The sequence below is a fragment of the Molossus molossus genome, unplaced genomic scaffold, assembly GCF_014108415.1.
Source record: "Molossus molossus isolate mMolMol1 unplaced genomic scaffold, mMolMol1.p scaffold_m16_p_21, whole genome shotgun sequence".
In the NCBI taxonomy this organism is placed as follows: domain Eukaryota; kingdom Metazoa; phylum Chordata; class Mammalia; order Chiroptera; family Molossidae; genus Molossus; species Molossus molossus.
In genome coordinates this window covers 11,604,634-11,743,421 of record NW_023425357.1, presented here as the reverse complement: position 1 = coordinate 11,743,421, position 138,788 = coordinate 11,604,634, and the positions used below count along the sequence as shown (strand labels likewise).

At 51.2% G+C, this 138,788-nt stretch overlaps 6 protein-coding genes and 1 long non-coding RNA gene across 15 annotated transcripts in view; 5 read left to right on the top strand and 2 right to left on the bottom strand.

Moving 5' to 3' along the window:
- The window catches only part of PLD3 (phospholipase D family member 3), a 22,435-nt gene extending 9,031 nt beyond the window's left edge, over positions 1 to 13,404 (bottom strand). For 2 of the 8 annotated variants that reach the window (XM_036275892.1, XM_036275893.1), the window contains exons 1-2: positions 464 to 494; positions 1 to 5 (exon numbers count right to left, since the gene is read on the bottom strand). The exon at positions 1 to 5 is cut by the window's left edge and continues 113 nt beyond it. The gene's annotated coding sequence lies outside the window, so the exon portion shown is untranslated. Of the gene's footprint in view, positions 252 to 463; positions 495 to 13,299 lie in introns of those variants that run through there. The other 6 variants (XM_036275896.1, XM_036275898.1, XM_036275897.1 and 3 more) reach the window with 6 other exon arrangements.
- Positions 13,405 to 13,557: 153 nt separating this feature from the next.
- Positions 13,558 to 16,364, top strand: LOC118639521. Its single transcript, XR_004961182.1, has 3 exons — positions 13,558 to 13,667; positions 15,235 to 15,343; positions 16,335 to 16,364. It is a non-coding gene; the product is annotated as an uncharacterized LOC118639521 (long non-coding RNA).
- A 1,029-nt stretch (positions 16,365 to 17,393) lies between these two features.
- CUNH19orf47 (chromosome unknown C19orf47 homolog) lies at positions 17,394 to 34,387 on the top strand. The gene is given in 9 exon segments (XM_036275996.1): positions 17,394 to 17,695; positions 20,404 to 20,491; positions 20,617 to 20,731; positions 23,329 to 23,410; positions 26,762 to 26,899; positions 29,391 to 29,500; positions 29,502 to 29,544; positions 31,424 to 31,494; positions 33,377 to 34,387. Coding segments are annotated over 9 exon segments (1,158 nt in total). The 5' UTR covers positions 17,394 to 17,676; the 3' UTR covers positions 33,869 to 34,387.
- A 14,946-nt stretch (positions 34,388 to 49,333) lies between these two features.
- AKT2 (AKT serine/threonine kinase 2) lies at positions 49,334 to 100,954 on the top strand. Of its 2 annotated transcripts, none has more exons than XM_036274207.1 (14): positions 49,334 to 49,500; positions 69,855 to 69,984; positions 78,124 to 78,252; positions 79,880 to 79,991; positions 91,906 to 92,059; positions 92,388 to 92,519; positions 93,868 to 93,933; positions 94,963 to 95,031; positions 95,652 to 95,774; positions 96,803 to 96,931; positions 97,099 to 97,313; positions 97,805 to 97,892; positions 98,002 to 98,104; positions 99,166 to 100,954. In XM_036274207.1, the coding sequence occupies exons 2-14, from the start codon at positions 69,939 to 69,941 to the stop codon at positions 99,243 to 99,245; spliced, it is 1,446 nt and encodes a 481-aa protein (XP_036130100.1). In that variant the 5' UTR covers positions 49,334 to 49,500; positions 69,855 to 69,938; the 3' UTR covers positions 99,246 to 100,954. The 2 variants fall into 2 exon arrangements, with proteins under 2 accessions (XP_036130100.1, XP_036130099.1); XM_036274206.1 differs by having other exon boundaries at positions 49,354 to 49,500; positions 92,385 to 92,519; positions 99,166 to 100,953.
- A 5,676-nt stretch (positions 100,955 to 106,630) lies between these two features.
- Positions 106,631 to 110,592, top strand: LOC118638911 (cyclin P). The gene is made up of 7 exons (XM_036275048.1): positions 106,631 to 106,742; positions 106,819 to 107,060; positions 108,387 to 108,476; positions 108,550 to 108,705; positions 109,306 to 109,464; positions 109,556 to 109,707; positions 110,427 to 110,592. Exons 1-7 carry the CDS (start codon positions 106,631 to 106,633, stop codon positions 110,590 to 110,592), a joined length of 1,077 nt encoding a protein of 358 aa, XP_036130941.1.
- A 2,376-nt stretch (positions 110,593 to 112,968) lies between these two features.
- Positions 112,969 to 115,157, top strand: TTC9B (tetratricopeptide repeat domain 9B). The gene is made up of 3 exons (XM_036275636.1): positions 112,969 to 113,393; positions 113,945 to 114,127; positions 114,950 to 115,157. The coding sequence occupies exons 1-3, from the start codon at positions 112,979 to 112,981 to the stop codon at positions 115,051 to 115,053; spliced, it is 702 nt and encodes a 233-aa protein (XP_036131529.1). The 5' UTR covers positions 112,969 to 112,978; the 3' UTR covers positions 115,054 to 115,157.
- Positions 115,158 to 115,325: 168 nt separating this feature from the next.
- MAP3K10 (mitogen-activated protein kinase kinase kinase 10) lies at positions 115,326 to 132,094 on the bottom strand. Its single transcript, XM_036275602.1, has 10 exons — positions 130,809 to 132,094; positions 125,940 to 126,120; positions 122,783 to 122,931; positions 122,157 to 122,332; positions 121,339 to 121,585; positions 119,748 to 119,864; positions 117,777 to 117,948; positions 117,572 to 117,684; positions 116,601 to 117,272; positions 115,326 to 115,930 (listed from the first exon to the last, which is right to left on the bottom strand). Exons 1-10 carry the CDS (start codon positions 131,500 to 131,502, stop codon positions 115,608 to 115,610), a joined length of 2,844 nt encoding a protein of 947 aa, XP_036131495.1. The 5' UTR covers positions 131,503 to 132,094; the 3' UTR covers positions 115,326 to 115,607.
- Between the last annotated feature and the right edge of the window lie 6,694 nt (positions 132,095 to 138,788).

The window sequence follows — 138,788 nt, the reverse complement described above, 5'->3', positions numbered from 1 at the left end:
GAGTTCTGGAGGCAACAGATGGATGTTTACCCCCCTTCTCCCCCTTTCCCTCTCTCTCCGGAATCAATGAAAAACGTATTAAAAAACAGAAGAAGAAATAAATCCCCCATCTTTTCTCGTCTACAGACCTTGTGATTTTTGTACCATGGCATGCACTGCCTAGTCAAAAGTAGTTACAACCCGGCGGTGTGGCTCAGTGGTTGAGCATCCACCGATGCCACCAGATGTTGCTGGTTTGATTTTAGTCAGGGGACATGTCCAGGTTGTGGGCCCTGTCCACAGTGGGGGGCATGCAGGAGGTGGCCAATGGATGTTCTCTCTCCTGGATTTTTCTCTCTCTCTCTCCCTCTCCCTTCCTCTCTCTCTAAAAATCAATAAAGAGCCCTGGCTGGTTGCTAAGTGGTTAGAGCATTGTCCCACAGACCAGAAAGACCTGGGTTCGGGTTCTGCTAGGGGCACATACCTCAGTTGCAGTTTGTCCCCGGCCCTGGTTGTGGTCATGTGGGTGGCAACCAGCTGATGTGTATCTCACGTGATGTTTCTCTCTCACGTGATGTTTCTCTCTCTCTTCCTCTCTCCCTCCCACTCTATCTGAAGATAAATGCAAAAATGTCATCAAACAACAAGTGTTGGTGAGGGTGTGGAGAAAAGGGGACTCTAGTGCACTGCTGGTGGGAATGCAGACTGGTGCAGCCACTATGGAAAACAATATGGTATTACCTCAAAAAATTAAAAATTCAACTTCCATATGACCCAGTGATCCCACTTCTCGGAATATACCCTAAGAAACCTGAAACACCAATCAGAAATAACATATGTACCCCCATGTTCATAGCAGCACTATTTACAATAGCTAAGATCTGGAAACAGCCCAAGTGTCTATCAGTAGACGAATGGATAAAAAAGCAGTGGTACATATACACAATGGAGTACTATGCAGCTGTAAGAAAGAAAGATCTCTTATCCTTTGAGACGACATGGAGGGACCTGGAAAGTATTATCCTAAGTGAAACAAGCCAAGCACAAAAAGACAAATACCACATGATCTCACTTATATATGGAATATAATGAACATAACAGTCTGAGGAATAGGGTAGACCCAGAAATATGGAAGTAGGGTACAGACTGACAACCCTCAGAAGAGGGAGTGGTGGGGGGAGGGAAGAGATAAACCACAGAACTTATATGCATGTGTGCATAACCAATGGACACGGATGGGGGCATGGGGAGGAGGGGGTCAATGGGGTAAAAAAGGAGAAACATCTGTAACAAAAATAAAATTTAAAAAATAAATTAAAAAAACAAAACAAAAAAAACCCAAAAATGTCCTTGGGTGAGGATAAAAAAACAAATCAATAAAGGAAAAAAAAAATTTTTAAGTAGTTACATAAATTAAATTAATGATTTAAAAACTTAGACAATGAAATGGCGACTTCAAGGTTGAGAGGTTGAGTAACAGCCCTAGCTCTGGGGGTGGGGGGGAGCAGGATGGGGGAAGGAGAGGCTAGGTTTTCCGTTGGGAGTCTGTTTGTATTAGATTTTTTTCTAAAGTCAACTGATAGGGATTTCTACAAATTTGTTTTTGATCCCATATCTCATCATATCTTCCGAGCAGGAATTAAGGCAACAACTGCAGATATTAATTGGAGAATCCTTCCCCCCAACTTCTGTCAGTGAAAGAGGCAGGAAATTACCAGATAAATGCAGAAAAGTATTATTATTATTTTTATATATTTTTTTTAACTTTTAATTTTTTATCCTCACTCAAGGACATTTTTTGATATATTTTGTTCAGATAGAGTGGGAGGGGGGGGAGAGAGAGAGAGAGAGAGAAAGAGAAACATCCACGTGAAAGGGACACATGGAGTGGTTGCCACCCACACGACCCAACCAGGGCCGGGGACAAACTGCAACAGAGGTATGTGCCCTTAGCGGGAACCGAACCCGGGTCTCTCCGGACCGCAGGCCAATGCTCCAACCGCTGAGCCAAACCAACCAGGGCCAGAAAAGTATTATTATTGAGAGAAGCAACAGCCTCAGAAGTGGTTGCCTTAAGAGTGGGACTTAGGGGTGGGTCAGAATTGCATTTTTATTGTACCCCTATATTCAGGATCCCAGATTGGGGAGGGCAGAGCTCAGCTAGACCCCTCCTCTCATTACAGGGAGACAAACAGAGATGCAGCAAATGGATCCAGCAAGAAATGGCCACAGCCCAGACAGTGTTGCTCAGTGGTCAGGGCACATGCCCAGGTTGCCAGCTCGATACTGGGGGTGTGCAGGAGAAGCTGATTGATCGATGTTTCTCTCTCTCTCTCTCTCTCTCCCTTCCTTCCTTCCTTTCTTTCTTTTCTTTTTAACAGATGGACCGTTTATTTATTTATTTTAATTTTTTTTTCTTTATTACTGTTAGAGAGGAAGGGAGAGGGAGAGAGAGATAGAAACATCAATGAGAGCGAACATTGACTCGCTGCCTCCTGCATGCCCCCCAATGGGGATTGGGCCCACAATTTAGGCATGTGCCCTGACTGGGAATCAAAGTGGCAACCTTAACTTCTTGGTGCATGGGTTGATGCTCAACCACTGAGCCACACCAGCTGGGCTTTTTAAATTTATTTTTATTAATTTATTTTTGTTACAGATGTTTTTCCCCCACTGACACCCTCCTCCCAATCCCCAGCCCCCACTCTGTCCCCAGCTCTGTTGTCTATATCCATTGGTTACGCATACATGCATATAAGTTCTGTCCTTCCTTTCTCTCTAAAAAAATCAATAAAAAATCAAAAAAAGAAATGGCAACAGACCAAGGTTATTTGAAATGCCAGAGGTCACCAACAGCAGCAGATAACAACCAGAGGTCACCAGAAGCAGAAGATAACAAGGAGATAACAGCCTTAGAGGTGGTTGGCAGAAGGGTTTCAGGATGAGGGAGGGGGATGTGGGGCAGGAAACACGTTTGCCTTTTATTTATTTGTGAAGGCCTTGGTGAGAAATGTATTAAGACTAAGGGGTTGGAACAGCCTATGTGAAATTAGGGAAGCTGACATGGACAACAGCAAGACTTAGGGAGGGTAAGGCCTGGAGAAGTAGGGGATAGGACTGAGCACCCTGAGGCTGGGGAGCTGGGATGACCACTAAAAATCCAAAATAGGAAGGAAATAGAGGGAGTTCATTGAAATTGTTAATGACCTTTGGCTTTCTTTTCTTTTTTTAAAATATGTTTTTATTAATTTTTTTAGAGAGAGAAACATTGATAGGCTGCCTCCTGCACCCTCCCCCAGCAAGCCTGCAATGGCAACCCAAGGGATGTGCCCTGCCCAGGAATTGAACTGAGATCTCTCAGTCCATGGACCAATACTCAATGCACTGAGCCACACGGGCTAGGCTGGTTTTCAAACTGTATAGTAATTACAGGGTCTGTAATGAGGGGTTTAATCTTAACTTCTGTTGTATTTTCACCAAAGCAATAGACCTGAGATGTTTAAAAAGAACACTAGTACTGGCCTGGCCAGTTTGACTCAGTGGTTAGAGCATCAGCCCGAGGACCAAACGGTCTCAGGTTCAATTCCTGGTCAAGGGCATGTACGTTGGTTGCAGGTTCGAACCCTGGCCCCGGGGCCATGCGGGAGGCAACCAATCAATGTGTCTCTCTCACATCCATGTCCCCCCCACCCCTTTCTACTCTATCTAAAAATCAATGGAAAAATATCTTCAGGTGAATATTAACTAAAAACAAAAAAAACAGCCCTGGCCGGTTTGGTTCAGCGGTTAGAGCGTCGGCTTGCGGTACAGAGAGACCCGGGTTCAGTTCCTGCTAAGGGCACGTACCTCGGTTGCAGTTTGTCCCCGGCCCTGGTTGGTCGTGCGGGTGGCAGCCACTCGATGTGTCCCTTCACATCGATGTTTCTCTCTCTCTCTCTTCCTCTCTCTCCCTCCCACTCTATCTGTGCAAAAAATGGAAAAATGTCCTCGGGTGAGGATAAAAATAAAATAAAAAAAATAAAAACAAAAAAAACAAAAAACTAGTACTGGAGAGGTGGGTTCCAGAACCAGATGTTCAATTTGAATATAAGCTTCCACACTTATGTGACTGTTTGACCTTGAAAAATGACAATGCATCTGTGCCTTAGTTTCTCCATCTGCAAAACGGGCATAATAACAATACCACTTGCTTTTCACAAGGCTGTTCATGAATTTTACACATATTTATTGACTGCCTGTGTATTTGGCATTGTTTTAGGTACTGGGGAAAACGCTGAGGACAAAACAGACAGGAAAGACAGACAAAAACCAAAGTAAGTAAATTATATGTTAGAAGTTAATAAGTACTACAGTCAGGGAAGAGGGATGAGTAAGGGCGGGGTTGGGTTGTTTGCAATTTTAATTAAGTCAGGGAAGGCCTTGCTGAGAAGGGAATACCTGAGGGAAAAACTTCAAGGAGGGGAAGGAGGGTGCTACATGGACTTCCTTAGGGAAGAGTGTTCCAAGCAGAGGAAAGGCCAGTGCAAAGGGCCTGAGGCAGGAGTGTGCCTGGTGTGGAATGGGAAGAGCAAGGAGACCAGTGTGTCTTTAGCAGAGCGGGCATGCAGGAGAGGGGAAGGTGAGTTTGGGAGGTGAGGGGAGCAGATCATGCAGGGTTACCAGGACCGTGGTGAAGATGGGGCCTTAGGTAGGTTCTGAGCAGAGCAGGGATATGATCTGCCTTTGGTTTTTAGTGGGTTGAATTATGGCCTCCAAAAAGATATGTCTGATGTGGGCATTACCCCTGGAACTTATGAATGTGACCTTTAGAAAAAGGGTTCTTACAGAGAACAGAATGACAGTTGCCAGAGGGGAGTGAAAAGGTGAAGGGATTAAGAAGTACAGATGGGTAGTTACAAAATAGTCACGAGAGGTCAAGTACAGCATAGGGAATGTCAATAATGTTGCAATAACTATGTACGGTGCCAGGTGGGTACTGGAAATATCAGGGGGAAACTCGATGGAGTATGTGACTATCTAACCACCATGCTGTACACCTGAAACTAACACATACAAAATAATATTGAATGTAATCTGTAACTGAAAAACAAAACAAATTAAAAGAAAGAAAAAAATTAAAAATTTGGCCCTGGCCGGTTTGGCTCAGCGGTTAGAGCGTCGGCCTGCGGTACAGAGAGACCCGGGTTTGGTTCCCCCTAAGGGCACGTACCTCGGTTGCAGTTTGTCCCCGGCCCTGGTTGGTCGTGCGGGTGGCAGCCACTCGATGTGTCCCTTCACGTCGATGTTTCTCTCTCTCTCTCCCTTCCTCTCTCCCCCTCCCACTCTATCTGTACAAAAAATGGAAAAATAGCCTCGGGTGAGGATAAAAAAAAAAAATTAAAAATTTGTAGATGTAATCAAATAAAGGATTTTGAGGTAAGATCATCCTGGATTACCTGGGTGGGCCCTAAATCCAAGGTCAAGTGTCTTATGAGACAGAAGAGAAGACTTTGTGGCAGAGATTGGAGTGATGTAGCCGCAAGCTTAAGGCAGGGGACACGGTCTCCCCTAGAGCCTCCGGAGGGAGTAAGGCCTCCCCCACACCTTATTGTGACCTTCGAGCCTCCGGAACTGAGAGAATAAACTTCTGTTGCTGTAAACCACCCCGTGCTGACTTGTTACAGCAGCCATGGGAAACTATTATAGGGGTTTGCAGGCTCCCCTGGCTGTGTGGGGAACAGAGCTGGGGAAGGGGAGACAGGGGCTGGCGCAGGGAGACCAGGGTGGACAGGACCAGGGTGGGGGCAGCCAAGAGGGGAAGACTGGATGGAGTCTGGTTCCATTTTGAAAGCGGAGCCCAGGGGATTTCTGATCCAGCTGGATGTGGCATCGAGGTAAAGGAAGGACCACTCCAGGGGTTCGGGCCTGAGCAACTCAAGGACGGAGGCGCCAGTGGCTGAACTGGGGAAGACTGAGGAGGAGCAAGTTTGGGGAAAAAGTGCAGGAATAAAGAAAGAATGAACGAATACATAGATAATAAATAAATAAATGTAGTGTTTTGAACACATAAAATTTGAGATGTCTAAAATCTATCCAGATAGGGGGAAACATTTTTAAAAAAAAGAAAGGCTGGCTAGTGTGGCTCAGTGGTTGAGTGTCAACCCATCACCAAGAGGTCTCTGGTGGAGCACATGCCCAGGTTGTGGGCTAAATCCCCAGTGGGGGGCATGCAGGAGGTGGCCAATTGATGTTCCCTCTCATTGATGTTTCTATCTCTCTCTCTCCCTCTCCCTTCCTCTCTCTCTAAAATCAATACAGGAAAAAAAATTTTTTTGAAATAAAATGTATCCAGATGGGTCCTTCAAACTAAAGGATGAATGCATATCAAGTATACAGAATGGGCATGCAAGAGGTTCTCAATAAATATGATTGTGTCAAGGCTAACAGCCAAAAAAAAAAGAAAAAAGGCATCATTATCATCCCTAAACCTAGCCAAGATGGTTGCATTTCAGTTACTATTTAATTTTTAAAATGCACATAGGACTTCTATGGAAATTAAATTATGAGGCTCAGGCTTCTAGCTGGGGTGCCCCTTCCCCTACACCCTGGTCTCCAGAAAAGGAGCGTGAGTTCGGCTGGAGAAGCATCCAGCCGCCCCCATCCCCAGATCCCTGTGGGGAGCAGGCAGGGTGAAGCAAGGTGGGCTGGAGCAGGGCCAGGCTGGCCTTGTCCTCAGCTCGCCTCCGTGTTCCCAGCTTCCTAGAAGGCTCCAGGGCAATGACCAGGCTGGTCCTTACGCTCTGCTTCCTTGCGCTCTGCCAGCAAATGCTCCCCCTCCAGCCCACAGAATCTCGGGTCCCCTGGACCTGTGCCTTCCCTGCTTGTGTGACACCACAGACCGCAGAAAAGGAGGAAGCAAAACCTACTGGGCTTTTGAGACACATTGGGACAGCTCTCTAAACCCCCCCACTCCCGGATGGGGATAGGGAAGGAGATTTGATCCCTCCTCCATAGCAGTGCTTTGGATTAGAGAGTCCAGGGTTCAAATCCCACACTGTCACTTTCTTAGTGAATCAGCAGACATGGGGTTTTACTTCTCTGAGCCCTGCTGGCCTCATCTATAAAATGGGAGTCATCTTACAGTTTTATACATTGTCTGGGGCTCAGGCTGGGGGATCTCCAAATGGTGTCTGGGGTGGGTCTCAAAGTCCCACAGCCCTGCATTCAGGTCTCAGCTCTGTGTCACTGGAAAAGGGGTTTTCTTTCTTCTTTCTTTCTTTCTTCTTTCTTTCTTTCTCCTTCCTTCCTCCCTCCCTCCCTCCCTCCCTCCCTCCTTTCTTTCTTTCTCCTCACCCGAGGACACTTTTTCACTTTTGTTCAGATAGAGTGGGAGGGAGAGAGAGAGAGAAACATCGATGTGAAAGGGGTATATTGAGTGGTTGCCACCCGCACGACCCAACCCAGGCTGGGGACCAACCGCAACCGAGGTACGTGCCCTTGGCCGGAATCGAACCTGGGACTCTTTGGTCCGCGGGCTGACGCTCTAACCACTGAGCCAAACCGGCCAGGGCAAGAGGCTTACTTTCATTCTCAGAACCACGGGAGACTTATAAACCAACCCCACATTTGCTGGGAAGTCACTGAAACCATCCACGGCAGGCAGGTAGCACAGTACTTCCGGTACAAGCTGGCTAGTGAGATCTGTGCATCCCCGAGTTTATCACATAATCTGTGTGTCCCTTGAAACACGAAATCTGTGTCCAGTTTATTCTTCTACCCCCCAGTGTCCAGCACAAAGAAATGTCTGCTAAAAAAACAGAAGAAATGGAGTAGAATGGAAACCTTTGAGAAAAGACTTTCTTCGCGGTGACACCTGGTGATAACCAGCTTGTGTTCTCAGCCCAGAACAGACGGGGTAGGAGCAGGTAACGGCACCTCAGCCTGAGAGTAGAAGTCAAGGCTGATTCAAGCCATCTGAGAATGCAAAGGAGGGTGTGGGCCGAGTAGCTGCTGAAGCTCGCGTGGAGCACTGGACAGGCCACACCGCAGGAGACATCACAAACCCAGGGACCTTCCATGTGGCTCAGAACTGAAATGTTCCTGTGTTTAAAGGAGCCCATTTTCCCTTGATTGTGCAGAGCCCTTTGGACTGAACAATCAATTGTTTGTGGTTAAGTCTACAGAAAACAGAGCATTGGTTTGGTAAACTTTTTGGTTTTTAGCAATAGAACCTTTATTTTAAAGGACTCCTCCCTAGAAGGTGCCCCATCTAGGGAGAGAAGATTCCTGGTCTGAAAAACAATTAAATAGGTAAAAAGAAAGGGAAAAAAAAAAACACATCCCATCATGAATGGCAAATACTTCTGATTTGGAACTCAAAAATCTAAGCTGTCCCCTCCCTGCTCAAAACCCCTTGGTGGGTCCCCATTGCCTTCAGGACAAAGTGCAATCTTCTTATCATCCCCTCGAGTCTCACGTGGACAAGCCCTGTGGACGTTCCCCGCCACTGCAGATTCAGGTCCCCTTTCCGACTCCAACTCCCACCTCTTCCCTGAACTCCAGCTCTGGAAGTCCCATGGCCTTCTAGATACCTCCCCCAAGATGTCCCCAATCCCCTTACACTCATGTGTCCCCAACTGTCCTTAGCATCTCTCCCAAATCTGCTCCTCCTCTGTGTCCTCATTTGAAAGGCAGCTGTCCTACCCATCCGGCAGGTCTCAGCCTGTGTGCCACCTCCTCCAGGAAGCCCTCCCTGACTCTGCGGGAGCCCTGAGCCTTGTCCTGCCCTCCCCCCATGTGTCCACTTGACCTCTTGAGGGTCTCTCCCATCCACCTCTTTTCTCTCCCATGGTCTCAACCTGAACTCTCTAGCAACCTCTTTCCCAGCCTCCACTCAACCCTTCCAACACCCCCTCCATGTGAGTTTCACTTGTCCTCCATCTCCACTCAAGAACTCTCCGTGGCCCCTCAGTGTCCTCAGGACAAAGTCTCGACTCCTCACTGTGGATCCCAGAGTCCTGACCAATCTTCCCCTAATGACTTGCCCTCGCCATCCTTTAGGTCCCAGCCATGTTTAATATCTTTCGGTTCCTTGAACTGAAACCACCAACCTTCCCACAACTTCTCCTCCTGCCTACCACACCTTTCTTTCCTCTTCATCTTGCTCACTCCCACCAGCTCGCGTACCACCTATTCCAGGAAGCCCCCCCTCACCCCCTAGTTGGTTCAGGTACTCCTTTTGGGCTCTGATGGTTCCCTGAGGTTCTCCATGCCAGCCCTGACCACTCTAGGCTCTCACTGCCTGGTGATGGATCTGTTTCTCCCATTGGACTGTGAAACCTGAGGACGGAGTTGGGCTGTCTCAGTCACTTCTATGACCCCATCACTACCCAGCACAGGGACAGTACACGGCAGTGCTCAGTGGCCACTTCATCTAGTTATTCAACTTGTATTTATTCAATGACTACTTGCTGACAAGCCCTGTCTAGAAACTGGAGATAGAGCACAGAAAAAAACAAAAAAGCAAAAGCAAATGAAAAACAAACCCCTGGTAAAGATGGCATTCTTCTGGGGGAGTGAGGCAACAGATAAATGAGTGAAACAAAGAATGCGCTTTGAAGAGGAAGAAAGCAGGAGAGGGGGATGGTGACATTATCATTGAAAATGGTGGCTATCTGAATTCAAAATAACAACATGTCTGGGGCAAAAAATGCATTATTATCCCTGTTTTTCAGATGCAAGGCAAGGCTCAGAGAAATCACTGCCCAGGCTGCAGAGCATTGGCTTGTTGGCCGGGAATTTGAACCCAGAGCTCAGTTCTGTTCCAGGACACTACACTGATGAATCATGCACACGGAGTAAGGCAAGGTCTTTTCCTTGCCGCCCTGAGGGAGCCCTGAGCCTGTGAAAGTGCAGGATGTGGGGTGAGGAAGTAGGTTCCTGATGTTTATTAAACCAGGCACTGATGGAAGCACTTCATACATTTAATTCTCACAACAGTCTTTGTTGTTGTTTTTTTAGCTCCACGTAACAGATAAGAGAAATAAAGACCCAGAGAGGTTAAGATGGCACAAAGGGACACAGCCAGGAAGCAGTGGAGCCAGAATTTGAACCCAAGCTCCTTCAGGGTCCAAGGGGTGGACAGCTGCCTCTCCTGTTGTTCATTATCTGCAGGTCTGAGTGCCACTTTAAGAAGAGGACTCTGGCTCTCCTTTCAACCACGCTGATCTTGCCAATCCAACCTTGGTAGTTTGCTGCTGCTTTGGGTCACATCATGTCACACCAAATGGTGTCCCTCTTCTCCTCCGAATCCTCCAGTGGCTCCTGCCCACCTCATGCCGAGTGAAGGTAAAGTTTTCTCCATGTTCCATGAGACCCCAGCTGATCTGCCCCCATCACTCCTCTGACCTCATCCCCTGGCCCTCTCCTCCCTCTCTGGCCTCCTTGCTACCTCTTAAATATCCCTAAACATTCCATGTTCCTCCCTCAGGACCTTTGCATCTGCTCTTCTCTCTGGCTAGAATGCTCTTCTCCCAGACAGCCATGTCACTCTCTCCCCTAAAGTGGGTCTCTGTTCAAACATCACTGTCTCAATAAACCTTTTCTGAGCACCTTATTTAAAAACTACAACCTTGCCCGGCCAGTGTGGCTCAGTGGTTGAGTGTTGACCCATGTACCAAGAGGTCACCAGTTTGATTCCAGGTCAGGGCAATGCCCAGGTTGTGGGTCCGATCCCTGGTGGGGGACATGCAGGAGGTGGCCAATCGATGTTCTCTCTCATTGATGTTTCTAGCTCTCCCTACTTCTCCCTTCCTCTCTCTCTAAAATCAATTTTAAAAAAAATGAAAAACTCGCCATGGCTGGTTTGGCTCAGCGGTTAGAGCATCAGCCTGCAGTCCAGAGCGACCCGGGTTCAGTTCCCACTAAGGGCGTGAAACTCAGTTGCAGTTTATCCCCAGCCCTGGTTGGTCATGTGGGTGGCAGCCACTCGATGTGTCCCTTTCACGTCGAAGTTTCTCTCTCTCTCTTCTTCTCTCTCCCTCTCTCCCACTCTATCTGAACAAAAAATGGAAAAATGTCCTCGGTTGAGGATAAAAAAAAAAAGAAAAACTATAACCTTTTCAAACAACAAGTGCTGGCGAGGGTGTGGAGAAAAGGGGACTCTAGTACACTGCTGGTGGGAATACAGACTGGTGCAACCACTATGGAAAACACTATGATGTTATCTCAAAAAATTAAAAATTGAATTGCCATTTGACCCAGTGATCCCACTTCCAGGAATATACCCTAAGAAGCCTGAAACATCAATCAGAAAGAATATACGTACCCCCATGTTCATAGCAGCACTATTTACAATAGCTAAGATCTGAAAACATCCCAAGTGTCCATCAGTAGACGAATGGATAAAAAAGCTGTGGTACATATACACAATGGAGCACTATGCAGCTGTAAGAAAGAAAGATCTCTTATCCTTTGAGACAACATGGAGGGACCCAGAGAGTATTATCCTAAGCGAAATAAGCCAAGCAGAGAAAGACAAATAATACATGATTTCACTTATTTGTGGAATATAATGAACATAACAGTCTGAGGAACAGGGTAGGCCCAGAGACGTGGAAGTAGGTACAGACTGACAACCCTCAGAAGTGGGGGTGGGGGGGAGGGAAGAGATAAACCACAGAACTTATATGCATGGACGCATAACTGATGGACATGGACAACAAGGTGGGGGTGGGGTGGGGGGATGGGGAGGAGGGTGTCAATGGGGAAAAAAGCAGAAACATCTGTAACAAAAATTACATTAAAAAAACCCCAAAACACTACAACCTTTATTGTGTAGTCCCCATCCCCCTCCTAACACATCCTATAATCTACTTATCTGTTTGCTAATTGCCTTTTCCCTGCTAGACTGTAAACCCCATGGGGCTAGGGATCTCTGGGTTTGTTCACTGATGTGTCCCCAGTGCCAGCACAGGGCTGGGAATGTACAACATGCTTTCTAAATAGTTGCTGAGTGAATAACTTATTTTTCATTTCCATGTTGTAGGTGCAGCAACTGAGGCACAGGCACACTAAGCCACCTGCCCAAGGTTGTGCAACTATTTAAGTACTAAGTGCTAGAATCAAGATTGGAACCAGGGTGTTCCAGTCCCCAGGGACACACTGCTAACCACTGTCCTACACTGCCTCCCACAGGCAAGCTGACTAAATAAGTATCTTATTCCACTTGTGGATTCAGGGTTGCTGAGGTTTGACTGACATGTGGTGGGACCTGCCTCATCTCCCTGTACCCTCAATTCTAAAAGTCAAGAGAGGTCTGGGTCTAAGCTACCTGTAGTCTCCACACACCCCCCCCCTCCAACCAAGCCCTCCTCAACTCAGACCACAGCACCAGCCAAATGCTCTCATTTTTTTGGATGGCGCTCACTCAATCCAACAAGGTAAAGAGATAAGGATTAACTATTTACATGAGTAAGGTTCGTGATGGCTGATGGGCCACCCCCTCAAGGGTGGTGAATTGGCAAATGTGAGGACAATATGGAGATCGTGATGTGGGGTGGCTGCCATGGCAGTGGGTACCGTGCATGATACATGGAGTGTGACTGATGCCACAACATGATGAAGGAGGTCGGGGAGGGAGAAAGCAACAATGAGGAGGTGATGAAGGTGACTGGATGAGGGTGAGAGCAACATGGTTAATAACAATATTAGCCCAAACTGCCATGTCAAGCTGGACATCACACAAGAACAAACTGGCAGAATCCTCACGATCATCCCTGATTAGGTGTCCTGTGTGTGCATTTCACAGATGAGGAAGTTTAGATGGCAAAGGTGGGATTAAGTAGCCAAGGTTACCCAGAGGTTTAGTGGTGGAGCTGGGATTCTGGCACACCCCAGGTGGTGGGCTCTACCCCATACAGTGGTATGTGAATGGTGATACGGGCAAATGATGGAAATGTGGAGGAAAAAAAAAAATCTGTAAGCAGGGTGGCTCCTTATCCGGGAAACTAGAAGCATGAGGCATGGACAGTGACAGCTGGAGGGGCAAACTTGACACGGGAGAGATGGTGACATAAGGCGATGGTGACTTAAAAGGGGGCAATTGCGAGCTACGGTGGCAATGGGGGCAGAGAGGGGACAAAAGCGAGTTGAGGGGGTTGAGGGCGACAGGAGAGTGATAGCGACGGAAGGAGAATGGTGATTTAAGCGGGATGCGACGTGAAGGGAGGAATGGTGACATAAAGGGACCAAAAACAACATAAGGGTGGAGATGCACTGTAGACGCGAGGTGACAACACCAGGAGGGCAGCCGAGGCGCTGCGCCCCTAGATCGCACAGTACCTGAACTCTACGTCTCCCACTCCCGGACCCAGCCCCGCACGCACCTTCTGTACGGGAGCTGGGCCCGACCACCCGCTGTGCGCAGACGCACTCCCACTGGACTGCGGACCAGCGAGGGCTGGGCTTGAGCGTTTCTGATTGGCCATGCACCTGGAAGACTGTGAGAGATCACGTGACGACTGCCGCTTCACTCTCATTAGTGGCGGCCCGGAAGGCTAGAGCGGCTGCGGGCGGCTCAGTCCGGCTTCCGGCGGCGGGGGCGGTGCTTCCGGGACGGACCTCCAGGCCGAGGGAGGGGGGTGTCTGACAGTTGGTTCCGCCCAGAGGGCGGGCAGGCGGCACGAGTGGGCGCGGGCCCAGAGGGCCAGGTGAGGCGCGGGCCGGGCGAGGTGGGACTGGGCCGGAAACGGTGGGGATGGATGGTGTCTAGGGCCCCGGAATCAGTTCCGGCGCTGCTGTGCGGCCCCGGACGAGCGACTTCTTTCTCTGAACCTCAGTTTCTTCCTCTGTAGAGTGGGGGGTCAGAATCCGCCTATAGCTTTCTTCTCATGGTTTGGAATGAGAAGTCAGCTCGTGCATGTCGGAGCCCCTGGCTCAGCGCCTGGCAGAGTGCTCACTCGTTGTTATACTAGTATTGTTAGTATTGGTGATGATGTTTGTGCTTGGCGGGGAAGCTCTGGGTGTGGGAACGTGAAAGATTGTTGGGCTTGGAAGCCAACAGATTTCAGTCCAAGTCTCAGCTCCACTTTTTGGCAGTGGACCTGTGCCTACACCTCTCTGAACCTTATTTGCTTAATTTATACAATGAAGGCTGACCGTCCCAAAATCATAGGGTCCTTGTGAGGATGCTGATGAAATAATGCGTGTAAATCTTTAGCACAGGGCCTGGGACGATACTGAGTAGGAGCTCAATAGACTGGAACTATCATAATGATGATTTTGAGAGTCATTGGTGTAGCTGGGAGTTCCAAGAAAGTAGAGGGAGGGAGGAAACTCAAAGATAGCAATAGGAAAAACTTGGAATCTGGAGTCAGGGATATCAACATACTGCCACTTAATATTTGGCCAATTTTTCAACTCCGATGATTTTTTTTCTTTTCTTTAAAACTACTGATGCAGCCCTGACCGGTTTGGCTCAGCAGTTGGAGCATCGGACTGCTGACCAGAGTCGCAGGTTCAATTCCGGCCAAGGGCACGTACCTCAGTTGCAGTTTGTCCCCGGCCCTGGTCAGTCGTGCAGGAGGCACCCAGTCGATGTGCCTCTTCCACATCGATGTTTCTCTCTCTCTCTCTCTCCTTCTCATTCCCCCTCTATCTGAAGATAGGTGGAAAAATATCCTGGGGTGAAGATTCAAAAAACTTCTGATGCATCTTTCTCCAGTCAGTTAATTTGAGAAGGAAAAAAAATTATTTGCTATCCTAATGCCTGACTGGCCATGAGACGGAACACTTAACCAGAAATATAATGAAAGCAGAATAGCCTATTAAATTGTAACGTGATACTGTGATTCCGTGTTGTCAGTACCATGGACCCCATCAAGTCACCTTATACTTTGTTTCCACCTCACACTTTGCATATGACTGACAAGTCAGTGACTGCCCTACCCTTTCCCTAGCTCACTGAAGATTTATTTATTTTATTTAATGCACACATATCACCTTCCAAGCATTATACTAAGGGTTTGGCATTTATGAACTCATTTACTCCCTCTAACCACGTAAGAATACATACTTTTATCATTCTTATTTTATAACTGAGGGACGTGAAACCCAGAAAGGTTGAGCCCCTTGCCCCAGAGTCAGGGTTAGGAAGTGGTAAGTTGTAATTTGGATCCAGGCCTTCTAAGGACTTAGCACAGGGCATCTGGTATGTGGTAATTACTTGAGTTTTGGGAGTGGTCATTTTTCCATAATTATTGTTATAATTTTCACCAGTCAGAAAGTCAGCGCTGGAGATGGGCTTTTAATGGTGGAGAGAAGAGGAAACTGAGTCCAGCAGGGAATTCTGCAGCTGTAGAAGGATACCAGTACTTAAATACTTTTGGTAAGCATTTACTGAAACCTTGCAAAGACAGATCTCGGTGCCTGGCTCCTAGTAATACCTTGACCAGTGTTAATTGTAGCCATTCAGCTGACTCGGGTTCAAGTCCTGGCCCTGTAGTTAATTACAGTGTGACCTTGGGCCTGCCACTCTCATCTGTAACATGGGATCATTTTACTTTCTTCCCCTTGGTTGTGAAGAATCACTGAGGTATGTACATACACAGTGTCTGGCATGTGAACATTCGATAGGAGCTGTTGCATGGGCACTGGAATCGGGGAGAACTTATCTTTGAATTTCAGTAAAGCCACTTGCTAAATGGACAGTTGGCAAATGACTGCATCTTGATGAGCTGTTTTTTATTATTGATTAAAATGGGGCTAGTACTAGTTTTCACTCACAAGGAGGTTGTGAGCATCAGTATGATGCCTGGCTCTGGTACTGGTGTATAGTTAGGGCTTAGTATGTGAGATGCTCTGTCTGACTTACTGAAGCCTCTCCATGCCCTGCCCTTGGAAAGACGCAGTTATGTCATCTTTGTCCAGCAGTAAAATCCAGTAGGGAAAGTGAATCTTAGAGAGTCAAGTACAAGGAGTGATATCTGTGGTCATGTTCATCCATCAGGGATGTAGCAGGAGCTGGGGAAAGGCAGGATGAATCCTAGCAGGGGGCAGAGGAGAGACTCTCACATGTGGGGACTTGGGGGAAGTTTCACAAAGCAGGCGGCAGCTAAGCAATGTGAAGAAGGGCTTGCCAGGAGGATAGGAGGAGATAAGCATTCCAGGCACAAGTGACATTCTGTATGAAAACCGAGAGGTAGGCAAAGCCCCTGGGTGTTAGAGGGAAGGCTGAGCTGGGAGGCCTGGGGGATAAGAATAGCCACCCTTGTAGAGTACTTGGTATGCACCAGACAGTGTCTCGGGTGCTTTGTACATAGAAACTCATTTTCCCTCACAGCATTTGTCTAAGGTAAGTAACGTTTGTACTATCCCAGTTTACAGATGGGGACACTGAGGCCCGACTGGTGAAGTAATTTGCCAAGGTCACACAGCTAGTAAGTGGCGGAGCCAGATTTGAACCTTGTGGTCTGGTTCCAGAGTCCTTACTCTTATACTGTTTCTGTTATACCATCAAAATGGGGTGGGGGTAGATTGTGTGTGCTGAACAGAGAGCCTTCTGCACCCCATAGAGGAAGTGGAGGAGGAAAGAGGGCAAAGGATCCGAATCAGGGGCTCGGTGGCAGGGAACAGAGTCTCAGGATGAAGGCAGAGGAAATGCAGACAGCAGGGTAAGAGAAGAGGATGAGGACTAAGTGAGAAGTTTGGGCCAGGACAGTATGGGAAGGGTGGTCCTGGAGTCAGATAGCATTGAATCATCAGGAGAGAAAGTTACTTTCTTTAGTTTCCTTTCGGTGCTGCTATTAATATCCAGGAGAACATCTTCATTGGTGCCAGTATGTCTTTGACATCTTTCTAGCACCTGCTAATCTTATCAGTGAAAATTGGTTTTTCATGTCTTCTCTGAGGCCCTTCATGACTCGGTGCCCCCCACCCCCTTGTCGCCTCTCACTCTCCTCCTCGCTCACTCCACTGCAGCCAGGCTGGCTCCTGCTATCCCTCAGACATGCCAGATGAGCTTCTGGCTCGGCACTGGACTTGCTGTACTTTGTGCTGTAACACTCTTCTTCTGTAAAACCACATGGCTCACTCCTCTACCTCCGCTGGGTCTCTGAATGTCACTTTAGAGTGGTCTTCCCTGATCACCCCACTTAGGATTGCAGCCTCTTCCATCCCAGGCCCTGCGTGTTTTCTCCATGATATTAAGGCTTTCTGACACTACATCATTAACTTCTGCTGTTTCCTCTCCTTTCCCCTTTCCTCACCTAGATGCCAGGCTCTGTGTTTTTGTTCACCTCAGTATCCCTGGCTCTTAGAACAGTGCTTCACACATAGTAGGTGTTCAGTAAACCGTTTTTGAATGAATGAGTATCAATGGTTAAAGTCTTGGGCAGAGGATGTCTTTTTCTGTCCCTCTCTTATCCCAGCTAGGACCTTCTGAGGTGTGTAGGAATGGAGCTGTGGACATTTGCTGTCCCTGGGCCTTGTCCCAGGCAGAAGTGATAGATGTTGTGGCAGCTCTGTCCCAGGCTGACTTCCTGCCAGCTGCTACAGGCTATTCCTGGGCTCTGAGCCCCCATTCCAGGAACTCTCCTCTGGCAGGCAGCTAGACAGGCAGCGAGAGAGGGACGTACACTCCCAGCCGGTGGCGACTTATGAGCCCTCTCCCCATGTTCTCTCTTCCAGGCTCCAGGGAGCAGCATCAGAGCCAGGGCAACAATGGTCTCCGTGACTATGGGTAAGTCTGTGGCCTTCTCTCCGGGGTCCCCTCTTCCCACTGCCCTTTTTGAGGTATGACCTTGTTTGAGGAAGACGAGGTGGGGGAGGGAGGGAAGGCCGGTCACAGGCAGGGACAGCTGTACTCTGAAAAACGTGGTGGTGGGGCTGGGCCTGCTCAATGCCTACCGGCTTCCTCTCTGTCTCTTGGCCTCCTGACAGCCTTGTCTAGCCATATAGAACTTGGGTGTTGGCCAGCCCGTGTGGCTCAGTGGACTCAGCGTCGTCCCATGGACTGAGAGGTCCTAGTTTGATTCTCGGTTCGATTCCCCGTCAGAGCACATGCTTGGGTTGTGGGCTGGATTCTCAGTAGGGAGCGTGCAGGAGGCAGTTGATCGATGTTTCTCACATCTGTGTTTCTATCTCTCTCTCCCTTCCTCTCTCTCTAAAAAAAAAAAAATCAATAAAAATATATTTAAGAAAAAGAACTTAGGTATTGAGTCTAGCAGATCTCCCACATGGCCTCTCCGAGCCTGTTTTCTCACCTGTAAAATGAAGATACTAATACTTCCTAGATCCTGTGATGCTATAAGTATTGAGGAGATTATTGCATGTGAAATCCTGGGCACCCAATATGTGACCATTTTTTCCCCTTGAGCTTGATTGATATGCACAATTATCTGCTTAAAGGATACAATTTAGTGGCTTTTATATTTTATATTCACAGAGTTGTGCAGCCATCACCACGATTGATTTCAAAATGTTTTCATCTTCCCGCAAAAACCCAAAGCCCATTAGCAGTCCACCTCCAGCCCCTGGCAACCACTACTCTATTTCTGCTTCTGTGGCTCTCTGTAGATTTACCTGTTCTGGACATGTCATAGACATGGAATCATTACATGGTGCTTTTCGATGCTTAGAAAAAGGTGCCTGCTTTTGGCTGTTGGAAGCCAGGGCACCCTGTCTAAACAGGAACCTAGAGCCTGTGCAGAATAGAAGAAGGTACCCCTTTCCTCTGGGCATGAACCCACCTTTGTCAGTTAGAGATACGACCTGTGGCCTGGTGGGCAGGGGCCTCCTTGGGAAAGGTGTGGCCCTAGGCGTGTGCCCGAGCCCTGCACTGCCACCTACAAAACATCTGACCAGAGTGTGTCTCTTTCCCTGCACTGAGCCTCAGTTGTTTCAAGTAAAATGGGCTCAGCAATACCACACTTGTTCTAAACTAGCATTGCCTGGCCAGTGTGGCTCAGTGGGTTGGAATGTCATCCTGGGCACTGAAGGGTTACTGGTTTGATTTCCAGTGAGAATAAGTAAATAAACAAATTAGCATGGAATGTTGAATGTAATATTAGGTACCACGAGGAAGAAAAAGAATGTTGCTAATTAAACTGTGGCACACCTCAGCTGTGAGGTAGATCCTGGCTTTGGATATATTAAAATGTGAGAAAAAAGTTCTACTTGAAATCAGTGATCTTATTTAACACCTGGCCTGATAGGTCAGGGTCAGTTTGGAGGTCACACCCAAGAGGACAAGAAAAAAGTTTAGAAACAATAAAGCTACGTGGGTGTGGTCTGCCTGGTCTTGGCCTTGTCTCCATGTGTAGTGATGGAGGAATAGTAATAGTAATAATAATGATGATGATGATGATGATGATGACGATGATGATAATACTGGCTACAATGGGTTGAGGATGTCCTCTCGGCCAGGCTTAAATATAAAGCCTTTACAGGGACTTTCTCGTTGAGTCTGCATAGTGACCCAGGAACATTGGTGCTGTTAGCTCTAGGATGTCAGCTCCATGAAGGAAGGGACTTGGTCTTGTGCCCTGTGGTATCCCGAGTGCCCTGGGACAGGACCTGGACTGTGTCAAGGTTCTCAGTGCATACTTATTAATATATTTTTATTTATCTAATTTTCGGAGAGAGAGAGAGAAACATCGATTGGCTGCCTTCTGCACGCCCCCTACTGGGGATCGAGACCGCAACACGGGCATGTGTCCTGACCTGGGAATCGAACCTGGACCTCTCAGTCCATGGGACGATGCTCAATCCACTGAGCCACACCAGCCGGGCTCAGTGCTTACTTACTGAATGTATTACCCCAAATTGACAGATGAGGAAGCTGAAGCACCAGGTGTTAACTTGCCCAAAGTCCCTCAGCTGGGAAATGGCAGAGCCAGGGTTTGAGCCCAAGCTCCACAGGCTGTGCTTGTAACCTCTATGCTTCACTGTGAGCAGGGCTATTCCTGGTGAGGTAGAGGCTTGCTGACCCCATGGGCCAGCTGCAGATCCTGTCACCCTCAGGGACTGGGCTCCCTGATGGGGACTGGGGCAGAGAACCCAGAGTCTCGGCTCCCCCAAATCAGTCATTGGCCAAGCATGGGGGGTGTGATCACTGTGGGTCATGCTCCAGGACAGGGCAGAGCTATAGGGAGAAGGATATTATAGGAATACATGGGCTAGGGAACTCTGCTTCTTGTTAGTGTGGCCAGGGGCGAGGTGCCCACCCTCTCCCTGCCTCAGTTTCTCCATTGGCAGCATGAGGGAGTCAGTGGTGCTTAACTCTGAGTTGTCAGGCAGGCTTAATTTCATCGTATGTGTAAAGCACTGAGCCCAGGGCCTGGCATTTGATAAACATTTAATCTGTGGGAGCCGTTGCTGTTGTGGTTTTGCTGCGGCTGTTCTCTAAAGAGAATGATGTGAGTAATGAGCCCTGTCCTGCCCCGCCAGCCACTTCCGAGTGGATCCAGTTCTTCAAGGAAGCAGGCATTCCTCCGGGACCTGCTGTCAATTATGCCGTGATGTTTGTGGATAATAGGTAAGTGGCACCGAGGGGACAGAGCTGAACTGGGGGAGAGGAAGGAAGAGGTGGGGGGAAACAGGGGGCTGGCTGGCCCACCACCCTGGCCCACCTGTGGCCTCAGTGCTGCCCCTCCCCTACAGGATCCAGAAGAGCATGCTGCTGGATCTCAACAAGGAAATCATGAATGAGCTGGGCGTGACTGTGGTGGGTGACATCATCGCCATCCTCAAGCATGCCAAGGTGGTGCACCGCCAGGTGGGTGCCGTGTGCCATCCCTCTGTTCCTGGGTTTAGGGTGGGGTGGAGGGGCAGTAGCAGAGCTGACAAGAGGCTTGGAAACAAAGGCAGGCAGCCCTGGGTTCCAAGGCTGGTTTTACATTTGCTGTGTGACATTGGGCACATTGCCTAATCTCTCTGAGCCTTACTTTGTCCATCTGTAGTATTCACATAGGCAAGTGTATTTTGTAGGGTAATTGTAAGGATTACATTCTATAAAGCCTTAGTACAGTGTAAATAGCGCTTCAGTAAAGGCTCTCTGTAATTATTATTATTATTACTAGTTCTCATCTTACTAATATAACTATCATTACCAGGATTCTTCTCTGTCTCTAGGACAGGAACTTCTTATGTGGGACCCAGCTGGTGGCTTGACCAACAATTTGGTTGTTCCATTATTGGCCCCTCTGGTTACAGTGTCCTTAGACTAGTGATTTCACCTCCCTGAGTCTCTCTGAAACAGGCTTTTCACACACTTCTGCTACATAGGGTGGCTGTGGCTATCTACTGAACAGTGTATATGGCAAGCCCCCCCACACACACACCTGGAGTGAAGTGCTTGTTAAGTTACCATGGCTACCTTACAAAGTGCTTGCCTTGGCCTGCCAGGCTGTCTCCGCCCCCTATATATATTCACTCATTTGCTCCTCCCTCCACTTGACCAAGAAGGAAACTTGCTTCAGAGCTGCGCTCAAGCACTTCACTTTGCCACAGGGGGCCACTGGGTTATTCTCATTTCCAGTAGCTCCCTCCATCCCAGAGACAGCCCTCATAGTTCCATCACCTAGGACAGGACCCCACAGTGAGGCCTTTCTCAAGCCAGGGACATTACCTGCGTTATTACGGAGATGGTCACGGAGCAAAACTTCTTTTTTTCTTTAAACTTTTAAATTTGGGAATAATTCTCAATTTATAGGAAGATTCCAACAATAGTACAGAAAGTTTCTGGCCCTGGCCAGTTTGGCTCAGCGGTTAGAGCATCAGCCTGCGGTCCGGAGAGACCCGGGTTCGGTTCCCGCTAAGGGCACGTACTTCGGTTGCAGTTTGTCCCCGGCCCTGGTTGGTCGTGCGGGTGGCAGCCACTCGATGTGTCCCTTCACGTCGATGTTTCTCTCTCTCTCTCCCTCCCACTCTATCTGTACAAAAAATGGAAAAATATCCTCGGGTGAGGATTAAAAAAAAAAAAAAAAAAAAAAAAAAAGAAAGTTTCTGTGTCCTCACTCAGCTTCCCCTAATGTTAACATCTTATGTAGTGATGGTACATTTGTCAAACTAAGAAATGAGCTCTGCCCTGGCCAGTTTGGCTCAGCGGTTACAGCGTCGGCCTGCGGTCCGGAGAGACCCGGGTTCGGTTCCCGCTAGGGGCGCGTACCTCGGTTGCAGTTTGTCCCCGGCCCTGGTTGGTTGTGCGGGTGGCGGCCGCTCGATGTGTCCCTTCACGTCGATGTTTCTCTCTCTCTCTCTCCCTTCCTCTCTCTCCCTCCCACTCTATCTGTACAAAAAAATGGAAAAATATCCTCGGGTGAGGATAAAAAAAAAACAAAACCTGAAAATCAACACTGGTAAAAAAAAAAAAAAAAAATAGAAATGAGCTCTGGCCAGTTTGGCTCAGTGGTTAGAGTGTTGGCCTGTGGACTGAAGGGTTACGGGTTCGATTCCCAGTCAAGGGCATGTACCTGGGTTGTAGGTTTGCTCGCCGGAACCAGTTGGGGTCGTGCAGAAGGCAACAAATCAATGTGTCTCTTTCACATCAATGTTTCTCTCTCTCTCTCTCCCCATCTCTCCCTTCCACTCTAATTTAAAAAATAAAATAATCAATGGAAAAATATTTTTGGGTGAGAATTAACAACAACAAAAAAAATGAGCAAAACTAAAAAATGAACAGTGGTATACTATCATTAGCTAAGCTACAGACTATTTGGATTTCATCCGTTTTTCCTTTAATGTCCTTTTTCTGTTCCAGATGCCTCACTGCATTGACTTATATCTCCTTTGTCTCTGTCTCTCTCTCTTTTTTTAATTTTAGAGAGGAAGGGGGAGAGAGAGAGAAACATCGATTTGTTGTTTCACTTATTTATACATTCATTGTGTTGATTCCTTTTTTTTGGTGGTATGTGTCCCCTAGCGGGAACTGAACCTGGGAGTCTCTGGTCTGCAGGCTGATGCTCAGCCGCTGAGCCAAACAGGCCAGGGCATTGTGTTGATTCTTGTATGTGTCCTGACTAGAGATTGAACCCGTAACTTTGGCATATTGGGATGATGCTCTAACGAACTGAGCTACCCAGCCAGGGCTAAATATATTTTTTGATTACAGTTGACGCACAATATAATTTTAGTTTCAGGTGTCAACATAGTGATTTGACATAACCTAGACAGTTTTGAAGAGCTAGGTGTTTTGTAGACTGTCCCTCATTTAGGGACATCTGATGCTTTCTCCTGGTTAGGAGTGAAATGTCTTGAAATCTTTTCTCTAGCAGCTCTGATACCCCTAGTTTTGCTTAGATTTCTGGGTCCTCTATTCCCGCACCTTATATCCCTGACCCTGTGGTAACCCAGGCACCTGTTTTTTTTTTACAGGACATGTGCAAAGCTGCCACGGAGTTGGTGCCCTGCAGCCCTAGCCCCCTCCCAGGCGAGATTCGCCGAGGCACCTCTAGTGGTGAGTCCCACCTGCTCAGGTCTCCTTTCCTTCCTTCTTATAGTCCAGCAAGAAGGAAGCACATCTGGAGTCTGCAGAGGTGGCAGAAAAGATGTGTGAGGCCCTCTTCTCTTAGGGAAAAGTACACTGGGTAATGAGGGGCTCGTGGGAGTTCTGTCCTGTAAAGTCACCGAGAACCCCGAATTAGTGAATACTGAATCATGTTCCTCGGGGAGATACAGGGTAAGGTTCCTGCAAACCTCTGATCATGATGTTTTTTTGTCAGCTGATCAATACAGAACCTTTTATGTGTGTTTCCGTTTAAAGACACCTTATTTAGTATACATTGTTGACTCATTAACATTGAACTTATGGGCAGTAGCACTGTAACTCCTTCCTGAACGGAGCTAGTCTCACACATGTATTTTTCCATAAGGCACATGCATCACTTAGGATCATAGATGGCACTTCACTACTATGCTCAGGGGCCATTTTATTTATTTATTTTCAAATCCTCACCCAAGGATACTTTTTTCTATTGTTATCTTCAGTTGGAATGGGAGAGAGTGAGAGAAACATTGACGTGAGAGAGACACGTCGATTGGTTGCCTCTTGCATGACCCCGACCAGGGCCAGTGACTAAACCGCAACCGAGGAATGTGCCCTTGACTAGACTTGAACCCGTGACTCATTGGTCCATGGGCCGATGCTCTACCGCTGAGCCAAACCAGCCAGGGCCTTAGGGGCCATTTTAAACAGAGCAATCATAGACCAGGAGAAGGACACTTGTTTACTGTATGAGAACTAAAACAAGAACGCACCATGTGGACCGTGTGGCCTGTTTGACCTCATCTGGGAGCATGGGTGTTGACCGACTCAAGTTTTTTGCCATTCTGCGCATGTCTGTGAATGACCACAAAAGCACCATAAGTATTGGTTTGAAGGTTACAAATGAATTTTAGTGAAAAGGTGAATTTGAAAATATGGAGTCTGTGAATGGTGAGAACTGACTATACTTTTGTTTTTTCAGCAATATGATACATTTAAAAAAAATACTAAAAAATTTACCATACCTATTTGTTAACCTTTGCTACTTAGCAAGCCACCCCAGAACTGATTTAAAGCACAGACTTTTATTTCTCATGGTTTTATGACTTGGCTGGTCATTTCTGCTTTGGGCCGGCTCAGCTGGTGTCGGTGATCACCAGACAGCTGTGTTGAGGCTGGGTGATCTAGGAGACCTCACTCACACATCTGTTGGTTGGCTTGATGTCATCTGGACCAACAGAGCAACTTGGGCACATGCCTCTCATTTTCTAGCAGACTAACCCAGGCTCGTTCACACAATGGTGGTTGCAGGGCTCCCCAAAGCAACATAAGAGGGCAGGCCCCATTCCTCAAATCACATGTAAGCCTCTGCTTGTATAACACTTTCTCTTGTCCCATTGGCCAGAGTCAGTCATATGACTCAGCCCAGCATCACTGTGGACAGGGCCTACCCGAAGGCATGGTCAAGGGAGGCTGAACACATTGACGTTCATTTCTGTAAACATCTCCCACAATTTACATACAGAAAAGCTTTCATATTAGAACAGTACAGCTAAGTGACTTCACAGACAGGAGACCATGTGGGCAGCAGCGTCCAAATCCAAAAACAAGTGTGGCAGCATCTCCACACATCTCAGGTACCCACCACCCTGATTTCTAGCAGCATAGGTTAGTTTTGCTAGTCTTTCAAGTCTGTATAAACGAAAGTAGGTAGTATGGACTTTTCTTTTTTTTTTTTTTTTTTTTTTTTTTTTTATCCTCACCCAAGGACATTTTTTCATTTTTTGTTCAGGTAGAGTGGGAGGGAGAGAGAGGAACAGAGAAAGAGAGAGAAACATCGATGTGAAAGGAACACATCGAGTGGCTGCCACCCGCACAACCGACCAGGGCCGGGGACAAATTGCAACCAAGGTACGTGCCCTTAGCGGGAACCGAACCCGGGTCCCTCAGGACCGCAGGCCGACGCTCTAACCGCTGAGCCAAACCGGCCAGGGCGGTAGTATGGACTTTTCGTATCATTCTGAATGTCTTAAATAGATTTAAATAAAATTTAAAACATAAACAAAACCACTAGTGGAGAAAATGGACAATTAAATAGAAAAGGGAAGCAGGCAAAAAGGAAAGGGGAACAACATCCCCGATAGGGTCACTTGTACACACTTTATCATGTTGCGTGGATGCGCCTGTTTCTGGTCGAGGTGGGGGGAGGGGTGGACAGTTCTTTGTACTCTGACATCCTGACTGCTGCTCACATTCAAGGGGAGAGACAGTTTTCCCTCTACCCAAATGGTGCTTACCTGTCATGGTAAAGTCTCGTGTCCCTGGCCATCTCCCTCCCACACTGGGGTTCCCCTTCAGTCTACATGCTGTGACATCCCTCCTGCTCTACAGAAGACAGAGCCATCCAAAGGGAGGTCACCGCTTTTCCTGCCCCAGCCCAGCTGGAGCCAGGCCCACATTGCCCAGGGGCCTGGCAGAGTGGCCCCTCCCTGAGTCCCCGTCCCCTTGTCCATAAAGTTCGTTACAATCGAGCCTGTCTCGTATGGAGGTTGGGATGTTTGCTGCATGTTCATCGTTTCAGTAGATGTGTAGCGAGGGCTGTGAAGTGCCAGCAGTGTAGGCTGAGGGCGCAGCCGTGAGCAGGCAGCGTCCCCTCATGGGGCCTGCACGCCGGGGGAGGGTCCTCCAGCAAACTAGTGCTGCCATTTAATGTCGAGCAGTAATAAGGAACATGAAGAAAAAGAAAGTTCAGTGTAGGGTAAGGGGCAGAGGTTGATGGGTGGTCCTGGAAGCTTTCTCTGAGGAGGCACCAGCTGAGGAGACAGGTGTGCAGGTGCAGAGCCACCCTGCTGGTGCCTGGGGAGCCGGGTGCGGAGGCAGAGCCTCCCTGCTGGTGCCCGGGGAGCCGCGTGCAGGGGCAGAGCCTCCCTGCTGGTGCTCGGGGAGCCGCGTGCGGAGGCAGAGCACTCAGGGAGCTGTGTGCCAGGCGGAGGGAACAGCGCACACCCTTGCCGGGTGAGGAAGAGCCCGGGACCAGCTTCTGAAGTGGAGGGTCAAGGGCAGCGCAGGCCTGGGTAACTTATGAGTGAAGTGTGGTAGGAACCATCTGGTCTTGGGCCTCAGGAAAGGTCATCAGGGCAGGGAGGGGTACACTAGTTCCTGGGACAACTGGCCCACCCAATCCCCAAGCATTCCCACAGGAGGACAGTGCAGCCCCAGAGGGCCTCTGGCTGCCCCTTCCCCACTCAGTCCTAAGGCTGGCTTTCTCCCGCCAGCCTCCCTCCCAGGGCCCACGCTATGGACTGTCCCCTCTTCTCCCTGCAGCTGCCTCCCGAATGATTGCCAACAGCCTGAACCGCGACTCCCCTCCTGGAACTCCCCCTAGGCGGCCAGACACCAGCACCTCTAAGATCTCCATCACCGTGTCCAACAAGATGGCAGCAAAGAGTGCCAAGGCTGCTGGTGAGGGGACTCGGGCAGGTGGTGGGAGGAGCTGGAGGTGAATGTGGGTTGGTAGATGGTATTTGGGGGTCATGTTCCCAGCATTGCAAGTGCCTCATGGCCACCAGGTGTTCAAAGTGTTCAGACTTGGTCAAGTCACTGCAGCTCTGTGGGCCTCACTTCCCATGTCTGAGGATGGGTTGGTGGTACCTACCCAGAGGACAGTCAGAAGCACTTGAGATGGTGTGTTTAAGCAGTGCACTATGGTTCTCACCCAGTGGTAGGTTCAACCTTTTTTTTTTTTTTTAATTCTCACCTGAGGACACTTTTCCATCCTTTATTCAGGTAGAATGGGAGGGAGAGAGAGGAAGAGAGAGAGAAACATCGACGTGAAAGAGACACATCGAGTGGCTGCCACCCGCATGACCAACCAGGGCCGGGGACAAACTGCAACCGAGGTACATGCCCTTAGCGGGAACCGAACCCACGTCTCTCTGGACCGCAGACCAACGCTCTAACCACTGAGCCAAACCGGCCAGGGCGGTTCAGCCTTTTTAACTTTATTTTATTGTGCTAAGAATGCTCAACATGAGACTACCCTCTTAACACAGTCTTAAGCGTACACAGCAGTGTTGTTGACTATAGGTGGTTGTCTCTTTTTTTTGCATTTATCTTCAGATAGAGCAGGAGGGAGAAAGGAAGGAAGAGAGAGAGAGAGGAACATCAATGTGAGAGAGACACATTGACTGGTTGCCACCCACACAACCCTAACCAGGGCCAGGGACAAACCGCAACTGAGGCATGTGCCCTCAGCAGGAACTGAATCCAGGTCCCTCTGGTCCATGGGCTGACGCTCCAACTGCTGAGCCTAACTGGCCAGGGCTTCTTTTTTTTTTTAATCCTCACCAGAGGATATTTTTCCATTGATTTTTTAGATAGAGTGGGGGCTGGGAAGGGGGAGAGAGACAGAGACATTGATGTGAGAGAGATACATAGGTTGGTTGCCTCCCACACAACCCCAACTGGGGCCAGGGATCCAACCTGCAACTGAGGTACATGCCCATGGCTGGGAATCGAACGTGAGAGTCTTGGGCCTGCAGGCTGACGCTCTAACTGATGAGCTAAACCAGCCAGGCGGTTCAGTCTTTTTTAACAGATGCTCACTGAGTCCCGCACTGGTGCCTGGCCCTGTTCTCTCTCAACAGCCACAGGGATCCCTCAGAACCCTTAACCTGATCCTTCACACCCTTGTCTAGAACTCTCCAGGGCTTCCCATTATTCCAGTAATAAAGTCCAGTCCCGGTTGGATTCATCTCTTGGGTCTCTCCCCCTTGCACACTGTCTTGGGCCCCTCCAGGCTCCTTTCCCTTGTGGGGCCTTTGCCCTGGTGCTCCCTTCTGGAGCGTGTTTCCTCCGCAGACTTTTCCATGGTTGACCTCTGTTCCTCTTCTAGGGCTCAGCTTGAAAGCTGGGAATGGGACACTGGCCTTAGGGCTTCCAAACCCTCTCTCTGTCCGCCACTTTCCAGCCTTTGTTGGACCCATCCCACAACAGTGATCTTGGCACAAGTGGAAACTGAGGCCCAGGGAGGGGGCTTTGTTATCTGACCCCCGTCCCATCGTGCCCCGTCCTCCGTCGCACCCTGTATGCTCCCTTTTCGCTATGGGTGTTTCAAAGTGCCTCTGCCCCCTTCTGGCCTTTTGATTTGTGTGCCATGAGTGAGAAAGTTAAAATTAATTTCTAAAGTATTGAAAAGATAGTGAGCCTGGGAGGGACTGGCACTCTTACCCCTCAACACATTTGAGGTGATTCTTTTTTTAATAAATGGTGGTATAAATTCCTTATACACAGATTTTAAGTATACAGCTTGATTGATTTTGTTGTTGTTATTAATCCTGAATTGAGGATATTTTTTTCATTGAATTTTAGAGTGGAAAGGAGGGAGGGAAGGGGAGAGAGAGAGAGAAACATGGATAAGAGAGATACATCAATTGGTTGCCTCCCGCAGCACCCCAACTGGGGCTGGGTATCGAACCTGCAATCCAGGTACGTGCCCTTGACCAGGAATCGAACCTTCAGTGCGTGGGCCAACACTCTAACCACTGAGCCACACCGGCCGGGGCGGCTTGATTAATTTTTGAAAGGTGAGCACACCTGTGAAACCACTACCTGGCTGGAACTCTATAACCTTTCCACCCACCCAAGGTCTGAGGGGAGTCTGGCTGGGCTGGGAGGTGAGCCTGCTTTGGGCAGAGACAGAGCCAAAGAGAACCTGGGAGGCCCACTGTAGCCTGGGAGTTCTGAGTGCCTTCTGCACCCCGTTTTGCCCAGACTGCTGAGTTTCTCAGTGGTTCAGAGTCAGTGGTGATGGGGTAGTTGGGAAGATGAGGGATTTCAGTCATGCAGACGCATGGAGATAAAGGGCACCTGTGTGCCCTCTGCAGGGCGTCTAGTCCCTACCCTGGGAGGACATTCCATCCCAGAAGGTGCTCACCTTCCCCCTCTTCCCCAGCTGCCCTGGCCCGCCGGGAGGAGGAGAGCCTGACTGTTCCCACCAAGCGACGAAGGGTCACTGCTGAGATGGAGGGGAAATACATCATCAACATGCCCAAAGGCACCACCCCCCCGGACCCGCAAGATCCTTGAGCAACAGCAGGCGGCCAAAGGTATGGCCTGGCAGGGGTGTGCGATGGCAAAGGGACTGTGTTTCTCTTTGGTTCACATCTCACTGGCATTGGCCAAGAAGCAGGCTTTAATGGGATCCAGGGCGCCTTTGGCCAAGGAGGCCGTGAGGGTGGCCATAGGGGAGGGGCTAGGTTACCACCTCTGCCCTCGTGTCCTGAGGTTAGTGGTGCAGGCCTGCTCAGTCCCTCCGCTGGTGCTCTTTCCGGAGGGCTTGGGTTTGGTGATGGCCTGCCTGTACAGTGTGTGACCATGCCTGCTGAGGGCAGGGGTCCAAAAAGTGGGAACTGTCATTATGAGCCAGAGGGGTCTGGTTGAGATTCAGTCTTGGGCTGGGGTTTGGATCTGGTAGTGCAGAGATGGTGTTCCATGGACTCTTAGAATATAGTCTATGTTCTTCTCATGGAAAAATGTTCAGGTGATGCAGAAGCATATACAGTAAAGAGAGACTCCCTCACTCCCATCTCCCACACCTGTTGCTGTCCTTTCCAGACAAGCACCCATGAACTTGTTTGCATTTATATATGTCTACACATCTATGGGCGTTTTTTGTCTCTAAATGTGTTCTGTAATTCTCTTATTGAGATCTTTTCACATCGGTGATGTATATCTACCATCAGCCCTCCATATCCTTGGGTTTTGCACCCGTGGACTCAACTAATTGCAGGTTGAAAATATTCGGGGGGAAAAAATCCCAGAAATTTCCGAAAAAGCAAAACTTCAATTTGCCACATGCTGAGTGCTACAGTCAATGCGCGTGAACGAAGAGATGAGTAGGGGTGCCTGCTTCAGCTTCTGTGGGGACAGAGGACATGCAGATGCTGTGCCCTCTTACAGGAGGGGCCTGAGCCGCATGGGCTTGGTACTCATGGGGTCCTAGGACCAGTCCCCTCAGATCCCGAGGGCGGCTAGACTCATTCTTGTTAATGGTTGTTCAGTATTTACACAGTATTTATATAATATAGCTGGTGGCTATTTAGGTTGTTATTTAGAGAGAGGATTTGTTACCATTCATCAGATTCTCTCAGAGGCCCATGACCCCAAAAAGAGTGAGAGGCCCGAGTAGTGGTTAAGAACTCTTCCTGCAGCCCTGGCCGGTTTGGCTCAGCGGTTAGAGCGTCGGCCTGCGGTCCAGAGAGACTCGGGTTCGGTTCCCGCGAAGGGCATGTATCTCAGTTGCAGTTTGTCCCTGGCCCTGGTTGGTCGTGTGGGAGGCAGCCACTCGATGTGTCCCTTTCACGTCGATGTTTCTCTCTCTCTTCTGCTCTCTCCTTCCCACTCTATCTGAACAGAAAATGGAAAAATGTCCTCAGATGAGGATTAAAAAAAACACAAAAACCTAAAAAAAAAAAAGAACTCTTCCTGCACACCCACTTTGTGAACTCGTACTAGGTGCAAGGAACGTGTCAATTTTATTTGTTTATTTTTATTTTCTAGATAGAGTGGAAGGGGGGGGGGACATTCGATGTGAGAGAGACACATTGATTGGTTGTCTCCTGCACTGCCTTGGGGCCCGGGATCGAACCTGCAACTCAGGTACATACTCTTGACCAGAATTGAACCCGAGACCCTTCAGTCCGTGGGCTGACACTCTAACCACTGAGCCAAGTCGGCCAGGGCACATGTGTCAGTTTTAGTGGATTCGTCCCACGTCTGACACTAGCCAGAAGTGGGTGGGTTAAGGTAGTGTTAACCAACAAGCGTAGACAAAACCTAACTGGGCCCAGCCTGTACCTGTTGTACCAGCACTGCCTGGGGACTGGGCTGCTGTGTCGTACCCCCGTGTCTGCACCGTGCTCAGCCAGGTCTGGGTCCCAGGGGCCGCTCAGCAGGTGCTGGATGATGGCCTCACTTCCCTCGCAGGTCTCCACAGGACATCTGTGTTTGACCGCCTCGGCGCCGAGACCAAGGCGGACACAACGACGGGCAATAAAGTGAGTTGGAGATCGGGGAGCCACGTGGGGCTGTCACATTCTCTTTCCTAGGAGGTGTTCCTGACACTTCCCACATCTCACCTCTCGCACACTCTGGGGCCGTCTCACCCACCTGTCCAGCCTGCGTTCCCTTCTTTGCATTGGTGGCTTCCCTGTTTATCGTTGGCTCTCGCCTGGCTGACTCCTGGATGCTGCCCTGTCCCAGACACCCTCAGCATCAGCATCATCCCCCACAGCAACTCCTCTCCTGGGCCTGTCTCGGGGACACCCACACCCTCATTCTAGGCCCTCTCCAGTCTGCTGGCGCCATCTGTCTTGCCTGCTCTGCCACCTCTCCCTGTCTGGGTAGGGCGGTGGCCCCCTAACTGGTCTCAGCGCAGTTGCTGTGAACCCCTCCAGCCCTTCTCCCACAGCAGCAGTGTGTGCCGCCACAGGACAGGCCACCTGCCTCCCCTGGACGCCCTTCGTGGGCTCCCACCGCACCCAGCATGGAGCGGCTCTTCTCGCCTTGGCCTGCGGTCCCGTAGGCCCCAACACAGTGCGTGGTGAGGAGGCAGCCTGGGCCCGCTGCCCGGGGGAATCTGGCTCTGCCACCGCCTGGCTGCATGGCCTTGGCCGTGCCACTTATGCCCTTCCTACCTCAGTTTCCTCATCTGTATAGTACCCACCTCATAGGGAGGGGGTGGTGAGGATCGAGTGAGATGTACCTGCGTGGTGCTGGGGGTGTCTGGGGCGTGGTAAGCACACTTTGAATGTCACCTTTTATGAACTGGGGTGGAGTTAGTTCCCCAGCTGCATTTCCTGCCTCAACCCCACCAGGCCTGGGGGCCTCATTGGCTCTGGCGTTTTCTCATTCCCTAGAATCTTAGCATGAGCTTGGTGATGGCCTCAGGGTCATGTGGCTTGAAGATGCAGCCACGACAAGAACTCCAGCCCTGGCCGGTTTGGCTCAGTGGTTAGAATGTCAGCCCGCGGTCCAGAGAGACTCGGGTTTGGTTCCCGCTAAGGGCACGTACCTTGGTTGCAGTTTGTCCCTGGCCCTGGTTGGTCATGTGGGTGGCAGCCACTCGATGTGTACCTTTCACGTCGATGTTTCTCTCTTTCTCTCTCTCTTCCTCTCTCTCCCTCCCACTCTATCTGAACAAAAACTGGAAAAAAAAGAACTCTGCCCAACGCGAATGCTCCAGTGACTCTTATCTGCCGTGGGGCCTTAGCCCACTGCTTTCTGCTGCTTTAGCCTCAGGGCCTGGCTCCAAAGTTGGTGCCTCCCAAAGCACCCCTGAACTCCATGGAGACAGGCTTCCGTGTAGCCTGCTCTCCAGCACCCCCCCCCCCCCAGAATGCATCGCTGTTGTATCTAGGGCATTACTGTCATTTTCATGCCAGTTCTGTCTTCTCCTCTGGACTGTGAGCCCCCTGAGGGCAAGACCAAGCCTGTCTTGGTCGCCACTCTGTCCCCAGCACCACCCCGCACAGGGCCAGATACAGAGTTCCGACTCAGAAAGTATATGTCGAGTGATGACCAATGTTATCTTTTCTCTCCTGTTCACCTGTAAACCTTAGCTGATGGTCTCACCTCTTCGTGGCACATGCTTCTCCTCCCCTCCTCACTAGACCCACTTCTGGTCAACTCTCAGACCTCACCTCAGATGTCCCTTCTCCAGGGAGCCTTTCCTGAACTCCGCGAGAGGTCAGGAGCCTCCTCTGGGCTCCCCTAGCTCCTGGACTTCTCTGTTGTGGCTCTTGCCACTATCTCTAGGGCGCCACCGACGGGTGTTTCTCCCAGCTGTGAGCTCCATGAGGCCAGGCACATGAGGCAGCTCTCCGTAAATACGTGCTGTGTGACTAAAAGATTCACCTGTCCTGTCTCTGACCTCCACAGCCCACAGGAGTCTTCAGCCGCCTGGGGGCAACCCCGGAGATGGACGAGGATCTGGCTTGGGACAGCGACAATGACAGCAGCAGTTCTGTCCTACAGTATGCTGGGGTGCTGAAGAAGCTAGGTCGGGGCCCAGCCAAGGCCAGTCCCCAGCCGGTGCTGACTGTCAAAGCCAAGGCCACAAGCTCAGCGACGACGGCCGACACTCCGACGCTGCGGCGGCTGACCCTGTCTTCCCGCCCAGGGCTCGAGAGAAAGCCAGAGTCCCTGTCCAAAGTCAGCATCATCCAGAGACTGGGCAAGGCTGCCCTTGTGCCTGAGGCCCAGGACAGCCAGGTCACAAGCACCAAGAGTAAGTCATCAGCCAAGGTCAAGGTCACCATTAAGAGGACTCTGGGGCCCCGGGGTAGCAGCTCCAGCGAGGGCCTCGGCGCCCAGATGGACCACGCAGGCACTGTGAGCGTGTTCAAAAGACTGGGCCGCAGGACCTTCTAGCTCACGAGTGGGCACAGGCCCCTTTCCGGCTCTTGGCTCCGTCAGCCTTTGGCGAGAGCACGCCCACCCTCGAATGGCACTGCTGGTCTCCTCGGGCATTCAGGCCGGGCCGAGCTTGTGGGGATGCGTCCCGTTTTACTGAGTCCGAGATGGCCGCTCTGGCCTGGCCTTGCCACTCCGGGACTTTCCCTTCTCTCATGTCCTCTGCTCTGTGCTCTCTGACTGTGGCCTTGGCAGGGCCCCCGTTTCTACCTCTCCCAAGTGCCAGGTGCCCTTTTGCTCTCCTCCATCCCCGTCCTTCCCTCTCATTGGCATCCACTGCCTCAAACCCCAGCTCCTCGGCCTCCCGGTCCCCCAAAGTGGGTGTCTGGGTGTCGCCTGGAGGGTCTCCCTTATCCCCCCACTCTGCCAGCCACTTCCTGACTTCCCTCCCCTCAGTCCTCTGCCCCCCAACTTTTACTGCTTTAAGTTCTGTCTCTCCCTCTCTTCACTCTGTTCATTTCTCTTCTGTTTTCTGTCCCTGTGGCAAGGCCCGACTGTCCGCTGCGTCCTGCCTGACCCTCCTGCACCTCCGGCCTCCCAGCGGCCCCCTCGTCGGCAGTGGCGTCGAGCCTGTAGAGACTGTTAGCAGCCTCACTCCCAGGCTGGAGGGACCTCCCAGACCCTGGGCTACAGCTGGGGCACGTCCGTCTTCCTGCCCTGGGCAGCTTTTTCTCTGAAAGGCTGTGGCGGGTGGTGGGCAAGGGGCACTGGGAAGGGAGGCAAGTACCAAGAGAGAAGAAAACAGCTGTTTTAATATATTTTTGTGACTTTCAAATGTTTGCCTCCCCTCCTTCAAGGTGAGTCTCAGGATTGTTTTTCACACACAGCACAAAGTTCCGGGGGGGCGTGGGCAGTGGGGGGTGGGGCTCAGCCCCTGCAGGTCAGGCCCCCTGCGCACAGCCGGCATGTCTGCTGCAGGCCCTGAGTCCAAGGGAGTCCAAGTCACGGTCACTGTTTAGCTGGGCCTCCTCCTCCCCTCAACAGACTGTCTGGGTTCTGTCACTCTGCCCTCCCCCTCCCTACATTTCAGTTGTTTCTGTCACTCTGTTGGTGGCTCTCCAAACTGCAGGCTCCATTTGAAGGCGAGGAGTTCCCCTGGGTTTGAATTTTACCTACTTGCTGCTCTGCAGCCCCTACTCTGTGCCAGGCCTGTTCTGGGAGCTGGGACCCCTCCGTGAGCAAGAGACAGGCCCCTGCCCATGTTGCTGACTGCTCTAGCCAGGGAGACTGTCCACAGGATTGAGGGATGAGTGAAAGTGACAGGGCCTCTTTAGATGTAGGGAAGAAGGCCTTTCGGGGGAGGTGACAGGCTGAGGTGGGAATGAGAGACAGCAGCTACGTGAAGGTGTGAAGTTCGGGAGAGTGTTCAGGCAGAGCTAACAGTGGTGGAGGCCTGACGTGGGACAAGAAGTGCGGAGAAGGCCAGTGTGGCTGGCACGGAGTGAGGCCTGCCCTCCAGCACAGGTGGAGCAGCGGGGCCACAAGCAGATACCTGGGGCCCTGGGGCCCAGGGGGAGGAATTTGGACGTCACCCTCAGAGCACTGAGGAGTTTGGGAGGGTTTGAGGCAAGCAGAAATGATCTGCGTTGCCTTTTAAAAAAAATTTTTTTTAGAGAGAGAGAAAGGAAGGGAGAGGGAGAGACAGAAACATCAATGAGAGGGAACATCAGTTGGCCGCCTCCTGCATGCCCCCTACTGGGGATCGGGCCCACAACCTGGGCATGTGCCCTGACTGGGAATTGAACCAGCGACCTCTTGGTGCATGGGTCAATGCTCAACCACTGAGCTACACTGGCTGGGCAGATCTGCGTTGCCGTATATGAAGAAGGCTGTAGCCCTGGGAGAGGGTCAGTTGCCAAAAGGGTAGGGGTGGAACAGGGAGGCAGTGGCTATGGAGAATGGGAGGTTGGCAGTGGGGAGGACAGACATGGGTGGCCCTGGGTATACTCCAGAGGAGCAGCAGGGTGCTCTAAGATGGAGGTGAGGGGAAGGAGGGAGCATGGATCACCACTGGATGGGAGACAGGCATCTAGCGGAAGGTGCTGTTTGTGAAGCCAGGAGGCCAGGGAGGGAGAGCAGGTGGATGGCAGGGCACTCAGCGTTCTCCACATTGACAGAGGTAAGCAGGCCGCGGGAGCTCGGCCACCTGGGCTGGAGTCAGCAGCTTCGGGGGATGCTGAGGGTACTGCTGTGTTCCAAGCGGAGGGCCTGGCAAACCAGCTGCAAAGGAGCTTAGAGAGCACCCAGAAGGGGCTTTGGGGCCCTTTTCCCGTTTAGGGAACAGATCTGATAAGGGGATCACCAAGGAGTGGTGGGGTGTTTGGAAGAGGACGTAGAGTAGGTGAAGATGAGATTAGACCTCACCTCTTTTTTTTTTTTCCTTTATCCTCACCTGAGGACATTTTTGCATTTATCTTTAGATAGAGCAGAAGGGAGAGGGGGAGGAAGAGAGAGGGAGAAATATCGATGTGACAGAGATACATCAAGTGGCTGCCACCCACAGGAACTCAGCCAGAGCCAAGGACAAGCTGCAACTGAGGTACGTGCCCCTGGCAGTAATCGAACCCGGGACTCTCTGGTCCACAGGCTGACGTTCTAACCGCTGAGCCAAACCGGCCAGGGCTCACCCATTTTTTAAATTGGGATAAAATATACATAACATAAAATTTTCCATGTTAACCATTTTTTAATTTTTTTTTTTTCCCCCTTTGGAGAGGTAGAGAGAGAGAGATTGATGTGAGAGAGAAAGAAACATTGATTGGTTGCCTCCCTGACTGGGGACCAAACCCACAATCTGGGTTGTGCCCTGACCGTAGTAGTCAAACCTGTGACCTTGACTGTGGTGTGCAGGACGGTGCTCCAACCAGCCGAGCCACACCGCCGGGCCATTTTAACCATTTTTATTTTGTTTATTTATTTAAAAAACATTTTTTTTCTTTTTCTTTATTGATTTTAGAGAGAGAGGAAGGGAGAGAGAGAGAGAGAGACATAGAAACAGTGACGAGCAAGAACATCGATTGACTGCCTCCTACATGCCCCCCAACTGGGGATCGGGCCCACAACCTGGGCACGTGCCCTGACTGGGAATTAAACCGACAACCTCTTGGTGCAAGAGTCGACACTCAACCATTGAGCCACACCAGTCGGGCATCTTAACCATTTTTAAACGTGCTGTTCAGTGACATTAAATACATTCACATTGTTTAACCAACACCACCATCCATTTCCAGACCCGGTTTTGTTTTTCCAAACTGGTCATCCATTTATTTTTAGTTGCTTTTTTATAATGTCATATGGCGAGGCTACTGTGTGTGAGGCAGTGTCCCAAGCACTGGGCCCAGGCTGTGAAGGGCTAGATTTCAGTATGGGGGTGGAGAGAACAGCCATAGAACCCTCTCCTGGGGAGGGCCCAGGCTCGACCCTCAAGGGACAGAGGTTGGACCTCAGAAGGACAGCAAGTGATGGTGATATCAAGATCGCAGAGTCCGCCCTCGTCCCAGCCACAAGGAGGAGCTCACACACACACACTCTGCTCTCAGCCCCCTCCGCCCAGCCATTTCTTCTGGTTCCACTTCGTGGATAATTTTAGCAACTGCCAAGGTTAATTGGAAGTGTTTCAGTTACTAAATTTAAGGGCACAGGGTAATTTCTTGATGTGTAACAGGAACTATGATGATACAAACACATGTACAGCTCACTTACCACGAAAGGCTTGCCTGCACGGGTAAGTCGTGTCACTGCTCTGTACAGAGGCTGAGCGAAGTAGGCTGGGGAAGGCCTCACCCAGCCAGCAAGGGACAGGACTGGGCTGGATGTCCGAGCTGACCGAGGTCCTGGCCCCTTGTCCCCTACCCTGTGCTGCCTCGCGTGCAGATACGAAACGGTCCTTTTGGAAAGGGGAATGGCGGTCCTAGGAGAGGGGTTTGGGATTTTCTAAAGTTATCCATGTTCCTCACCCGATCAGCTTGCCCTCAAGGGTTTGCAGCTCTGGAATGCCATTGGCCTTGAGAGGCATGCCCTGTCCCGCCACCCTTGGTCAGAGGACCCGGACTGGATGCCTCCTCTGCCTCCAGCCACTCTAGAGCCCCAGTGTCTCACCTGTTTCATTTGGTGGCTGCCACCCAACCAAGCCCAACAGCTGTGACCTACAGGGATGCATGACTTTTCCTCTGGTTCTCTTAAATATTTTTGAGCATAAATAATACACACACGATTCAAAATGCAAAAGATACAAAAGGCTTTACAGTGAAAAGTTTCCTCCTGAGTCTTCTGGCCCCCAAGTCCTCTCCTCAGAGGTCACCAATGTCTTGGTGATCCAGCCAGAGATGTGTGTGCGCGCCAGCATGCGCACACATGCATACAAGCAGAGGAACGTATACACACATACAAGCGCCACGTTTTTTTCCCCTTTAGATAGAGTGGAAGGGGAGGAGGGAGAGAGAGACAAACATCCAAGTGAGAGAGACACATTGACTTGTTGCCTCCCACAACCCGCAACCCAGGTACGTGACGTTGACCGGAATCGAACCCTCGACCCTTCAGTTCATGGGCCGATGATCTAACTGCTGCGCCAAACTGGCCAGGGCAAGCACCACATCTTAATGCCTAACTTACTGAACCAGCCCTTTCTGGAAGGGGATTCAAGTTGCTTCCAGTCTCTTGCTATTATGAGGAATGCCACCATGAATAACCTTGTTCTCACGTGGGGTCCATTCAGTGGTGAACTTGAAGAGTTCTAATGATAGCACTTCAGCGCAACTACTGGTATTGGGTGAATAGCAAATCTGAACTAGGCTCTCCCCCAAGACTATTGGCATTCTTCAGATGATTTATACATGTATCACCCCCCTCCCCAAAGGAATTAGGAGCAGTTGGACTCGTCTAATTGGAGAGTGCTGGAGGAATCGGGGCAGAGGATGCCAAGAGCTAACATTGTCTTCTGCCAGAAGGTACTAAAATGCTTTGCTAAGGTGATGGGGTTGTTGACTCCTCAGAGCCAGGGGATCACCATGAAAGTCAGGGATGCCCTATTCTCATCTTGTAAGCAGACATGGAAGTGGAGGGGCAGTGAGCCCATGGCTCAGGCTGAATCACAAAGCCCGATCTGAGCCAGCCCAGGCGGATGATTCTCTTTGAATGTGGTCTTTGGATGAGGCCCCCTCCAGACACACCTCTCCTAGAAGCTCCCACCGGTGGATGAACAGCAAGATGGAAACCTACAGTACTTGGGGCAGCTGCCAAGGTCTCGGCCAGCTCCACCACTCTTCCTCCATTGCCTGAGCCTGGTGCTGTGAGATGGGCCATGAGATGGGTCACAGTGACCTTGACCCCTTTGGGATCTGAGCTGACTTTTGGTGAGCACTCCTCCTATAGACCTAACTCTGAAGGCCTGATCTTTGCCTACACTGAACTTGACCTAACCTGTGAACTCCAAAACAGGCCTTCGCAAACTTCATCAAACAGGAACAGACTTTATTTTTTAGAACAGTTTTAGTAGATTTACAGAAAAAGCGAAATACACTTAGCACTAAGTTCCCATCTACCCCATATCTGGTTTCCCCTATTAGTAACATCTTACATCAGTATGATGTATTTGTTACAATTGATGGACCAATAAGGATACATTTAACATGAACTGCAGCCCATAGCTAATCAGATTTCCTTAGTTTTAACATCTTTCTCTGTTCCGGATACTGTGTTACATTTATGTTGACAAACAAGGAGCTGTCATGTCTCAGGCTCCTCCTGGTTGTGGCAGTTTCTCAGACTTATCTTTGATGACCTTGACATGTTGGGGTTTTTTTTTTTGTTTTACTTTTTTTTCCTTTTGTTTTGATGACCTTGACATTTTGAAGAACACTGGTCAGGTATATTATAGGATAACCCTTCATCGGGATTTGTCTGATGTTTTTCTCATGATTAGACTGGGGTTATGAGCTTTTCAGAGGTAGAGTGCCATTTTGTCACATCATATCAAGGGTGCACCCTGTCAACACGATTTCTCACTGTTTCCATTAACCTTGATCACCTGGCTGGATTACCTACCGTTTGTCAGATTTCTCCACTGTGAAGTTGTTCTTCCTTCTCTTTTTCTACGTGGGATCTGTGAAAGGAAGTCAGTCCATGCAGCCTACACGTAAAGGAGTTGGGACTCATGTACCTCCTTGAGGGAAAAGTACCCACATGAATTATTTGGAATTCTTATGCAAGAGAGACTTGTCTCTTCTTCCTATTTACTATTAACTTATTCAATCTTTAAAAAAATTTTTTTTTCTTTATTGATTTTAGAGAGAGGGTAAGGAAGAGGGAGAGAGATAGAAACATTGATGAGAGAGAGCATTGATTGGCCTTCTCCTGCATGTCCCCCACTGGGGATTTGGCATACAACCTGGGCATGTGCCCTGACCAGGAATCAAACCGGTGACCTCTTGGTGCATGGGTCGATGTTCAACCACTGAGTTACACCAGCCAGGCCACAACACTTTTTTGAGATATAATTCACATACCAGACAATTCACCCACTTAAAGTGCACACTTCACAGAATCATATGTACATCCATCACTGCATTTTAGAACATTTTCATTGCCCTGAAAAGAAACCCCACACCCCTTAACCATCATTCCTCAAGTCTTCCCATACCCCCTACCTCCCACCCCCCTTCAAGCCCTTGGCAACCACGAATCTGCTGTCTGTATAGATTTTCCTCTTCTGGCCATTTCATATCAAAAAATTGGCAAGATGTAGCCTCATGTCTGGCTTCTCAGCATGTTTTCAAGGTTCATGTAGTAAGTCAGTGCTTTACTGACTTCCATGTTGCATTGTATAGATAGATCACATTTTGCTGATGGACATTGGGGTTGGTTCCACTTTGGGGCTATTATGAATAATGCCTTCATGAACATTTGTGTACAAGTTTTTGTGTGGATGTGTGTTCAGTTCTCTTAGGTATATACCTAGAAGTCCAGCTCTTGGGTCATATATTAATTCCATGTTTAATCATTTGAGGAACTACTAGATTGTTTTCCAAAGTGTCTGCACCATTTTACACTCCCACCAGCAGTGTATGAGGGTTCCAATTTCTCCACATCCTCACCACCATAGCGTTACCTGGCTTTGATTATTGCCATCCTAGTGAATGTGAAATGATATCTTATTATTTTTATCCTCACCTGAGGACATTTTTGCATTTATCTTCAGATAGAGCTGGAGGGAGAGAGGGAGGAAGAGAGAGAGAGAAACATTGATGGGAGAGAGACACATCGGCTGGCTGCCACCCACACAACCCCAACCAGGCTGGGGACAAACTGCAACCAAGGTACGTGCCCTTAGTGGGAACCGAACTCCGGTCTCTCTGGTCCTCGGGCCAACGCTCTAACCGCTGAGCCAAACCGGCCAGGGCTCATTGTAGTTTTGATTTGCATTTCCCTGATGGCTAATAATGTTAAACATCTTTTAATGTGCTTTTTGGAAAGAGTTCCCTTTTAAAGTAACTGCATAGTGCCCTGCCCAGTTTGGCTCAGCGGTTAAGAGCATCCAGCCACAGACTGAAGGGTCTAAGGCAGTGGTTCTCAACCTGTGGGTCACAACCCCTTTGGGGGTCAAACGACCATTTCACAGGGGTCGCCTAAGACCATTGGAAAACACATATTTCTGATGGTCTTAGGAACTGAGACACCGCTCCTCTATCCGTCTCCAGGCGGGTCTGCCCACATGCAGATACGCCCACATACAACATGAGGAACTGTATTAAAGGGTTGTGGCATTAAGAAGGTTGAGAACCACTGGTCTAAGGGTTGCGGGTTTGATTCCTGGTCAAGGATATGTACCCATGTTGCAGGTTCGATCCCTGGCCCTGGGGCCATGCAGGAGACAACCAATTGATGTGTCTCTCTCACACCGATGTTTCTCTCACTCTCTCTCTCCCCCTCCCCCTCCCTTCCACTCTATGTAAAAATCGATGGAAAAATATCCATGGGTGAAGATGAACAAATAAATAAATAACTGCATAGTGTTCCCTTGTTTGGATGCACCTTGATGTATCGAACCAGTCCCTTTTTGTGGACCTTAGATGGTTTCCAAGTCTTTTTCTATCACAAACAGTGCCTCTTGTGTGTACCACATCTTGCTGATGTGTGAACATATCCGTAGGGTAAATACCTAGGAGTTAAACTGCAGAGGAAAAGGGAATATACCTGTTTTATAAGTTTGAATCTATGTCCCTTGTATATTTAAGAGAAAATATTGAGAATAATCAGAGTTGTTTAGAGAACATTCTGATTTTCCCTCCAGTGTTAACATCCAGCAGGTTGAGTCACATCAGAATCAGCAACGACTTTGTTTCTCTATTTTGTTTTGGTTGAACCTTGCACAGCTGAAGACCGACTTGCATAGACGTGATGTCAGGATGAGGCAGGGGTTCAGAGCACGTAAACCTACATTCATTGTTCCAAAGTTTTCCCCTGAAGCTGCCTTTCTGCCCCCTCATATTTGGCACAGAACTTGCTCCTAAGTGATCCTGGAGATCGCTTGGGGCCTTCTGGATGGTCCATTAGGATTAAGAGCTTGATCTCTGCAGCTGTGTGATCTTGGGCAAGTTACTCGGCCTCTCTGCTTCAGTTTCCTCTTCACTAAGATGGGAAGAGTAGTAGCACCTACGTCACAAGATGATAGTGAGCATTTCATGTGAAGGACTTAAAACAGTGCCTGGTACAGTGTTGTTATCTAATTTTATCACGGAAACGGATGGATTTCAGGGAAGATACTCAGCACCAGCATTAATAACACCATCACCTAAGGAAGGAACCCTTTAGTGACATTCCCATTGGCTACAAAAAAGAGCTTTTGGGGTAACTTTTACTTATTTTATTTTAGTTTTTTTTTTAATTTAATTTTTATATTTTTATCCTCACCTGAAGACATTTTTGCATTCATCTCCAGATAGAGCAGGAGGGTGAGAGGGAGGAAGAGAGAGAAACATCCATGAGAGAGAGACACATCAATTGGTTGTCACTCACACGACCTCAATTGGAGCCAGGGACAAACTGCAACCGAAGTATGTGCCCTTAGTGGGAACCGAACCCGGGCTTCTCTGGTTCGTGGGCCACGCTCTAACCATTGAGCCAAACTGGCCAGGGCATCATGTGCAAAAATTGATTCAAAATGGATCAAAGACGTAAGATCTGAAACAATAAATTGCATAGAAGGAAACATAGGAACTAAACTTAAGTCTTGGTCTTAGAGATTTTATGAATTTGATCCCAAAGGCAAGGGAAATAAAGGCAAAAATAAACGAATGGGACTATATCAAATAAAAGAGCTTCTGCACAGCAAAAGAAACCGCCAACAATACGTGTCTAAAAATTTTTTTTTCCTTTATTGATTTTAGAGAGACAGAGGAAGGGAGAGGGAGAGAGAGAGAGAAAAACATCGATTGGCTGCCTCCTGCATGCCCCCCACTGGTGATCAGGCCCACAATCTGGGCATGTGCCCTGACTGGGAATTAAACCAGTGATCTCTTGGTACATGGGTCAACGCTCAACCACTGAACCACACCGGCTGGGCCAAAACGTGTTGCTTTTAAGAGCAATTTTAGTTTGCTTTTACAGATTGCATGTTAAACAACAGCACAAAGGTCCCCCAGCTTGAGGCAGGAATCTTGATGCCTCCACTCAGTGGGGTTCCAGCCCGGCTGGCTAGTGCATGTGGCGCCATCTTGTGGCAATAGCTCGAAGACTTTATAAATCACTTGGTAGGGCAACTATGAAATGATGCCCCTTATTTATTATTTATTTATTTATTTGAAATAAAGAGAGAGACATCGATTTGTTGTTCTACTATTTATGGATTTGTTGGTTAACTCTTGTATGTGCCCTGACTGGATTAAAAGGGTGACCTTGGGGTATGGAGACAATGCTCCAAGGAACAGAGCAACCCATCTAGGGCCTGATGACCTTCCTGATGACCTAAATGTTTTTCTTTTTTTTTTTTTTTAATCCTCACCCGAGGACATTTTTCCATTTTTTGTTCAGGTAGAGTGGGAGGGAGAGAGAGGAACAGAGAGAGAGAGAGAGAAACATCGACGTGAAAGGGACACATCGAGTGGCTGCCACCCACACAACCAACCAGGGCCGGGGACAAACTGCAACCGAGATACGTGCCCTTAGCGGGAACCGAACCCGGGTCTCTCAGGACCGCAGGCCGACGCTCTAACCGCTGAGCCAAACCGGCCAGGGCCTAAATGTTTTTCTTAATAAGGTGGGGAACTGTGTTTTAAGTATTTTGCTGTTTCAAATCCACATTCTTTAACTTAGTATAAAACGAGACTTGACTGTATCTCAAATCTGGACCCACGCAGGTGAAGTCCAGTGCTGTGGGTTAAAGTGTGGGATTGGCCTGAGACATCTTTGGGAATGGATCCAGGCGCCACGATATTCTGGCTATGATATTTTGCCTCTCTGGGCCTATGTTTACTTCTGCAAAATAGGCGTTACAGAGACTTCGACCTGCAGGAACCTTGAACAAGGTCATGTGTAGTTCCTAGCACTGTGCCTGACATGTGGGGTTAAGAGATTATTACTGTGCAATCAACTTTTTGTGAGTAGACAAGTTCAGACCTGAAGTAAAAATCACCCCATTACAGAACTTTAACCTTCCTAATCAAAATCACAGTCAGCCAACAAATATTTCTGGACGCCCCCATTTCCAACTCTGTGCTGGGCACTGTTCTAGGAGCTGGGAAGACAGTGGTGCCCAAGGAAAGGTCTTTGCTCTCCTGGGAAAATTTACATTCTGGTTTGGGGGAAGACAATTATAAAATTTAAAAAAAAAATTTTTTTTAGTGTTATGTGCTAGGTAGGAAATTCAAAAGTCTAAAGAGATAGTGACAGCCTGGCTCTTTTGTTGGGTTTGGGGCGGCCAGGGAAATAAGTGAGATTTGAACGAAGTTTTGCAAAACAAGAAGGAGCCAGTAATGCAAAAATCAGAATCAGAGTGAACAGTCCAGGCAAAAGGAACAGCAAGTGCATAGGCCCTGAGGTGAGAATAAGCTTGTCTTTGTGGAGGGGCAGAGGAGAGGTTAGTGTGCCTAGAACATTGTGGTCAAGGACAGGGGTAGCTCGAGGTGAAGTTAGAAAGTTAGGCCCTGGCCGGTTTGGCTCAGCGGTTGGAGCGTCGGCCTGCGGTATAGAGAGACCTGGGTTCGGTTCCCGCTAAGGGCACGTACCTCGGTTGCAGTTTGTCCCCGGCCCTGGTTGGTCGTGCGGGTGGCAGCCACTCGATGTGTCCCTTCACATCGATGTTTCTCTCTCTCTCTCTTCCTCTCTCTCCCTCCTGTTCTATATGAACAAAAAATGGAAAAAAAAAAATGTCCTCGGGTGAGGATAAAAAAAAAAAAGAAAGTTAGGCAGGGGCAGCTCACCTAGGGCTCACCATGGTGAGGCCTTTAGCTCTTATTCCACACTGGATGGGAAGCCATCTATGTGTTTGTGCAGATCCATAAAGTGTTCAATCTTAATGAGGGTAGAAAAAGTCTCATTCCAAGGTCTGCTCCAAAGTGCATTACCATAGCACAGCCACTGAAATGGTTAAGAAAATCTCCTATGTGTTAAAAAATTGAATGTACATGGTGTCTTCTATTACATTTTTGAAGGAGAACCATATTTCATAAAAAGAAAATTGGAACCAAAATTGACAGAATCCCTGAAGCTTATCTGTACTTCTGCCAAACACTTAAAATGACTCTAAAAGGATCTTCCCAGCACAGTAGCATCTAGGGTGGGGCTTAGTAACTTCTGGCTGGGGAGTCAAAGATATTTCAACATTTCTGTATAACATGGGAAACGCTTTTAAATAAAAATTTTTTCTTAACGGTGCCAGACTCCTTTGAGAATTTGATCAGTGCTATGGACTTTCTCCCCTGAAAAGGCTCTGCATAGGATGAAGAAACAGGGAATTCTCATTCCTTCTCCTTTCATCTCCTGAATGCCCAGGGGGCAGGGAGCCCCCCCCCTCCCATGATCACCTCCACCACTGCCAGGGATAGACCCCCAGACCTCCTGGGAAGGGAGTAGAAGCCTCCCCACTTGGGGATTCTAAGAGGTGGTCCATGCAGTTCATCCAGTCACCAGTGGGAACCCAATCTCTTGTGAGAAGGGTTGAAATGGACTCCAGGAGCCTGATGTCTGCTCCCTGGGGACACAAGGGGGCTTTGAGAAGATGCCCTCCCCATCCCTCAGGGCAGGATCCTTAAATACTTTTTTTTCCCTGAATCAAAAGGCCTTTGAGTAGACTTCAGATGAGAAGTTACTGGCCCTTCTCCCCAGAAAAATGCACGGGCAGCCCATATTTATAGTTATGGGAGGGGAGTTCACAGAATAGATTAGAGGGTAGAGAACAATTTGGGGTTTTAGGGAATGTTCTCCTCAATCACCCTTGATGTGGAAATTGAGAGAGTGAGGCCCAGAATGATAATTAAGTGGTTTCCCAAAGCAACACAGGGGACAAAAGTAGGGCCAATACTTCCTTGTCCATATAAGTGCAAAACACAGGTTCTTGTATCAGACTGCCAGGGTTCAAATCCCATCTCCAACCCTAACTTGTCCTGAAACCAGTCCCACTGTACTAACCTCCAAGATGATGTTGATAGCAACAGGAGAGTACTGGTAGGACCGTGAAGAACAGAACCTGGTCCATAACAATCGCTAAGTAAATTCTATTGATATTTTGCAATGAGGAAAGGCAGGCTTACAGAAGTGAAGTTATTTTGACAAGGACATAGGAGAGGCATGCTTAGAACTAGGACCTGTCCATCTCCAAAGCCAGTGAATGCTGTTCACCCCCAGACTAGTGGTTTTCAAACTGCAAGGCATGGCCCATCAGTGGGTCAGAAAATCAGTGCAGCAGGGTCTCAAACAGCACTGGAAAAAAAAAAAAATTAACTATCAGAGTACATCACACATAAGGATAAATAGTATTTGGTGACTTTTGTTTCATTACACTGTAAGTACACAAGTCTGTACTAGGACTTAAAATAATTTGAAAGCCATTACCTCTGACCACTAGGACCCCAAGATGTTTATACACAAGCACCCTAGAAGTGCCAGTAAGATAATCCATCCTGTGCTCTAGGAGGGGCAGGGATTTGAGTTGCCCAAGGAGACTTAGAGGTAGGGGAATGGGCTGTGAGCTGTTCAGCAGCAGAGGAGCAAAGAGGGTAGGCCACTGTAACCCTGAGTCTAGATTGGAGCAGAAGGGCTGATTCTTGAAACAAATATTCCCCACTGGCTCACTCAGTGCCAGGCCCTTGGCTTAGTACACAGTGGTAACTGAGACTATCCTGGTCTTTTCCAACTTGGGGTTCTCTGTGCAGTGAAGGAGAGAGACCTGTTAGCAGACAGCAAGCTTCTAAAATGGTCAGGGCTGTGGCAGCGGAGGCATTGGTCAGATTTATCAACACTGTGATGGGGCAAGACCATGAATTAGGAATACAGAACAGCAAGTTCTGAGCCAGAAACCATAGCTAAGGGCTAGTTCTAGCACTAGCTTTATCTAAGGCCCATCTCTGAGCAGGACTTACCAGAGACACTCTCACAAACTTAGGTGAACCCAGGATTCTTCAACTCCCAGCCAGGCCTTTTAGAAGAAGTACGTGCTAACCAATGCATACTTGCCAAGCTGTGTGGCATACTGGAACCCAGATTCATAGTCTAACAGGCTCCACCCAACCTATGCAAGAGAAGGGACTGAGAGCCAGATGTCTCACAGCTGTCTGGTACACTAGCTAATGAACGGACCAGAATGTGTGCAAAACACTTTTTTTGCAGGGTGATTTTTTACTGAAAAGGGGACCTGGCCCTTTGAGGGTCTGCCTCAGCCCAGAGTGCACGGGCATTTTCCTGGGAAGGAGAGCGCCAGCTGGGACCTTTGTTTTGAGGGGTTTTATTTATTTTTATTTTTGTTGATCTTCACCCAAGGATGTTTTTTCCATTGATTTTTTGAGCAAGTGGAAGGAGGGAGGGAGGGAGAAAGAGAGAGAGAGAGAGAGAGAGAGAGAGACAGACAGACAGACAGACACTGATCAGTTGCCTCCCACCTGGGGCTGGGGATCAAACCTGCAACGCAGGTACAGGCCCTTGTCTGGGAATTGAACCTGTGACCCTTGGGTGCGTGGGCCAACTGCTCTATCTACCGAGCTACACCAGTCAGGGCTGTTTTGGGAGGATTTAAAAGTTGGGTGTTTGGGGGAGATTTAAGGGAGGCTCTCAATAGAGTAATCATCAACTTTATACTCATGTACCAAAATGAGACTTATTCTTTTAACTTCATCTGTCCTTGGGTGTGGTTGGCACCAATTGGATTTCTGCTGTCTCCCAGAGTAGGGTGATTTAAGCTATTTACCTTCTGGTTGGGTAGAAGTGCAAACCATTTACTCATTTTTTTTTTTTTTTTTAATGTGCTTAATTACTTGCATGGCATTATATTTCTGTTGGACAGCGCTCATCTAGAGTTAAATCCCCAAGTACCCAGGAGTCTGGATATCCTATTTCTTCCAATTCTTCTCTTGCATGTTAACGTCAAACCACTTACTCTTAAGTGTCCTTGGTTTAGGGAAGGTAGGATTTACTAGATGATGGCAAACTGCTGTTGAACAATCTGTCTTAGTTTCCCTATTCTGTTTATCCTGATTTACTAGTCCGTCTCAATTTTAAGGACTTTAAAGGCCCAAATTACCCCATAAAAAAGTTATATCCTATATTTAATTGCATACATGATGAGCAGATAAGAATAATATTTTGGAGTCATAGAATGGCTAATTGATAGAAACTATTCTGTTTCCATAAAACAGTCCAATAGCCCAGTTATGCAAATATGATTGTTTCCATTTTGCAGATGTGGATACTGAGGCACAGAAAAAAAGTTGTCTTCTGCCAGCAAAAAAATGCAAAGCTGGGTTTGTGCTGTTTCAGAGCCTGAGCTAATCGTGAGAAACATACTGAAAAGCAACCCCTCCTGACCCCAGGTCCAGGGCCCTTTAAGAGCCTAGCACCCGGGAGAAAAAGCGAGAGCTAAGTAAAATGAGATCAAAGCGTATGCAAATAAGGAACAGGGGCTGCCGGGAAACTTCGCTGCGGCTAGCCTCTAGGGAAAGCCGGCGTCAGTCAGAGACCTACAGCGCCTGCTCACTCCGATCTCTTCTTTCTGTCCGGAGTCTGCGCGAGGCACATCCGTAAAGCTCACCGGCCCAAACTCGCTTATTATACGAAGGCGCTTTGCTCTGAGTCCGCCTTCTCGCTTTGCTTGCGCTTGCGCTCTAGCGCTCTCCGAGTCTACCTCTCGCTTTTACGTCAGTTCCTGTTGTGGCGGGAGAAGGCGGTATTTCCGGCCAGAGGGTGGGACGGGGCGGTAAGCGGGGGCTGGGGGGAGGGGGCGGGGGGGCCCGCGCCGCGCGAGCCGTTGGGCCTGGCTCGGAGAAGGCGTTGCCGCTGCCGTAGCCGCCACCGCTGGCAGGAAACACAGGAGTGGGACCAAGAGCAGCGTGGCGATGGGCGGGAGTAGAGCCCCGCCGGAGAGGCTGGGCGGCTGCCGGTGACAGGTGAGTGCGCCAGTGCGTGTCCCCGAACGCCCCCCACCCCGCGGTGGTCGCGTCCGGAATCCCCCCCGCAGTGCCGCGCTGGGCCGTACCACCAGTGCCTGCTGGGTGGGGACCGCGGTCCTCGAGCCCCCCCTTCCGGGACTGAGTGGGGGTGGCTGCGCGGGGGCGGTAGTTCTAGCCCTGAGGGCCCGGAGGCGGGGGCGGCGGGTCGTACCACTGAGGCGGCCGGGGGGAGCGCTTACCCAAGTGCGAGGACCGAACCACTGAAGGGCTAGGGGCGCGGACACTAGCGTGTGCGGGCTTGGGGCTGAACTCGTGGGGTGTGAAGTGAGAGCGTGCCTGGTGGGCGAGTGCTAAGCCATTGAGGGGGTGCGCCTTACCAAGTGTAGGAGGCTGTACTCATTCGGGGTCGTGGGAGCAGTTCCTATAACGCGTTGAGAGAGGTGGGGGCTTTTGGGGAGGGAGCTGTACCAAGTGTGGTCCGGGTAGCACCGTCTGGGTTATACCACTGGGTGCTGAGGGGGAGCCATCCTTACAATGTAGCCGGCGCTACATCAAAGGGGAGCTGTGATGTTTGTAATCTCTGAGGCACGGGACAGGCCCGAGTGGGTGTTGAGGGGAGTGTTTTGGGAGAGCTGTAATGCTAGTTATCAGGAGGGGCTATTGCCTCCTGTGTTCAGTGGGTGGGCCTTGAGGTTTACACTGAGCTGGAGGAGGATCATCCTTATTGAACTTAATGACTTTTGTGGGGAACTGGATGGACACTGGACTGCTGTCTACCCCAGAACCCTTTCATATGATTACACTCTATTTTAAGGTGGGTGGGACAGACACCTCAGTGGCAGGTTTGTTCTTTCCTTGGGGTTTGGGGAGATGTCTTAGAAGTCGCTGTTTGAAGTCTTCCAAGCTTTTGGCTCCATTTAGGGCGCAGAAAGGGTATTGAGCTTGGATTTACGGAGTTGTGCTCCTGGACCTACTTAAGACTTTGGAGGAAGGAGTGTTTGGTGGGACATCTCTCTCCCAGGGCAAGGTGGCTGGGGACATCTTAATCCTTGGGATTCTGAGGACCCCCTTCCTCTGATTTGGAGGCTGCTTGGGCTCAGCAAGAGGCCAGGACTGGAGTAACTTAGGTCCTTCATGGGCTGCCATTCAACCTTGTCCCTTTTTCCTGCCTCAGACAAGCATGGGGAGTTTAGCCTGACCTTGGTTGAGGTGGGTGTGAAGGGGTTAGGCACCACTCACCACAGGCCCCTCTGCCCTCAGTGCTGCTGTTTGTGTCTCCCTGGTTAGCAGTCCAGGCGCCCATCATGTTTACACTCCCCACCAGGCGGTAACAGTTGGCCTCACCATTAGGTGGTGATGAGGCTGAGCACTGTTTTCCCAGCTGTTCCTCTTTGCATAGGCCAAGGGGACTTGGGTGGGGGGCCCCTGGTCCAGCCTGACCCAGGGAGGAAGACTGCTCTTCTGAAGGACTTAGGACAGCCAAATTCCCCATGGATCTGGTTTCTCACTGTGGCTGCTGGGTGGGTGCTTAGAGCAGACAACTCCAGATGGGAGGCCACCGCTCCTGCTCTCCAGGGCAGCTTGTGACCTTGGCTTGCCTGGTAACCTTTGCCCTGGGTCTGGTGTTCCGGGAGGACAGGCCACAGTCCCTGATTGACCCAGCTAATAATGGGCTGGTGATGTGGTCAAAAGGGACAGATGGTCCCTTCTGGTCCACAGCATCAGCTTCCAAGCTCCCTGGCTTCCATGGGTTGTGGTTTCTGGAGAGAATAGTCCCCGAGTCTCTTCGAGGCCATGGTGGCTCTGTCGAACTTTCCTCTACTGGGGGTTTGTTCCTCTGGTTTCCTTCTGCTGATTTTAGAAGGTTTGCCTGATGGGGATAACAGCAGCAATAAAAACAATAGCCATGAAATTGATGTCTGACATTTATTGAGTGCATTCTGTGTGCCACATGCTGTTCAAAATACTTCACGTGGATTAACTTGCTGAATACTCACATCCTAGAACTGTAGGTACTTTTATGATCCATTTTAGAAGGGGAAACTGAGGCATTGAGAGGCAAATCTGAAGAGCTAATGAATAGCCAGTGTTTATTGAACAGTCACCATATGTCAGGGATGTAACAGGCCTTTTGCACACATGATCTCCTTTAAATCTTAGAATACCTCTATGGGGTGGGTATTGGTTGTGCCCCTTTCATACACCCCTGTGAGGTAAGGAGAAGTGTGATAGCCGTTTTATAGATGAGGAAACAGACACTTGCTGTGAAGTGAAATGATTTGCCTTAGGTCTCATAGCCAGAAGTGGTAGAGCTAGGATGTGAATTGTTGGCCCCATTTGGCCTCAGAGTGAACCTCTTGTAAACAAGTAACTGGAACACTGGTTTATTTGCATCCAGGGGCAGATATGGTGTTTCTGTCCATTTTGCAGAGGTAGAAATATTAGGGCTCAGAGGAGGAGTTGCCTTGCCCTAGGTGTATCAGACCCAGAGGGGCAAGCTGGGGTTTGAATGTCTGTCAGCTTGTCCCTGGTGTCATGTACTCCTAGCTCACTGGGTCCCAAGCTGGGGTCTGTGTCACCTCAAAGCTTCTGCTCTGGACCCTGCCAGCTGCACCTGTGGGTATTTCCTTTTCCTCATCTACAGAGCCTAGGGCTGCTGTGAGCATCTCTGTTGGCAGCCAGTCCAGCAGTCCTGGCTTCCTGGTGAAACTTGGTCCATCCTCAGTGTTGAGACAGGGCAGTGTGTGTGCTGGGAGCTGGGAGAAGACACTAAGAACCATATGCAGGGGGTGACACAGCCGCAAGAGTACCCGTGTTAGAGGTCTCTACACAAGGATGGTGTAGTGGGTATGCATGCAAGTTCTGGGGGTGTAACGTTCTGGCTGTGTGACCTTGGGCCACAGTGTTCATCTCTGTGCAATGGGCTCAGAATAGCACCCACCTCAGGCTGTTGTGAGGATTAAATAAATTAATTCATGAGAAGCTCCTCAAAGAGTGCCTGGCACTGTGTAAATGCTTAGTTAGCAGTGCTGAGGGCCTCCCCCCACCCCCAGTTCTCTCTGGCCCCTTTCAGGTTACAGAGACTTGTATCTGGTATCCTGCTATCCAGCCTTCTAGCTTGGCCCAGCCAGGATCCAGGAATCTGGTGTCCTGGTCTCTTAACCTCTGTAAAGAGCTGCATTGAAGTGATTCAGAGTACAGGGTTCAAATCCAGCCCTTGAAAAAAAAATTTTTTTCTGTATTGATTTTTAGAGAGGGGAGGAGAGATAGAAACATCGATGAGAGAAAATATCGACTGGCTGCCTCCTGCATGCCCCCTGCTGGGAATTTGGCCCACAACCGGGAATTGAACCAGCAACCTCTTGGTGCATGCTCAACCACTGAGCCACACTGGGCCGGGCTGAAATCCAGCCCTTTCACTAGCTGGTTGTATGACCTTGAGCAGGTTCCTCCACCCATCTGAGCCCTTTTCATCATCTGTGTCATGAGATGATAATTGATAATTCTCCCCTGATGGGTTGTTGTGAAGGTTTAATGGGTTAATTTGTGGAAAGCATTTATAACTAGGAAGGCATAACAGTAAGCCTATAGTAAACGTTTCCTGCTCTCACTATACTTAAGAGTGCATGACACATGGTGAGCCCTAGGATATCTTAGCAATTGTCATTCTTATTCTTTCTGCTAGGATTTTGAAGGCCCCTTTCAGGTTACAGAGCCTTGTCAGATAACACCAGGAAGAGGACATAGCCAAAATTAGCATCTCCAGTTTCCAGATGAAGGTTGGGAGTGGAAGGGACATATAATGAAATAAAAAACTGGCAAATGCAGTGCCCAGGGCCCATCTGTCTTCCACACAGTTGCTGCCCAGAGCCCCTTCAAAGTCAAAATCCAGCTCCTTTCCAGATGTCAGCCTCTGCTAAATCATCATTTTTCTTGTATGTTTTATTGAATCTTCACCACAACCCCCAGGAGTGGTGGGAATGGCCTTGATAGAGATGAGGAATAGCCCTTTTGAAGGCTGCAAGGTGGAAGGGCGGGAAAGGAGAGTTGGAGAAATGCTCATGGATTTGGGCCAGGCTTCGTAGAGCCTGGTGGGCCTGGTTGAGGAATGTGGATTTGATCCTGAAAGCATTGCAGAGCTGAGGAAAGGTTTTTGTGCATCCACCACTATTTATTGATCACCTATTGCATGCCTGGAATTGCTTCATGTGTTGGGGATACAGGGTTATACTTGACAGAAGTCCTACCCACATGAAGCCAGGGGAGACAAACCCTAAACTTGGTGAGTAAACAAGGGGCAGCTTACAAGGCGGGGGGGGTGGGGGGGTGGGGGTGGGGGGGGGGGCTAGGCAGTGAATTAAAATCAGGTGTGACTAATGCTTCTCTAGATGGGCTGTCAGGAAGGCCTCTGAGATTGACAGAGAGACATGAGGAGAAGGAACAGTCTTGGGGTGTGGGGGGACCACAGTGCAAAAGTCCCAGGGAGGCCGAGCTTGGTGAGGTGCAGGGGCAGGGTGAGTGAGGGAGGATGTGGGAGGGGAGGCGAGGGGCTGGGTCACTTAGAGCACTGAAGCCTGCCCTGAGGAGCAGCTTGGTCAGATTTAGGGTTTTAGCAGGTGCCTTTTGCCATGAGAGGTTCTCAGGCTTCTGCCTGGGGCAGGGGTAGATTTTAGAGCCGGTCAGGGAGTTTCACATGCCCCCTACTTCCCCCTTGAGTAGAATCACTGCCTTAGAAATGCTGAAGTCCCGATGGTTGCCTCCCTCCTCTGTGGTTTTCACAGTGTTCCCCAGGGCCTGTGGCTGTTCCCTTTAGGGACAGATGGGGGGAGGCTCAATGGGCTGCTTTGCTGCTCACCCCTTCCCAACCCAGATAGTTGGGCTAATATCTAGTAAGAGTGAAGGACAGTCGTCATGCCCGAGGGCCTGCACTATTCCTGGCATTGCTCTAAAACTTGGAAGACCAGGCCTTGTGGGCCTACTTCTAGTGGAGACAGGTGACCAGCAAACACATCTGTGAAAGAACATCAAGTCGCAATCAGTGTTATAAAAGCAAAGAGAGGGGGTGTCGGGAAAGAGAGTATGAGGATATTAGTATGTTTAATTTATATCATTTTTAACTTTTTTTCCTTGTTTTATTTTATTTTACTATTTTTTCTTTGATAGTGTGTTTTAGCTGAGATCAGCAGGGAGGGCCTCCCGGGGGAGGTGACTTGTGGCTAGGGACTGGAGTATGGTGAAGGAATCGTGGAAGGATTTCAACGAAGACCCCTTAGACTAAAGAGGAATCAGCTATGATCTTACCTCACGGTGGTGAGACTGAGGCTTGGAGAGTCTTGGTAACCTGTGCTGGGTTCCCCAACCTGGCAGTGTTGGGACCAAGCTTTGAATTTGGGCACTGTGTCCCCAGCTCAGGAAGGCACTTGGTAACCGTGGATGAGAACAGCGTCTAATTCCGCACCTGAGCCTCAAACCTAAGGTCTAGCACAGTGAGCGAGAGCCTTGCTATTGTTTTTCCCAGGCGCATTCTGGAGTGTCTTCCCAGGAGTAGAGCCCCTCAGAACACATTCTTGGGATCTCCAGAATTTCCTTGAATTGGGGGGATGGGAAAAAAGTATCCTTTGCAGTTGATCTCCAAGCCTCTCGGGGACCCAGGGACACCCCTCCCTGGGCCTCTCTTTGACTTCCCAAGTGAAAGGCTCTCAACCACCAGGCCTCTGGGCTGCACGGTGGGGTGGTTCCGTGGCAGGCTCTTCTGGACAACCAGCCAAGCAGTGAGAGGCCCAGCTTGGGGAGACAGCCCTGGGAGCAGGACCAGAAGGGAGGGAGCGAGGGAGCAGGCGTGGGAGGGGCAGCGGGGTGGGATCTCAGCCTGGCCCCCTTGGGGACAGGACCCACTGCCAGCTCGGCACCCACAGCAAGACCCAGCTGTGCTGGGTTTGTGGAGCAGGGAACAACAAGCCCGGGCTAGCTGAGGGGAGACTACATGTCAGAGGTCCCTGCAGGAAGTTCCTTGAGTCTGCTGTCCTGCCCAGGAAGCTCGTCCACAGATGTTCTAAGGGTGAGGCCAGAAATCCAAGCCTGTCTTGGTTTGCCACCTCGTGGGCCCTTTCTGAATGGATTGGGGTGGCTGCCACTCCCTTGCCCCAGCCTCTCCAGCCTGGTTTCAGGTCATCTTCATCTGGTGGCTCATTGCAAAGTGATCCAGGGGGGGGGCAGCCAGCCTGGGTGTGAACCCTGCTCCTGGCTCCCCCCTTGGTTGCCGGGGAACCCTGGGGACCTTAGTTCATCTTTCTGAGGTATATTTTGCTCAGCTGAAATGGGGCCATCACTGCTGGAGCTGTGGGGAGGAATCAGGGAGCTAACGTGTTAGAGAGTGCTTGTCACAGGCTTCCTGGGACCGCGCTGGATGGATCTGAGCTGCTGCTGCTCCTGCTGTTGGAGATTGTCAGGCTGGGTACAGCCGGCCTGGGCCTGCTGGTGGGCAGAGTGGGTTTGTGCTTAGAGCTTTGGGAGGGGGTGGCAGGCCAATTAGCTAAGGTTCCTTGCTCGGGAGGGCTCTGTACAGAAAAATTATCACGCCCATGGCTGAGCCCCTGTTCGCCTAGACACAGCTCTGAACACTGCATGCCAGCTCAGACGCACAGCAGCCTGTGAGGTGGGCAGTAGTCACCTCCATTTTGTAGAGAGGGCTCTGTGGCACCGAAAGCTACGTGCCTGCGGTGTTCCTGAGAGCCAGCAGAGCGGCCCTCTGGCCAGGCACCGCTCGAGGCTTTTATGTGGTGCTCTCACCAGGCCTCGGCACAGCTGGGAGGCCCAGGGAGGTGATTGGATTTTCTTTTTCCTTCTTTCTTTCTTTTTTTTTTAATTCTCACCTGGATTTTTCCATTTTGTTCAGATAGAATGGGAGGGAGGGAGAGAGAGAGAGAGAGAGAGAAACATCGACATGAAAGGGACACATCGAGTGGCTGCCACCCACACGACCCAACCAGGGCTGGGGACAAACTGCAACCGAGGTACATGCCCTTAGCGGGAACCGAACCCGGGTCTCTTTGGACCGCAGGCCGATGCTCTAACTGCTGAGCCAAACTGGTCAGGGCAGGAGGTGATTGAATTTGCCTAAAGTGTTAGTAGGTGACAGACATAAAGTTTGAACCCAACTCTAGCTGGGGTCAAGTCTGCCCTTGTTAAGACCGACTTTTCTGCCTCTTACCAGTGTCATGGCCACTGTTACTATTGTTTTAATGATCTTTCTGCTTTCTCATCTTCTAGACAGAGCTGGCACACAGTAGGCTTCCACTGTCCCAGAAATGACTGAATTAGGTCCATTTGATGCTTGCTTGGGAGATGGATGTGGCTGCCTCTCACTATGGAGCCCTGGCCATGGCCAGGGGGAAGGGTTGAGGGTGGGAGGTACTCCCCACCCCCTGCCTTGGGGTCTGATTCCTGGAAGGCCTCTGGTGTCAGCCCTTGGCTGTTTTTGGTCATTTGTATAGTCCCTTCTCTCATCAAAGAATTTACTGCATAAGTGTTATGTGACATGTATAGTTTTGGACACCAAGGAGCGGCACACAGCCTGGTGGGGGAGGCAGAGAAGTAGCATTGCCTGTGAGTGCTGAGGAAGGCTGAGGAGGGAGCAGAGATGTAGCCGGCCCTGGCAGGAAGCTCCGCAGGTGAGGCATCAGGCCTGAAGGCATGGGCCCTGAGCTACCTCCATGCGTGCTAACGCTGAGGGCAGCCCCTGTGGCTGGAGCCGAGGAGAAAGGAGGGTGGCAAGGCACAGGCCTGGCAGGTCTGGGGTCCCCTACGGTCCTCCTTCTTAAACTGGTGTCCAGGGACCTGAGGGTGGCAGCGGTGGGTGTTGAACATGTGATTTGCGGTAGTGTCTGCAAGTTGTCTACTTTTTTTAGCAGTGTTTTCATTTAGGTGATATTTTCAAAAGTTAATATAGGCATGTCGTGAATCATCTGGATGATTTCTTTTAGCCATCTAGTGACAGGAGTTACATAGCTGCCACTTCCACAGCTCTGACTAACTGAGGCTCAGGTGGGCCCTCGACTTTGGAGTTCGCCTTTGTGTAGTTGCTGCCCGTCTTCCAAAATGCCAGCCTCATTCACGGCTCTGCGTGAAGCACGTCTCATTGGGTCCCTGTGATGACCCTGGGTCATTAAGAAAAACATCTTTTGAAATAACATAAACATATCCTTGGCAGGTTGGTATTAGGATCCCATAGATGAGATGCTAAGGTTCAGAGCCACTCATACAGCCTAGAAGTGGCACTCAGGATGTGAATCGGCCAGGACTCCAGGTGTGCGTTTGTGCGTTCGAGCCCTGTTCTGGCTCTCTGGGCCAAGTGGGTCAGGGCTCAGGAGCAGGCATCGTGTAGGAGCGTGCCTTGGCCCCTCGGGCCTGTGAGCCAGCATGGCCCTCACCTCCCCCCGCCCCTCTGCCTCTCCGGCTCTTGCTGTTTCATTAGCAGAGGTTCTATAGAGCTGCACCTCCAATCTGCTAGTCACTAGCCCTGTGTAGCCATTTCAATTTGAAATAATTAAAATTAAATGAAAGTAAACATTCAGTGCTTTAATTGTCTTAGCCATAGTAGGCACTTTTTCATCATTGCAGAAAGTTCTGTTGGCTAAATCAGCCCTCTCCTGCACTCGCCTGTGCTCTTGGGCATGTGCTCTGTTCTCTCTGGGTCTCAGTTTCCTGAAGAATGGGGATAATAACAGCATCTACCTCTCAGGGTTGCTGTGAGAATTGGTATTAATTCAGGCCAGGCATGTTGTGAGCACTCAGAAATGCTAGCTGTGGGCGGGACCCTGCCTGTTTGCTCCCAGGTATCCTAGCGATGAGATGAGACTGAGGCCACCGGACCCTGCTTCAGAGCTCCTGGCCAGGGAGGCAGCAGGTGCTTCTGTGGAGCAGTGCCTACGAGGGAAGACCCTCTCAGCGAGGCTGGAAAAACCGCACGTGCGCGTGTGTACACACGTGTTTGGTAGAGCCGTGTGTGTGCGTGTGTGTGTGTGTGTGCGCGCACATATGTGTTTGTTAGGGACAGCCTTGCAGAGTATCAGCGATGGTAAAGGCAGCTTACTGAGGGTTGGGAGGGCTCGGTCTCTTGGGAGCAAGGGTCCCAAGAGGTGCTTTAATTGTCTTAGCCATAGTAGGCACTTTCATCATCACAGAAAGTTCTGTTGGCTAAATCAGCCCTCTCCTGCACTTGCCTATGCTCTTGGGCATGTGCTGTTCTCCCTGGGTCTCAGTTTCCTCTTCTGAAGAATGGGGATAATAACAGCATCTACCTGTTAGGGAGGCAGAAGAGGGAGGCAGAAGAGTCTTGGCTAGAACGGTGTACTCCAGTCTCCTTGGCTGTGTCCTAGCTGCTGCCTTGAGAATTCAATGACTTCTTTCCGGCCTCAGTTTCCCCATCTGTAGAACATAGGTCCTCATGGTCCCCAAGTGAGCCAGGTGGTGGGAGTGTCAGGCCAATGCATCGGGCTTCTTCTGGGGACAACTCCTGAGAAGAAGGCTGTGATACAGACCCTTCCTCCCTGGGACCAGGGGATTCCATATGCTGCAACTCCTCAAGCCAGCAGTTCCTCATCTCTCTACTAGAAATAGCCACAGCCCCTACAGTGGCTTCCCAGACCCTGCCCAGCCAGGCCCCCAGCTTCCTCTGGCCATATGTGCCTCGCTCCCCTCCACCACCTCCCGACTGTGTCTCACGCAGGCCACACCTTGGTGCTGCTCTTCCTGGGCCTGGCGAGCTCTTCCCCAGGTCTCCATGGGGCTGCCTAGTCTCTCTTAGGTTTCTGCTCCGATTTCACCATCTCAGTGAGCCCTTCTCTGATACCCCTATACAAAATCAGCAACCCTCCCCCCTTCCCAACACCTAGTCCTCCGTATACTGCTTTTGTCAACTTCTGATGTACTATATAATTTGCCTACTTATGTAACTATTTTAATGCCTCTCCATCCTCCATCCCCATCTCTATAAGCTCCTCCGGGGCAGAGTTCTGTTGGTCACTGCTGCCTCCCTGCTGACCAGAGCAGTGCTGACCCAGCGTGGGTGCCATATTTGTGGCGTAAATGAATGCAGGGTGTTTCGTTTCACCTTCACTTGGCAGAACTCTGCGCTGAAAAGCTGTGGTTCTGTTTGCCACCCTCCCCTTGCATTAATGAATGCTCTGGGCCTGGCCCTGTGCTGGGTGGGGCTAGGGACACAGTGGGGGCCAGGACAGACCCCATCCCTACGTTGTGGAGCTCTCAGTCCAGTGTGGGAGGGGCACCGTTACTCGGATGATTGCACACGTGACCGTGCACAGTAGAGGTGAGTACTGTGAGGGGACGGGAAGGCGGAGCTCTGAGAGTCTGTGCATCGTTGTAGGGCAGGGGCTGTTGGAAGGCTTCCCTGAGGAAATGAGGATTTAACAGGTAGATGGGTGAGCAGTGTGCCAGGTGGGGGGACAAGCATATGTAAAGGCCCTGAGGTGAGGGAGAGCAAGGAGTGTTCAAGGGAGTGAGAGAAGGGGAACGTGTGTGTTGGGGGGGGTACACTGACCCATGAGGCTGGAGAACAGGCAGGGGCCGCCTCAGGTGGGCCCTTGCAGCCTCCAGGAGGGCCTTGGACATGATCCCTAAGCAGGGGAGGGACAGGGTCAGAGCTGTGTTTGTAGGGTCCCTCTGGCTGTGGCATGGTGCTCTTAGCATGTTTGGAGCCCACAGCTAGGCCGACTCAGATATATATACATTTTTTTTTTATCCTCACCTGAGGACATTTTTCCATTTTTTGTTCAGATAGAGTGGGAGGGAGGGAGAGGAAGAGAGAGAGAGAAACATCGACGTGAAAGGGACACATCGAGTGGCTGTCACCCGCACAACCAACCGGGGACAAACTGCAACCGAGGCACATGCCCCTAGTGGGAACCGAACCCAGATCTCTCTGGACCTCAGGCCGACACTCCAACCATTGAGCCAGACCTGCCAGGGCTAATTTTTTATTTTTTTATCTTCATCCAAGGACACTTTTCTATTTATCTTCAGATAGAGTGGAGGGGGGGGGGAGAAAGAAAGAGAAACATCAATGCGAGAGACACACAGCGATTGGCTACCTCCCACAGGACCCCAACCGAGGCCAGGGATGAACTGCAACCCAGGTACATGCCCTTGACCAGAATCGAACCCACGACTCTTCTCTCCATGGGCTGATGCTCTAACCTCTGAGCCAAACTGGCCAGGGCCTGACTCAAATATTTGACATGATTTCTGTAGGTGCTATAAGGCCCTGGGTGGCGGGGTGAGAGGGGGCAGGTGTCGGAGGGTGGCAGGGAAGAGAAGAAATCTGCTCTGGTACTTATTCTTGTCCCAGTATCTTTTGCAGCCCACCCACGTCTTCTGCCTGCCTCCGGTCCTACCTGCTCCAAGTAGACAGATGGGGCAGCTGAGGGGAGTGTGTGGTATTTAAGAGGAAAAAAAATATTTTTTAAAAACATTTTTTTCCTTTATCCATTTTAGAGAGGAAGGGAGAGAGAGAGATAGAAACATTGATGAGAGAGAACATCAATTGGCCGCCTCCTGCATGCCCCCCATTGGTGATCGGGCCCATAACCTGGGCATGTGCTCTGACCGGGAATCAAACCTGCGACCTCTTGGTGCACGAGTTGATGCTCAACCACTGAACCACACTGGCTGGGCGGAAAAAAATATCTTTAATGCTGCCTTTTTGCCGAGTAGGTGGAATACCTACTTTACCTAAAAAAAAAATTCACATATTACAGAAATGTGTAAGGTAGGAAGTGAAGGTCCCCATGTCTACACCCACCAGAGGAAATGGTGATACCTGATAGGTGTTGAGCAATTGCTCTATTGAACTCTGTTTGAAGGACTTAATGTGGATTAACTCCTTTAGTCCTCACAACAGACTTGATGGTGTATACTGTTATAATTTCTAATACACAGATGAGGAAACTGAGGCGAAGAAATGGGAAGTGATTTGCCCAGAGCCACACAGCTCAACCTCACAACTGAGGTTGAAATGCATCTGGTTCCTGAGGCCACCCTGACTCCTGCACCCGTTATTCTGCTTTTGTTTGCTTTTTGGCACAATTTGTTTTCTGCATGTGATGGTTAAACATAGACCTCCACTTGCCCCTAATCTGTGACACTATTCCCCATAAGATCCACTGTTGATCGTACAATTGCTTTTCTGAACAGGATGCTTTAGGTGAAATTTATATATGGATTGTGAGATGCATGTTAATCTCAGTAATGTCAGCAGGTGAACAAATAAGCATATCAGGGTTGAGGCAACATGGTGTATACATATTTGTTTCAGAAAAGGGATCAGTTTGGATGTTCTGTTGCTCTGTGAGTGCACTGAACCCTGACTGTCCGTGTTGGCCCATCGAGTAGTTCTCCTGCACAAAATGCTACATTGTGTTCTGTCAGCTGGATGGACCCTCGTCGGACCCTCATCAAGGGCTGGGTGCTGGGCTGAACCCTTTCCATGAATGAGCCTTTGATGGAGGCAAAGCTGTCAGCCCCACTGTACAGAGGAGGAAACTGAGACTGGGGCGGAGGGGGCTATAAAGTTGGGGAGCAGATATTTGAATCTGAGTCTACCTCACTTCAAAGGCCATATGGTATATTGTGTTGGGGAAACCAAACTTCCTGGGGTCCCATCCCAGCTCCATACTTTCTGACTTGGTGATAGGGGCAAGTCATTTCACATCTGTGACTTTCGTCAGTAAAATGGAGTTAATAAAAATTTTTTTAAAATTGCCCTGGCTGGTTTGGCTCAGCGGGTAGAGCATTGGCCCGTGGACCAGAGAGTCCTGGGTTCGATTCCCACTAAGGGCATGTACCTCTCTTACAGTTTGTCCCTGGCCTCTGTTGGGGTAGTGTGGGTGGCAACCAGTCGATGTGTCTCTCACATCGATGTTACTCTCTCTCTCTTCCTCCCTCTCTCCCTCCTGCTTTACCTGTAAAAATAAATAAATTAAATAAATAATTTAAAAAATTGAGCTAATAGCCCTGGCTGGTTTGGCTCAGCGGTTAGAGCGTCGGCCTGCGGTCCGGAGAGACCCGGATTTCGTTCCCGCTGAGGGCACGTACCTCGGTTGCAGTTTGTCCCCGGCCCTGGTTGGTTGTGCGGGTGGCAGCCACTCTATGTGTCCCTTTCACATCGATGTTTCTCTCTCGCTCTCTCTCCCTTTCACTCTATCTGAACAAAAAATGGAAAAATGTCCTCGAATGAGGATAAAAAAATTTAAAAAATTGAGCTAATAGACTAAGTGCCCGCATAGGGTTGCTGTGAGGGTAGAATTTGCATGTACAAAGCACTTAGCTGTGCCTGGCATGTGGTAAATGCTACATAGGCATTCCCTCTTTTTAGTACTGACATCATATTAACCATTATTACAATACCAGACCCCTGTTGTGGACATCGGTTTGCTTTCATGGTTTTATGAGTCCGACAAGAGTATTCTCAGAACAGCAGTTCTCAAAGTGGGTGGCTTGACCCAGGGAGCATTTGGTAATGTCTGAAGACATTTTTGATGATCCCAACTTGGGGGAGGGTGTGCTGTTGGCTTTAGCAAGTAGAGACCAGGGATGCTGCTAAACCTCCTGCAGTGCCCAGAACAGTCCTCATTTACTCAGCTCCAAACAACACTGTTTCTGAGGCTGAGAAACCCCCCCTTGCACTGTCATAAGCATTTTCTGCAGAAGTTCCTCCAAGGACGTGTGTGTTTTGCTGAAGTGCTCTCATCTACGCAGGAGCAGTTCACAGAGCTACGGATGGTGAGTGAGGGAGTTGTTTCCCTCTGCCCACGGTGTGCCTTTCCCCCCAGATTCCTGCGAGCAGATCATTGAACCTATCTTGTGAGCAAGGGCTCTGGGGGCTGTCGGTGAGGTGCAGATTAAAGGGCAGGTGACAGAGGCTCCTGGAGGGGTCTCAGCGCCAGGAAGGAGCCCTCACCCTTCTCTCTCAAGTGCCCGGAGACACAGAGCCTCAGCCTCCTCTTCTACCTCCCGCATCCAATCTGTCCTGTCTGGTGCAGAAACCAGGTCAGGGAGAGCGGGTGAGAGAGAAAGGACCTGACAAATGGTAAGGAAAGGAACTTAACTTATTTTGAGCCTGTTCTGGGCACAGGATTTTACTCAGTACATATTCATTCCACAAATACATATTAAGTGGCCACTGTGTGCCCAGCAGAGTGCAAGGCTTTGAGACTCAGTGATGCCCAAGATGGCCAGAGTCCCTGCCCTTATTATGTTGACGTCATAGTGGGGAGAGGTCGGCAGCAAACTGATAAACTGGTAAATACGTATAATCATGTGAGTGATGATAAGCGCTTATGGAGAAAAAGAAAGGGTAAGGGTAGGTAGGATGAGTGCACTTTTGTCTAAGGATGTTAGGAAGGCTTCTTAAAGAAAACATGAACAGAGACAGAAGAAAGTGGCCTGGGGCTCTGTGGATACCTGGAGAAGAGCCTCCTGACTGAGGGGCAACATGTGCAAGGGCCCTGAGGTAGGGGTATGAACAGGTATCACTGAAATGGAGTGTGTTTGGAGGAGTAAAGGGCTTATAGTGCAGACCTCGTAGGGTCCCGGGGCTCCTGTTAGCCAGTGGTTCTCAACCTTCCTAATGCCGTGACCCTTTAATACAGTTCCTCATGTTGTGGTGACCCCCAACCATAAAATTATTTTTGTTGCTACTTCATAACTGTAATTTTGCTACTGTTATGAATCACCATCGGAAATAATGTGTTTTCCGATAGTCTTATGTGACCCCTGTGAAAAGGTAGTTCTACCCCCAAAGGGCTTGCGACCCACAGGTTAAGAACCTCTGTGTTAAGGACTTCAGCTTTTACTTTGGGTTAGATGTGGGGACACCGGAGGGTTTGAGCAGAGCGGGATGGGCTCTGACTCACGTGGTCCCAGGGTCCCAGGCTGTAGGAGGGGCGAGGACAGAAGCACTGGGGCTCATCTAGGCCTTACAACCCTGCTTACAAGCGGGAACCACCCGTTCACTTTTGCAGATGATGAAACAGGTTTGCATGGACCCTTCCCAAGGCTGCCAGCTAGATGAGGCTGTCATCCAGGGCCTCTCTCCTCTTGGCCCCGCGTCATCCTATAAATTGCCTCTCGTGGATCTGACTCCAGCTCTGTGAGATGCAGCTTCTGAAGGGGTACAGTTTGGAAACCATTGAGAAATCAGACAAATGGAAATGAAAGTGTCTTAAAGAAATTTTGAAATAATTTATTATGGTGTGTTTGAGACACAGCGATAGAGTAAGTTAATGATGCCTGTGTACTCAGTGACTAATTTAAAAATAAAACCTGCCAGTGCCGTTAGAACCCCCTGTCCAGTTGCCTCCGCCTCCCTGCTCAGAGCTGATCATCGAGTACCATGGATTTCATTCCTATTCAGCTTTCTTCTGTGCGGAGTTAAAGGTATCCCCTAAAACTCCAGCCCCTCCTTTCTGGGCTGTCCTGTGCCCCCTGGGGTGCCTGCCCGTCCTCCAGTGGGGTCGTTGTGCAGATGGGAACACTGTGCTGTGCAGAAGATGCCACCCGCCTGCAGCCACACGGCCAAGAAGCCACAGAGCCCGGGTTGAAATTTGGACCCTCTGGACCCTGGATTCCTCCTCCTTACTCTTTGGTGATCCAGCCTTCTTGAGGGGAAAGTCCAGGCAGGCCAGTCGTGGGGGTCACGGGAGCCCTGGAAGCCAGGAGGCCCAATTTCGGCTCCCCTGTATTCTCTGGAACCCCAAACCTGGGTTCTTTTTTATAGTTAGTTCTTTTGTCACAAAATACAGAAAAATATGTTAAATCCTTTCTATACAATATTATATAACAAATAACTATAAAGCAAAGCCTGGTGTGATCACCACAGAACATCTGCAGCTCTCTGAAATATCCCCCCTTGCCCCCAATTACTCCCAAATCTAACCACTCTCCTGACTTTTGGGTATTTGTTGTTTTGATTTTCTGCCCAGTTTACAAGCAAGAAAGGCATCCCTAAACAAATAGTGTCACGTTGCTTGTTGTGAACTTGCTGTGAATGGACCCTTACTTGATGTGTTATTTTGTGTCTGGTTTCTGTCATTCAGGGTCACATTCTCAGACTTCACCCCTGTTGTATGTGTCAGTACTTTGGTCCTTTTTGTTGCTGAATTTACCTCAGTGTGTTTATCCATTCTGTTGTGGGTGGACACCTGGTCTGTATCCTGTTTTGGGGTTACTGTATGCGGCTGTGAACATTCTAGTTTGGAAAACAAATACACTCATCTCTGTTGGGGGCTGTGGAATTGCTGGGTCATGGTGCAGGCATATACTGAGTTTCAGTTCTTACTGCCAGTTTTCCATAGTGGTTGACCATTTGATACTCTAACTAGTAGTTGTTCCTTAACATCCTTGTCAACCCTTGACATTGTCAGTTTTTGTTGTTGTTGTTGTTGTTAATCCTTGCCCAAGGATATTTTTCCATTGATTTTTAGATAGAGAGGGAGGGAGGGAGAGAGAGAGAAACATCGATGTGAGAGAGACACCTTAATTGGTTGCCTCCCACACGACCCCAACTGGGGATGGAGATGAACCTGCAACCCAAGTACATGCCCTTGACCAGGAACTGAACCCACGACCCTTGGTCCACGGGCCAATGCTCTAACTGCTGAGCCGAACCGGCTAGGGCGATATTGTCAGTTTTAAAAATTTTAGCCATCCTGGTGAGTGGTTTTAACTTGCATTTCCCTGAAACTGACTACATTGTGTCTGTTCCTTGGGTGTGTGGGTGTCCTCTCCTGTGAGGTGCCCTTGTTCTTTTCACCTTGCCTCCGGCTGACAGCTGCAGCTCTGGCCCAGGTCCTCAGCATGCTCAGGTCCGGACACCCTAGGGGGCAGCAGCGAGTGGGGATGGGCCACGTAGGGCGTGCTGCCCTCCAGCCCGCAGCCAGGCTTCCTGCGTGCTGACACTCGGCCTCTAGAGGCTGGTCTCTGACCTCTGGCCTAGGCGTCCTCCATCGGCAGCTCCCAGGGAGCAGGCCATCCTCTTGGCTGAGGTGCCTGGTGTTTCATCACTGCAGGACTGCGTCACAAACACCTCATCCGAGGCGCCACCCTAAGTGGGAGGACAGGGCAGGATCCAGGCGGGACAACCGGGGATCTTCCAGTTCCTCCCCCTGCCCTTGCCCAAGCTACTGCTGGCTTCTTAGTCGCTGAAATGAGAATGTAAAAAGTGACCCTGGTGTGCTGAGCACTGGCCAGGGCCTCCACCACTGCTTAGCTGGAGGACCCAAGGTAACCAACTTTCCCTCTCTGTGCCTCTGCCCTACCCTAGGTGTGGCCACTGCCTCTCTGGTGGGTGGTTGGGAGCATTTAAGAGAGACTCCAGGGGAACGCAGGTACCCCGGTCAAGGCCACCCAGCTGGCAAGTGGCTCCTGGACTCTGCAACCCTGACCACTCTCGGTCAGACCTGGCTGCCTTCGCTTCTCTCTTTCCAATCATGGCAGCCATGGGTTCTTGGGGGCTGGGCTACAGGCTGAACCTCCGCACAGAGTGGGTGCTTTAGTGCTGCTGAATCACGGAGGCTCCTTGAAGGGGAGTCGCTGGGCCGGGGAGAGAAAGGGAGAGGAGAGCTGAGATTGGACAGCAGGCCCTGTCCTTTCCTTCCACATTGCCCTTCCTTTGGACTCTGGGTCTATCCCAGCCCTTGGAAACTATTCCACACTGAACTCCCTCCTGGGAAAGTGCGGCATCAGCCCGTGTTGGGGAGGAATTCCCTGAGTTTCCACCACAGCTGCCAGGCCCGAAGTGTTCTCCCACCCACCTCTCCTGGCCCCTGGCCTTTTAGCCACGTGGGCCCCTTGGCAGCTCCCTGCTCACCAAGCTCCTTCCTGCCTCAGGGGCTTTGTGCTTGCTATTCCCTTGCCTGAAATTCTTTTCCCTACATATCAGAACTCACTTCCTGCTCACATGTTCCCCGTAGCATGTGGTTGACATAGCTCCATTTCCTGCCATCCTTTTCCCTTCTCAGCACTTCTCCACCACCTGACATTGTTATGTGTGTCTTGTGTGTCTCCCCCACGGGAATGGGAGCTTCATGGACGCAGGGGCTGTCTCAGTGATGGTCTGTCTTTAGCACCTAGGATAGTGTCTGGAGCTTAGGACATGCTCAAAAAAATTGGAGGCGTGACTAGACTCGGGAGTGTTTCCGTGGCTGTCTGGTCCTGGGCTGGGGGTCTGTTGGGGAGACTTGGGTTCATTCATTGTGTACTCAGCAGATACTGTTAGTACTTGTAGGTGTGGGAAGAGTTGGTTGAGGAAGTGCAGAGAGAGCACCCCGTGAAGCCTCTGGGGTCAGGAAGGCTTTTTGGAGGAGGAATTGGTTCAGCTGAGACCTCGAGGAGGGAGAACTCATGAAGGTATGGAGGGTGGAGGCCAGAGGGAAGGGCCTCAGTGATGAGCCAGCAGAGTGGGGTGGGGAGAATAGGGATTGGGGGTGGTGCCAGCTGTAATCATTGTCATGGTCATTAGCCTTTACTGAGGGCTTTCTAGGTGCCTCTTGGCTCACTGGGAGAGACAGGGCCAGATTTAGTTGAAGGATAGCCATTGAATGCAGAGGCTAGGAGCCCAGGGAAGAAGGCTGTGGTAGGAGGGGAGGGGAGATGACAGGAGGTGACAGGAGGTGAGGGGAGGTGGGGCCAGGTGGGAGAGGTGGTCAGGAAGCTAGCTGGGTGATTGGGCAGTGGGGACCACCCTGGTCAGCGGAGTGGGAGGCAGAGGCCAAGTCCTAAAGGGCCTTGAATCCCAAGCCTAGGAGCTTGTCTCCTTTCTGAGGTCAGTGGGAAGCCACGGAAGGATTTTGAGTAGGGGAAGGACAGGTTTGGGTTTGAGGGTCCTCTTAGCTGCTGAATAGAGGACAGATTGGAGGGGAGGAGTCTAGGGAGGGAGGAGGTGGGTCGGGACCCTCTGGGAGAGGACATCGCTGGACTTGAGCCAGGCTCAGGGAGGGCTGGATGGAGAGACTGGTCACATTAGCAATTGCAGCACAGACTGGCGGGATATTTAGGATTGAAGGTCTGGCAGTCCTGGGTGTTGGGTTCATGGGGTGTGAGCCCATTGGGGTGCCTGTCATGCCTGCTGGGGAGGGGAGCCCCTGTTGCTGCTTCTGACCCTGCCTTTGCAACTTGGAGTTTAGAACGTGATTTCTCACCCCATTGTTTACTTCCCCATCACTGTTCATCTTGTCTCTCCCCTGCTTCCTCCCACTTACTTACCTCCTTCCCTCTGCCCGGCCCGGCAGCCTGCCACAGTCACATGCCAGGCAGTAGTGTGTCCGGCCCAGCAGCTCCCCTGGGGCACGAGCGAAAGCTGATGCCCACAGTGTCCCTAGAGCCAGCTGCCACTTCTCTGGGGGCCACCGTAGCTCCTGACCTGCTGTCCGCAAATAACCCCAGGCCAGGAAAGGCGAAAGGCGCCTTGGGCTCCGTGGCTCGTGGCTTCTGTCCAGGCCTGGGGCTCCAGGTAGGGGCCCAGCTGGTGGCTGCCTCCCGCCCTTCTCCCCTCCGCCCGCCTGGGAACCTGAGACAGAAGCAGCAGCCTCGGCGTCTGTCAGTCTATCAGCTGCTGGTCCCTGAGGACAGAAGCGGAGGTCTCAGGGAAGGGACCAGTGCCTTGATCGAGCCCCCAGGACTGGCCCCGGGGCCCCAGACAAGGGTCTGCACAGTAGGTTGCTTTCCTGTTCAAGATCTGGAGAACCTGAGACCGACTTTTCTAGTCATTTAATTGGGGCAAGGAGGGACCTGAGGCTGCGGGAGTAACATGGGGTGGCCTGTCACAGGGCAGTGGGGGTACTTGGTTTGCTAAAGATGGCAGGTTGTTGGCTGCCTGGTTTGGAAAGGAAAGAGTGTGTGTGTGGGGGAGGGTGGCAGGCAGATGCTGGTGGCTTTGAGCACTCCTTCAGGTGCCCAGGGCTGTCTGATTCATCCAGGTTACCTCAGTGCTGGGGCATGGGAGTGAAGCCAGGGGCAGGGCCATAGCCCCTTTGCATCTTCCCAGCCTGGAGTGAGGGTGGGTGGATGGGCTGCCTCTGCTCAGCGTGGGTATTGAGCACAGAGTCTGGCCTGCACAGCGTAGGGCTCTGAGGGCAGGGTTGTGTCCTTTCCCCCACCCCAGATTGGGTGCCTGGGACACAGTCACTTCTCCCCCCACACTGGGCTCCCACTCTCACTGGCTGTACTGTGTACAGAGTAAACAGCAGCCACAGGGGCTTCAGAGCCTGGAGGCCCCAGGGAAGGGGCTAAGACCCAGTTCCCCTCCAGCTCTGATGAGCTCCTCTCTTGTCTTGCAGATAGTGCTCTGTTCGCGGAGTGTCCTGTATGTCCTGCTGCCTTGAGCTGTCCCGAGCTAGGTGACAGCGTGCTACGCTGCCACCATGAACGAGGTGTCTGTCATCAAAGAAGGCTGGCTCCATAAGCGTGGTAAGGGGCTGCTTATGCCTGTGGGATTGTGCAACACACTCACTCACTCACTCACTCCTCCTGGCAGCTGGTTTGAGAAGGCAGAGGTAGAGTCCTTTAGCAGTAGTCAGGGCAGGGGAGCTGCCCTGGGGCCATGGCTTTGCCTGGGGCCATGTCTCCAGGCTACCTGGACACCCTGCAGGAGCCCCCAGGCCAGGCTTTGAGTTCTGCTTCTGAATTAGTGATTTCATTTATAGCCCCACAATACAGGTAAAGAAACTGAGGCTCGGAGAGGGGAAGTCACTTAGTTAAAGTAACGCACCAAGGTGATATTTAGCATTCATTCTGCAAATACTCATTGAGTGTGTGTGGTGTGCCAGGCTCTGGGGACAGTGTGGTGCCCTCATGGAATTTACATTCCACTGGGAGTTGGGGACAGACAATAAACACATAAGCAGATGTGATGGTAGGTGGTGATAAGTACTGTTGTGAAAAATAGGAACTCTGAGGGGAAAGGGGCTGGAGAGAGATGGGGAGGTCAGGGTAAGTCGCTCTGAGGAGATGACAGTGAACAGAGGCGGAGCAGGTAAAGGATGGGCCACACACATAGCTGGGTAAGGGTGACAGCAAGGACAAAGGTGGGAGTGTGTCTGGAGTGGAGAGTGAGGACGGGCGAGGGGAGGAGGTAACACAGTGAACAGTGATGGAAAGGGCCTGGGCCAGAACTCTCCAGGTGATTGGAACCCCAGGAGGTTGAGAGCCATGGCGTGACCTGATCTGGTTGTACTGGTGGTCAGCTGAGCCAGAGAAATGAAGTCATTACAGGAAAGACTAAGAGACTAGACCCCTAGGCTCCAGGCTGGCTGTCCCCAGAACCATGGGACTTACCCGTTCTGCTGCTGTATGCAGCCAGGAGGAAATGTGTGTAGAGCGTTGGCTTGTCCAGACCGAGGAGGAAGGGGCAGACCGTCCTGGCTTCCCATACCTTCCTCTAGGGAGGGAAGGTGTCAGGCCTGCTGATAGTTGCTCTCTGTGTACTTCATTCATTCAGCAAACATTTATTGAGCAGCTACTGTGTTCCAGGCACTGATCTAGGTACTGGGATTATAGCAGTGAACCAAACAGGCAAAATCCCCATTTTCGTGTTCATGTCTTACATTTAATGGGGAGGGCAGGTGGCACTGGAGTAGGCATGTGTGTTCAGTGGTGGTAAGTGCCATGGAGAAAAACCAAGCAACTTAAGAACGAGGGGCTGTGAGGCCTCCCAGTGTCCGTTGTTCTGAGCAGCAGCTGGCAGAGATGGGCGAGGCAAGGTGGCCCCTGCTGATTGCAACTGTTCTGGCACCTGCACTGTCCCGCCCCACCCGTTCCTGGTGGTTATAATAATGGCAGCCCCAGTTTACTTCGTGCCCACTCTTAGCTGCCCTGTGAGGTGGGCATCTTACAGACTAGGACACTGAGGCTCGGCAGGAAGACTCACCTGCTGGAGGTTCCAGCGAGGAGGTAGCAGCGCTGCATCCTTCAGCTTCTGAACCAGTGCGTCCAAGGCCTGGCCCACGTGCTGCCCTCGCCCGGCAAGGTCTGTTCAAGAAACCGGCGAAGTGAGAGCACCACTGTTGGAGTGGCTCATGCTGTGTGCTGGTCCCCTTTCCAGCACAGCCTCTGCCAGGCCCACCAGGCCTGGTCCCATTGTAAGTTTAGTGGCAGACAGTGTAGTGGGCCAGAGCGTGGCCAGAACAAACCCAGGTTCTATCCTAGCTCTTCTGGTCAGCAACTGTGAGCCTGGGCAAGTAATGGAACCCCTCTGTGCCTCAGTTTACTCATCTTTATTATTATTTTTTAGCTTTATAGCCTTTTTTATTTCCTTTATTGATTTTAGAGAGAAGGGAAGGGAGAGGGAGAGAGAGATGGAAACATCAATGAGAGAGAACATCAGTTGGCCGCCTCCTGCATGCCCCCCACTGGGGACTGGGCCCACAACCTGGGCATGTGCCCTGACCGGGAATCGAACCGGTGACCTCTTGGTGCATGGGTCAATGCTCAACCACTGAGCCACATTGGCCGGGCAGTTCCTCATCTTTAGAATGGGATTGTTTTGAGAATATTTTTTCTTCTAGATTTCTTTTGTTTTCTTAGCTTGTTACTGATGCATAAAACACTACAGGTAAGTGCCTGGATCACTTTCTCTGATCACCAGTGTGCAGATCAAAACATAGATCAAGACAGACCCTAGGAGCCCCCCACCCCTCCCAAGCAGTAACTTCCCTAACTTCCACTAGCATAAATGAGTTTTTCTAGTTTTGTTTTGCCTTTTGAAATTGAGGTAACATTTACATAACACAAAATTAACCATTTTAAAATGTACAATTCAGTGGCCTTTAGTACATTCACAGTGTTGTGTAACTGCTACCTCTGTCTAGTTTCAAAACATTTTCATCACTCTAAAAGAAAACCCTGAACTCATGAAGCAGTCAGACCCCGTTCCCCCTCCTCCTACCCCTGGCAGCCACTAGTTTGTTTTCTGTCTTTATGGATTTACTTATTCTGGACACTTCATGTAAATGAATCTTACAATCTGTGGCCTTCTGTGTCTAGCTTCTTTCACTTAGCGTAATGTTTTTGAGGTTCCTCCATGTTGTAGCATGGATCAGTACTTAATTCTTTTTTATGTCCAAATAATATTCCATTGTATGAATATACCACATTTTGTTTACCAAATGTTGATGGACATTTGGGTTATCTCTGCCTTTTGGCTATTGTGAATAGTGCTGCAGTGAACATTTGTATACAAGTATTTTTTGTTGTTGTTGTTGTTGTGTGCCCCTAGCGGGAACTGAACCCAGGACTCTCTGGTCCACAGGCTGACGCTCCAACCGCTGAGCCAAACTGGCCAGGCCTGTGTGTACAAGTATTTAAGTACTTGTTTTCAGTTCTTTTGGGTATGTACCTAGGAGTGGGATTTCTGGGTTATATATTCTATATAATCTAACATATTCTTTATTATTAGGTAACATGTAGATATAAATAATCTGGGTCATATAGTCCTTTTTGTTGTTGTTAATCCTCACCTGAAGATATTTTTTTTTCCGTTGAGTTTTAGAGAGAGTGGAAGGGGGAGGGGAGAGAGAGAGAGAGACATCGATTGGTTGCCTCCTGCGCAACCCCAACCAGGGCCCGGGATTGAACCTGCAACACTTCGGTGCATGGGATGACATTAGAGCCACACTGGCCTGGGCAGTCTAGGTCATATATTCTATATTTATAACCTACAGTGTATTCTATATTTAACTGTTAGAGGAAATGCCAAACTTTCCATACAGCTTCACCGTTTTATGTTTCCCTCAGTAATGCACAAAAGTTTCAGTTTATATCCTCACCAACATTGTTCTTTTTCTTTTTTTTTTTAAGTTGCAGCCACCCTAGTGGATATGAAGTGGTATCTCATGGTTTTGATTTGCATTTCCCTTAATGACTAGTGATGTTGAGCATCTTTTCATGTGCTGTTGCCCATTTGTATCTCTTTGGAGAACTGTCTATTCAAGTTCTTTGCTCATTTTATAATCAGTCTGTCTTTTTGTTGTTGAGTTACAAGAGTTCTTTATATATCTTGGATACTAAACCCCTTATCAGATATATAATTTACAAATATTTTTGCTGGGTTGTCTTTATTTCCTTGATAATGTTCTTTGCACAAAAGTTTTTAATTTAAATGAGTCTATTTTTCTTTTGTTGCTTGTATTTTTGGTGTCATATCTAAGAATTCATTGTCAAATTCAAGGTCAAGAAAATTTTTTAAATATTTTTTATAGCCCTGGCCAGTATGACTCAGTTGTTTAGAGCGTTGTCCCATGTACTTGAGGGTCACAGGTTCGATTCCCAGTCAGGGCACATACCCAGGTTGTGGGTTTGATCCCACTGGGGCACGTGTAAGAGGCAGCCAATTGGGGTTTGTCTGTCTGTCTCTCTCTCTCTCTCTCTCCTTCCTCTATCTCCAAAATCAGTGAAGAACATCCACGGGTGAGGATTAGAAAAAAATTTGATTTTTTTTTTTTTTTTTTTTTTAGAGAGAGAGAAATAGATTTGTTGTTCCACTTATTTATGCATTCACTGGTTGATTTTTGAATGTGCTGTGATGGGGGATTGAATCCTCAACTTTGGCATATCAGGATGACACTCTTACCCACTTAGCTAGCCAGCCAAGTCCAAGGTCAAGATTTACCCCTATGTATTTTTCTAAGAGTTTTATAGTTTTAGCTGTTACATATAAGTAGATCCTTTTGAGTTAATTTTTGTGTGTGCTATATGGTGTGAGGTAGGGGTCCAACTGTGTGTGTGTGTGTATACAGTTGTCCCAGCACCATTTGTTGAAGAGATTAGTCTTTCCCCATTGAATGGTCTTGGCACTATTGTTGAAAATCAGGTGTCTGTGGGGTTTTGTTTGTTTTTAACAATTCTGTTCCATTGGTCTGTATGTCAGTCCTTATGCCACACCGATTCAGATACTGTAGCTTTGTGGTGAAATCAGGAAGTGTGAGTTCTTTACTTTGTTGTTCTCTTTCAATGTTGTTTTGGCTGGGGCCCCTAGCCATTTGAATTTGAATTCCATGTAAATTTGAGGATTGGCTTTTTTATTTGTGCAAAAATGGATGTTGGAATTTTGATAGGGGATGTGTTGAATCTGTAGGTTGCTTTGGGTAGTGGTGTCATTTTATTTTAAAAAATTTTTTTCTTTTTTCTTGATTGATTTTAGAGAGAGAAGAAGGGAGAGGGGGAGAGAGATAGAAACATCGATGAGAGACAACATCGATTGGCCGCCTCCTGTATGCCCCCTGCTGGGGATATGGCCCACAATCTGGGCATGTGCCCTGACTAGGAATCAAACTGGAGGCCTCTTGGTGCATGGGTCGTCGCTCAACCACTGAGCCACACCAGCCGGACAGTGTTGTCATTTTAAATATATCGAGTCTTTCAATCTGTGAACAGGATGTCTTTGCATTATTTATGAACAGGATGTCTTTGCATTTTTTAGATTTTTAATTTCTTTTAACAGTGTTTTGTAGTTTTTAGTGTATCAATCTTTCACTTCCTTATGCTGTTGTAAGGGGAATTGTTTTCTTAATCTTTTTTGGATTGTTTACTACTGGTGTATAGGAACACCACTTATTAGCCTGTTCTTTTGCTGAATTTGTTTGTTAGTTCTAGTAATTGTTTTGTGGATTCTTTGTGATTTTTTATATAGAGGATCATGTTGTCTTCAAATAAAGATAGTTATTCTTTCACATTGGATGACTATCTTTTTATTTTTCTCTGGCTAAAACATCCAATACTGTGTTGAATAGCAGTGGTGAAAGTGGACATCGTTGTCTTGTTCCTGATCTTAGGGGAAGCTTTCAGTCCTTCATCACTGAGTATGATGTTAGCTGTGGGTTTTTCATAGATGCTCTTGATCCTGTGGAGGAACTTCCCTTCTATTCCTAGTTTGCTGAGTATTTTTATCATGAAAGGGTGTTGGAGTTTGTCAAATGCTTTTTCTGCCTCAATCAAAATGATCATGTGTCTTTTTTTCTTCCTTCTATTTTTTTTTTTTTTTTATCCTCACCCGAGGACATTTTTCCATTTTTTTTGTACAGATAGAGTGGGAGGGAGAGAGAGGAAGGGAGAGAGAGAGAGAAACATCGACGTGGAGGGACACATCGAGTGGCTGCCACCCGCATGACCAACCAGGGCCGGGGACAAACTGCAACCGAAGTACGTGCCCTTAGCGGGAACCGAACCCGGGTCTCTCCGGACCGCAGGCCGACGCTCTAACCGCTGAGCCAAACTGGCCAGGGCTCTTCCTTCTATTAATGTGTATTACATTGATTGATTTTCATATATTGAATCACCCTTGCATTTCTGGGATAATCCTTTTAATCTGTTACTGAATTTGAGGTTTTGCTAGTTTTTGAACTTCATATACATGGAGTCATTTAGTATCTAAATTTGAAAGAATTTAGTAAGTTAAAACTTACAAGATACTTAGGATAGTATGTGGCACAAAGTACCACTATAGTGTTATCTAATCATCATCATCATCACCATCACTGTCATCAGTACCAATTAATGGATAGCCCCTTAAGAGGAAACAAAAACTCAGAAGTGAAGTGACTTACTGGTGGCCACACTCTGGCAAATATAGCTCAGAGCCCACCCTGCCATCCTATCTCACATGTACTGTGTGCGTTGAGGGCTTGGCACACTCTGCACAGTGGGCTGATGATAAAGAGCATTTATTGAGTGAGTACCTGCGCTGTGCTGGGCCTAAGCTGGGGACTTTATGGTTGCGATCTCACAGTGTTTAACATTTTGAGATATAATTTACATATGATATAAATCAACCGTTTAAAGTGTACAGTTCAGTGGCTTTTATTTTTTTTAATATTTTTTTATCCTCACCTGAGGACATTTTTGCATTTATCTTGAGACAGAGTGGGAGGGAAAGAGGGAGGAAGAGAGAGAGAAACATCCATGTGAGAGAGACACATCGAGTGGTTGCCACCCACACGACCCCAACCGGGGCCAGGGACAAACTGCAACCAAGGCACATGCCCTTAGCGGGAACCAAACCCAGGCCTCTCTGGTCCGCGGGCTGACACTCTTAACTGCTGAGCCAAACTGGCCAGGGCCAGTTCAGTGGCTTTTAGTATTCAGAGCTGTGCATCTATCTCCACAATCAATTTCAACACATTTCACTACCACGTCCTGCCCACTCTCGTCCGCCCTCCTCTCACCCCGGTGCGCCTGTGAGGCACCGTCGCACCCTTGCTGTTCATGTCTACAGAGTTGCTTAGTTTGGGCATTTTATATAAATTGAATCATCTAATGTGTGGTTCTTTTACTTACCATAAGTTACGGTTCATCCATGTTGCAGCGTGTGTCCATATTTTATTTCTTTATTATTTTTTAAAAATATATTATTTTTATTGGTTTTTTTTTTTTTAGAGAGACAGTAAGGGAGAAAGAGAGGAACATTGATGTGATTGAGAAACATCTATCGGCTGCCTCCTGCACGCCCCCTACTGGGGATCAAGCCTGCAACCCGGGCATGTGCCCTGACCCAGAATTGAACTGGGATCTCTCAGTCCGTGTGACAATGCTCAGTCCACTGAGCCACACCGGCCAGGCCATACTTTATTTCTTTTTATGATCAATAGTATCGCATTGTGTGGGTGTGCCATGTTTTGTTTATCCATTCATTAGTTGGTGGACTTTTGGGTTGCTTTCACTTTTTACTATTATGAGTAATGTTGCTATGGACATTTATATACACGTTTTTGTTTCATCATCTCTATTTAATTTTTGAGAACTTAAACAGCATTTTATTTTGTTTAAAACTATTTTATTGAGAGACAATGTCCTATTCGTTTCAGGTATACATCAGGGATTTGATACTTATATACATTATGAAATGATCCCCATGATAAGTCTAGTTACCATCTATCACCTCACAGAGTTATTACAGTATTTATTGACTGTGTCCCCTATGCTATACTTTACATGCCCGTGACTTATTTATCTTATAACTGGAAGTTTGTGCCTCTTAATTTCCTTCACCTGTTTCACAGCCCATCTCATTTTCTTCAGCAGCCCTGTGAGGAGTGGGTCCTTGTAAATGTTTGTGCGTGCGTGCGTGCGTGTGTGTGTATGCGTGAGCATGCGTGTGTACATACATACACAGAGTGCTTGCATATTCATGGTTAGAACAAATAGAAGGAGTCAAGGGACACTTGGAGGGTGCAGCAACAGTTATACCCGTCCTGGCACAGTGTTTTGACATTTGATCCACCTGCACGCTGTACTGGTGAATACCAGCCCATGGGATTTGGCCTTACAGGGCCACAGGGCATGTGTGTTTGGAAGCCTGGGCTTCTCCTGGGACTGGGCCACGTGCTGGCAAGGATGGCTTACTGCTGGCCACACGCTGAGGCAGCTGGTGCCCTGGGGCACTGCAGCAGGCACCTCCCTGCCAGGCCTGACCTCTGCATCACTGGGCCCAGCCTGGCGCCAGCCTTCGTCAGCAGGGGCTGCCTCAAGGGTTTCTCTTGGAGAGGCACTCTTCTGCCCCCAGGTTCCCCTGTGAGGCTGTCTGCCCTGACCGCTCCCTCCCCCGCCTTGGTTCAGGTGAATACATCAAGACCTGGAGGCCCCGGTACTTCCTGCTGAAGAGTGATGGCTCTTTCATTGGCTATAAGGAGCGGCCCGAGGCCCCTGACCAGACCCTGCCCCCCCTAAACAACTTCTCCGTTGCAGGTACTTGTTGGGGCAGGTGGGTGGGCCAGAGTTTGGGTGCTCAGAGGACGAATGGCTGGTCTTGGGGGTACACGGGAGTCGGCTGTTCTTGGACTGTGGGCCTGACCAGGGCCTGTTTGCCTTGTTGCCTTCCCCTGCTTCACCTGTGTGTCGTTTTGGTGAGTTAAAGTGGGAAGCAGGGAGAAGCCGGGTTTCTGCAGCCTCTGGCCCCGGGCAGCACTGTCTCTGTGATCCTAGCTGCTGCTGGCCAGGCCCTGGGGTTCAGGCTGGTGTCTGGAGCCTCTGCACTCTGGTAACAGGCTGCTTCTCCGTCCCTCTAAACTAGAGGCATCTATGTCCTCCCTCTCAGCTGATTGCAGTGCCACCCTGACGTCCTCCATCCCCTCCATGGTGTCCAAAGTGGGGCCTTCCAGCTGGACCCTGGCCAGTGAACGCTTGGCAGGCCCAAAGCCCTTGCCTGGATCTTGCAGAACCATAGTCCTGCCTCCAACCCTCTGCCCCTGCTTCCTTCCTTCCCTGCTGACCTGATCGGTCACCACATCCTTGGTGTCCCACCTCCTAAGAACATTTCAAAGACACCCCATCTCCACTGTCACTCCCTAGCCCAAACCACCATTCTCCACCAAATCCCTTGCTCCAGCCTCTCGCCCAGTCTCACCCCTACCTGCTGTCTCTGGAATCCATTCCTGGTCCCCTCTCTGTCCTGCTTAAAGCTTTGTCCCAATTGTTTTCCTGTGTGCTGGTGACTGCCTTGGCTGCGCTCAGCCCTGGCTTCTCACCTGAACTGCCCACCTGTGTTGAGCAGCTTCCTCCTCATTTCTCCCTGGGTGTCCTCTAGGTCCTTATACCCACTGTGGCCCAAATTGGACATCTTGTTTCCCTTTTTCTCTCTCAGCTTTCCACTCCTTACCTCCATCTCGGGCAGGGCCCTCCTGCCCCCAGTCCTAAAGCCACAGGCTTCGGCTTCATCCTAGATGCCTCTCTCTGCCCCTCTTCCGGCCTATCTACCTGCCTCCCCCTCCCTTTGGCTCTGCTCTTAGGTACCCCTAGCCTTCCCCTGAGCTTCGGCCTCCATTCTCTCACCCTTTACAAGGCAGCCAGAGGGATCTGTCTAAATCTGTTCATGCCTCTTCCCTACTTAAGCCTTCCATGGCTTCCTGTTGCCCTCAGGACACAGTCCGGATCCTCACCTGCCCCTGAGCCCTGCAGGCAGGCCCCTGCCCATCTCTCCAGCCTGTCTCTCTTCTCCACTCCTCACACCTGGAGCAGACTTTGCCTTTCCCTAGTGTGCTGGGCTCTCTGGCACCTCTGGGCTCTGTACATGACACACCCTTCTGACCACATTCTCTCTTCCTTCAGGGTTCGATGTGGAGATGCCCCTTCATTCCAGAAGATGCCCCTGGGTCCTCCCCATCACAGCCCTGATCACTGAGCTGTCACTGTCTAGTTGCTGTCACACACACAGGATCTTAAGCCCTATGGGGCAAGTCCAGAGCTATCTATGTCACTGAAGTGTCCTCAGCACCATCTGGCACGGGGCTGGCACATAGGAGGTGGCTTGGGGAACGTGGGCTGCAGGCCAGCAGGGCTGCCCCCTCAGCCTCCTGTCTCTGTCCTCTGCCTACAGAATGCCAGCTGATGAAGACTGAGAGACCGCGGCCCAACACATTTGTCATACGCTGCCTGCAGTGGACCACAGTCATCGAGAGGACCTTCCATGTAGACTCTCCAGATGAGAGGCGAGTCTGAGCCTCTGTGTGGCTGCCCTTTGAGAGTGGCCAGGCCGAGTGAGGGGAAGGGGTGCAGATGGGCAGATTCTCCTGGACCCCTGCTTAGCAGTTTTCTGTCCCAGCCCTTCTGGTGTCAGGATCTTCCCAGCTGAAGCCGGGCGGAGCCGGGGTTCTCAGTCTTCAGACCTCGGACAGTCTGAGGACTGGAGGGTGCACTGGAATCACAGGCGGAGCTTGTTAACAGGATGGCGCTCGGGCCACATCAGGGCCTTTCACTGTCTAGAGATCTGTGGAGGGTCAGGGAGCTGTGTTGTTAGTGAGTATCTCCATTGATTTTGAGGCTGGCAGTCCAGAGACTTAATTAGTCAGAAGAGATGATACAGGTTTACCTAGTCTAAAAATCAAACAATATAGTAAGGTGTTTCGTGAAAGCTTCTCTCTGCCTTCTGCCCCCCGCCCCCCCCCCCCCGACTAAACTGCTCTTCTTATGTGCCCTCCAAGGGCTTCTTCCGGGGCACAGGCCCACTTGGATTGAGACCTTCACTCCCTATGCCCTTGTTTCTCCTTGTTACACAAAAGGTAGCATTGTATACACACTTTTCTGAACTTGCTTTTTTACTTAATTTATCTTGGGGGATCTTTCTGCTTCAGTCTATAGCAAGCTGCTGCTGCATTTTTGTTTTTCTTTGTTTATTGATTTATTTTTCTTTATTGATATTTGAGAGAGAGGGGAAAGGAGAGGGAAAGAAATAGAAACATCGATGAGCGAGAACATTGACTGGTTGCCTCCTCCATACCCCCCACTGGGGATCAGGCCCACTACCTGGGCACATGCCCTGACTGGGAATCAAACTGGCAACCTCTTAGGGTCAACACTCAACCACTGAGCCACACCAGTTGTGGCTTGTTTTGTTTAAACGGCTGCACTTATATACTCCCAAGTTTGTAGAGCGGTTCTTTTTTTTTAATCCTCACCTGAGGACACCTTTCCATTTTTTGTTCAGGTAGAGTGGGAGGGAGAGAGAAACATCGATGTGAAAGGACATGAACAGAGAACATCGACTGGCTGCCACCCGCACGACCAACCAGGGCCGGGGACAAACTGCAACCGAGGCACGTGCCCTTAGCGGGAACCGAACTCAGGTCTCTCTGGACCGCAGGCCAACGCTCTAACCACTGAACCAAACCGGCCAGGGCTGTAGAGCGGTTCTTTATGGATGGTGACTGGGGTTGTTTCCAGTCTTTGGCTCGTTACAAGCAACACCACAGTGAAGTACATATGTTTGTCTCATTCACACATGTGCTGTTAAATTTGTAAGATGAATTCTTAGATGGAGGCTTGCTGGGTTACAGGGGATATGTGTTTGTAATGTTGAGAAATGTTTCTACTAGACCATGTCTGAGTGTCCACACAGCATTGTGTTTTCAGACGTTTGGATTTTACCCATCTGATCAGAGGAAAATGGCACCTCGGGGTGGTTTTCATGGGCCTTGCCTCTGTGGGTAAGTTTGAGTTTTTTTCACGTATTTAAGAGCCATGTGGATTTCTCTTTCTGAACCATCTGTTCATGTCCTTTGCCTGTTTTCCTATTGGGTAGTCTTTTTTTTCCCCTCTCTCTCTGTTTTTATCCTTACCCAAGGACATTTTTGAATTTATCTTCAGATAGAGCAGGAGGGAGCGAGGGAGGAAGAGAGAGAGAGAAACATCGATACAAGAGAGGCACATCAACTGGTTGCCACCCACACAACCCCAACTGGGGCCAGGGACAAACCGCAACCGAGGTACGTGCCCTTCGTGGGAACCGAACTCTGGCCTCTCTGGTCTGCAGGCCGACGCTCTAACCGCTGAGCCAAACCGGCCAGGGCGGTAGTCTTTTTCTTAATTATTTCTGAAAGTTCTACATGTATTAGGAAGCTTTAGCCCTTTGTAATGAGTGGCAAATATTTTTATCCCTACTTTGTCTCTTTGGGCCTCTCTTTGAGAAATACTCCTTTAGTTTGTCTGTGGGATAAGGATTCAGCTGACCTTCTGGAGAATCCTAAAACAGTGCCATCCAAGAGACTTTTCTGCCGTGATCAAAATGTTCTATACTTGCGTGCCCAAGAGGGCGCCTGTGGAGCGTTGAATGTGGTTGGTGCAACTGAAGAATGAAATTTTTAGTTTATTTAATTAATTTCAATATAAATAGCCACATGTGGCTAGTGGCTACCCACTTGGACAGTGCATTTCTAGAGCATACACAAAGCAGTATCACAAGACGTAATATTGTGCCAGTAAAAGCCAGTTAAGACCAGTAGGTGCGTAGGACCTGGGTATTGAGCTAAGTGTGGAAGAATAGGTAGGAAGGAACTGGCCACAGAGATAGGAAGGAGGAGGCAACTCCAGGAAAAGGGGCCAGCATAAGTAGAGGCCTGGAGTGAGACAGCGTGTCATTCCAGGGACCATCGAAGGTTTTATGTCACCGAAGAATCAAGGGCCAGAGGTCTTGGAAGGGGAACGGTGGAGAACCTTGAAGCTGGTGAGCTCCGCCAGGGCCTGGGCTCCGGACAGAGGTTCCCACCGGGCTTGACAGGTGGTGAATCAGTTGGGGTTTGTCACAGGGTTGCTAAAAGGTTCAGGGGATGACAAACAGGAAGCCCTTGATTCAGCAGTACCTGGCACACAGTGTGCAAGCCTGGAAGAGGGGCAGTAGGAGCCGGCTAAGTGTTTTCTTAGGCAAGAGACCCACTCTGGTTGTCATTTTAGTAGGATACCATGCTCTTCATTGTGGGGAGGAGTCCCCTCTGACCGAGAGGTAGGGGGAGCCCCACCTCCCACCTTTTCTTAGCAGCTGCCGCTGCTCCTGGGGCAAATCAGCTGGGGCTGCTCAGAGACCAAACCCCAGCTTCCTGACCTTTTCCCCAGGGAAGTGTGAGCCAGAAACCCAGAGAAAGAGAGCCTGCTCTGGGCTGTCCTCACAGTCCCAACGCCTGGGGAGGGCCGACGGCCGCACTGGTGACTGGTCCTTGCCCTGGTGCTGCAGTGACCTGCTCAGTGCTCCCAGGAGCCTCTCCTGCCTTCTCCCGGGCTGCTGCAGGGATTCCCTGCCCCCAGCCTGCCAGCTTACTACCAGCACACATTTAGTGAATAAAGGAAGGTCTGGGTTCCTGCACCCTGATTCAGCAATTCAGCATTTGCCCTGTTTGCCTCATCTGCATCTTGTGCAGAATCTTGAACTTGTGTTTCGCCTCCTTAATACCTCAGCACCAAAGACGTTCTCCTGCAGAGTCACGATACCATTATTACACCTGAGGTGATTCTTTATCCTGTGTATTTAGTAACATCCTCCCCATACTTGAATTTACCCACTTGTCCTCAAAATGTTGTTTGGCAAACCAGGATTTATTCAAGGTACATGTTGTCTCTTTGATCTATTTTAATAGTTTGGTTCTTTTTCTTCCCCTCTGCCGCCCCATGATGTTGATTTCTTATAGACGAGCCAGGCTGGTAGAATGCCGCACTGTGGATCCGTCATCTTTTTATTTTTATTTTTTATCCTCACCCGAGGACATTTTTTCATTTTCTTTTTGTTCAGATAGAGTGGGAGGGGGGAGAGAGAGAGAGAGAAACATTGACGTGAAAGGGACATATCGAGTAGTTGCCACCTGCACGACCCAACCAGGGCCAGGGACAAATTGCAGCTGAGGTATGTGCCCTTAGCGGGAACCGAACCCGGGTTTTTGGACCACAGGCCAACGCTCTAACCGCTGAGCCGAGATGATGGGCTGTTCCTGTCATCTTACTGCCTTTTGGCACTGTTTACTTTGGTCTTCAGTGCCTGTATTTTCTGTAAACCTGGAATTAGGTCTGGAGCAGGCTTGGCCAACTACAGCCCAACCTCCTGTTTTGTAAATAAAGTTTTATTGGAACAAAAGCACCTGTGGCTGCTTTTCCCTGCTGTGGCAGAATTGAGCAGTTGTGACAGACCGTGTGGCCTAAAATATTTACTGTTTGGCGATTTATAAGTTTGCTGACCCCGGTCTTGGCAGGAATGCTTAATAGTGTATTACATTACTGTGATCTTTTTGTTAATCCTCACCTGAGGATATTTTTCCCATTGATTCTTAGAGAGAGTGGAGGGAGGGAGGGGGAGAGAGAGAAGCATTGTTACAAAAGAGATACTTTGATTGGTTGCCTCCCACATGCCCACCCCCAACTGGGGTTGGAGATCAAACCTGCAACCCTTTGATCTGTGGGCTGATGCTCTAACCATTGAACCAAGCCGGTCAGTAGGTGATTTTTTAAATGTAAATCTTATAATGTTTCTCTGCCTAGAACTCTGAGTGGCTTTTAGTCCCACCTGGTGTAAACTCCAAATGCAGTGCCATATTCTACAAAGCCCTACGTGGTCTGGCCTCTCCAGAGTCATTTCCTACCACTAGTTTCTTTACTTAAGCCACACTGGTCTCTTTGGTGCTCCTTAAACAAGCCAAGCACACTTTCTACCTGAGGACCTTTGCACTTGCTGTTCCCTTTGCTTAGATCTTGTTCTCCCAGATAGCATTATGGTTCTCTCCTTAACTCCGTGAGGTTTCTGCTCAGATATCACCTTCTCGCCCTGGCTGGTTTGGCTCAGCGGTTAGAATGTCGGCCTGCAGACCAAAGAGTCGCAGGTTTGATTCTAGTCAAGGGCACGTACCTCAGTTACAGTTTGTCCCCAGTCCTGGTTGGGGTCGTGCGGGAGGCAACCAGTGGGTGTGTCTCTCTTACATTGGTGTTTCTCTCTTTCTCTACCCCTCCCTCCCACTCTATCTAAAAGTAAATGGAAAAATATCCTCAGGTGAGACTTAAAACAAAAACAAAAAAAAATATATATGTGTGTATATCACCTTCTTGGAGTGTTCTGGCCTGTCCCTGTGTCTGTTACCCTTACCCTGCCTTCTCTTCTTCACAGCTCCTGTCTATTTATATGTGCTGGAAACATAAGTAGGAGTTCAGTCAATGTTTGTTGAATAGCTAAACGAGTAACTTAAACTAATTCTCTGCTGGCCACACCCTGTTCTAAGATCTTTATATATATTAATTTATCCTTACAACATTTCTAGGAGATAATTCCTCGCCTGTTAAACAGAGATAATGATAGTGAAACGGAGGCACAGGGCATTATAGAATAAAAGAAAGATCTGAACCCTCTGGGTTTTCCCCATCAGCATGGCTGGGTCTAGATTAACCAACTCAGCCGTCTGAGGGTGTCTGTGAAGAGAGAGGGTCCTCAGATTTCTTCCGGCTGTAAACACCCCTGGGGGTCAGAGGAGAGCCCCAGTTAGGGAGAGCCCTCCCCCACCATCCATCATCAGACCAGCAGTCAGTTGTTACTCCTCAAGCTGTGAGGGGGACACCACCTCCGGTGTCCTGGGCTTCCCTCTGGGATGTGCTTCGTCCTGCTCAGCAGGGTGTCTCAGAGCTGAGCCCAGGCTCTGGAATCAGACCAGCACTGTGCCACTTTATCAGTGGGGCTCAGTGGGGCTCGGTTCCCTGACTGTCATGAAGAGCAAAGGAAAAAGTCAATGTGAAAGTGCCCACCCGGGGCTGCCCCCGGGAATCCTGCTTGTTGGCACTTCTCCGTCCCTCTGCCGCCAGCACCTCCTGCCCGGAGAACTGCGTGGTCTCATGCTGCCTCCTCTTCGCCCACACAGCAGCTGCTGACCTGAGACAGAAGTTGGATCCTGGCATCTCTGCATAAAACCTTCAGTGACTTCCCGTGGTGTTAAGATGTGAATCCTAACACGGCGGCACAGGCAACCCAGTGCATTCTGGGCCTGCCCACCTCCTCCATCCCCTCTGTGGCTTTCAGCTCCAGCACACCTGCTGGGCCTTCTGCAGACACCCAGGCTCCCTCCTGCTCAGGGCCTCTGCTATGCTGTTCAGCTGCCCGATTCCTTTCCCTCCTGGCACTTTGCATGGCTGCCTCCTTCCCTCCATTTCATTTCACAGCCACGTGCCAAGTGCGTGTTCTCGGAGCTAGGGATAGTCCATGTTCCAGGGATATCTTTCAAGTACTGGCTTGGTGCCACCTCCTCACCTCCCCAGACCACCCTCTGAGAAGGAGCTTCCTGTTCCAGTTCCTGCCTTGGAAACTTGACACACTTGTCTTCTCCATCAGGCTAGGTAGGGGCTCCATGGGGCTTGTTTCCTGCCCAGGGCCCAGAACCAGGCCGGTGTGCAGAAGGCAGGAGTGTTGCTGGCTGGCTGGCGAATTCTCACCAGCACCCCTTGTCCTCACTGTGCCGGGTGCTGCCCTGATGCTTCTGTTTGGTGTTGCAGTTCACCTTCACATTGCCCTCTGGTCCCTGCTCTGCATGGCAGCCGGCTGAGGCACAGGAAAGTGAAATCACCTGCCCAGTGCTGCCTCCAGGAGGGATAGAGCTAAGATTTATGCCAGGCCACCCGGCTCCACAGTCCATGTGCTCAGCGTATGTTCGATGCCCAGTATACGTGGGGGGCAGACAGGCTGGAGAAGTGAGGCCGCTGGGCCCCTTGCAGCCCGCTCACAGCAGAACTGAGCTCCAGGCCCTGGCTCCTGGCTCCCGCCTGGTGCTGGCCGGGGAATGTGGAGGTGGGGCACCAGATGTGTCTTCCTGGCCACAGAGCCCAAGTGAGGGACGGGAAGGTTCCTGAAAGTTCCCCTGAGGGAAGAAGTGCTTTGGAGACGGTAGGGGCGCCTGGGTGCCTGGGCCTCTGCTTGCTGGCCGTGTAACGGCACTGCAGCCTCTCTGTCTCAGCCTCCTCGTGTAAAGATGGAGGTAAATAACTATGTAATAGGGTTGTCAGGAGGACTCATGGGGTTACCTCTCGTAAAGCGTCTGGTCACTTTAGGTGAGGTCAGTTGTCCTCTTAGAAATTTTAAAATGCTAACTTTGGGTGTAAGACCATGGACTAAAGAAACAGCGCAGCCTCGGCTGGTGTGGCTCAGTTGGTTAGGCACTGTGTCAGGCACCAGAAGGTTGCCGGTTCTGTTCCTGGTCAGGGCACATGTGGGGGTTGTCGCTTCGATCCCATGTGGGATATGTAGGAGGCAGCCAATCAATGTTGTGCTCTCACATCTCTCTGTCTGTCTCCCTCCCTCCCTCCCTCCCTCCCTCCCTCCCTCCCTCCCACTCTCTCTCCTCTTCTCCGTCTCTAAAAAAATTAATAAAACATGTCCTGGCTGGTTTGGCTCATCGGTTAGAGCATCAGCCTGCGGTCCAGAGAGACCCGGGTTCAGTTCCCGCTAGGGGCATGTACCTCGGTTGCAGTTTGTCCCCGGCCCTGGTTGGTCATGTGGGTGGCGGCCACTCGATGTGTCCCTTTCACATCAATGTTTCTCTCTCTCTCTCTTCCTTGCTCTCCCTCCCACTCTATCTGAACAAAAAATGAAAAAATGTCCTCGGGTGAGGATGAAAAAAAAAATTAATAAAACAAAAACAAAACTAAATAACATGGCTTGTTGAATTTCAGGCCAGAAAAAAAAAAACACATATCCTCAGGTGAGGATTAAAGAGGGGGGGGGGGACATTTGTAACAAAAATACATTTAATAAGAGGGAGGATAGAGTGCACCTATGCAGGTGGAGGACGTTTGTGTTGCTGTCTAGTGGGGGAGTCCCTCGAAAAGGAAGGTCAGCTCCCGGGGCGTCCATCCCCGCTGGGCTCCTGGGCTGTTACGAATGTTCCTTATTCCCTGAGCCTGTGGGAGAGCACCCTGCTTCCCCCTCCTGGGCTTCTGCAGGGAGCATGGTGGGCTGCCAAGAGCCAGTTAGCTGCACCATGGCTGGTCTGTGTGACCTCCACAGGTGACTGCTCCTGTTTCCACATCAGAAACATACGCGTTCCTCCTTCTGTGCTCCTAGGGGAGATGGACTGAGGCGGTGTCTGTGGAGCTGTTATTCTCAAGGTGTCTCCTGGGGCAAAGCGATTGGTTCCCCTGGGGGCTTCCCTTTGAGACGAGGAAGGCAGAGCCCCAGCCCTGGGTGGGAGCTCCCCTCTGCCCCAGACACCATGTTGCAAACCCTTGAGGAGTGTCCTGGACCGAGGCCCTTGCTTTTTCTCTGAATTCTGAGTGCTGCAACCTTGCAACCTCGGTCCAGTTGGAACAGGATTGGGAGCTTGTCAGGCGTTGGGAGAGCCCGTTACTTCATCCAACCTCCTGGATCCCTGTGGGTCCCGTGGATCCTGTGGGGCTGAGCACCTGAGTCAGCATGGATGGGATAGGCCCAGGTACCACTCGTTGTTGTTTACCAACTTTCTTGAGCACTTTCTATGTGTGCAGTGCTTTGCACACAGCAGCTCACCAGCATTGCAGTGTCCCCAGCCTACCACAGAGAGGGATGGACTGGGAGGGGTGAGCTTTCCCAGGTGGCAGAGTTACCATTTGAGCCCCAGCCAGTGTGGCCCTGGAGCCCATGCTCCTGATCAGCTACTCTCTGGCCCAGAGAGGTTGCTCCAGAGCTCCGGTGGTGTAGATACAGCATCTGTCCATTCAGGCTGCTGCCAGTGGGCTGTCTGTGTTCTCCATCTTTCCCTCTCCCTTCCTCTCTCTAGAGTCAATAAAGAAAAAAAATTTTTTTTTTTATTTCTAAGAAAAAGTTACGATCTGATAAATTATTTTTCAAAATACAGAAATATTAATGTAGGCAGAGGCATGTATATTGTAATTGGTTCCAAAGAGAGCACAGGGTAAAACAAGTTAAGAAATGTCTGCCTGAGGCATTGGATCAGGGAGGGAAGCCAGTGCTGCTGTACCTGGGTGTGCACCAAGCCTTGGTGTGCTCCATGTGGGTGTGCACCAGGCCTCGGTGTGTTCTGTGTGGGTGTGTACCAGGCTCGGTGTGCTCCGTGTGGGTGTGTACCAGGCTCGGTGTGCTCCGTGTGGGTGTGCACCGGGCCTCGTGTGCTCCGTGTGGGTGTGCACCGGGCTCGGTGTGCTCCGTGTGGGGGTGCACCGGGCTCGGTGTGCTCCGTGTGGGGGTGCACCGGGCTCGGTGTGCTCCGTGTGGGGGTGCACCGGGCTCGGTGTGCTCCGTGTGGGTGTGCACCGGGCTCGGTGTGCTCCGTGTGGGTGTGCACCGGGCTCGGTGTGCTCCGTGTGGGGGTGCACCGGGCTCGGTGTGTTCCGTGTGGGGGTGCACCGGGCTCGGTGTGCTCCCTATCTGTAATGCAGGAGGGGTGAGTGCTCTGTGACTGTTTGCTGTTAGAGGTAGAATTAGACTGATTTATGCCTCTGAGGCCCAGTACCCTCCCCAGAGGTAGCCAGGGACCTGTATCAAGACGATCCTTCTCAGAGGTGTTTGTGCTCTTGTGAGTGTGTGTGCACAAATTCCTTTTGTTTCTAGCTTTAGTAGTGCGAGACTGTGCTCTGTCTGGTTGTTCCAAGTCTGCAAATAGATCTGCCTCATTCTTTTTCTCAGCTGCAGAATATCTGCTTTCCTCCTTACAGGACTCTGTGAGCTCAGTACTGTTGCCACGTTTCATTGAATCTAAGACACCGTCACCTAAAGACACCCATTATTTAATATAATACCATGAAAAAGCAATGCCCAGTTAAATGAGACATATGTTGTAGGACTTATGGATTATATATGTGGGATTTTAAAAAATAAATACTGTAATGTCCTGGCCAGTTTGGCTCAGCGATAGAGCGTCAGCCCGCAGACCAATGAATTGCAGGTTCAATTCTGGTCAAGGGCACGTGCCCTGGTTGTGGTTTGTCCTGGGCCCAGTCTGGGTCTGGATCGTGCGGGAGGCAGCCAGTTGATGTGTTCCTCTCACGTCGATGTTTCTCTCTCTCTCCCTTTTTCTCCTCTCTCTCCCTCCGACTCTAACTTACCATAAATAGAAAAATATTCTCAGGTGAAGATTAAAAATAATAAATAAATAAATACTGTAGCCCTGGCTGGTTTGGCTCAGCGATTGGAGCATGGGCCTGTAGTCCAGAGAGACCCAGGTTTGGTTCCCACTGGTTTGTCCTCAGCCCCATTTGGGGTCATGTGGGTGGAGGCCAGTCGATGTGTCTCTCTCACATTGATGTTTCTCTCTCTCTCCCTCTCGCTCTATCTGAAGATGAATGCAAAAAGTGTCCTCAGGTGAGGATTAAAAAATAAGTAAAATGAACAAATAAATACTGTAAATGTATTTTCCTTATGACTTTCGTAATAACATTTTTTCTCTAGTTTGCTTTATTGTATGAATATAGCATATAATACATATAACATGTAGAATAGGTTTTAATTAACTGTTATCGGTAAGGCTTTTGGTCAACAATAGGCTATGAGTAGTTAGGTTTGGGGGAGGTTAAAAGTTAGTATGTGGCCCTCGCTGGGTGGTTCAGTTGGTTGAGTGTCATCCTGTGCGCTAGGAGGTCATGAGTTTGATTCTCAGTCAGGGCACATGCTTGGGTTGTGGGTTTGATCCCCGGTTAGGGTGTGTACAGGAGGCAACTGATCAATGTTTCTCTTTCACATCAATGTTTCTCTATTTCTCTCTCTCTTTCTCCCTTCCTCTTTAAAAATCAATAAAAACATATCCTCAGGTGAGGATTAAAAAAAGTGGATTTTCAACTGCACAGGGGGTTGGTCAAGGGTCGACTGTAGTGCTCTTTGGTTTATGTGGAAATGAAGACTGGGAGGTATGCGGCCCAGCAGGGCGGACCAGGGTGTCCTTGGAATCTCTGTGACCTTGGGCAGGGGCCTCAGGGGCACAGAATAGTAACAACTGCTGCCTGGAGCTGGGGGGCAATTCTGGATGAGTCTGTACTCGGGCTTATTGAAATCACTGTGATTTTGGAGGTGGCCTGCTTGCGTTCTTTGAATTTTCTTGTTCCTAGCAGATGTTTCATTTTTCCCGTTGTTCATGTGGCTGTTTTATAGACATACGCAAAATCCATAGGGGATTCAACAAATATTGGGTTAAACTACTTAAAAAATTGGGTGGTCGCCTGGACAGTGTGTCTCAGTGGATTGAGCATCGTCCCATGCACCAAGAGGCCCCAGTTCGATTCCTGGTCAGGGCACATGCCGGGGTTGCAGGTTCAATCCCCAGCAGGGAGTGTGTAGGAGGCAAGTGTAGGAAACAGTGATGTTTCTCTCTCACGTCACCGTTTCTATCTCTTTCTCCCTCTCCTTTCCTCTCTATAAAAATCAATAAAAATACATTTTTTAAAAATGGGGTGGTGGGTCAGAAATGGGTATGGACAGTTTCATATCGTTCAGCCTCTTTTATTTTAGTCTAGGTCTCTGGTCACTTTCACTTGTTTTTCCCTCTCTCCAGACAGAACAGCTTGCAAGTATCAGAAGCAAATTCTTCCCCAGAGAATTCCAAATCATGAGCGACAGACTAGCTAATTGTTCTTAAACCAGGCTCCCTTTTGCTGGGACCTGCTTCCTTGTCCATCACTTCTCCACACCCCGCCACACTGGGAACCTCTGTCCCTGACCTGTCCTCCCAGCAGAGAACCCCTGAAGGGAGTCATGTCGGTGGCTCTTGAGATCTTCAGCTTCTCTGGCTAATGAATGCTTCCTTTCACTCCTGGTTTTCTTTAACAAAACGTCGATCACTTGTACACTTGAGCTTGTCGTTTGTTCCGGAGGAATTCAGAAGAGCACTTGTCTCTTCCTCATTCCAGGCGCAGGGTGGCAGCTCCTTTTCAAGGGGCTAGAAGGGTAGTCACCCCTCTTCGATCATTTAGTTGCCGCCTGACTTCAAGTGACCACTCCTGGGACATAGATGCTCTCTGTTCTTATCCCACTCTGCTTTCTCCCACCCAGAGAGCTGTAGAATTTCTGTCTGGTCCTGTCAGCTCCCCCCGGGCTCAGACAGATCGTGCCAAAATGCCCAAAGGTGTTCGGAGGGGGTGGGGCTCAGCCCTTCCTGCCCAGGACTTATGGCGCCCCAATCTGTCCCCACACAGGGAGGAGTGGATGAGGGCCATCCAGATGGTCGCCAACAGCCTCAAGCAGCGGGGTCCGGGTGAGGACCCCATAGACTATAAGTGTGGCTCCCCTAGTGACTCGTCTGCGGCTGAGTACATGGAAGTGGCAGTTAGCAAGGCACGGGCCAAGGTGGTAAGTGCTGGGGGGCAGGGCTGCCAGTCCATAAGCACCCCTTCCCCACAGCATTGCCCTACCCCCCTTGGTTTCCATACCAAGTGTGAGGGGCCCAGGGCTGCTCTGTGCCCACCTCCTCCCAAGGCCATGAAGACCCGTCCCCGCCGTGCCCACCCCATGACCAGGAGAGCTCTGCGGGAGAGCCAGCTGCTGCCCAGCGCGCCTTCCTGCTTATGCTGGAGCATGCTGGCACAGTGCTCCTTGATTTCCTCTCTCCTTTGTGCACATTTCCCCCCACGGCCCTGTGCCACAATGCGCTGACCTGCCCGCTCCCCGTCCCCAGCAGACCATGAATGACTTCGACTATCTCAAGCTCCTCGGCAAGGGCACCTTCGGCAAAGTCATCCTGGTGCGGGAGAAGGCCACCGGCCGCTACTACGCCATGAAGATCCTGCGGAAGGAGGTTATCATCGCCAAGGTGGGTGCTCCTCAGGCTGCTGTTGGCTGGCCTCTGGGAGTGGGGGACACTTCTGTGCCTTCTGCTGCCAGTGCCTCATTTCTCCACCAGACCCATTCCCTGGGGTCAGTCCTGTAAATCGCAGCAGGCACTGTCAGGGCCCGAAAGGGGGTGTCCCATAGGCTTCGAGGGTGGGGGCTGGGCGTAGGGTGTCTCCGTAGGAGGCTGGGCCAGGAATGGAATTTTGTTTCTTTTATTTTTTTATTTAATAAAGTTTTTTAAATGGACATTCCAAACATACACAGCATTTTTTTAAAGAAAAATACATATAATGGACTCCCATGTAGCCTTCATCCAGCATCAGCGATTGTCAGCATTTGACCAATCTTGTTTCTTAGCTCTGCCCCCGCCGCCCCCGCTCCGATTCTGGAGTATCTTACAGCACGTTTTAGACAGTGGAACCATTCGGACTCGGACATGGGTCTTTAACAGGTGAAGGTTTTAGAGGCTGTGATTGTGGTACTGTGATCACAGCCAACAAGATGAACAGCCCCGGTGTCACCAGTCCAGGGCAGGGTTCCTCAGCCTCGCCCTGTGACGTTGGGCCGACTGTTCTCTGCTGGGGCGTGTGTGTACTGCAGGGGTGGAGCAGCAGTAGCACCCAACCCCCCACCCCCGTTGTGACCATCAGCAGTGTCTTCAGACGTTGCTGCTGAACGTCCCCTGGGGATAGACTCACCCAGGGGCAGAGCCAATGCCCCAGCTGCAGGTGGTTGAGGATAGTCAGCAGCTCTTGGTGACAGCGACAGCGGTGCCCATGTTAGTCAGCGGGAGGGCTTGTGAAGCCACTGCTGGGCCCACCTCCGTTTCTGGTGGGTCCACGGAGGAACCCGAGAACCTGCTTTTCTCCAAGTTCCCAGGAGACACTGATGCTGCCCATGTGGGGACCACATGGAATCGGCTCCAGCCTGGAGTCCTGATTCTAGATCCAGTTTCTTCTTCTAGCAAGAACATTTATAGGTGGCGGTTCCCGAGGCCTATGGTATCACCCAAGGGGTCTCATAATGTCTGCTTGTTCCCTGTTAGGGATCTTGGAATTGGCCTGTGGGTCCGGGAGGTAACAGCCTGATCCCTTCATCATAAAGTCCCCAATCAGTTTCTCGCCTCATGGTTTGGAGATCAAGCCACTTGGTGTCCTTGCCAGGATCCCTTTCTTCACTAGGGCTTGTGGACGGTAACGTGCCGCTCCCGCCGTTCTCATCGCAATTGGCCGGGAATGGAATTGCATTTCACCAACATGTTGCCCCGTCCCTCAGGTGGGGGCAGGCTGCTGTCATCCACCAGCCCCTCATCTGGCCTCTGTCTGCAGGATGAAGTCGCCCACACCGTTACTGAGAGCCGGGTCCTCCAGAACACCAGGCATCCATTCCTCACTGTGAGTGGCTCCCCTCAGGCCTTTGCGCGGTGGGCGGCCTCCAGGCCCCTGGATAGGGCTCAGGGAACGAGTCCTGCCCTGCTGCTGTGAAGCCCAGACTTAGTGCTGGCCAGGTGGCTGGGGCCAGGTGTTGCTGGGCTCCCAGGTGCCTGAACTAAAACCCCAGGGTTGGCAGCTTCTTTAGAGATGGTGGCTTCATGTCAGCACCTCAGCCGACAGGTGGAATCACATTACAGGATGGCCCAAGAGCACATGGCTGCTGTCTTTAGGAGTTTGAAGCACCTAGCCTAGCTGGTCGAAGTGGGAACATTATTTTTTGGTTGTTATTTTAAAATGTAATCTTAGAAGCAGATGTATCATTGTGCTGCCTGTCAACTTAGGCTGAGCAGACACCTCTTTGGGTGACAGCCCCCAGTTAAACAAACCAGGTTGAGGAATGCTTGTGGGTGGTTTCTGTATCTCGGTTGCTGTCCAGGTGCTCTGTTAAGCCACAGCACTTGTTGAAATCTTATAAGGTATCTCCCTGTAGAAGACAGAGAACAGTGGAGTTGTGAGCAGAGGGTTCAACGAAGGGTTCTGAGGAACCCTTTGTCGGGCTTCTTAGAGCGCAGTTTGAGAACTACTTTTTGTTGGCAGATCTGTTGTCCAAGCTGTCTTTGGGGATCAGCTCCAACTCCCAGCCAGCAAACCTCGTGTATGTGTGCATACATGTGTGCGCGTGCGTGTGTGTGTTGCACGTGTGTTTGTGAGAGAGTTGAATGCATCTGACTGTAGGAGGAAGAAAAATGTGACATGGCTCTGGTTGCTCAAAACATAGCTGTCCCTGGCCGTGCCCTCGGAAGCTTAGTGGCAGGCAGAGGACAGAGTGCTCGGCACAATGACCCTCTCCTGGCCTTCCGAGCACAAGCCCACTCCCAGACCCCAGAAAGCGAAGCTGAGGTTTGAGCCCCAGCTTCCTGACTCCCATGGCCGGTCCGGGCGGGGAGTGTCTGGGCTGTCGGCAGTGCCTGGCGCCTTCCTTCCCCGCAGGCGCTGAAGTACGCCTTCCAGACCCACGACCGCCTGTGCTTCGTCATGGAGTATGCCAACGGTGGGGAGGTGAGCGCTGCCCGCCCGGCCTCCTGCTGGTCTCGGTCCCAAGTGTGGGGGGAGTGAAATGCAGGGCGGAGGGACACTCACCAGGGCAACTCGTTCCGCAGGTGGGGAACAGCTCAGAGGTCAGTGGCTTGCCAGAGTTCCCACAGCTAGTGAGTTGGTGGGCGGGATACAAACCGAGGTCCAGCAGGGTGTGCAGAGGGCCGTGAGGGTGCAGAGGACGTCCTCGGAGGGGACCTGTGAGGAGAGCCTGTGCAAGTTAGGAGCCACCGGTCCTGATGCAGAGCAGCCCCAGCTCCGCGGCCCTCGGCCCCTCACAGTGTGACGCACTGCCCATGGCCGTGGCCTCACCGGTCCCACTGGGCTCACAGCTGTTGTCACTTGCTCATGACTTGCGTTCCTCTGCTTCCTTGCTGCCACTTCCTCGTTCATGTCCCCTGCCTGCCATCCCTACTTTCCTGTGTCCGTCCTTCACGTGAGCTCTTCTCCAGTCGGTCCCTGCTGTCCCTTGCCGGTTCATGGAGGAGGTGTGATGTTGTCACTGGGCCGCCAGGCAGGGGCCCCTCCTTCCCTCCTCTGGGCAGGGGCCTGATATCCCGTCCCCTCCGCCCCTCTTCTGGCAGCTGTTCTTCCACCTGTCCCGGGAGCGCGTCTTCACGGAGGAGCGGGCCCGCTTTTACGGGGCCGAGATTGTGTCAGCCCTGGAGTACCTGCACTCGAGGGACGTGGTGTACCGCGACATCAAGGTGAGCGCACGGTTGCCTCCTGGCGAGGGCCAGGCTGGCCTGCGACACTCATGTAGGACTCACACCAGGGAGGCCGAGCTCCCCACCCAGGGATCTGTCTTGTCCGCGTGCCTGTCTAGCTCCCTCCAGGGCTTGACCCCTCCTGCGGAGGTCCCTTCCGAGCCTGCTGTGGGCAGGCCTTTCCGGTGCAGTGGAGGGTGTACATTGGGTATAGGCACGTTAGAAGGCAGATTGCAGATCCCACCAGTACTGCACATGTGCATACCTGTGAGCCAGCCATTGTGTCCTAGGCATGTGCACCCCAGGAACAGGTGCCTGTGTGCACCTCAGAATGTGGGTACACACTCCTAGTAGCCCTAGGCACACTAACCCCAGACTGGGAGCAGCCCAGCCATCCGCTGCAGGAGAACGGATGGTCGGTGCACTCGCACACTGGGACTGCACATCAGTTAGAACACGCCAGCCACGCGGCAGCGTGCACGCAGCTCACAGACGTGTTGGGGGAAAGCCAGGACAGGCAGGGCGGACCTGGGTTGCTGACAGGTGTATGCGTCGGCGGCAGAAGCTGGAGAAGAGAGGGAAGCAGCCCCTGTCAGAGTTGGAGCTGGTTACTGGTGGGGGGCACACGGGCATCCAGGGGCCGGAAATGATCTGTCGTGACCTGGGGGGGTTACACAGAAGCCCACTAAATGGCCCATTGGTATGAAGTTTAGGGAGAAGGAGAAAGAAAGATGCCGTCCTTCACATCCAGAGTGGGGGAGGCAGCGTGGAGCAAGACGGGGCTCCATCTCTGCCCTGCTCTTCCAGCTTCCCCGGGGGATGGCCGGTGACTGGGGAAGCATGAGTATCGGGGTGAGGGCTTGCCCCTGAGCTGGGGTGTACCCGTGGCTCAGCCCTCAGCCTTGGTGTGACAGCTGCCATACACAGCCCCTCCAGGCAGGGCAGGGCAGGGCTGGGCATGTGGGGTCGCAGTGCGGTGGCAGGAAGCTCGGGAAGACATGTCCCTGATGCACTGACTTTCCCTACAGCTGGAAAACCTCATGCTGGACAAGGATGGCCACATCAAGATCACTGACTTCGGCCTATGTAAAGAGGGCATCAGTGACGGGGCCACCATGAAAACCTTCTGCGGGACCCCCGAGTATCTGGCACCCGAGGTGTCTGGGGCTGTGATGCGGAGGGAGGCAGGGCCCTGGGACTGTGTTTCCCCCACCAGACACTCTAGGGCTGAGCTCCAGTTCCTCAGATCACCCTCCCCAGTCCCGGGCAAGGCTTGTCCCCCTGGGCCATCAGCTCCTGGCCCCTCACCGCCCCTCCCTGTCAGGTGCTGGAGGACAATGACTACGGCCGGGCCGTGGACTGGTGGGGGCTGGGCGTGGTCATGTACGAGATGATGTGCGGCCGCCTGCCCTTCTACAACCAGGACCATGAGCGTCTCTTCGAGCTCATCCTCATGGAAGAGATTCGCTTCCCGCGCACGCTCAGCCCTGAGGCCAAGTCCCTGCTTGCTGGTCTGCTTAAGAAGGACCCCAAGCAGAGGTGAGGACTGGCGACTGCCCAGCGCCACCTGCTGCCACTGCCCTCGGCCCAGAGGGCAGTGTCCACACACACACTGGTGGGTGTGTCGTGTGTGGTCCCCACAGCCTCTGATGATCCCCTGGCGGGCACTCAGGGAGCACTCCCTGGGGTCAGGCCTGTTCTTAGCTTCTGTTCACACCACCTTGTTTTATGGGGACCCTGAGGAGCAGGGCAGCCCCGCCCTGGCCTAGGGTGGCCCAGTCACATGTGGCAGAGCCAGCATGTGAGGTGTCGTCTGCCCCGAGCTCACATTCTGTGCTGGGGCCAGGTTGCAGCCTCCTCGCTCTGACTCGGGGCCTGTGAGTTCCCGCCCTGGGAGGAGGGGTCTGTGGCTGGGACAGGATTATTAAAGGTTACTCAGCCTGCATGGCACAGGCCCAGGCCGGCACCGAAAGCGTCTCCCGGAACCTGGCTGCCCCGGGGGTTGGGTGCTCATGGCCGTCTCTGCCTAGGCTTGGCGGGGGACCCAGCGATGCCAAGGAGGTCATGGAGCACAGGTTCTTCCTCAGCATCAACTGGCAGGACGTAGTGCAGAAGAAGGTGAGTGCCACCACCACCTGCTCTCGGCAGGCACTTGGCTCCTCGTGGGTGACCTGGGCCGAAGCCTCCTGTCCTCAGGATCCTGAGGCCAGGCTCCTCTCCTCCGCAGCTCCTGCCACCCTTCAAACCTCAGGTCACATCTGAGGTGGACACAAGGTACTTCGATGATGAGTTCACTGCCCAGTCCATCACAATCACCCCCCCGGACCGCTGTGAGTGCCCGAGGCCCAAGCCCGGTGGGTGGCGGGGGGAGGGTGTCCACTTTGACCCCTTCTCCAGGAGGAGGCTCGCAGGGCTGCTGCTGTCGGGCATCTCGGGCCCACTGTGGCTTCGCTGAAAGCCACCGGGTGCCGCATGTTGCAGTGCTCTGGGCAGAGGTGTGGGCAGGAGGCACTTGGGGTTGTCAGTGCTGAGATGGCAGGTCCCTAGTCCTATTCCCAAACCGCCCAGGTCTTTGGAGCTGGGTTAGTTCATTGGCTTTGGAGCTGTTTGAGTTCTTACTCTCACCTGCCTAGTGCTGGGCTCTGCTGGAGACACAGCAGTGATGTAAACAGCCCTGGGCCCTGCCCTCGGGGAGCTCCCAGTCCAGGTGGGGTGACCGCCCTGAGTGGTCAGGGCTAGGGTGCAGGAGCACAGGGACGGGGAAGCCCAGAGGAAATGCCTAACTGCAGGTCAGGGAGGACTTCCTGTAAGGGGAGACATGGCAGCTGAGACTCGGTCCTTGGCAGAGGAATGGCATGTGGGACACCTAGAAATGGGAGCATTGCAGAGTAGGTGGGGGAGAGAAGGGGGGGGCCTGAGGGTCAGAGCGGGAGGGTCTTGGCCTTTGCGAGGAGAGGGAAATTGGGGAGCAGTGGGAGGGTTTTGTGCAGAGGGACAGGGTGCATCAGCGCTTTAGAAGGACTCTTGGCTGCATGTGGAGGGATTGTGGGCCTGAGTGGCAGCCAGGGCCGAAGCTGAGCCAGAGGTCTGGGCCCACCTCGAGGTGCACTGAAGTGTGGGAGGGGAGAGGAGATTGGGAAGCTGGGGGGTGCTCAGGTGGCTGAGTGAGCAACTCTGGGGCCCCAGAGCCAGGGCTCTGGCCTGGAAGTGGGGCTGTGACCAAGGGGCCTCTGTCAGGGAGGAAGTCTTGAGAACATCTCCGCAGCTGGGGGTTCTGCCTGTAGTCCTCCTTGAGGCTGGTGCCCCTCTGGACCCCACACCCCGGGAGTCTGAGTGGGTGCTGGGCTCTCTCAAGCCCATTCTCCCCAATCCACCTCCACTGACCCCACAGATGACAGCCTGGGCTCTCTTGAGCTGGACCAGCGGACTCACTTCCCCCAGTTCTCCTACTCGGCCAGCATCCGAGAGTGAGCAGCGCCACCCGCCCGCCGCCGCCATGGACACACGGCTGCCATCACGCCGGGGGGCTTTGTCTGGTTTTTTTTTTTTTACTTTTAATTTTGCCTCTTTTGTTTGCATCTCCATCCCTCACCCTTCACCTCCATTTATAGTTTTTCCTTCAGCCCTCTGCCAAACTCCCCTCAGCGGACCCAGCGGCCCTGCCTAGGATCCTGACCTGCCCTCACTTTTGCGCCCAGATCAGGACGGGGAGACCTCGCCGCCTGCCCCAGGACCGGGCCCTTGGTGGTCGGGAGGACTTTAGTTTTTCATCCGTGGCCCCAGCGGGGAGCGGAGGTGGAGGCGGAGGTCTGCCTCAGTTTCCGGCGGGGCCCGCAGCTGCCCGCTCTGGGTTGTGCTGCCACGGAGGGCGGACAGTGCCCTGGGCTGCCTTCCACGCCTGTCGTCAGGTTCCGCGTGTCCTGGCATGGAGTCCCGCTCCCTCCCCACACCGTCGGAAAAGCAGTGATGTCCAGGGCCAGGCAGGCCTGTGGGAGCTGCGGAGCGGAGGCCTAGGGCTCCCTCAGTAGGCTGGGGCCCATCACCAGGTGGGGAGCCTGGAGCGGCCAAGGGGATGACGACGCTGCCTCCCTGCGCCCACACTGCTCTCCTGACCCTGTGGACGAGGCAGGAGGAACATCTGGGAGCTAGCCTTCCCACCCCAAGCTCCGTGCCTTACCAGGGCTTCCTTCCAGCCGGCCTTACCTCCTGCTGGACCCTGGGCCTGGCCCTTCCCAGGATGGGGCCGGGATGGCCCTTCTCTCTGCCTGGGCGGAGGGTGCCGGCCCGTGTTGTTACACATCTCGCACCGAGACAGTATTGGGCCCTGTGGACTTGGGTGGGGAGGGGTGTCTCTGGTACGTTCTGGGGTGAGGGCCTTCGAGCAGGGAGGCTCCAGGCCACCTCACTGCCCCCCTCTCAGCCCCACGTTCTGCAGCCTTAAGGTGAACACGTGTCAGTGCTGTGGACACTCATGTGTGCCTTGGACTGTGTGTGCATTGGTGTCCTTATGCATCTGAGACACAGGTGCATATGGGGTGTATGTACGTGTGTGTGTGTGTGTGTGTGTGTGTGTGTGCAAGCATGTCCTGGCCTCGAGGGTGTGGTGTGTGTGGGTTTGGGCCCCTGGTCCTGACCCCAGCATTTCACCCCAGGGGCAGGGGTGCTGGCCTGGCGGGAGAGCCACACATGAGGTCCACTTGCTGCCCCGTCTCTCCCCTTCCCACCAACATCCCCGAGTGTTTGGAATGTAGTTTTGTGGTTTTGATCTCCCCACCCCACCTCCTGGACTAGGTAGTTCTCAGAGAGACATCTGGGGTGGGGTGGGGTTCGTGTGGGGGGTGGGAAGTCTCTTTTCCTTTTGTGTGTGTATGTCATTGATCTGACAATTCTCCCTCTTCCCCACTGGCCTTTCCCTGTTCCTCGTATTTGTACGGTACAAGCAATAAAGACTCCTTCAGACCAGGGCCTACCACCCTGGGCCTTTTCTTGCTCACGGAGTCCTGCTCTCATGGCTCCGTTAGGGGGCCCGTTAAGTCGGTGAGACGGAGAAGGTGCCATGGCTGGAGGGGAAGGGCCGCTGGGGGTGCAGCCCCGGAGCCGTTTAGGAGATCCCTGGGCCTGGGTGGCGGTGCAGTGGACAGAGACCTTCTCAGGCCCTCAGAAGCTGCTGGGGCAAAAAGAGGTGGGGTGGAGGGCCGGGGTGGGAGGGTCGGCTGGCTCTGAACAGCAAGGGTGTATGAGGGAGCACGTTCATTTTCCACAGTGCCTGAGCCCCAGAGCAGGCGCTGCCTGGGAATCTGCACCCCTCCCCCATTTATGCTACACGGGGGAGCGTCGAGGCCCCCAGTTCCCATACAGATCCCTCGGTGTCCTCGCTGGGATTTGTGGTGGCCTCCAGGTGGGTCACAGCCTCACAGCGCAGGGTCCTCTGACAGCTGGTTCCCATCTCGAATCACTTCCAGACCTGGGACCAGGGCTGCCCTGCACAGGTGAATGTAATACCCGGCTTTGCCAGGAAGTATTCGGGCTTCCCATGCGTGAAAATGTTAAGATCTTGAGTGAGGGTAGCAGAAAAGTTGAATCCAGTGTATAGAAGTCTGTTACCTGCACCCAAGACTCAAGGAGTTTTTTGGATTTTTTTCTAAGTTCGTATGGACATTATTTTTTAAATTACAACAGAATGGGTGGTAATGAGATAAACAGCAGAGGCTTATAAAGAAAAGCCTTTTCTTCTCCCCTCTAGTCACTGTCCTGAGGTGACCAGTGCTAGAGCCCTTTCACCAGCTGTCACTCAGCTCTCCCGTGTGGTCTGTCCCTGGGGACCTGTCCCGTTCCTCCGACAGGCTCCCAGGTTCGTAGCTGCTTCCTCTGTTGACGGTAATGTCCTTAGATGCAGTGGTGCTTATTTCTGTAGGACTTTTCCCAAATGGAGTTTTAGGTAAAAGAATTTTAATAAAATTTTACCAATTAGAAAAATTAAATTTTGAGTAATCTGTTTTTGTCGTGTGCACGTGGAAAATGCCACAAGTTTGTGTGTAAAGAAGAATGCAAGCAAAACAGAAGTACGTGGAAGAAAGTAAAAGTGACCCGGACCCCAGGCCTCCGGCACTGGTTTTGGTGCCCGTGTTACCTCTGCAAGTGGATGTGGCATCGAGAGAAAGCTGGTCCTCCTTTTTCTTTTTTTAAAATATTTTTTCTTTATTGATTTTAGAGTGAGGAAGGGAGAGGGAGAGATAGAAACATCAATGAGAGAGAACATCGACTGGCCGCCTCCCGCATGCCCCCCCCGCTGGAGATCAGGCCCACAAGCTGGGCGTGTGCCCTGACCGGGAATCAAACTGGCGACCCCTTGGTGCCTGGGTCGATGCTCAGCCACTGAGCCACACCGGCTGGACTGGTCCTCTTTTTTCTGCACAGCTCTTTCCTTCCTGCTCATCATGCCGAGCCCCTGGGCATATCCCGCCACGTCTTACCCGCACCCCTGCCACCGTGTGCACGCAGAGGATGTGTGTGGTCACGGATAGAAATGAGCCTCTTAGCCCCTTCTCTGCACTTGGGGGAACTCCCCGGGACACTGGTCCTGCTTTCCAGTTGCTTTACAAGGTTCCTTGGGGTGGATGCACCTCAGCTGAGGCAGCCGCCCCGCAAGAATTGACTTTATTTCCGGGGTTTTTGTTTGCTTGCTTGCTGCTGCTGCCAAGCACCGACGTGAACCCAGACAGTCCATCTTTACTACACGTGGTTCTTATTTAACTTTGAAATAATTGCAGACGAGTAGAAAACTTGGAAACTTTTAAAAATGGCGCTGAAATAATTCTAGGACTCAAACAGGAATTACACAAGATGAACCCGGAGCATCTGTGCCTGGAAGTAAGGACCTGCAACAACAAAAAAAGCCCTCGCAGGTTTGGCTCAGCGGTGGGAGTGTGGGCCTGCGGACCAGAGAGTTCCAGGTTCGGTTCCCACTAGGGGCACATACAAAAAGAAAAAAACCCTCACTAATGGCCTGTGAAGGGACACAGGAGCCAATGGGAAGAGCCTCTAGTGGGCACAGCTGAATGCAGTTTGAGCACCAAAATCAATAGTGTAGTATTGGTTACACCCAAAGAAAGTATAAAGTGAGTCTGTACTGATATAAACGATCAATGTAAGACCAGACTACAGAAGTCAGATACTTTCTGTAGATATTCTGCCTTCAAGGACGGGCAGCAGATCCCCTTGAAGTGTGGGCTGCAAAGCGACTTCCTTCCAAAGCGTGCAGTGCAGACAAGAGGCACCGCCTGACCGACTCCATCAGTGGTGATCGGAGTCAATACAGTGATAGTCATGTTGGCAGTATGTCTGACGCGGTGCAGGGAGGATGGTGCGCCCGCTGTGGCCTTCCTCTCCAGAGCTTGACAACACCTTCCCCTGCTTAAAGAAAGAAAACAGGCAAATCCCAACTGAGGGATGTTCTACCAAATACCTGAGCACTAGTTCTCAAAGCTGTCAGGGTTGTTCCAAAGGCCTGAGAAATTCACAGCTAAGAAAACCCCTAGGAGACAAGAAGCCTAAGTGTAACGTATCCTGAATGGGGTCCTGGAACGGAGAACAGTCAGGAAATTTGGCCCTGGCCAGTTTGGCTCAGCTGTTAGAGCTTCGGCCCGAGGACCAATGAGTCGCGAGTTTGATTCTAACCAAGGGCATGTACCTCGGATGCGGTTTGTCCCGGCCCTGGTCATGTGGGAGGAAGCCACTCATGTCTCTCTCACATCATTGTTTCTCTCTCCCTCCCTCCCTTCCTCCCTCCCTCCCACTGTATCTGAAGATAAGTAGAAAAATATCCTCCCGTAGGATTTTTTTTTTTTAATTTAGAAAATCTGAATAAGGCGTAGACTTTAAAAATGTATTTCTAGCCCAACCAGTGTAGCTCAATGGTTGAGCGTCGACCCATGCACCAAGAGGTTGCCGGTTCGATTCCTGGTCAGGTTGTGGGCCTGATCCCCAGTGGGGGGCATGTGGCAGGTGGCCAATCGATGTTCTCTCTCATCAATGTTTCTCTCCAAAAATCAAAGGCAAAATTTTTTTTTAAATATAATGTATTTCTAGTGGATCATTTAATTGTGACAAGTTACCACACTAATGTGTAGGATGTGAATAGGGGAAATTGGGTATGGGGTACATGGGAACTCCGTTCTATCTCTGAAACTTTTTATAAATCTCAGGTTTTTTATTTTTTATTAAAAATTTTTTTTTCTTTATTGATGTTAGAGGAAGGGAGAGAGAGAGAGATGGAAACATTGATGAGCAAGAACATTGATTGGCCGCCTCCTGCATGCCCCCCACTGGGGATCGGGCCCACAACCTGGGCATGTGCCCTGATCGGGAATCGAACCGGCGACCGCTTGGCACATGGGTCCACGCTCAACCACTCAGCCACACCAGCCAGGCTTTTTTTTTTAAAGTACAAATAATACTCATCTCCCCTTCGTGCAGGTTCCCCACAGTGTTGCACTTGACTCCCTCCCCCTCCATGTGTATATGTCTGTTCCACAATGAGGACATTCTCCTAATTGCACTCCGGTGATCAAGGTCAGGAAGTTAACGCTAAAACATTGCTCTTCTCAGACCTTAATCAGATTTCCTAGAGGTCACACTAATGTCCCTGTGTACAAAAGAGGAAACAGTTTCCTAGTCAGTGACTCAATCCAGGCTCACACTGTTGAAGTCAGTTGTCAGATTTGAAGCTTACAGGGCAAGTTACTTTGCACAATGTCCCTCAATTTGGGATTGTTGCCTGAAGTTTCCTTGTGGCTGTATTCAAGCAATGTTTGGCAGGAATTCCCGGAAATGAGGTGCCCTTCTCAGTGCAACTTACCGGGAAGATTCCAAACATCGCATTAGCAGTGGGGACTGATCCCTTGGTTAAGGTGGCATCTGCCAGGTTTCTCGGCTGTAAAGTTACTACGTTCTGCCTGGCTGCTGTGGCTCAGTGGATTGAGCATGATCCCATGGACTGAGAGGTCCCAGTTGGATTCCTGGTCAGGGCACATGCCCAGGTTGCAGGCTTGATCCCTAGTAGGGGTCACGCAGGAGGCAGCTGATCGATGCTCTCTCTCTCCCTTCCGCTCTAAAAAAATTAATAAAAACATTTAAAAAAATAAATGAAGTTACTAAGTTTTCTTTGTAGTTAACATCTTGTGTAGAGATACTCGGAGAATGTAAATATCCAGGTTCTCACCAAGTGCTCATAAAAAGGGAACAGCGAGTGCAAAGGCCCTGAGCCAGGCAGGTGCCTGATGTGTTTAGGGATCATAAAGAGGACAATGTGTCTGAAGTGGAGTGAGGGAGAGGGACAACTGAAGGAAATGAGGTTAGGTAACAACAGGCCAAAGGGACCTTGTGGTAAGGGGTTTGTTTTACTGTATGGCGGGAAGCCATTGGTCCAGCATCTCACACTTCTGTCTGCTCACTTTGCCTGGCTCACTGACCTCTCAATGCCTGGAAAAAGCAAGCTCTCTCCTACCTCAGGGCCTTTGTTCAGGCTGTTCCCTTCACTTCGGATATTCTCCTCTATCTTTCCTGGCTCCTCTTTCACGTTTCAGGTCCAATGTCACCTCAGAGAGGTCCTTCCAGACCACTATCTCTAAATTACAAATCCAGCTTTTCACTCATTCATTAACAGATATTCACTGAGTACTACGTGCTCAGCCCTGTTCTAGGCACTGGGAATACAGCAATAAAAAACAGGCACGCCCTACCCTCCTGGGACTCACATTGCAGTAAGGAGAGAGACAATAAGGCAATGAGCCCTGGCCGCTTTGGCTCAGTGGTTAGAGCGTCGGCCCACGGATCCATGAGTCACGGGTTCAATTCTGGTCAAGGGCACATACCTTGGTTGCGGTTCATCCCAGGCCCTCGTCGGGTCGTGTGGGAGGCGACCAGTCGATGTGGCTCTATCACATTGATGTTTCTCTCTTTCTCCCTCCCATTCTATCTGATAAGTGGGAAAATATTCTTGGGTGAGGAATAAAAAAAAATAATGAGGCAATGAGTGCTAAGGAGAGAATAAGTACAGAGAATGGGGGCAGGGAGTGCTCAGGGTGACACTTTGCACAGAGAGGGTAACATCTGAGTAAACACCTTAAAGGAAGTGAGGAATATCTGAGGTAAGAACATTTTGGGGAAAAGGAAACCGCCAGTGCAAAGGCCCTGAGGTAGGAACATGCCTGGTGTTGGTGGGGATGAGCCAGGGGGCCGGAGTCGTGGGAGAGGAAGGAGTAAGGGAGACTGAGGGAGGAGATGAGCTCACAGGTGTGTGTGCTCACCTGTAGGAAGATAATGTAGGGCTTTGTGGACTTTCACTTTGAGGGGGATGGGAGCCGTGGTGGAGTTCTGAGCTGAGGCCAAGTGAGAGCTGACTTATTAGGTGTGCACAGGATCCTTCGTGGCAGGATGCGGGGAACAGGCTGCAAGGGATGGGAACAGGGACAGCAGTGAGGAGGCTTCTGCACTAGTCCAGACCAATTCAATCGCTGGAGACTTTCCCCATCACTGGCCCTGCCCTGGGCCTAAAGGAGCAGCCCCAAGGATTTGCTTACCCCAGAATTCCCACCGCCCGGAGCACAGGGGCCTTCCTTAAATAGTTGTAAAGTGACTTGTAGCTCCTGTCCTGAGCTTTGACCATATTAAGCCCTGTGCTGGCCACTTAACAAACAATCTTATAAAATCCTCAGGACAACTAGTAGTTGAACTAATCTCTACTTCATAGCTGAGGAACCTGAGGCTGAGGGGTTGCTCCTCGTCCTGTGCTAAGTCGCAGGACGAGAGCTTGACTCCAGCTGCCTGGCCTTAGAGGGTTGGTGGTAGTATTCACCATGGCCAACGCACCTGCCCACCTGCCCACCTGCCCAGGGGAGGCGTGCTCAGCACGCATGCGCCCAGACTCAGTTAAAGTGCCCACCGCGGATCCTAGCCCCAGAGGAAGAGGTGGGCTCTTGGTTTCGCTCCCGACGCCAGCCTGAAGCATGTTGGTGCGCCTCAGGAGCCGGGGTCCCCCTCCCAGCTCAGGACCCTCAAGGCGCTGACCCCAGTCCCTCTTCCTTGCAGAGTCCGGCAGCCTTCCACGACCCAGAGCTTGCGAGCGCCCTAGTCCCCGACAACGTCCCCGCGGGCACGAGTGCCTCCCCAGGACGCCCGGAGAGGCCCCAGGGGCCGCGCGCGCCGCCGGGGCTGGAGGAGGCGCTGAGCGCGCTGGGGCTGCAGGGGGAACGCGAGTACGCCGGGGACATCTTCGCGGAGGTCATGGTGAGGGGGCCGGGGGAGACCCGCTGGAGGGCTGGCGCGGGCCACCCCAGTCTTTCGGGCAGCAGAGGGGGAGGGTTGGCCGAGGCCAGAGCTGCCCCTTTCGCCCAGTGTGGCCCCTTCCCGCTGACTTCCCAGCCCTGTGCCAAGTTCGTGGCTTGGTTTTACTTGCACAGTTACCCTCAAATGCCCTTTCTCACCCTCCCAAGTTGTTTGCAGCCCCATCCTTTGGTTTTTCATAGTCCCTCATACTCATCCCTCACATTTATTTAACAAATATTTAGCGATTTATTAGCACTTTTTTTTTTTAATCCTCCCTGTGCCTTAACAAAATTAATCGAGTTTCAAAGTAAATGTTTTTGAGCATGTTCTAGGCACTGGGGATACTGCGATGAAAACAGACAGTCTGTCTTCATTGTGGAAGGCAAGCAAGCAAATGTAGGTGATAACTTCAGATGGGCCATAAAGACCAAAACACAGGCTGTGGGGGTCCTCAGACATCTGTCTGAGACAGGTGCTGTCAGAAACACTGGGGTGAATTTAACACACATCTCGTGGACATCTCTCTCGGTCCAGGGACGCTGCGAGGAACTGAAATACAGCTGGGGTTTGGACAGAAATCCCTGCCCTTGTGGTGTGGACAGCCTAGTGGGACAGACAGACAACACACTCAAGGAAACACGAGCTATCTCCAGAGTGAAAATAATGAGGAAAATAAAGAGATGTGATAGGGAGGAGTGTGGGGAAAGTCAGCAAAGCTTTAGCAGAGACTTGAGTGACTGAGAAGTTGGCCGTGCAAGGAGCTGGGGTGGACGGTTTCAGGGGGAGGGAAGTTACATATATGCACAGATAAATTTGGCATAGCCTAGGGTCCAAAGAAGGCTGGGGCAGCTGGAGTGTGAGGAGAGAGCAGAGGTGATGTTGGAGCAGGGCAGGGCCTGAAAGAGTCTGAGAGGAATTCGAGTTTTTTCCTGAGGGTACTGGAAGCCGCAGAAACATTTTAAGCTGGGTAGCTCCTTGGTCATCTCTGTACTTTAGAAAGACCCTTCTGGGTGCTCTGAGGAGGATGGACTAAAGATGCTCAGGAGGTCCTATGGCCATGGGGGCTGAAGACTGGAGAGGTGGATAGGGGAACATCCAGAAGAGAGTCCGGGGTTCTAGATGGTTAGGCAGAAAAGGAGCACATCTGGAGACGCTGGAGGCCAGTTTGGGTGTGGCACGCATACCACCTCCCACTGGTGCAGAGAGGCTGCCTCGCCCAGGATTGGCGTTTAGGAGAGATGCTGAGGCACAGGTGTGGGGAGTGAATGTGTCCCTACCTAACCCCAGGTGTGCCGCGCACTGCCCCAGAGAGCCCTGCCCCGCACTGTGACCCCGGAGATGCGCGCGCTAGTGGTGGACTGGCTGGTCCAGGTGCACGTAAGTAGGTACCGGGAAGGGGGCGGGGCTGAGCCTGTGTCGCAGCCTGGTTGTCACCCGCGCCCCTCCCCAGGAGTACCTGGACCTGGCGGGGGACACGCTGTACCTGGCCGTGCACCTGCTGGATTCCTACCTGCGGTCGGGCCGGGTGCGCCTGCACCGCCTCCAGCTGCTGGGCACGGCCTGCCTGTTTCTGGCGTGCAAAATGGAAGAGTGCGTGCTTCCCGAGGTGCGTGCTTCCCGAGGCACTTCCGGGGTGGGGCGGGAGCGTGAAGCCCTTTCAACTCGCAACAGTCAGGTTAAACAGCGACTGTGTGCCAAGCCCCGCCCAGCGAACGCTTCATGTCCTCTTGGAATCCCAGCAGATCTGGTGAGGTCGGGGCTGCCAATGTGTCCCTTTGACATTGGAGGAGATTGAGGCCCAGGGAGGGACACATTTGCCCAAAGTCAAGCAATTGGCACTTGGACTTAGTTACAGTAGTGATCGTCCTTATTGAGGAGTCACAGTTAAAATGTGTGAACTCGGTGCATTATCAAAACTGCCTGGTAAAGTAGGAGCGACATCTCCATTTTTACAGATAAAGAAACAGTCTCAGGGCGCTTCCCTCAATGTCCATGTCACAGAGTGCGGAAGTGGCGGGGTTTGAACTCGAACCCAGACCTTTCTGGCTCTGAAGCCTATAGTCTCCAAGACTTCCAGACGACAAATCAATGGCCCCATTTTGCAGATCAGAAAACTGAGGTCTAGAATGGGGATGGAACCGAACCCAGGGCACGGAGTAACAACCAGGGTCCAAGACTCCCCGACCTCTTTCTCCCTAATCTACAGTCTGCCTCCCTTTGTTTCCTGGGTGCTGGCTCCTTCTCCCAGGCCGAGCTTCTGCGCGCCGAGCGCCGCATCCTGAGCCGCTTGGATTTCCGGCTGCACCATCCAGGTCCGCTCCTCTGCCTGGAGCTACTGGCTGCCCTGGCAGGGAGCAACCCCCAGGTGTGAGGGGCAGGGTGAGGCCTGTGTGGCTAGGGGGCGTGGCCTGGGTGGTATAGAGGTGTGGCCTGAAGTCTCCCCGAGGCTTTCACAGGTGATGCTTCTTGCTACCTACTTCCTGGAACTGTCTCTGCTGGAGGCCGAGGCGGCTGGGTGGGAGCCCTGTCGCTGCGCAGCTGCGGCGCTGAACCTGGCACACCGTGTGCTCGACGTGGCGGGCTCTGGGGTGGAGCCGGCGCTTTACAGGTACGGCCACAGAGGAGGGTCTCTGCTCCCCAACCCGCCAGGTGGCGGCTTCAGGGTCTGCCTTTCTGGTCTCTGTCTTCACTTTCTCAGGGTAAGAATCAATTATGGAGGGGCTAGGGGAGAACAGGGAAGGGACGTGATGACACCTAGACTTGGTTTTTCTGGGATGTTTGCCTAGCCCTGGGGAAGGGGGGGGAGCCATTCCATTTGCTTTTCTCTGGACCTGTATGAGAGAGTGGAGTGTTTGTCGAGATTTGGGGACCCTTAATCTCATCCAGGGTGGAATATAGGATCTCCCCAGGCCCAGAAGATGATATAACTGCGTTCCAGGGTGGGGGATGAGAGGTCTGCTAGCCTCTAACCACGAGTGGGGTGTCCCTTTAGCTGCTAGAGACCCCACCTTTCTGTTAACCATGCCACCAAGGGGCAGCCGGTGCTCACATGGTAGAGCTGAATGCCTGTCCATCTTCAGCCCTGTCCCTTCCCTCCTCGAGGGCCCTGGCTCTCCCTAATTGCGTCCTGTGGGGAGAACCAGGGGTCTGCCCATCTTCGGCCCCTTCCAGTTACCCTCTAGATGGTGTGCCACGTGCCCCTGAGCGGTTTCCGGGGACCCAAGTCAATGTGTCTTCTCGGTCTCGAGCCCCCAGCTCCAAGGACAGGCCACCTCCACCGCTACCCCTTGCGGCCACCTTAGTTTCCTTGTCTCCCCTCCGCCACAGCCCCGCAGAGCTGGGCCCGCTGGAGCCGTGCATGGCCCGCGCGGTGCTCCTGGGCCCCGCGCCCGGCCGCGCTGCCATCTTTCTCAAGTACGCTCGGCCCCAGCGTCAGGGCACCAGCCTCTTCGCCGCCCGCCTGCTCCGCCGCCCCCAGCCGGGGCCTCCCTGAGCCCCGAGACCCCATCAAAAAAAACTCCGTGTGTGTCAGTCTCCCACTTCAATAAAATCGTTTCTTTTATTCTGAGCGCTGTCCGTTCTTATTGGTCGAATTCTGGTCCATCTATCGCTTTTGATTGGTTACTTTCTGGGCCTCATCTCTCTGATTGGATGTTCTCACCAAATCCCTTAATGAGGAAAATTACAGACTCCTCCGCGAGGGGGCATTGGCGGGCTTCCGCCCACGCTGCGGCGTGGCATCAAACTGGGATTCCAAGCGCAAACACTTGCAAGAGAGAGGTGGACGCAGAGGCTGAGAGGAAAATCGCAACGCAACCCGAATGTCCCTCAGTCTCAGAATTGGGAAGAATCTAGGAGGGATGAGGACTGTAGGAAACTGAGAATGTCCGCCGCAGTCATGAGTTCTACCTTGACGTTGCCAGGTTTTCAGATTTTGTTCAAGTGAAGCTGAAAACCTGCAATTCTAAAAATATCTCTGCTTTCATATGCTGACAACGAATTCAATATTTCTTTAATGGTTGCACAAGCCCAACACATCACGTATGCTGGCCTGCATGGGTCATCAGTTTGTGACATTATGGGTATTTGATAGCAGGAGTTTGATAAGTGGGATTTGATTTACTTAACCTCATTGTGGTGTAATGAGGTTGTAAGTTAATATTCAAAGTTTTAGGACACTGCCTGGCACCTAGTGGGTGTTGTGAAAGTGCCAGTGTTTCATCCTAGCAGGACTGTGAGTTAGGGACAGTGGTTTCCTGTTTCTACTGAACTCCTGGCACCTAGCCATGTAGCAGGTGCTCCGAAAATATTTGTTATGAACCAATGGATCTCCATGATTTTAATTAAAACACACCTGAGATGCAGAAAGGTGACCTCCCTGCTCTGGAATTCCATCTCAGGAATATTAGATTCTTAACCAAGCCAGGGTTTGGAGGTGCAGGGAGGAGGAAATTTCTGTCCCAAGATGTTCAAGGTTGGAGGACTAGGGATGGTGGAGAGCCTCACTCAGCAAAGTACAATAAGAAATAAAAGCAGATACCGCTGTTGGAATGGAAGGTGCCTTGTTCAGGTTTGGGATTGTTGGATGGGGCCTGCCATGGGACCTCCTGGCGGAGGATGTGTGGTGGGAGGGGGAGGGGAGGACAGTGGAAAAACAAGCTTGGTTCTTGGAGGTGAGACCCAAGCTAGGGTCTGGTGGGGCCAGGGGAGGGTGGTAATATATAAAGTTATTCATTCATTCAACAATAATATGGATGCTGACTCAGAGCTAGGTACTTATGATCACCTATCTCATAGCCTCACTGATGATAAGAAATACAGGTTGCCAACTGCTCGGTATGTACCAGGTCCTGTGCTAAGTGCTTTATCTGCACAACATAATCCAGTTCCTGCAACTACCCTGAAGTAAGCTCACTTGTAATCCCGGTGTTACACAGAAGGAAGGAGTTCACTTACCTGAATTCCCAGCGGTTTTCCTACTCAGACAGTGAGCTTGATGAGGTCAAGAAGCAGATCTCTCTTGCTCATAGAGTTATCCTCCCCTCTAGGAAGCCTCTGCTCACCGCACAGTCTAGGGCAGGCACCTCCGCTGGGCCCTCAGGGCCTGTTGTGTGTCCTCTATCTTGGGCTTGGCCCCTCTGCCTGTGCCTCCCCCATCCTCCCCTGAACACTTTGCCTGCGCTTCCCAGGCTAGCCCACTCTAGGCTGTCACTGGCTACTGGTCTGTCTCCTCACTGGACTAGGGGCTCCATGAGGGTAGGGCCTGAGGCTCACTCACTCCCTGCTATGTCCCAGCATCACCCAGCCCAAAGCTGGGCACAGGAAAGATATCAGTATTTATTTGTTGCATAGATAAACAAATGAGTTTCAAAGTTGCTATCATTGTTCTTCCACGTTACTGAGGAGGATACAGGGTTCCAGGTAATTTAGGTGATGTGTCCAAGTCATATGTAACTAGTGAGGAGAAAAAGCAGGGAATTGAATGTGGGCAGCTTGAATCCGTAGCCTGTATCCTTATCCAACATGCCAAATGCCTAGTGGGTTGAAAAGCAGCTTTCCACGAGGTTGAAATCTTCCTGTTCTTTCTCCCAGACTTGTCCTTTCCTTCTAGAAAGCTTTGGGAGCTTTGGGCACGGGGGAGGAGAGCAAGCAGGAGGGTGGGGAGAGTAAGGTGAGAGGGGAGGAGGAAGAGGTGGGCTGGAGAATGAGGGCAGAGGCTGATTTGAAGGAGAGAGTGGGGAAGTCTTGAGGGGTTTCTCTAGACCCATAGGGGGCAGCCGGAGTCGGCTGCCGGAGGTGCGGGGGCGGAGAAAGGGTGGGGACTGGCCCCGCGGGGGGCAATGCGGTAGCTGCAGCGGCGGCCGCAGGAGTTTCCCACAATGCAGCGCGGTGCGCTGTCCCCGGTGCTGATGCTCAGCGCTGCCCCGGAGCCTCCGCCGCGCCCGCCTCCCGCCCTCTCCCCGCCGGGCCCGGGCCCCCGCCATGGCTCGACTCGGCCCAGTCCTGCCCCAGAGCCGTCGGGGGGCCTGGGCGCGGCGCTCGACAGCAGCTTGCGGGCCGCCGTGGCGTTCAAGGCGGAGGGCCAGCGCTGTTACCGAGAGAAGAAGTTCCGGGAAGCCATCGGCAAGTATCATCGGGCACTGCTGCAGCTGAAGGCGGCGCAGGGGGCCCGCCCTGGAGGCCTGCCCGCCCCCGCCCCCGGGCCCGCCACCAGCGCGGGGCCAGCGCGACTCAGCGAGGAGCAGCGGCGCCTGGTGGAGAACACGGAGGTGGAATGTTATGATTCTCTCACGGGTACGCGGCCGTCGGGGGCGCAGAGGGTGCATTTGTGACCGGGCTGCAAAGTGAGGGGCAATCATGAAGCCTTGGGCGGGGTGGGGGGCGGAGGCTTGAAGGGACCAGGGCTGGGGTCTGTGAGGGGAGACATCAGAACTTATTGAGAGGGCTTGGGGATGTAGGAGCCACCGGGATGGAAGGAGCTGGGATGCAGGAAATGGGCTTTGGGCGTCCACCGCAAACCTCAGGTGAGAAAGACTTACCCTAGATGGGCCATTTAAGGCCTCATCCCTCACCTGAGATCGCCCTTAGTGGTACGCCCCCTATGGAAGCCGCCCGAGAGCTCTCTTGCCTGTGTTTTTCGCACCCTCTAGAGGCGGCGCAGATTGATTATATTCTGATTGGTCAGAAGCTGGGCAGCCCCTGGTGGCCGGAACAGGCATTTAGGCCTGGCTCGCGGTGGGAGAGGGTGGGGGTTCCCCGCAGGCTGAAAGCCATGCTCTTCGAGGTCAGGTGAAGTCTGGGGTTGCCGGCAGGCTCTGAGAGCGCCGGTCCTGGTGCCCCCGCAGCCTGCCTGTTGCAGTCGGAGCTGGTGAATTACGAGCGGGTGCGCGAGTACTGTCTCAAGGTGCTGGAGAAGCAGCAGGGCAACTTCAAGGCCACCTACCGCGCTGGCATCGCCTTCTACCATCTGGGTGACTATGCACGGGCGTTGCGCTACCTGCAGGAGGCCCGAACCCGGGAACCCACAGGTGAGGGGGCAGAGGGCAGGGCGGAGAAGGGACAGGGGCTGAAGCAGAGGGAACAAGGATAGGGAAGCCAGGGCAGAGCTACGCCAAGGGAGCGCTGTACCAGCCACCCCACTTCCACCTCTCCACCTACTCCACACCCACTCATTCTTCCTTAATATTCACCTAATCACCTCTCACGTATTCACTCTCATTCTGATGTTTCCCATTCAGCCGATTCCCTATCTACTCCCCCCCCCCCCATTCATCCACCCCCTCACTAACCCAGTCCCACACTCACCTGTCGGCCACCTGTACTCTCAGCCACCACTTGTGGAGCACTTGCTGGGGGCAGACCACAGGGTGGGAAATGCCAGAACATCTGCAGGGGGTGGGACAGGGGATGGCAGAGCTGGTGGCTTGTTCCTTGCCCTTTAGGAGATCACAGTCAGTGTGTGGGTGTGCAGACAGACACAATACACAATTTTGTATTAAGAGCCAATGAAGAGGAGCACAATGTGCATGACACGGGCTGTGGGAGCGGAAGCAAGATGATTCCCTGGTAAATGGTTTGGAGAGAACAGGCTTCTGCAGATGTCACTGGAGGACAAGTGGAGTGTACCAGGAGTCTCAGCAGAGGCATTCCTGGAAGCAGGCATAGCAAATGCAAAAGTCTGGGGGTGTGACATGTCCCCTCCCTTGTTGTGGCTGGGCTTTTGGAGAAAGGCTCTGGCAATACCAGCAGGGGAGCCACTGAAGGCTGGGGACAGTGTGTGAGACGAAGTGCTGCAGATACCACCTGCTGCCCTAGGACACCCAGATAATGCCCTGCCCACCTCCCTGCAGACACCAATGTCCTCCGCTACATCCAGTTGACTCAGCTGAAGATGAGCCGGTGCAGCCTGCAGCGGGAAGACAGTGGGGCCCGGTCTCGGGATGTCATTGGCTGAGGTCAACCTGGAGGGACTGTCCCTGCTCCCTCTCTCCCACCTCACTGTGTAACTTTCCTGACTCACGTATTCTCTGGTAAAGCACTTATCACTGGTGATCAGAATCTGTGTGATGTTCTTCTGGGAACCAGGGAGGGGACACAGGTCTGGGCTTCATCCCTTGAAACTCAGAAATCCAGAGGGGCCCAGGGAGGAACAAGGGTCCAGGTACCTCACCGAGGATGAGGCGGGATCAGGGCCTGGGCCAGGGAAAGACACACAGCCAAACGTGGTAGGGGGCAGGGGTTACCTTTAATGCTGCATTTTGTGCCAAATCCCCCACGTTGCCCTGTCCCTGAGTATCCCTGCCCACCCTCCCCCCTGCTGCAGGGTGAGCACAGGGCCCCACCCCCTGGGGTATAAAGGAATAAATTAAGTGTCCCCCCTCCCCCCTTCCCCAATAAATAGAGTGAGTATCCTGCCCAGGGCCCCCCCTGCCTTGTGGCCTGGTGGGCTGGGGCTGGGCCCAGGGAGCTACATTCATGGCTGCCCAGGCGGGTGGTGGTGGGCAGGCTTCAGCGGGAACCACGGGCCCCACACAGGGGCACTGTGCTGTCCTGGCTCTGCCCCTCCATGTCCATGTCAAGCAGCGTGGGCTGCATGCTGGGGGGCCCGGGGCTCTCTGGAGTGTCCAGCCTGCTGGGAGGCGAAATGCTGAGAGTTTGGCCGAAGGAGACCAGTTTCCAGGCATCCAGGCGGGGGCGGCTGGCAGCCGGCCGGGGTCTTGGGGCGAAGGTCAGGGTGGTGGGGCGTCCAGGAAACTCAGGGGGCCGGAGGTGGGTGGGAAACAAAGCCTGCGGTTCCGGCAGGCGGGGGAAATCCAGGGTATCTCGAGGGCCTGGTAAGAGAGGATCAGATGAGGTGAGTCGGGTGGAGCAGAGGGTGGTATTGAAAAGCCAGGAACATTGACATGAAAACTGGAATTTCTGATTTTTCTCAAAAGATGTGCTGGAGAAAAAGCCCTCATCGGTCCCAACTCTACTACTACACTGAGCTAGGGTCAGAAAGACAGAGCTCAGAGCTATGGAGAGACCTCAGGCATGACAGCATCTCTAAATGGAGATAGCAGCACCTCCTCACATAGGCGAGGAGTAAATCGAGTAATAATAATGGTCAAACAGCAGCTCAGTGCCTGATAAGAGGTACTTAACTCCTTTATGCTTCAATCATCTTTGTCGTTAACAAAGGCACAGAGAACAGGGCCTAGCGCATGAGTGTTAGCTATAATTTTTGTGTTAGCTATAGTTACTATGGTTGCCACTAATGTCACCTGCCCGGCCTGTGGGTATTAGAGTTTGCCACCTCTGCTTCATCCTGTCTCAATCACCTGGGGCCCCGCAATGCCACCAGCAGTGAGGGGCAGGGGGACACAGCCCTTCCTCCTCGCACTGAGTAGGAGATGGCCGCCCTGGCATTCTGGGGTGGCAGATGGGCTGGTACACTGGACCTCGGAGGGGCAGGGAAGAATGGTCTTTTTATGCGCACTGGGCACAGGGTGCCTCACTCACCAGGACCAGGGCCCACGGGCTCCGGTGCCCCCCGATGCCCTAGTGCCCCATCCGATGGGGTCCTCCGGTGCCCACGGTTCACAGTGCGAGCGGCAGTGACCGTGACGTGGGTGGGCGTCAGTGACTGGCGGGGGTCCTTCTTGAAGCTCTCTAGTTCCAGATCCACCAGGGGGTTGGTGCTGGGTGAGGGCGCAGGAGGGGAGGGCGTCGGGGAGGGTGCGGCTGGCGCGGCCTCATCGCTGTCAGAGCGCAGCAGCGAACGCGTGGAGTTGCAGTCGGACACGGAGGACAGCGACACGAGGGTGGCGGAAGGCGCCAGGCCCGAGCCAGCGGCTGCTGCGTCGTGGCGGCCCGGGGAGCGCGCAGTCGGGCTGAGGCCCCGTGGAAAGCGGCCGGTGCGGGGGAAGAAGAGGCTGTCGAGCCAGCGCCGCTGCTCACCATCTGCTGCGCGCGCCTCGGCCACGTCCGCGCCCAGGCCCACGGCGCCCAGCAGCGTGGCGCAGCTCAGCAGCGCGAATTCGCAGCGCCGCAGCTGGGCACCAGGCCCGGGCCGGGCGGGCGTCACCGGCACACCAGGGGAGGGCTCCGTGGGCAGCGGCACCTCGAGGTAGGCCGGGGTGCTGTAGGGGGAGTGGGACTCGCTGCTGCCTCCGTCTGCCTCCGCGAACTCCTCTGCAACCGGAGAGGGCCGGCGCTCGACTCCGGGGTCCCTGGGGACTTGGAGGCAAGGGACTGCCCCCAGTGACCCCTCCAACAGCAAGACCACCACGTCCACCAAGGATGGCTTTCGAATCAGTCTCCCCCTAAAGCCCCCTGCGCCCGGGAGTGATGCCCACACCACAGGCACGGCTGTCCCCCTTCCGGGCATGCTCTCGGCCCTCGGCCAAGTGAAACCTGCTCCCTCCCCTGAACCCTGGGGAATGGCAGGAATGTCCTCTCCCCTCCCTTCTGAAGGCACCTCACCCTCTTACCCATCTCATTGAGGCTGGCGAAGCCTGGTGCAATGGGAGTGTGTTTGGGGGACTTGCCCAGGTTGGGGGCGCTTGATGACCACTGTTTGCTTCCTTCCCCCAGGGCCTTTAGCCTGCAGGGGGAACCAGAGATGGGGTGGTGGTGGGCCTTCTGGTGGCCATGGGCCTGGGGGTGGGGCGCAGGGTGGGCTCCAGCCACCAATACCTCTCTTCTCCTTCAGCCCGCTCCTTCTGCAGCGTGGAGCTGGGGCCCCAGGTCCGGCCTTTCTTCTTGCCCCCAACCAGTTCTTCCTTCTTCGGAGGCCCGCTGCGACCCCATGTCCCACTGCCGGCACTGCTGCTGCCGCTGCTGCCGCCACCACCGTCCACGGGAGTCACTGGGCCGAGAGAAGCCACTTGGTTACTGGGTCTGGGAAAGTGTCCCCTCTGGCTTCCCAGCTTCACTTTCCCCACCTCGGATTCATCCTCCACCTGGAAGCCCAAGGGATCTTGGATTCTAACTCTAGTCATGACCCTCCTCTGCTCTAAATCCTTCCATAGCTCCCCAGTGCTGTCAGGATGGCAGCCCCGCTCCTCAGCCTAGCATTTGAGGTCCTTCCTATGTTATTCCCAGCTGACCTCCTCAGCCTTGTTTCCATCACTCCTCACAGCCTAACCCTTCCACCACCCGTTCATTCTCAAACGTTTACTGAGCGCCTGTTCTGTGCCAAGCCCTGTGGCGATGCTGCAAGGACAGCTGTGGACAAAGCAGACAAAACGCCAGCCCGCAGAGCTGACATGTCACGGGGAAGCCATCTGTGCAGGCAGGCAGTGCTGCGGGGAACAGGACGCAGGGACGGGCTCTGTCTGGTGGCCAGGGAAGGCTTGCCGTGGGAGGCGTTGAGGGAGTGAGTCAAGGAGACACAGGGAGAGGAGCCTTTCAGGCAGAAGGAACAGCAAATGCCAAGGCCCTGAGGCTGGACAGCACAGAGTGTGCACAGAACAGCCAGGCGGCCAGTGTGGCTGGTGCGAAGGGAGGGAGGGAAGGAGGAGAGCGAGCTCGAGTTGGGATACGCGGGCAGAGGGCATAGTGCCATGGTTGAGACCCCATGTCTACAGGTCCCCAGGTGGGTGCTTTCATACTTCCGTGTCTTCGCACAGGCTCTTCCCGTCCCCTGGATTCTGCGCCCTTTCAGTCCCTTTCCTGACTGGGTGAGCTGCTTGCCCTTCCAGCCTCCAGTTCTGGAGTCATTTGTTCCCAGGAGAATTGGTTGCTCTGACGTCTCTGTTCCTGCCACTCTGACAGCACCCTGATGCCGGTATTGACTCCACTGCATGGCTGTGATCTGTCTTTGTGTCGCCCATGAGAATGACTTCCAGGCCTGATAAAAGCTGGTGCCCACACTGAGGTGTGCAGGGGACAGAGTGTGGGGCAAGGCAGACTGGGAGTCAGTCCTGTGTCCTTCAACTCGTCAGCAAACCCCAGTGGTGCACCTCTGCCTGGCAGGCCCGGCTGCGGCCATCTGCCCCTCTAAGGCCCTACTCTGGTCCAGCCCCATCAGCTCACCTTCTCCTGCCCTTACGCCTGCCCTCCTACCATTCACGCTCCCCATACTGCCAGAGGGAAAAATATGTTTCATCACATCACTGCCTTGCTCACAGCCCTCCAGGGCTCCCTGTCACCCTTAAAATAAAATCCAGATTCCTTACCCCAGCTCTCAAGGCCCGGTGTGATCTGGCTCCTGTTGGGACCCTGACCTCAAGCCTACTACTCTGCGTCCCATTCGTTCTACCCCAGACAAGTTGGCCTTTTGGGCTGACACACACGCCATGCTGGTTCCCACCTCCCGGCCTTTGCCTTTGCTGTGACCTCTGCCAGGGACACTCTTCCTTCAGATCTCTGCATGTCTTTCTCGCTCCTTACCACATAGGTCCCTGCTCAAACCCCAGCTCCTCCAACAGGCCTTCCTCATGGACAACAGCAACTCTTCTCTTTTACGCCCTTCTCTTTATAGCGCTTATCCCTCCGAGAAATCACCCTGTGTGCTTACTGACATGTTGTCTGCTTCTCTCCAAAGGGAATGAAGGCGGGGACGCTGCCTGTCTTGTTTCCTGCTGATCCTCCACTTGGTGCGAGGGGTGTGCTCAGAGGAGCATACTGACTGACGGACTGGCCGGGGCCTTGGGAGATACTCACGGCGAATGGCCCTCAGCCGGGGGATGATGCTGGGGCTTGCAGGGGGGCTGGCCCCATTGGATCCTTTCCGCTTGTCCAGGGTTGGAGAAGCCTGGACTGTGATCTTATGCTCGAAGCCTGCAAAACAGAGACTTCCCTAAGCAAGTGGTTCCCTCTAGTCTAGAAGTCTAGAAGGAGTCCCACTCTTTTGCATTCTTAATGCAGTGATTCTCCACTTGCGGTTCCCAGACTAGCAGCATCAACCAAGTGGAAACATCCTGGAAATGCATGTTCTCGGGCCCTCCCTGAACTGGCAGCTTTGGGGGTGAGGGGCAGCGATCTCACTGTGGTGGAACAAGCCATCCAGGGACCTGTGATACACACGCAGGTCCAAGAGCCACTGCCCTCGCCGACTAAGGACCTAGGCCTGAGTGTCCACGATGGTAGCCATTAGCCACATGTGGCAACTGAGCACTTGAAATGTGACTTGTGCAATCGAGGAACTGGAGAGTTTTACCTTTATTTATTTAAGTGTAATGCATTTAAGTTTACTTTTAAAAGACGAATATGCAGATTTGCTCATTAGAAACAGTTAAGGATGTTTGGAACAACTTGGGTGTGTGAATCTGCTTTTTCAACGGTACATGATATGAAATCTAAATACAGGTCAAGTATTTTTTATGAAAATCTAGTCCTCAGATTAAGAGGAACTGTAAATAGAGAATACATACTGGATTTTATAGAATTAGTGTGAAAAAAGGAGGTACAGTATTTCTTTAACAAGTTTTCCTTGCATTATTACATGTGAAACCATAACATTTTAGACATACTGGGCTAACTAAAGTGAGTACTGGCACTTTCTCAGAGGGCTGTCAGGAAACGTGCAAGCACACACGTGTGCCGCACTGCCGTGAGTGTGCTGTCCTGGGCGCTGCGCTGTGGCCGTGACGTCACCGAGACAACCGGTGCCGTGCGCCCCGCACACTACCCAGGGAGCAGTCTTTGGGGGGAAAAAATCAAACCTGAACTTGAAACTGATTAAGCCTTGAGATCCACGAGAAACTTCCGTTTCTGTAGATCAAAGATGACTGAACGTCAGCAATTTTCACATGGTTTCACCTAATACCAGTTACAGAAAACGCGGGACAGGACAGTGTGGCGTGAAACCAGTGCCACGCAGGCGGGAAAGTCCAGAGCGTGGGAAACGCACGGGATACATGACGTACCCTCAGCAAGCATTGGCAAGGAGGAAAGAGAGGCCGAGTAAGAGATATTATGCAAATAGCTGGGGAAGAGATATTATGCAAATAGCTGGGGAGAAAGCTATAAAGTAAGGAAGGGGCCGCCCTGAAGGCCGAGACAGGGCTGCTCTTGGGGCCCGCAGGATGTGGGAGGGGGCATAGGCAGGGCATCTGCTTTAGGTTGTCTGCTTTCGTCGGGGTGATTCTACCAACTCATTAGGCTGTATGGTTTTTTGGCGTTTTTGTGTGTTTGTGATATATTTAACATTACAACGGTTTAGAAAAAGAAAAAAGAAAAAGGAAGCGATAAACCCTGGGTTAGGGATGCTCCCAGTGGCCTGCTGGGGGCGCTCAAAGGATAGACGCGGTACCGGAGGGCAGGCTGATGTGGCTGCTGCCTTCCCGCAGCCTGAGCAGGCGGGTGCGCTTGAAGTTGCCCTTGCGTTTGTGGACCCGGGGCTTCTCCTGGCTCAGCTGGCACATTAGCAGGTGCAGTTCCCGCTCCACGATGTCCATCTCGCGCTCCGCCAGCTCCTGCTCCCGCCGCCGCAGCTGCTCCTCCTGGAAGCGCTGCTCCTGAGCCGCCCGCAGTAGCTCCTCCTCGCGGCTCCGGAGCTCCTGGAGAGGAGACGCAGGGCTGGGTGGGGGCAGCTACTCTGCCCCTGGGATGGACCCAGGGCCGCTGGGTCTGGCTGGGGCCCTGCTCAGGAGTGTTCTGCTGTGAGGCAAATTCGGGGCACAATCCAACTCACTCACTAACCCAGCCAGAAGCCAGGGCAGGGGACTGTGTTCGCCCAAAGAAAGAATGCCCTTTTTTTTCCTCTTTGATTTTTAATGTTTTAACTCTCCAATTTGGAAAACTTCAAACATTCCACAAAAGCAGAGAATAGTACATCTCTATGTACCCATCATCCAACACGTGTGTGTACTTTGCAAATCTTCCCTTTCCTTCCCTCCTCTCTCCCTCTCATTTTGCTGTATTTAAAACTAACCCCAGACGTCATGCAGTATCTATCACTTGTAAGTACTTCCGTGCAGGGTGCCTTTTTCTCATTAATCTACCAACAGGATGCTGTCTTTTCTTAATAGGCAAGAAAGGCTCCCATGGCCTGGCTCGGGGGGGGGGCACCCAAGGTATCAGAACCCAGGGATCTCGTTCCCTCCCTCCCACCTTGCCCCTTGCCTTCACCTTCTCCTTCGTCCGGAGGTCGTCGAACATGTGCTGAATCTCTAGCTTCCAGTCTTCCTGCAGTGAGTGAAAGGACTCCAGCGGCATCTGAAATAGTGCTGACTGTTCTATGACTTCAAGCTGCTTCAAGATGCTGCCGAAGTCTGGCCGCACGTGGGGGTCTGGATCCCAGCACTCTAGGGGGGAGGGGGAAAGGGAAATGTCAGTGGTCATGTTCAGGGCATCAGCCTGCTCAGTGACAGACAGGACTTCAAGGGGCTGTGGACAACCAGCTTCCATGGAGCTGAGGGGAAGGAATTCAAATCCAAATTCCTGGTAATATTTCACTCGGTGGAACTAGGAGAGAAACCCCGGGACCCGCCCTCTGACTGGTGGTAGAACCAGAGATCAGGGAGAGATCCCAGGGCCAGAGAATCCTAATAGGTTGCCTTGAGAGCTGTGGGCCTGGCCACAGTAGGGGTCTGGGGGCATGGAGCCAGCTGCAGGGGAGTCATGGTCTGATGAGTCCACCCCTTTTCTCTCACTCCTGGGCCCACTGGATGGATGATTGTGAAGGGGTGAGGTCTGGACCCAAGAACCCCTGCCACCCAAGCTGAGCCTTCCCTCTCCACAGGGCCCCGGCTCACCCTCCAGTAGGCGGGCAAAGGGCTCGGGGCACGTGGAGGGGATGGGCAGCGTCAGCTTGTTCATAGCCACGCCATACGCCACAGCCAAGGCGTCGATTTCACGGTAGGGGACCTCACCCGTCAGCAGCTCCCAGAGCAGCACCCCGAAGCTGCAGGTGAGGGAGAGGGAGGGGTGATGCCGGTCCATCCCAATCCTCACCTATGCCCCAGCCCTGCCTCCGGTCCCCTGGTGTGTCTCCCTCACCCCAACATCCAGCCTGGCCAAAGAGGCCACAAGACCCAATTTGACCTCCATTGCCCTGATCGCAAATAGATGTGGTGGGTTGCTCTCTGATGTCTTGCCTTTGCTCTCCCTTCCCTTGCCCCTGCCTGAAAACCTTCGGTGCATCCCACACCCACTGGGCAAACCCACCCTTCTTAGCCCTGACCTTTGATGACCCCTGCAGCCTCACCTCTAAGCACTCTTGGGCCCATTACCAACCTCAGCTTCATCTTGCAGCCACACTGCAGTTGAACAAGCCCTGTTCTTCCTAACATCTGACCTTTGCACATACTGTTCCCTTTGTCAAGAACACTTCTCCTTTTGTGTAACTGCTCCTTAAGTCTCAACTCAGGTGCTCCCTCTGCCAGGAAGCCTTCCTCGATTCCACCGCCTCCAAAGCTGAGTCAGAGGTCCCTCTTTTGTTCCCATAGAACCTTTGGCAATCATCTCTAAAAACAAGTCAACACTATGTAACATTTGCAAAGCACGTTGCTATGGCCAGCATTGTGCCAGGCACGCTCAGCAATCTGCGCCACAGGCCTGGAGGCAGGTCTTGCAGTGATCCCCACTTTATCTGATGAGCAGATGTAGGCTCAGGAAGGTTAAGGTGCTAGTACGCGGTGGAGCCAACTCGAACTGAGGTCTGCCTGATGTTCACGGCAATGACCTTAATGGCCACAGAGCGCCGGAGCGTGCATCGCTGTGCTGCAACCCCCTGCAGCCGCCTTCTCCGTAAGCCCCACTCCTTCTGGGTCTCGACCGCTGTTCCGTGCAGTGCCTGACGTGTGGTAGAGCCCCCCACATCCACACGTGCATTCATTCAATGTATACCTATTAAGTATCCACTGTGTGTCAGATACTGTTCTCGGTATTGGGGCGAGACAGATGCAGCCCCTGCCCGCATGCAGCTGACAGCCTCCCCTTCTTTCTGAGACAGTGCTGGTGAGCTCGGACTGGGCACGCGCCGCCTGATGTAATCTTCCTCCTCCTTTGCAGCTTGTTATGCCCCTGTGTCAATGGTTCTGGCCAGTGGGATGTAGGAGGGTGTGTGGTGCGCAACTACCTTCCAGGGAAGGGGGACCCCTTTCACCTTTTCTCCTTTCTACTGGTTGGAATGTGGACATAAAAACTGGAGTTCAAGCATGGAGTTCAAGCATGTGGACCATGAAGTGAACTTTCCTCTATACAAGGTGGAGGGAAATGAATGGCTTGTACTTAGAGGTGGCATGACCCCCACCTCTCCTATGTCCCTGCAAACCTGTGGGGATGTTTTGATTGTCACAATGCCTGGGAAGTACTACTGATGTTTGGTGGCGCGGAACCACAGATACTTTTGTCCTGAAAAGTATAGGACAGTATCACACAAGCAAGAATGATCCTGCCCAATGTCAATGACACCCGGTTAAGGAACCCCGACATTGGACCTTAAATCTCTAACACTGGGGCCACCTATCAGTCCTGGCCTCGCACAGCAGCAAAAACGTCAGTCCTGTTTTTATTCTGAGGTTTCTGGGCTCCGCTCAGTGTCTGGGACCACAAATGAATGCCTGATGTGAAGCCAGGGAGGACTTTCCCCAAAGGCCGTGCTGCTCTAGCTGAGCCGTCCTGTCTAATCTGTCTGTCCGAAAGCCAGGACTTTGCTGCTTGGTCCATCTGGAGCCTCGGCTGGGTTTGGCTCTGTCCTAGCAGAAGGCCTTAGGTTGAAGAACTTTGCTGCCACCATGAAGTCTTGCAGGTGATGGCAACAGCCTCCTCATTGGCCTCCCACCCCCACTCCTTCTTTGCAATCCATTCTCCACCCTGCAGCTGGAGGGAGCCTTTCCAATGCTGAATCAGATCGCGTCACTCATCAGCGCCTCTAATGGCTTCCGCTGCGCGTAGGATAGAACCGGAGTCTGGTCCCTCATCCAAAGGGCCCCCCAGCTCTCCTCTCATTTCCTACCACTTTCCTCTTTGTCTGCTCCGGCCAACCACACGGGCCCTTGAAGCTGTTTCTGGAACATACCATTCTTGTTCTCACCTCAGTACCTCCTTTGTGTGAGCTGTTCCCTCTGCCTGGGAGGTTTCTTCCCCCAAACTCTGCAGAGCTGGCCCTGTCTTGTCATCTAGAATGCGGCTCAAATATCATTCCTCAGAAAAGCCGTCTGCAAGATGTCCTCCAGCCCTCAGAACACCGTTCCATCAACCTCCTGGCTCGCAATGCTATCTAATACTTTTTCTGGTGAATTAACTTATCTTTTAAAATTTTCTTAATTTAAAAACAGCCCCTTTTCCCCAGCTTCTTGTGTACTTATTTATTTACTATTCCTGTGAGCAGGGAATTTGTCTATATTATTTCCTGCTGTATCCCTAGCACCCAGTGCAGTTGGATGGATGGATGAATAGTTGTCTCCAAAGGCCTCGACTTCCTGTTAGACAAGTTGAGGCTGTGTACTGCAGCGGTTCTCAACCTGTGGGTCGTGACCCCTTTTGGGGTCGAACCACCCTTTCACAGGGGTGGCCTAAGATATAACAGTAGCAAAATTATAGTTATGAAGAGGAACAAAAATAATTTTATGGTTGGGGGTCACCACAACATGAGGAAGCATTAGGAAGGTTGAGAACCACTGGTGAACTGGATGGTGTCTGAAGGTTCTTTAGTGCTGACAACATCCTATCTCTACATCTTTGGTTTTTGTTGTTCTTTTTTTTACTGCAACAAAAGTCATCCTCAGCTGCCACTTTTGCTAACAGGCAGAGACCTGCTCTGGTACCCATCTGATGGTCTGACGTCACCAGCAGATCCCTTTGCCAGGCCCAGATCCTGGCTTCAGTGGGAGACTGTCCCTCCCACTCTGCCCTCACCCTTCCTCACTCCCCATTTCCAGGAGGCCTCCCCAGCCCCACCATCAGCACCTCCAGACGTCACTGCTTTTGGAGAAGAGGGAGAGACGGATAACCTCCGGGGCCATCCAGGCGTAAGTCCCCGCGGCGCTCATCTTGGTGGTCTTGTGCCACTCACGGGCGAGGCCGAAGTCCGTGATCTTGAGCACCGTGTCTGCGAGGTTGTGGTTCTCGATGGCCTCCAGAATAAGAACTGTGAGGTAGGAAGAAAGGCGGTCATCCCAGACCCGGTGGGCTGTAGACCGCATGTCTTGGCCCTGCCTCAGCTGGAATCCCCTACTGTTTTCTCCCTCCCCCACCTCAAGTGGCCAGTCTAATCCCGGACCCAGGCTCTCATGAGGTCCCCTGCCCTCCTGACTCCAACCTCAACACTGGGGAGCTCAGGGAAAGGTCGATGGTCAAGGCCTTGGTTCTCCTTGGTCTAGGCCTTGAATTCTCAACCTCCCCAGAAGTGGAAGCTACAAACCACGAGCAGAAGGGATGAACGAGGCTTCCTTTGGCTTTGTCATTCCTGCGGTCACAGCACTCATGGCCCCAGTTCTACTCCTGTCTGTGTCATGCTCGTTGCCATGTCTTTGCAGGTCTTTCCACCAGGAGGTGGAGTGCACTTCCCCATCCTTTCCTCTGGGTTGGCCATATGGCTTGCTTTGGCCAGTCGAGGGAGGCAGAAGTGAGTGCCTAGCCTGGGCTCTAAGAGGCCTCCTGCCAGCTTGCCCTCTTGCCATCACCAGGAGAACATGTCTTTCTGGTCCAAGGAAGATGAGATATCCTCAGAGCAAAGCCTCTCCAGCTGAGCCCAGCCTAAATCATTGACCCTCCAGATGGCCTGCAAATGTATGAGTAGTCACAGATGACATAGAGTTTGAAGACACCAGGTTTTGGGGGTGGTTTGTTACACAACAGTATTGTTACAGAATCTGACTGATATATCCCCCAAGCATATTGAATGGTTCCAATTTACTTGCTACCTATGGTCAGTACTAACAACAATAATAATCAAGGCTGGTATTTATCAAGAGACTATTATGTGGCAGGCACAGTGCCCCATAATAATGAATTACTTCACTTATATTCATTTCATTATATTCATTTCCATGAATTAACTGGCAAGCGACACATTTTGTTGACTAGCAAACTGAGGCTCAGAGAGATGAGGTCACTTAGCCAAGATCACATAGCTTAATAATGGTAGGGCAAAGACCTGAACTCTATCTGTCATCAGCTTTGAACTGCTACCATACTACTCTAGTACCTTCTATCAAACAGAAGCCCCGAAGTGTACAGTGTACTGCCTGGGTCTGAATTCCAGCTCTGCCACTTATTAACTGCATAACCTTGATAATTGATTTTTCTTTTAATTTTTATTTACTTATTTTTTATCCTCACCTGAGGACATTTTTGCATTTATTTTCAGAAAGACCAGGAGAGAGAGAGGGAGGAAGAGAGAGAGAGAAACATCAACATGAGAGAGACACATCAAGTGGCTGCCACTCACACAACCCCAACCAGGGTCAGGGACAAACGGCAAACAAGGTACGTGCCCTTAGCAGGAACAGAACCCGGGTCTCTCTGGTCCACAGGCCGACTCTCTAACCGCTGAGCCAAACTGGCCAGGGCTACTTTATTTTTCTTAACACTAGATTTCTCCTGTTAGATGGAGATGATAATAGTGTTTACCTAATAGGGTTGTAGTAAAGATTTATTGCCTGAAGCAGCAGTAGGCCCTTTAAAAGTGTTAGCAATTACTATCACTGTATGATGTCACCCTAATTGTTCCTTCCTCCTCCACCTTTATCTTTGACTCTTCCCAGCTACTTCACCAGTCACAATAACAATGAGGTAATTCTACCATCAGTCCATTTGGCAGATGAAGAAACTGGGGGGTTAGAGAGATAGGTACATTTCCCAAGGTCACACAGCTGGTAATCTTGTCCATCCTTTAAAGCCTGACTCAAATGCCACCTCCTCCTGGCAGCTGCTGGTGACTCTCTAGCCTGTGACTCCAACTCACAGAAGTACTCCCTTCTTGGGCTGCCACCTCTCCTATTTGTGGAGTGGCCCTGTGACAGAGGGAACAAACCCATGGTCATACACCTTATTTCTGCATCTTTCACGCTGAGCCTAAATCAGTTCCCTTTATTTTTTTGTTATTTTATTATTATTATTTTTTAATCCTCATCCGAGGACATTTTTCCATTTTTTGTACAGACAGAGTGGGAGGGAGAGAGAGGAAGAGAGAGAGAGGGAAACATCGATGTGAAAGGGACACATCAAGTGGCTGCCACCTGCACGACCAACCAGGGCCGGGGACAAACTGCAACCGAGGTACATGCCCTTAGCGGGAACTGAACCCGGGCCTCTCCGGACCGCAGGTGGACGCTCTAACCGCTGAGCCAAACCAGCCAGGGCTAAATCAGTTCCCTTTATTTATTTTCCTCACCCGAGGACATTTTTCCATTTTTTGTTCAGTAGAGTGGGAGGGAGAGAGAGGAACAGAGAGAGAGAGAGAAACATCGATGTGAAAGGAACACATCGAGTGGCTGCCACCCGCACAACCGACCAGGGCCGGGGACAAACTGCAACCGAGGCACGCGCCCTTATTGGGAACCGAACCCGGGTCTCTCAGGACCGTAGGCCGACGCTCTAACCGCTGAGCCAAACCGGCCAGGGCTCAGTTCCCTTTAAAAAACATATCTGATCATGTCATCCCCTGCTTAAAACCTTCTAATGGCCTCCACTCTACTGAATAAAATACCCACAGTCCTCACCTCACCTCCTTCCACCTCTGCCTCACTCCTACCCTGCAACCCCTCAGGCCTTCCTGCTGTCTACAAGGCACACTCATTCCCTCCTCACGTCCTCTGCCCTGTCCACATCTTTGTAAGGCTGGGTCCTTTTTGTTCAGGCCTCTGTTCAAACGTTGCCTTCCTGACCATCTGATCTAAAGAGCTCTCTTTGCCCCATCCTTAATCTGTCTTATTTCCTTCAGAGCCTGATACTCTGGAAATTTTATCTAAACATCAATCACTCATTTCTGATCACCAGACTGTAACTTCCACAAGGGGGGAATCTTGCCTTATTCATTTTGGTAATCCCAGAACCTTGGACAGTGCCTTGTATGCTTAATTCTGCTTAAGAATTATTGGTTGAAAGAACCACTGAATGTGTGACATCAGATGAGGAGCTCCTTAGGGAAGGATGGCTGGGGGAAGCTGTGCTGTGGTGGTCTGGTGTCCTGTCGCAGGCATGGAGCAGTCCCACTGCCCTAAAAGGAAGCCCCGGCCTATAGAGTCCGATCTCTGTTCAGGTGGCACTGGCTACACAAAACCTTGGGGGTGTGGGAGCAGTGTCCTTATACCCCAGCTGCAGGCTGTGAATCAGCAGGGGTGAGGAGGAGCTGAGAAGGTACCCCAGCCTTCAAGAGGAACATGCCGGCAGTCTTGCCTCCATTTACCCAGCATTTCAGTTAGAGCATGAGCATCGATGAAGGCCAGGGACCATCTATGTCTTGTTTCATGCCCCAGCCCTGGTTCAGGGCTTGACACACCTCGAACATTTGGTTAGCTCTCTGTTGAGTGTACGAATGCCAGGCCTGGGAAGTAAGAATCACCCCTCTGTTCTAGGTGCGGGGTGAGGGGCATAGCAATAAACTTATAAAAATAGTGGGATGGAGTCAAACAAATTTCAAGATGTAGAATTGACAGGGATCAGAAATAGATGAGATGTGAGGGTCGAGGGGAACCCTTCACAGTTTGTGTGTAGGCAGGGAACATGTTGGTCTCATTTACCATTGATCCCTCTAGCTCAGCCCATGATCTGCCCCAGTAAATACCAAATTAAAGAATGAATAAATACACGCAGAAATCAAAGGAAGTGAGAAGGGGCAGAGGAAGAATAGGAGAGCCAGGAAGGTAGGATTTTGCCCCTGCTGTATCCTTAAGGGCCAGGACAAGGTCTGGCATGCAACAGATGTTTCAGAATGAATGAAATCTCTAGTTTGTAGGTATCACTAGGGCAGAAATCATGGCCGTCTTGGTCCCTGCTTGGTTCCTAATTAATAGGTGCTCAATTAATATTTGCAAACATCATGAGAAGCAACTTGATCTAGATGTGGTTCCTGGGGAACCTTCCCTTCTACTTGGCCTCATTCCTCATTCAACAACCAATCAACTTTTATAGAACCTGTGATAGGCCTGGCAGCCTGGAAGCTTTTACATGAGGCACATCCCTTTTCTTCCTTCCTCATCTTTTCCAGTGTGCCTCAGCCAGCTGGGCCAGAGGCCTAGGAGGACTCCAATAAGTGGTTCTTAAGTGGGGGCAATTTTATCTCCCAGGACACATTTGGCAATATCTGGAGACATTTTTGCTTATCATAACCGGAGGTGGGGGTGGGGTGGGGAATGCTAGTGGCATCTAGTGGGTAAAGACCAAGGATGCTGCTAAACAACCTACCACACACAAGACCAACCCTATGATCACCCATCCTCAAAAGTCAATAGTGCCAAGATCAAGAAACTCTCACTTCAGGCCAGGTTCTGTCTCTGCTTGGTAGATTCTGGCATCCTGGTTGGACAGGGAGTGCCATGAGGGCAGGCACTGCATCTGCCCTGTTCACACTGGGAATTCAGGAGCTGTCAGTGTTCACAGACACATTTTTATTGAGCTATTGTGACTCTGTAGCCGGAGAGGCAGGCAGTCCTTCAACCTTTCTGAGCCACCTTTTCCTTCCTTAATGGGGCAAGGCCACCTCACCAGGCCCTGAAGGTTTACTGCTGCCCCGTCTTGCCCCGAGCGGTGTTTTCTGGTGTCCCTATTTCCCACCACCTAGGCTTGGCCTCCTAAATTCTGTGGAAGCAAATTTTGAGGGAGGACACCACTTACTGTTGATGGACTTGAGGTCCCGGTGGATGATGGGCACAGGGGCATCATTGTGTAGGTAGTTCATGCCCCGGGCCACCTGCACCGCCCAGTTGACCAGCACATGAGGGGGCACCCGGCGACCCGCCAGCACCCTGCTCAGTGCGCCCCCCCTGGCATACTCCATCACCAGGCAGAGGTTTGGGGGGCTGAGGCAGGCGCCCCTGAGGGCAATGATGTTGGGGTGCTGAAGGGCTCCGAAGAGCCGAGCCTCTTGGCACACCTGCTCTGCTGTCACTGCGGGGTCCCGCTCAGGGTCCAGCCGGGCGGCCTTGACGGCCACCTCCTCGCCACGCCACAGGGCCCGATAGACCTTGCCAAAGCCCCCTACACCGATGATCTCCTCTAGCTGCAGCTCGTGGAAGGGGATCTCCTGGGGCAGCTGGAGGCCGGCGGGTGCGACGGGTGCAGCAGGGGAGGTGGGAGCGACGTAGTTGCTGGGGAAGACGCCCACACGGCCGCTGGGTAGCTGCCCGGTCCACCAGCCCTCGTCGCCCGACACCGCACAGTCCTGGGAAAGCACCTGGACGCGGTCGCCCCTCCGCAGGGTCAGCTCCTCGTCGCCCGCCGCCTCGTAGTCGAACACCGCGGTCCAGACGGGCCCCGCGGGGGGGGTGCCCCACTCCTTGGCCGCCGCGCCCCCCTCCTCCTCCTCCATGGGGGAGGGGCCGGGGGCTGCGGGAGGCTGCTTCAGACCGGCGGCCCTCGGGACGCAGAGGGCGGGCCCGGGTGGCCAGGACGGGGGGCAGTCCCTGCGGGCTCTAGGGGGCTCCTGGGGGCCATGGCTGGGGGTCCCTCCGCAGGAGCTGGAAAAAGCCGCTTTAAAAGGGCAGGGTCGTCCGCTCTGATTCAGCTGTCCAGGCAAGGCGGGGTGGGGGTAGGGCGGCGGGTTCACCGGTCCCCGTCAAACGTCAGGGCGCTAAGAAGGCCTGGCCGCCCGGTTCCCGAATTCTGCCGGGGCCCGCCGGTGGGGCACGAGGGCGAGGGCCCCAGGCAGCCCCCTTCCCCGCGCCTCATCGCGCAGCTCCACCGGCGGCCCCCGGCTCCGCATCCCGGGCCACACCTGCGGGGCGGGGCGAGGGTGGCAGGGCCCGGGGGGCGCCCGCCCCAGGACGGGGTGGCGCGCCCCTCGGCCTCCTCACGCGCGGCGCGGCCGGGCGGCCCCCACCTTCTGCACCAGCCTCCGGGTCGGCCCCAGCCCCTGCCCCCGCCCGCGCCGCTTCCCGGGCCGCCGGCGGTGCCCGAGTGACGTGATCGCCGCCGCCGCAGTGCCGCCTGGGAGTTGTAGTCTCCCGCTGCGCGGCTTCGAGGTCCACGGCAGCCCTCCAGCCCCCCGAACCCCACTGCCGGCCACAAGTTGCCGTGGGGATTTCGCGGGGCCGAAGGAGTCCTCCCGGGGAGATAAGCTTGGCCTCCGATCCTCCCTGGGACCCGGGGGCCGGATGCCTTAAGGAGGGAAGGAGGACGGGGCGCTTCACAGTCCCTGCGGGGGCCGCGGCCCAAGGTTGGGTTGGTGGTGACGGATGCGCTTCGCAAACTGAAAAAGTAGGGGATGCATAAATGAGGGTTACTGCCCGAAGCCTCTTATGAATCCGGGACTCTGTCCCCGCTGCTGGACGGCCCCTGGGGCGCCTCTCCGAAGAGCACGACGGGAAATGTAGTCGGCGCTCGGACCCGCGCAGCGGGAGGCTGCCCACAGACCGGGGGCGTGGGGAGTCCTGCCAAAGAGTGAGGCCTGTGCGGGGAAGGCGAGGGTGTGTTTACCGTCCCTGGGCTAACATAGCCACGTCTGCCTCCACCGTCAGAACTCACACCTGGAGAATCCCCGCCTCCCATTGTAGGAACTTCGATTGGGGGTTTGGGGGCGGAGAGGGCTTCATGCACACCTTATGCTTTGCACACAGGGTATCATTCAGTCTTCGTGAGGCCCCATTTTACAGGTGACGCATAGAGAAGTGAAGTCCCGGTCCAGAACTATACATGGCAAGGCAAGATTTAAAGGCAGAACTTTAAATTAAAAAATAAAAACATGATTTAAAAATGACATCCCAACCCTGGCCGGTTTGGCTCGTGGACCCAAGAGTGACGAGTTCAATTCTGATCAAGGGCATGCACATGGGTTGCAGGTTCGATCCCTGCCCCTGTCAGGGTCGTGCGGGAGGCAACCCATTAATGTGTCTCTTTCATATCAGATGTTTCTCCCTCCCTCCCTTCCACTCTCTCCAAACATATCCTCCGATGAGGATTTTAAAAAAGGAGTAATGAGGTGTTAATAGACACCTTTGATGGAATATTATCCAGCCTTAAAAAAGAAGGAAATCTCGTCATATGCAACAACATGGATGAACCTGGGGAACGGTATGCGAAGTAAAATAACCAGTTACAGAAAGACAAATACTGGAATATTTTCAGATTCCACTTACATGAAGTATCTAAAATATTCAAACTCATAGAAATAGAGAGTAGAACAGTGGTTTTCAAAAACTGTGTGGGTGTGGGTCACTGTCCAATCGGTATAAACTTTCAGTTATACAGGATGAATAAATTCTAGCATTCTGTACAACATAATGCCTGAAGTTAAAACACTGTATTGTCCCCTTAAATTTTTGTTGAGTTCTCATGTTAAGGGTTCTCATCACAATTTAAAAAGACATCTGCAAATTCTAACTTCTTTCCTTTCCATCCAGAGCCAGTCATTCAAGAATATGAATTGATATCCTCATATACAAACGCTCCATTTTGGTGCTGTGTAAAAGTTGAAAAGATGCACAAGATAGCTTCCCTTGAGAAGCTTAGCCTATAGGAGACCTTGGAGAAGTTATGAGCAGAGTAGTTCCCCATTACCAGTCTCCAAATTATCCATCATTGATAGTGTTAGAAGATTGTTCACAAGACCAGTGATTATATTATATAGAGAGAATCTATTAGTAGCATCATGAGAATAGCCAGCGGACAGTGCCTCTCAGCAATACCTGAAGGAAGATCATTCACACCTGAGATGGAAAAAACAGGCCTAAATAAGTTCACAAAACCTTCTTAGTCCAGTCAATCAAGAGTCATGCCAGCCAACGGGAAGGGAGAGATTCTACAGTCAATCAAAGGGCAGGCACAACCTCTTCCTCTTGGTTTCCACAGTTATCCTTTGGTGGTATCAGCAAGGAGGACCAGGGACCAGACTGGGTGAGGACATCTTCTCAAGGATCTTTTTTTCTTTCTTCTTCATTTTCCCCTCTCAGTACTTACTATAGGTCTGGAATGCATAAAGAACAAGGTAAAGGGGTTCCCAAAACGACCAAGTCCTGCCCCTTTGTTTTGGCAAGGATGTACTAAAGTGAACAGCACTTAAATTTTCAGAGATGTGCATCCAGAACTATCCTTTATTTATTTATTTGTTTGTTTTTAATCCTCACCCCAGGACATTTTTGCATTTATCTTCAGATAGAGTGAAAGGGAGAGAGGGAGGAAGAGAGAAAGAGAAACATCAATGTAAGAGAGACACATAGACTGGCTGCCGCCCACACGACCCCAACTGGGGGCCAGGGACAACCTGCAAAGGAGGTATGTGGCCTTAGTGGGAACCAAAAAGGGGTCTCTCTGGTGTGCAGGCCAACGCTCTAACCGCTGAGCCAAACCTGCCAGGGCAGGCACTTCACTTTAAATCAGTGGTTCTCAACCTTCTTAATGCTGCGACCCTTTAATACAGTTCCTCATGTTGTGGTGGCCCCCAACCATAAAATTATTTTTGTTGCTACTTCATAACTGTAATTTTGCTACTGTTATGTCTTAGGTGACTCCCGTGAAAGGGTCCTTCGACCCCCAAAGGGGTTGCGACCCAGTGGTTGACAACCGCTGCTTTAAATCTTCGTGTTTCCAATTCTAAATTAGGTGAGAGAGTCTTCCAGACTGAACTGAGGCTTCCCATTGTTCTAAAATTAAATCGGAGACAGATTGGAGGACCTTGGGTATTGGAGAACTAAGGAGAAAAGATGAAAACACCAAAGGTGGGAGAGCTGTTTCTTAGCCCTGGCTGGTCTATCAGTTCTGATTGTGAGATTCCTGTAAGCCCAGAAGACAAAGGAAAAACAACTTGAGCAATGGGAAATTAGGAAAGGGAGAAGGCAAACAGGCAAGTGGGGGAATTAAGCTTGAGATTTGTCGCTGTGGTCATTTAATTGATTGACTTTGAACTACTAATCTTTTACCATTCAGAAGTTCTGGGATGTTCTGATTTTATGCTAAATCCTATTCAAGTAACTGTGTTAATGAGGCTGGTTTTGTATGACCACAGGTGTTGAATGAGAGTGGGAGCCAGGTGATGCTGGTTGTGAGGAATGAGGCCGGTTACCCAGGAAACTCGATGGCTACCACACAGAAAGAATGGGCGGTGGAGCCTCAAGTCCGTGAGGTGTTAGGGAGTTGCTGTGAGGATACCCGCTACCCATCTGGACCCTGTACTGTGAGGGATGGGGGTGATTAAGCAGCCAGCATTTGAAAGGGTTTCAGGGGACACGGATACTGTGTTCAGGGGAAGGTTTCAGCTAGAAAATGGATGAGAAAGGAATGTTTAGAGAAAAGGGTTAGGACATGGGAGTTTAAAAAAATTGTGGTAAAATATCCATGAAACAAAGTTTACTATTTTAAGCATTTTTAAGAGTACAGTTTAGGGGCATTAAATACATCCACATTGTTGTCACCGCCATCCATCTGCAGAACTTTTTCATCCTCCCAATTGAAATGCCATTAAACAACTCCCAGTCCCCCTCCCCCAGCACCTCTATTCTCTATTGCCTCCATGAATTTGACTATTCTAGGTATCATGTATAAATGGAATAATATAATATTTGTCCTCTTCTTTATTTCACTTAGCATATATTTTCAAAGCTTATCCATGTGGTAGCATATGTTAGAATTTCATTCCTTTTCAAGGCTGAATAATATTCCATTGTACATATACCACGTTTTGTTTATCCATTCATCCCTTGCTTTGGGTTGTTGCTTTTGGCTCTTGTGAATAATACTGCTGTGATCATTGGTGTACAATGAAAAAATTTTGAAATGGGGTTTTACTGGTGATGGTGACTTTGTTTTCAAGAGGGTACATGGAAAAGAAAGACTCAACTTTGGGGGAAAGGAGAGCTATGGAGACAAAATGGAGGTGTGCAGTGCCATTTTTTTTTTTTTTAAATCCTCACCTGAGAATATTTTTCCACTTCTTTTCAGATAGAGTGGGAGGGAGAGAAAGAGAGAGAGAAACATCAACGTGAGAGGAACATATCGATTGGTTGCCTCCTGCACGACCCCAACCAGTGCCAGGGACGAACCCCAAGGTACATGCCCTTGGCTGGAATCAAACCTGTGACTCATTGGTCTGCTGGCCGACGCTCTAACCACAGAACCAAAGCGGCCAGGGCTGCAGTGCCGTTTTTGAACTGGGGTGTGCATGTTGAAGAGTGACCTGGGTCTAGACTGTGGTGGCTGAATTATAGACAGGGTAGTCACACAGGCATAAGGCACCATGAGATCAGCCTTAGTGGCCATTGTCTGGGGCACATCTCTGCTGCCTCTATGGGGTTCTGCTTCCCGGGGTGGGCGGAAGTGAGGTGGTTTGTGAGTGTGGCTTTGTATCCTTCGTAGGCTCAAGTGGAGTTGCCACACTGCTGTGCTATCTCTCGGCCCTTGTCACTGGGTTCAGCCAAAGTGAGTGCTGGCTACTGAAGCCTGAATGTTGCTTCTGCCCCTCAAGTCCCCACTGGATCAGTGCCTGTTCACATCTTTTGCCCACTAAAAAAAATTCCATCCTATTAAATGATAGGAGTTCTTTAGATAGGCTGCTAAAAGTCCTTTATTGGATACACATATTGAAAAGATTTGATTCCAGTCTGTAACTTCATTTTCATTGTCTTAATGGCATCTTTTAATGAGTTTTTAGTTTTATTGAAGTTCAGTTTTTTAAAAGTTAGTGCTGTCCGGCCAGTGAGATTCAGTGGTTGAGCGTCAACCCCTGCACCAAGAGGTCGCTAGTTCGATTCCTGGACAGGGCACATGCCCAGGTTGTGGGCCTGATCCCTAGTTGGGGCATGCAGGAGGCGGCCAGTCGATGTTCTCTCTCATCGATGTTTCTGTCTCTCTCTTTCCCTCTCCCTTTCTCTCTCTCTAAAATCAATAAAGGAAAAAAATAAATAAAAATATTATAAATAAATAAAACTTAGTGCTTTTTAAGGTCATGAAGAGTGTCTCTTACATTTTTTTTTTAGAAGTGTTATAGTTGTTCATATCTATGATCCACCTAAATTTAATTTCTGTGTATGGTGTGAGGTATAGGTTGAAACCCCGCCTCCCCATACTTATTCAGTTGTTTCAGCACCATTTGTTGAAAGAACTTTCCTTTCCCTCATTGAACAGCCTTGGAATTTTTAGGGAAAACAAATGACTATGTAAGTGGAGGTCTGTTTTTTTTATTTTCTATTTTATTCTATTTATCTATTTATAATTATACTGATATCACATTGCCCTGATTCATCATACACCTTGAGTTCAGGTAGTGCAAATCCCCCAAGCTTTGCATTCTTTTTAAATATTGTCTAAGCTATTCTAAATCCTTTACATTTCTGCATGTTTTATATCAATTTAGCAATTTCTTTAAAATAAAGCTTGTTGGGATTTTGATTAGGTTACACTGAATGTATAGATCAACTTGGGGACAATGACTTCTAAACATTTTTTAGGTCTATTCATCACGATTATGACAAATCTTCCATTTATATAAGTATTCTCTAACTTCTCTCAGCAAAATCATATAATTTTCAAGTCATAATCCTGCATGTGTTTTATTAAATTTATTCCTAAATATTTTATGTTCTTTATAAATGAAATTTCCCCCTCCCCTTTTTTTTATCCTCACTCAAGGATATATTTGCATTTGTCTTCAGATAGAGCAAGAGGGAGAGAGGGAGAAAGAGAAACATCGATATGAGAGAGACACATCGACTGGTCGCCACCCGTACAACCCTAACCAGGACCAGGGACAAACTGCAACTGAGGTACGTGCCCTTAGCGGGAACTGAACCTGTAACTCTCTGGTCTGGAGGCCGATGCTGTAACCACTGAGCCAAACTGGCCAGGGCAAGAAATTTTTCCCTTTGAAATTTAATTTTGTTTGCTGTGATATGAAAATTCAATTTGAGAAAGTATATTATCCTTGGAACTATAAATTCTTCCTACAAAAATCTCCAGCCTGGCCAGTGTGGCTCAGTGGATTGAGTGTCGTCCCATAGACTGAGAGGTCTGGGTTCAATTCCTGGTCAGGGCACATGCCCAGGTTTCGGGCTTGATCCACAGCAGGGGGCATGCAGGAGGCAGTCTATCAGTGTTTCTCTGGCATATGGATGTTTCTATCTATCTCTCTCCTTTCTTCTCTCTCTAAAAAAAATAAATAAAAATATATTTAAAAAATAAATAAAACCTCTCAGACTCAAATAGTTCCAAAATCAATTTGACCCAAGATTTAAGAAATAAAGAATATGAATTTTACAATAGTCTTTCAGAAAATAGAGAAAGAAGGAACATTTCCCATCTCATTTTATGATGCTAACTTAACACTGATACTAAAACCTGAGAAAGATATAAGAAAAAAATTACAGACCAATATCAATAATAAAAATATACAAAACATCTCCAAAAAATAGATAGTAAATGGAATTCAACAATATATATAAAGGATAATACATCATGACCAAGTGGGCACAACCTAGGAATGCAAGGCTGGTATGACATTCTAAAATTTAAGTAATTCACCACATCAAAGGAGAGAAACCAAAAGATTACAATAACAAAAAAATTTTAAACACAAAAGATTATATCAATTGTTGCTTTTTATGTATTTGACAAAATTCAACATCAACTTTCCCAATCTGATAAAGGATATTTATGGAAAATAAGCAGCTA

Bases quoted from the DNA above. Each gene is read 5' to 3' on its own strand.
- AKT2 (XM_036274206.1), top strand. From the start codon at position 69,939: ATGAACGAGGTGTCTGTCATCAAAGAAGGCTGGCTCCATAAGCGTG. The intron at 95,775-96,802 runs GTGAGCGCACGG...CTTTCCCTACAG, and splicing joins TGGTGTACCGCGACATCAAG to CTGGAAAACCTCATGCTGGA. The intron at 97,893-98,001 runs GTGAGTGCCACC...TCTCCTCCGCAG, and splicing joins AGGACGTAGTGCAGAAGAAG to CTCCTGCCACCCTTCAAACC.
- MAP3K10 (XM_036275602.1), bottom strand. From the start codon at position 131,502: ATGGAGGAGGAGGAGGGGGGCGCGGCGGCCAAGGAGTGGGGCACCCCC. The intron at 122,333-122,782 runs GTGAGCCGGGGC...CCTCCCCCCTAG, and splicing joins CTTTGCCCGCCTACTGGAGG to AGTGCTGGGATCCAGACCCC. The intron at 117,685-117,776 runs GTATTGGTGGCT...TTCCCCCTGCAG, and splicing joins CGGGCTGAAGGAGAAGAGAG to GCTAAAGGCCCTGGGGGAAG.
- LOC118638911 (XM_036275048.1), top strand. From the start codon at position 106,631: ATGGCCAACGCACCTGCCCACCTGCCCACCTGCCCAGGGGAGGCGTGC. The intron at 106,743-106,818 runs GTGGGCTCTTGG...TCCCCCTCCCAG, and splicing joins TCCTAGCCCCAGAGGAAGAG to CTCAGGACCCTCAAGGCGCT. The intron at 107,061-108,386 runs GTGAGGGGGCCG...ACCTAACCCCAG, and splicing joins ACATCTTCGCGGAGGTCATG to GTGTGCCGCGCACTGCCCCA.
- TTC9B (XM_036275636.1), top strand. From the start codon at position 112,979: ATGCAGCGCGGTGCGCTGTCCCCGGTGCTGATGCTCAGCGCTGCCCCG. The intron at 113,394-113,944 runs GTACGCGGCCGT...GTGCCCCCGCAG, and splicing joins ATGTTATGATTCTCTCACGG to CCTGCCTGTTGCAGTCGGAG. The intron at 114,128-114,949 runs GTGAGGGGGCAG...ACCTCCCTGCAG, and splicing joins CCGAACCCGGGAACCCACAG to ACACCAATGTCCTCCGCTAC.